This window comes from Sturnira hondurensis, unplaced genomic scaffold (genome assembly GCF_014824575.4).
Source record: "Sturnira hondurensis isolate 20B ecotype Veracruz unplaced genomic scaffold, ASM1482457v3 Scaffold0013931, whole genome shotgun sequence".
NCBI lineage: Eukaryota > Metazoa > Chordata > Mammalia > Chiroptera > Phyllostomidae > Sturnira > Sturnira hondurensis.
The window spans coordinates 4,679,920-4,813,016 of NW_028086562.1; the positions used below are offsets into that span (position 1 = coordinate 4,679,920).

General features: G+C 63.3%; 8 protein-coding genes across 23 annotated transcripts; 3 read left to right on the forward strand and 5 right to left on the reverse strand.

Annotated features, from left to right (window-relative positions):
• Window positions 1-5,101: 5,101 nt before the first annotated feature.
• Window positions 5,102-36,624, reverse strand: AGRN (agrin). Of its 10 annotated transcripts, none has more exons than XM_037062265.1 (38): window positions 36,227-36,624; window positions 33,744-34,005; window positions 22,184-22,231; window positions 18,655-18,870; window positions 18,351-18,575; window positions 18,048-18,272; window positions 17,701-17,907; window positions 16,553-16,771; window positions 16,282-16,476; window positions 15,999-16,199; window positions 15,772-15,920; window positions 15,599-15,704; window positions 14,772-14,888; window positions 14,526-14,690; window positions 14,200-14,343; window positions 13,995-14,119; window positions 13,814-13,919; window positions 13,398-13,742; window positions 13,181-13,318; window positions 12,609-12,736; window positions 12,360-12,474; window positions 12,161-12,280; window positions 11,763-12,071; window positions 11,364-11,556; window positions 11,042-11,257; window positions 10,444-10,673; window positions 10,214-10,348; window positions 9,950-10,046; window positions 9,697-9,861; window positions 9,483-9,594; window positions 9,279-9,290; window positions 8,946-9,062; window positions 8,660-8,852; window positions 8,500-8,587; window positions 7,708-7,740; window positions 7,279-7,503; window positions 6,781-6,884; window positions 5,102-6,429 (listed from the first exon to the last, which is right to left on the reverse strand). In XM_037062265.1, the coding sequence occupies exons 1-38, from the start codon at window positions 36,431-36,433 to the stop codon at window positions 6,272-6,274; spliced, it is 6,150 nt and encodes a 2,049-aa protein (XP_036918160.1). In that variant the 5' UTR covers window positions 36,434-36,624; the 3' UTR covers window positions 5,102-6,271. The 10 variants fall into 10 exon arrangements, with proteins under 10 accessions (XP_036918160.1, XP_036918163.1, XP_036918162.1 ...); XM_037062268.1 differs by having other exon boundaries at window positions 13,398-13,724; window positions 36,227-36,623; XM_037062267.1 differs by lacking the exon at window positions 9,279-9,290.
• A 2,061-nt stretch (window positions 36,625-38,685) lies between these two features.
• On the reverse strand, window positions 38,686-39,968 carry ISG15 (ISG15 ubiquitin like modifier). Its single transcript, XM_037062275.1, has 2 exons — window positions 39,871-39,968; window positions 38,686-39,235 (listed from the first exon to the last, which is right to left on the reverse strand). Exons 1-2 carry the CDS (start codon window positions 39,871-39,873, stop codon window positions 38,741-38,743), a joined length of 498 nt encoding a protein of 165 aa, XP_036918170.1. The 5' UTR covers window positions 39,874-39,968; the 3' UTR covers window positions 38,686-38,740.
• A 6,895-nt stretch (window positions 39,969-46,863) lies between these two features.
• HES4 (hes family bHLH transcription factor 4) lies at window positions 46,864-48,049 on the forward strand. Its single transcript, XM_037062281.1, has 4 exons — window positions 46,864-47,147; window positions 47,231-47,326; window positions 47,440-47,527; window positions 47,613-48,049. The coding sequence occupies exons 1-4, from the start codon at window positions 46,866-46,868 to the stop codon at window positions 47,972-47,974; spliced, it is 828 nt and encodes a 275-aa protein (XP_036918176.1). The 5' UTR covers window positions 46,864-46,865; the 3' UTR covers window positions 47,975-48,049.
• An 11,906-nt stretch (window positions 48,050-59,955) lies between these two features.
• Window positions 59,956-63,719, forward strand: PERM1 (PPARGC1 and ESRR induced regulator, muscle 1). Its single transcript, XM_037062277.1, has 3 exons — window positions 59,956-62,486; window positions 63,078-63,203; window positions 63,404-63,719. Exons 1-3 carry the CDS (start codon window positions 60,527-60,529, stop codon window positions 63,511-63,513), a joined length of 2,196 nt encoding a protein of 731 aa, XP_036918172.1. The 5' UTR covers window positions 59,956-60,526; the 3' UTR covers window positions 63,514-63,719.
• A 1,229-nt stretch (window positions 63,720-64,948) lies between these two features.
• Window positions 64,949-71,486, reverse strand: PLEKHN1 (pleckstrin homology domain containing N1). Its single transcript, XM_037062280.1, has 16 exons — window positions 71,207-71,486; window positions 71,016-71,112; window positions 68,740-68,886; window positions 68,577-68,657; window positions 68,390-68,462; window positions 67,986-68,113; window positions 67,785-67,916; window positions 67,593-67,673; window positions 67,008-67,083; window positions 66,761-66,909; window positions 66,495-66,644; window positions 66,189-66,329; window positions 65,869-66,009; window positions 65,472-65,684; window positions 65,303-65,351; window positions 64,949-65,218 (listed from the first exon to the last, which is right to left on the reverse strand). The coding sequence occupies exons 1-16, from the start codon at window positions 71,287-71,289 to the stop codon at window positions 65,103-65,105; spliced, it is 1,857 nt and encodes a 618-aa protein (XP_036918175.1). The 5' UTR covers window positions 71,290-71,486; the 3' UTR covers window positions 64,949-65,102.
• A 592-nt stretch (window positions 71,487-72,078) lies between these two features.
• Window positions 72,079-77,701, reverse strand: KLHL17 (kelch like family member 17). 2 transcript variants are annotated; one of them, XM_037062279.1, is made up of 12 exons: window positions 77,484-77,701; window positions 76,414-76,673; window positions 76,209-76,330; window positions 75,876-76,097; window positions 75,346-75,462; window positions 74,927-75,140; window positions 74,475-74,619; window positions 74,224-74,391; window positions 73,796-73,884; window positions 73,622-73,695; window positions 73,227-73,408; window positions 72,079-72,952 (listed from the first exon to the last, which is right to left on the reverse strand). In XM_037062279.1, the coding sequence occupies exons 1-12, from the start codon at window positions 77,588-77,590 to the stop codon at window positions 72,724-72,726; spliced, it is 1,929 nt and encodes a 642-aa protein (XP_036918174.1). In that variant the 5' UTR covers window positions 77,591-77,701; the 3' UTR covers window positions 72,079-72,723. The 2 variants fall into 2 exon arrangements, with proteins under 2 accessions (XP_036918174.1, XP_036918173.1); XM_037062278.1 differs by having other exon boundaries at window positions 73,199-73,408.
• Window positions 77,702-79,000: 1,299 nt separating this feature from the next.
• Window positions 79,001-90,612, forward strand: NOC2L (NOC2 like nucleolar associated transcriptional repressor). Of its 2 annotated transcripts, none has more exons than XM_037062288.1 (19): window positions 79,001-79,103; window positions 79,231-79,383; window positions 80,662-80,836; window positions 80,934-81,056; window positions 81,840-81,960; window positions 82,046-82,136; window positions 83,422-83,500; window positions 83,607-83,717; window positions 83,923-84,036; window positions 84,679-84,867; window positions 85,072-85,211; window positions 85,956-86,067; window positions 87,725-87,838; window positions 88,171-88,272; window positions 89,057-89,200; window positions 89,285-89,398; window positions 89,744-89,876; window positions 90,175-90,258; window positions 90,473-90,612. In XM_037062288.1, exons 1-19 carry the CDS (start codon window positions 79,078-79,080, stop codon window positions 90,580-90,582), a joined length of 2,235 nt encoding a protein of 744 aa, XP_036918183.1. In that variant the 5' UTR covers window positions 79,001-79,077; the 3' UTR covers window positions 90,583-90,612. The 2 variants fall into 2 exon arrangements, with proteins under 2 accessions (XP_036918183.1, XP_036918184.1); XM_037062289.1 differs by having other exon boundaries at window positions 81,843-81,960.
• A 73-nt stretch (window positions 90,613-90,685) lies between these two features.
• On the reverse strand, window positions 90,686-108,780 carry SAMD11 (sterile alpha motif domain containing 11). Of its 5 annotated transcripts, none has more exons than XM_037062286.1 (14): window positions 107,920-108,780; window positions 106,708-106,799; window positions 103,351-103,532; window positions 101,995-102,045; window positions 98,636-98,760; window positions 96,416-96,505; window positions 96,119-96,256; window positions 94,243-94,384; window positions 93,070-93,185; window positions 92,787-92,865; window positions 92,433-92,704; window positions 91,875-91,999; window positions 91,475-91,585; window positions 90,686-91,383 (listed from the first exon to the last, which is right to left on the reverse strand). In XM_037062286.1, the coding sequence occupies exons 1-14, from the start codon at window positions 108,434-108,436 to the stop codon at window positions 91,138-91,140; spliced, it is 2,286 nt and encodes a 761-aa protein (XP_036918181.1). In that variant the 5' UTR covers window positions 108,437-108,780; the 3' UTR covers window positions 90,686-91,137. The 5 variants fall into 5 exon arrangements, with proteins under 5 accessions (XP_036918181.1, XP_036918180.1, XP_036918182.1 ...); XM_037062285.1 differs by having other exon boundaries at window positions 92,193-92,704; window positions 98,636-98,727; window positions 107,920-108,778; XM_037062287.1 differs by having other exon boundaries at window positions 92,193-92,704; window positions 96,086-96,253; window positions 107,920-108,778.
• Between the last annotated feature and the right edge of the window lie 24,317 nt (window positions 108,781-133,097).

Here is a 133,097-nt window from a genome sequence, read left to right on the forward strand (position 1 = left end):
CTGACGTGGTCACATGAGCACCTCAAACATTCCCTCATTCAACAAGCATTTACACACCATCTAGACCATGGCCTGGACCTGACAGGGACTGAGCCTTCACAGACCACAGCACTGTGGACAGGGCTGAGAGGCAGCTCTGGGGGTGGGAGTGACAAGCATGGACTAGCCCCCAGCTCAGTGGGTACTTACGTCACACGTACAGGCCAACACTCAAACGTGGCACACAGGGTCACACGTGGTCACTGTGTTGTGCGGGTGGTCACGGGTAGTCACTGGTGGCCTCCCACACTGAGAGACACACCACAGCCCTGAAGCCCTACCCCCCTCCACCCTTACTTGGGAGCCCTAGAAGGGACTGGGACACCAAGGTCCCCCAACTGCCTCTCCGCGTGTCCAGGCGTCCAGGTCGCGTAGGGAGTCAGGCGGGCAGGCTTCCCGATAAGCTCCAAGTTACTGTTCTAAACACAGCGCTTTTCAAGAATGCGGAGGCCGGCCTTCCTGGGCTCTGGGCCTCCTCGCGCGGCTCCAGCTGCTCCTGGAGCGGGCACGCGGGCCTCGCACGTCCTGAGACTCCGCAGGTTCTCGCCCCCGCCGCCGCCGGAGGTCTCCGGCGTCCTACAGGTGGAGACCCGGTTCCGTTGGTCTGCGCACACACACACACCGCGGCCACGCCCCCGCGGCCTCCTGGCCCGGGCAGGGACATCGCCCGGCCCCCACGAGGGACCCCGGCCTGGTCCTGCTCCCTGACGCCCCCACTCAGGCCGCGGGGGCTCACGCGGCGCGGGCCCAGTTATCTCGGTCTTCCCGGTGCTCAGACTGGGAGGTGGGTGGGCTCTCTGGTCCCTCGGCGACGCCCCGCGGGCCTAGCCCCGCCCCCGCCCCTCGCGCAGGCGCAGCTGCTGGTCCCGGAAGTACCGCGGCAACGCCGCACCCGCTGGGCAGTCTTGGGGACGTCGATGTCACCGTCCAGCCCTGGGAACCAGAGTGCTCAAGGTGGGGCGCGGTTAGGCAGGAGAGGCGGAGCCACTGGGGAGGAGGGGCGGGGCGGCGGGGCGGAGCTTTGTCGGAGGGGCGGCTCACCTTGCCTTCGGATGACGCCCACCAGGATGACAGTCACTACCGTGGTGCCTGCGCGTCCTGTGCGGATGCTCTGCAGACCGATCGGAATGCCTGTGGCGATTCGCAGGACGAAGCCGTGGCCCTGTACCGGGTTGCACCTCCCAAGCCCCCGGGGCCCTGCCTCGCCTTGGGTCTCACCTGCGCCGCGTGACCCCGCCCTGCCTGCACCTGCAGTGACTACCGTGAGCCTGCTGGCCCCTGGCGCGCTTCTCTGGGCTCGGTTCACCTCTTACAGGACGCCGAGGACGCCAGCGGGCCCCGGGGGCACCCCGTGGTCGGGCCAGCTGAAGTGCTGGTAATCCTTGCTTCCGTGTGCGTGGCGGGGCTCCTGGGCAGGGCCGGGCTGCTGAGCGCCCATCCAGGCCTTTGTGGGCAGTTCCCAGGTGGGGCCGAGTCAGAGCGGGTGCTGCAGTGACCCCGAGGTGGGAGGGGTACAGGGGCTAAATTGGAAGGAGGCAAACTGAGGCCAGGAGTGATCAGGAGGGCCAAGGCTGAGCTGGAGGGGTTGGAAGGAAAAGATGGGGTTCAGGCTTGGGGGGTGAGGGGGCACAGATGGCTCCCGGTGGCTCAGCTGCCTGAGGAAAGGAAGAGGGAGCAGGTTTTGGGGACAGTGAGTTCTATTTGGGAAGGGCCAAAGGTGAGGGGTCTGCAGGACCTCCACTCCTACAGAGGAGGGGTCCCGTGCTAGGGACAGACAGGACAGACAGGGGCACCACTGGTAAACCAAGGAGACCGAAGCTGCCGAGATGGCCCAAGAAGAGACTGTGGAGACCATGTGTGTGTGAGGCCACCCTGGAGTCAGGGGACTGTCTGGGGCTGAGAATGGTCCACCTGTGAACACTGCCCACAGCAGAGCCCAGGCCAGGATTGTGCCCACTGAGCTGAGGGACAGGGAAGCCAGCAAGGCCAGTGGGGTTGGTGGAGCCAGGTAGGACCCTCCTCACCCCAGGGCAGCCCTAGGGCTACTGACCACTCTGACTCCGAATGTCCTGCTGCCCTCAAGGCGCACCTGGTCTGGCCACCGCACCCGATACTCCCGCAGCCTGAGGCCTGGCAGTCAGCTGTGCCAGTCAGCTGGCCACACTCTGGGCTGCCCTCAGCCCTGGCCAGTGTTGGAAAACACTTGTTCTGGGGGCGGGGAGTGCATCGCATCAACGGTGCTAGAAGACCACCAGCACCCTGTCCCTTTACCCTGCAGGGACACACACTTGTGAATACATGGGGGCTCTCCAGGACGCTCCCCACTCCCCAGAGCTTCTTGAGGGGGAGGACCAAGTCCAGATAAGCACGTAGGACAAGCCTGCCTTCCCACCTGGCCTCGCTCCACTCCCTGGTGGCCATGACGAGGACACGTGTGTTCTTGGTGCACCATGGTCCAGATGGCAGACACTGATCTGCAGACAGCCCTGGGTGGCAATGTCCACCTTGCCTAGTCCTTGGCCTGGCTTCTCCTCTGGGTCACTGTGGAAGGGAGGGGGGTCAGCTGCCTGCTGTATCCAAGAAGAGAGATCAATGCAAATCAGTGCAAATGACATGCAAAGGAGCCCCAGGTGGCTCACACACAGTCCCTTCTACTGTAGGCTAGGGAGGTGCTTAGAACCAATGTCCATGTAGTCCCATCCTCTCTGAGGATACCTGCCTTGGGGACTGCCATACCCCTTCCCCCCAAATACCTGCTGTCCTGCCAAGGTCCACAGCCTGGGGCACTGGCCCTCCTAGTGGGGCCAGGCCCAGCTGCCTCATGCACACCCACGCCTAGGTAGCTGGCACTCACGTGGTTGGCTCCAGGCATGCTGCTGTCCACACCATGCAGGACAGCACAGGTGGTGTCAGCTGGGAGGGTTAGGTGCCACTTAGGTCCCCAGGTGAGCAAGGGGCCCCTAGTGTGCAAGAGGGAGCCTCACACTTGTGGTGGGAAACGGCCACTGCCCCCACCCCGAGGCCCTGCCAGGGAGGGGTGCCCTAAGGGTGTCGTATGGACTCTCCGGCTTGTTCTCTGGCCACTGCCCCTCCCTTGGACACAGAAGCTGGTATCCCTGTGGCTGCAGCACCTGGCAGGGTGACGAGACTTCAACCACAGCTGATGCTTCCCCAGAGGCCACAACACCCTGCCACGGTCCCGCCCCTCCAACTCCTCCCAGAAGCCCTGCTTGGCCTTCTCTTGACGTCCGTGGCCTGGCTGAGCTCTCCCACGCCGTTGTGGATGTTGATCTTTTCGGCCTTGAGGGGCTAGCAGGGAGAGGCCCATGTCCAAGCTCAGGAGGGTCCCACAGGGTCCTCTGGGGGCAGCTGCCCAGGCCCACCTCCTGGCCCTTGGCTACCCTGCCCTCAGCCGTCCTGCCCCCTTTTCCCTGGGTGGGGCGGGGCTGGTGTCCCTTGAGCCCCCAGGGGAGCAGCCCACTCTGGATCTCCAGGTTCACATTGGGGGTGGGGGTGCACTTGTTTCAGGGGCATTGCAGGCCCTGACTTCCCCACCATGGGGTTCTCTTCATAGAGCTTGACCAGTTCACTGAGGGAGTGGAAACTCTCCCCGCCTCTGACATCGTACTTCCTGTCCAGTTGGGGCAGTGTGAGGGGCCTGGCCACCACTGCCTCCCGGACTCACACCCACACCCTGGCTGCTGCCTCCTATCTGGGAGCAGATCACCAAGTGGGTGACGGGCGACCAGTGGTCTGCTTGGTCCGGCTGCCGCGTGAGCACACAGTATGAAGTCCCCGGCTTGTTCTGACTCCTGCACCAGGAAGCTGCCCCTGAAACACCCTGACCTGGTGACAGGTGGGTGCACAGGTGAGATGGGAGGGTCGAAGCCTGGCCAGCTGAGGGGCATAGACCCACCTCACCTGGCCCGAAAGTTCCCAGACAGACCCACACAGACCTCAGGGCCCAGGCAGCAGCCCACCCAGGCCAGCCATCATCTGCCCCACCCACCTCTCGGACCCTCCCCTATTCCAGAGCTGTAAGAGCAAGAAGGCTTTGTAGGGCCTGGGGCAGCTACCAGGTGGCAGCCTGGTCCACAGCAAAAAGGGGAATAAGCGTCCCCCAGACCAGCCCACCCCCATTCCCCTGCAGCCGCACCCTCAGGCCTTAGCAGGGACACCCAGGCTGAATGTATGGAGTCACCCCACACTAGCAGCCAGGAGGCTGGGGTGAGGTTGGTGGCAGGCTCCCCATGCTCGACCCTCCTGCCCACCCCCTCTCCGGCCAGTTCTGGCCCATGTAGAGCTGCACCAGCTTGGCCACTGTCCACACAGGTCACAATAGTTGCCTGTGCTCTGGCTCTTGCTGTGGGTCAACTCTTTGTGGCACTTGGTAAGTGTGGGGGGGCCACTCCCATGGTCACCACCCTCAGCTTCCAAAGCCGTCCCTGGGCTTCTCCCACCTGAGGTCTTGTTCTGCCAGGAATGGCCAAGTCCAAGCCCAGGCCCCCATCTAGCCGGTGTGCACACTGGGTGGTGGGCACCCCCTGATGTGCCCTCAACCCTCCACGACAAGCTCAGCCTCGCCTCTAGCACCTGCCTGGGGCTGCAGGTGACCAGGGACAGGGCCCCGGACAGCTCCCCCTGGGATCCACAGGGTGGCCTGGGGAGCCCATGGAGAAACACATCTCTTAGAGGGGTCAGGGTTCCAGGGGGGAGGTCACACAGGTCTCCTCTCCTGCTCTGGTTTGAGGCTCACAGCTGTGCTTCCTAGGCCGCCGCTCTGGCCTTCTGCTGAGGGTCTCTCAAACAGGACGGAAGGTGGACCAGCCTGAGCCAGTGGGAAGGGACCCCTGCCACCGCAGGCAGCGCAGAGTGGGTGCAATGCTGCAAGGCTACCCCAAGTAAGTTCCTAGGGGTAGGAACCTCCGCAGGCCCTGCCCTACCAACGGGTCAGTTTGCCGCGGGGGTCTGCTCCTCAGAAGCAGCCTCCACCCAGAGCCACATAAGGGAGTGTGAGGCCTGCGCCCCATCGGGACACTGAAAAGCCACCAGCGGAGCAGACGCAAGCACCTCGTGACGTGTTCGGACTTTATTTCAGGGTGATTGACACAGACTGGAGTTAGTAATGGGATGTTTGGGCCCCTTCAGCCCTTGGGCCAAACAGCCCAGGCCCAGGTGTGGGAGCAGGGACCAGCACCCCACCAGTGGGCGGGTGTGGGCCATCCTCAGAGGGGGTAGGGTGGGGCGGGACGCAGTGTTGCCGTTTAAGGCATTTACGGCCTCACTGCCATCCCTGCACCTGCCTCTTGGCCTCGGTCAGACACCCACCGACTTCCGGTCATCCTCGAATGAGGACAGCTGCCCCTCACCCCAGAGCCAGAGGGGGGGGTTTGCCACGCAGTGTCCTCAGCTCCTCTCGGGCCCAGGTGACAGCCCGTCACCCCAGATGCCAACCAACAGCAACAGCATTAGGAACTCTGTGGCTGGTGTCGCCTGGACATGTGCCCTGTAGAGGGGGACACTGGCTGCCCAGGCAAACAGGTGACGGGCATCATCCACACCACAGTGGCCACCGCCTCTCAGGGTTCCTTCTGAAGCCTGAGGTGTCAGGGAGGGGACACAGCCAGGTCCAAGTTGGCTGGGTGGGTGGGCAGGGCCAGCTGAGGGTTAAGGCCCGGGAACAGGCCTGGGCCTGGCCTCTGCTCTTCAGCACCCTGGGACTGGTAGACACTGTGTGTGTGTGGGGGGATGTGGCGCTATGTGGCCCCACTGGTAACGTCATTTCTAAGTCACAGTATTGGCACAGGAGGCCCAGGACAGGCTGGCCAGGTGGGAGGCTAGTCCTGGGGAGCCTGGCCCACTCACAGCGGGACAAGGACCAACTCAGTGTAGGCCTGGGAGGGTCCTCTCCAACCCGGGCAGCAGCTTCCCCCTCTGGTGCCTTGCCAGGTGGAGCCTCGCCAGCAGAGTGCGGTGTGTCGGTCTGCCCACAGGCAGGAGCACAGCAGGCCGGGCTGTGTGGAGGTGTCGGGGTGCATCCTGAGGCGGAGCCACGCACTCCGTGCTGCCCCGTCGGCCCCGAGTGTGTGTCTCTGCAGCTTGCCTGCCTGGACGGGAGGGATGCCAGGCCCGGAGTCCTTCCAGCCAAACGTAGGCAAGAAAATCATATCAAAAAGCAACAAGTGTACAAAAATATAAAAGGACTGCAGCAGGTGGTGGAGGCTGTGGTGGCTCACGCGGCGGGACAGGGCCGCAGCTCCGGCCTGGAGACGGCGTCCTCCAGCAGGTGCAGGGCTCGCCGCCCCACCACCACGTCTCGCAGGCAGCCCACGAAGCCCGTGCTGTAGGCCTTGGGCAGGGCGGGGCCCACAGGCAGTTTCGCCAAGCCCCCTGCAGGACAAACATGGGAAGGACACCCTGTGACTCCAATGGGCAGGCCAGACCTGGTGGGTGGAAGGACCCACCAGCACTCGAATGACAGACAAGGTGAGTGACCTGGGGCCCGTCAGCACCCAGGGTGAACAAGGTGATTAGCAGGTGAGCTTTCGCCTCCTGCACCCACCCCGCCCTGGCAGCTAACTGCAGGGGCTAGGAGAGCAGGGGACAGGGCCCCAACACTGGCTGGCCCATCTGCAGCTGAGTGGGGTTGACTCAGGGGCCACTCTCAGTGCTGGCCCCAGCGGATGGGGTCTGTCCCCCAGAGCTTCTGAGACCCTCCCCTGTCCCTCTCCCCTCACTCACCCAGCCACAGGGCTCCATCTGTGTCCAGCTGCGTGGAGCCCAGAGGGGAGGAGCCGGTCACAGGGGCCTCATTGCCCACCTGAAGGGAGCCTTCCCTTTGTTCCCTGGAGGGGCAGACAGGTGAGGCCCCCAAGTGACTCCAGAGAGCCCACCCTGCTGCCTCCAGGCCCTGAGCCCCATCCAGTGTCACCCAGGGCCGGGACAAGGTGGCACTGATCCTTAGGAGAGAGGGTGCTTGGTGGCCAGGGCAGGAGGCTGTCGCATGGGTTCAATTTTGCTGGAAGGGATGGTAGGCTCCGAGCAGAGCAACACATCCCCAAACAGCAAGGGCCCCCTTTTCAGATCAGAGGTTCCCTGACCGTAACCTGTGTCCTCTTGTCCCTCCCCATCTCTAGCTATGACCTTGGGTCAGACCGCAGGCCCTGCCTCCCACCAGCTACCAGTGACCCAGCACACCCTGGCAGGGCAGGTCCAGTGTGCCCTGGGCTCCTGGCTGACCTGTGCGCTCGGACCCGCAGCCAGCGGTTGGTGTTGACCGGCACGGTGGAGCGTAGCACAACCGGCTGGGAGCCCAGGTCATAGGCCAGCTGCAGGCGCCCACCCACGATGGCCAGGGCGATGTAGTCGGCCCGCTCCGTGGCCTTGCCACTCCACAGCACCAGCCCCTGCGTGGCCTCGGTGCGCAGGCTCAGCTCAAAGTGGTCGCTCTGCAGTGTCTTCTCACTGTAGGGAAGAGGGCCGGTCAGGGCCTTCCTGAAGTGCAGCGGAGAACGGGCAGACACCAACATGGGGCAGATGGGCAGTGGGAGTTAGGACCAGACCGGCAGACATGAGAGGTGCACGGACGGAAGGACAGCTCAGCAGAGGCGGGGGGTGGGGGGTGACGACGGGCAGGCAGACAGCAAGGCCAGGGCAGCACGTGCTTACCTATGAGGGGCCCCGGAACCCGGCGCTTCGGGGCTTAGAAGCAGGAAGAGAGGGATGCAGGTGAGCCGGGGACAGACAGGCGGCAGTGCAGGGCGGGGCCCTGCAGCAGCCCTCCCCACGTCCCCTTCCCACACATGGGAGGCAGGAGCAGCAAGCGTCCTCGGAAGACATGGAGGACCCGGGGCCATCTGCTCCACCCCCCAGAGCCCCGGCAGTGACACACATGCAACACACATGTGCAGACACGAGCTGGTGGGCATGGCCTAGGCCCAGCTTTCAAGAGGTGAGAAAGGTGGTAAGAATGGAGACTGTGGGCTCCTTGCTTCGAGAGGCCTGGATGTCCCAGTACACATGTGCAACCAAACACACGTGCACATGGGCACAGATGTCCACACGCAGTGAGGGCAGTGCCTGAGGGGGTGGATGGGGGACCACCCTCAGCACACACCCGGGGCCTCATGCAGCCCAAACAGCCCCAGCCCCGTCCTGCATCTGGGAGGGAAGTTCCGCTGCTGCCCAGCCAGCGAGGAGCAGAGAATGGGGGAACGAGTGAGAGGGAAGGTGGAACGGGGCCCAGGCTACTTACGCTGGGATCTCATTGGTCAGTTCGCTTGGAAACAAAGAGACAGAGATGGTGAGAGGAAGGAGGGTGCAGGAGGGTGGTGGGCAGGTACTGTGGGGCCTGCCTTTCCTGGCCACGGAGCGGAGGGCGGATGTGGCTCAGCCAGGCTCTCGCCCGCATGCGTGTGGACAGGACCAGACGGACAGCTGAAGGCAGGGGGGGCACATTACCTCTCTGTCACGGCATTGAGGTACTCAATGTAGGTCTGTCCGTCAAAGGCCAGTGCGTCGAGGTCCCCCGCTGACTTCTCCATCAGCCCTGAGAGAGGGTCAGGGTGAGGGAGGGCCTCGAGGGCCCCCGTGCAGCCTAGGCCTGGCGGGCAGTGCTCACCCATCTCGCAATGAGGCCCTGAGAAGCCCCCAGGGCAGAGGCACTCGTAGGAGGCCTCCCGGGGCAGACAGGAGGCCCCATTGAGGCAGGGATGTCCCGAGGCCTGGGTACATGGGTGGTCCACAAAGGAGGAGACGTCCACTGCCCGTACCACATGCTCCTGGGTCAGCAGCTGGTGGCCCTTCAGAGAGACCTGGGGGGACGGAGGAATGAGAGTCACAGCCCTGCCTTCCATCCTCTCTGCCATGGGAGCCCCCCCAGAATGCCCCCTCCACCACGTACATACCAGCTGGATGACGCCATCGAAGCCAGAGGACACTGCGGCAGCCCGGGCCAGCTTGCTGAAGTCGGGAGCCCCACCCAGGTAGAGAGGCTCCTTCAGGTTGAGGACAGTGTGCGATGCCTGGGGGGAGGCGCTGGGTGAGCCACTGGGGAGCTGCCCACCGGGCAGGCATAGGACACTGCGCCTGCCAGGGCCCCCCTCGCCCTCGGGCCCATCCACAAGGCAGAGTTAATCACACAGACGTGGCCGATGTGGGGCTTAGTGGCCAGGATGGGGGCTACTCTAGGGATGGGGGCGGCAGAAGATGACAGGCAGGAGGAGCAGGGAGACTGGTACCTTTTGGGATTTCTGACATCCGAGGAGCGGGGTGGGGGTTGCAGAGCGAGGCCAGAGAGCAGAGAGCAGAGGGAGGCACAGGACAGACGGGGGAGAAAACAGTTCAGTGAGAGCCACGTGGTGGGGCCACCACGCCGTCCAGGACTAGGAGCAGGAAGAGGAGGAGGAGGAAGAGGGGGAGGCCCATGGCCAGGAGACACTCACTGGGGACTCGCCCTGTACACGGGGTCTGTCGTTCACGCGCATGGCGCCCTTGCGGCCGTTTCGCTCCAGGGAGACCCTGGTCCAGGTGCCCAGGGCCACCAGCTCCTTGCTCCTGGTGAGAAGGGGGCACCATGAGCCCTACCACCTGCCCTGCCAGGTGCCCCAGTGACCCTGCCATGGGTCCCCAGCCTAGTCCCCACCCACACCTGCACACCTGATGACTGCCGCCCCCTTGCCCAGGTCGTAACGGAACTCCAGGTGGCCATCTTGCAGTGCCAGTGACACAAAGTCCCCCGTGCCATCCGTCTTCTGCCCGTTGTACAGGAGCAGGCCGTTGGCACCCCGGGCCAGGAACACCACCTCCAACGCCATCTTCTCCCTGGGGTCACGTGGAGTCAGGTGGTGGGGGGGTCAGTGTGATGCCCGGGGGGCTGCCTCCTCTCCTGTACCCCTTCCACCCCACTCACCCCAGGTCCCGGTCAAAAGCGTGCAGGCCTTTCAGCTCCAGGTAGGAGAAGCCACTGAAGTCAGCCAGGAAGGGCCGGGGATCGTTCTGTGCTAAGACTGTGGGAGACAGGACAGGGGTCACATGGGGTGTTGGGCCCTGACGTGGGGTCCCCTGTATACCCACCATGCTGTGATCCCCTGGCCTGAAGCCCAACCCTAACCCCTAGCAGAACCCAAACGCTTGACCCAGCCCCCCTCCCTGCCCTGAGGCCCCGCACCCCCACCTGTTTGGCAGAGAGGGCCCCCCCAGCCCAGGGGGCACTGGCACTCGGCCCCACCCGCCGGCAGCACACGGCAGGGGGCTGCCCCCTGGCAGGGGTTCGGCTCACAGGGGTTCTTCTCCTCTGCGCAGGTCGGGCCTGGAGAGAGACGGGGTGGAGTCCCAGGAAGCTGGAGCCCCTGCCCCCAGTAACACAGGTGCCCCTCCCGCACCCAGCCCAGGACCTGCCCTCACCGAAGCGGCCCGGAGGGCACTGACAGTGGAACATGCCAGCCTCCAGGGCCTGGCACGGGGCACCCCCGAGGCAGGGGCTGGGCAGGCAGGGGTGGGCCCCACACTCGCCCACATGGGAGCTTCTGGTAGCAGCCCTTGGCCAGTTGCTGAGCTCCAAGCGCTGGTTGTTGACGTCCAGCAGGCGGATGCAGCCCCTGAGGCCGACGCTGACAGAGGTCCGCTCCAGCACCCTGCGCCAGGACGAGGGTCAGGGGTCAGGGCTGCTCCCCATCCCCCCCTTGGGGTGCCCACAGACAGCCAGTCCCCAGGACAGGCATGGGCTGAGGATCACAGGTCAGGGCTGAACATCAGCCCAGTCCCTCCTTGGTGGTCACACTTGTCCTCAGGAATGCCACCCACAGATGGGGCAGAATCAGGACCTGGATCAAGAGCTAGGGTTGAGGTCGGGGTCACAGCCATGGTTCACACATGTCTCTCCACCCCCTTTGCTACTCAGATAGCGTGGGCTTCCTGGATGTAGCCAACAAGTCAGAGATCAGGGTGAAAGTCAGACACTGGGAATGGGGCCAAGGCCACCGCAACCCTCCCTAATGCTCACACGGAAGCCTGGTCCTCTGGGACACCACCCACAAAGAGCTCTGTGTCCAGGTTGAGGCCATCAGTGCCACTGGGGCTCTGGCCCAGGACAGGGGGCTCGCCGTCCACTGAGAGATTCCCCTGGCGCCAGTGCCGGGACAGCTCCAGGCGGTGCCACCGGCCGGGCTTCACGGGCACTGTGCTGGTCAGCACCAAGGGTCCTGAACCTGTGTCGAATCTGGGGGGGAGGAAGGGGGCCCTCAAATCAGCCACAAGGAACCAGGTCCACGGCCCCACCCCCCAGCTGCTCCAGCCCCACCCACCCCGGCCCTGGCACCACCCACCTGAGCTGCACGCGGCCCCCCACCAGGGCCAGTGCCAGGAAGTCCTTGCCCCGGGCCCCGCCGTTGTACAGCAGCAGCCCCTGCGGCTCCAGCGCGCGGAACTCCAACTCCAGGCGCAGTGTGTGGTAGGCTCGGAGGGTCGGGAAGGCCAGGAAGGAGTGGCCCCCAAAGGACGGCACCGAGGGGCGCAGTGCTGTGAGACAGGCACCAGCTGGAGGGGACAGAGGACCAGGGCCCCAGTGGCCCTGTCCTCTAGCCCGAACCCCCCAGGCCCTGGCTCCCTGCCCGCGACCCCAACCTGGCGCCCCTAGGCCTACTTCCCACACTCTGTTGCCAATGGTGGCTCAAACCTGCCCCCTGCTTGTCTCCCTGCCCCTCTCCAGCAAGGATGACCCTTACCCTCCTCACAGATGGTGCCCCCCCTGCCGGCTGGGCAGCTGCAGGTGAAGGTTCCACCCAAATCCCGGTCCTGGCAGGTGCCCCCATGGAGGCAGGGCAGGGAGTCGCAGGGCCTTGGGGGCTGCTGCGTGCGATGGGGGGCCGTGGTGGGGGGCCGTCGTGTGGTGGGGGACGCTGTGGTCCTGCTGATGGGCCGGCTCGTGTGACTGGGGTAGAGCGCCCGGGGGGTCACCATGGGAAAAGCGGAGGTGGTGGCCCTGGCCGTGGCTGCAGCAGGGGTGGCCCCAGTGAAGAGTGCAGGAAACCAGTCTGAGGGCGGGGAGAACTGTCAGGGGGCCCAGGGAGGGCCAGTGAGCAGGTGCCGGTGGCAGCAGGGGAGGGGCCAGGCAGGCACTCACCAAAGTCCATGAAGCGTGCGTGCTCCTGCAGTGGCCGGCGCACCCCAAGGGACCGGCGCCTCGATGCCTGGATCTGCCGGAGCAGGGCCCGGGCCACATCAGGTGGCCTGAAGCTCGTGGCTGGGGAGAGGGCACAGTGAGCACGGCAGAGCCCCGTGCAGCCACCCCACCTCCTGGGGGGAGCAGGATGGAGGCTCACTGGGGTCAAAGTGCACGTCCACAATGGCTCGGACAGTGTTGCCGGGCCCCAAGTCCCTCAGGTGGACGCTCCAGAAGTCCTTCTTAACGTCCGAGTTCCGGAAAAGGTCATCCAGCTGCGGGTGAGGGGTGGGTGAGGGCTCTGGGGGCTGCCCCGACTGGGCAGTCGGGCACGCCCACCCAGTGCTGTTCTGGGTCGGCCCTGGGAGGAAGGCAGGGCTGCGACTCAGCCCCGAGGGCCCCGACTCACTGCACTCTCGATGCTCCTGGCTGTCTCCCCAAACAGCTCCGACTTGGGGTCGGCCATCTCTGGGGTGTAGAATAGCTCCTGCCCGTCGACCCCCTCAAGCTCCAGCACACCCTGGAAGGCCTTGGTGGCTGTGGGGGAGGGGGCAGTGAGGTCCTGCCTGGCCCCGGCCAGGCCTCTGGGCCGGCCATGGACGCAGGCCCTGGCAGCAAGCCCCACGAGTGCAGGGCAGATGGCAGTTAGTCAGATGGTCATGAGGTTAGTGGGAAACCAGGGGCAGGGCTGGCATCGGTTACCAGGCGGACTCCATGGGGCAGTGCCCGGGCCAGCTTGCGACAGGAAAAACAGGTTAGCTGCAGGGGCCGCAGCGCCCACGTGTGTTTGGGGGCCAGACCTCGTGTGTGCGTGTGCGTGTGCTGAATCCCAAGGCCACGCACGCACGTCTGAGATCAGAACACCGTACACCCTGCGTGCCCACCTACGGAGCAGGCCTGCTTCCTGGGAGGAGAGACGGTGTCCCCGGCAGGATCCAGGCCACTCCTCACGCTGCAGCCCAGCCCTGGCCACCCACTCACCGGGACAGTTGGAGCCCTCTGCGTCCTGCGAGGGCGTCTTGCCATCTGAGCAGCAGCCCAAAGGTGAGTTATAGCACGAAGCCTTCTCGATGGGTGGCCCCGGGGTCACAGCGCTGCCGCCCCCAGGGGGCTCAAGTCCTGGGGAGGCGCAGTCTGAGCCCAGCAGCAGGCCCAGCCATCCTGGGCCCCGCTCCCCGCGTCCTGAGCCCATGCTCACCCCCTGAGCCGGCCCCACTGGCCTCCAGGTCCCCACTCAGCTCCTCGTCGCCACTCCCATCAGCACTGCCAGATTCACTGAAGGCAGACGTGGCAAGCCCTGCTGCCACGGGGGGTTCCGTGGGGGGCACGGTCAGTGTAGGCCTCCAGGTGGTCCGAGGGATGCTGGCGGTGGTCTGAGGTTGTGGCGAGGGTCGAAGGGTGGGCCGGCTGTGCGGGGTGCTGCTGGGAGCCAGAGCATGGGCACTGGGCGGCAGAGCCTCACTCAGGTGGTGCCCTGAGGTGGCCGCAGATGTGGGTGTTGGGTGGGCACCAGGAGCAACAGCCTCTGCGAGGAGAGGAGAGTCTGGTGGACGACCGAGTCAGGGCAAGGCCAGGCCTTCCTGGTCATGTCTGGGGCAGTGGGTTGGGCCTCACCCTGGCAGGGGCCGCGGCTCTGAATGGAGATGTCCAGGCCCTGGCGGCAGGCGATGGTCCTCAGCTGACACTCATTGCCATAGGTGACTCCATCCGACCCACAGACCTGGGGCACAAGGGCAAGGATGCTGTGGGGGAGCCCCTCCCTACCCCCACCCCCCACACACGCCCCACCCCTCACCTTGGTAGCATTCACCCCCATACAGGTGAGTGTTGGGCACACGCAGTGGGCGGAGCCAGCCTCCTCCACGCAGGACGCCCCGAACTCACAGTGCATCTCAGCACAGGTCTGGGGTACCGAGGAGCCTGGGGCAGAGAAGAGGCCCTGCTGGTTCAGGAGGCCAGCTGCCAGGACAGCCACTCCCCAGCACAGGCCAGGCCCTCACCTGTCTCACAGCCAGAGGGGCCCAGGGCGCGGCCACCTGGACACTGCCCGCACTTGGGCCCAGCCACCCCTGGCTTACAGGAGCACAGCCCGGTCATCTGCTCACAGTCATCCCGCACAGCACCCTGGGGGTCACAGCTGCAAGCTGAGGGGACACGGACAGGAGGGGGCACCTGAGGCCTGTGCCTGGTTTCCCCACTGGCCCCAGAGCCCTGCCTCCGCCCGATGTGGGCCAGGCCAGAGCCAGAGTAGGGGACACAGGGCCCAGCATGAGCACGGGCAGGCGGGAGAGTTCGGTGGAGCGCCAGCTGCGGTCCTGTCACTCACGGGTGCAGCCACTCCGGCCATCAGTGACGATGCCACGGAAGTTCCAGTAGCCAGGCTCACAGCGGTCGCACTTGAGGCCCCCCACACCCGGGCGGCAGGAGCACTGGCCGGTACCTGGGTCGCAGGTGCCACCATAGGAGCCATGCGGGTTGCACTGGCACATGCCTGCAAGGCCAGGGCAGGACGGGGTCACCACAGCAGCAAGGCTCAGCCTGGCTGTGGTTGGGGCCGGGCTCAGGCACTCACCGGGGCAGCCGGCCAGGCCCACACCCCGGGCAGCAGTGACGTTATCCTGGCAGCAGCCGAAGGGGGTCTGGGTGCAGTGCAGGGGGACTGCCGGTGGCCTTGGGGCCACAGTGGGGCCTGCAGAAAGACACCAGACAGTGCCCAACACCCTCCTGGGCCTGGCCACTCCCCCTCAGCCTCCCTGGGTCCTCGCCATCCCCTCCTAAGGCCAATCTCCATCAGGGCTGGAGGCTGGATCAGGCCACAGGGAAGGATCCCACCCCACACACGAGAGAATGTCCGTCCACAGAGGACCAGGACACACGGACAACTGTAGGTCAAGCACATGCAGCCCTGGGCGCACTGTACGACCAGAGCCACACGGGCTTGGGTCAGTGTGTCCTAGCAACGGGGCACATGTGTGCGCACATGCACACACACACACAAAGACATGGGTACACACGTTCATCCATATGCCTCCAACCACCCACGCTCACACCCTTGTGCAGAAATGTAACTCGTGCACCTGTAACTGCCCATAGGGGAGAAACTGCCCAGAGGGGCCCTGCTGACTCCTGTTGCCTCTCTGCACTGAAGCCCAGCCTGGCACACAGTAGGTGCTCAGTGCACACTTGTTGGCTCCCAGTGACACGCCACTCCACACATGCAGCTGCATGGGTATAAGTATGCACCAACGTGACACACTTATGTGTGCTCAAACATCTCTGCCAGACACAACACCTGTGAACAGGCACACTCCCACCTGCCTCACACCTGTGTACACAGCTCTGAATGCGCACACACAGAGAACACAGCGGACACGCACAAGAACACGCGTGCCCACCCACCTCGGCAGGCTCCTGGAGCCACCACATGTAGCTCTCGCTGGGACTCGCACCGGGCCTTCTTCAGCTCGCACTCCGTGCCATAGGTGGCACCGTCGGAGCCACAGACCTGGAGGAACGGTGTCAGTGGAGTGGCCGAGGCCCTGCCTCACCCCTGCCCAGAGACGGAGCCTCACCGGGCTCCTGGGGATGCCCTGGCAGCGGAAGCCGCAGACGCACGGCCCATCCTCTGAGTCCTCGTCCCAGACACCGCCACGCTGCCGGCACAGCTCCTGCTCGCACTCGCCGTCCTCCCCGGAGCCGGAGCCTCCGGAGCCACACTCGGCTGTGGAAAGGGGACGGTCACCCGAGGGCTGCTGGTCAGAGTTGGCACCCCACACCTCACGCCAGTCTCCAAGCCTACCCTGCTCACAGGGCCCCACCCGGGCCTCCTCGATCTGGGTCTGCTGCTGGCAGGCAGCCTCACGGAGTTCACAGCTGCTGCTGTAGGTGACGCCGTCGCTGCCGCACACGGGGCCAGGTGGGGGGCGCTCACACCGGGGACACACACACTGCCCCGCCAAGCACACTGCCCCGAAGGCACACACCGTGTCTCCACAGGTCTCTGCGGAGGCGGAGCCGGGCCCAGTCAGCAGGCCCCAGCTGGGAAGCGCAGGGACCACAGCCTCCCAGCCCACCCCACTCACGGCAGGGTCCAGGCGAGGCCACGTGCAGGCTAATCTGGTGTGTGCAGGCATGGACATGCAGCTCGCACTCGCTGGCGTACGTGTGCCCATCTGAGCCACACACAGGCTCGGCCAGGGCCACGCACCCGGAGGGGCACACGCAGCGCCCGGTCTCGGCCTCGCACAAGGCTCCAAAGCGGCACTGCCCACAGCGGTCTGGGAAGGAGGCGCCATCACCTCGGTGCCCAGGACGCCCTCCCCCCCCCGCAGGACCCACTAGCCCACCACTGACCACAGGGTCCTCTGCGAGCCACCCGGATCTCCCGCCCGAGGGTGCAGGCCGTGGCCTCCAGCTCGCAGGTGCTGCCGTACGTGACGCCGTCAGTGCCGCACACGGGGTCGTAGACGCCTGGACACGCCTGCTGGCACACGCACTCGGCTCCCCCGTTCTTCACGACACACACCGCCCCAAACAGGCACTGCACCCCGAGGCACGGGGACCGGGGCTGGTCTGCGGATGACAGGGCTCTCAGCAGGCCGCCTCCCCCAGGCTCAGGCAGAAGCCCCCAGCTCCACGCAGCAGACCCTCTCCCGGGGTGGGGATGGCGCAGGAGGAGTGGACCGGGAGAAGGGTCGGAGGCACAGGACACAGCAGAGAAAGGGACAGACACATGACAGACACAGACAGGGACACGGAACCAACAGCCCCAGCCCCCGCATGACGGCGGTATGGGCTGTCCTCAGGAGCATCCCGAAGACCCACGGTGGGCTGTGTGAGGGCCAGGCCTGCCCAGGCTACTGACTGGACCCCCAGCCACCCTGGGACATGTGTGCACGTGGGGGGGCTCTCTCCGTGGGCAAGAAGAGTCTGCAATCTAGAGTCGGACCCAGGGCCACACAGGGGGAGGAGGTGTCTGTCCACTTGCTCTGAGGACCACAAGGCCAGGCAGCAGCGAGCCACCCCCCCGCCGCACTGGGGGCAGACCTCAGGCTGCGGGCTCCGGGCAGCAGGTGCGGCGCCTCATCCTGCCCGTAGGTCAGGCTGGAAGACACAAGAGGCGCAGCCGAGAGGGAAGGAAGGACGGGGAGGAGACAGGCGCGGAGAGACCGCAGAGACACCCGGGGACACAGCTGGGGGTGGGCAGGGCACAGCAGTCCCCACCTCTGTCGCCCCCAGAGCCCTGAGGGACCCAGGAGGCTGCAGGTGCCACACAGGCCCCACCACTGCCTCCCTGACCCCAGGTACTCCAGGCGCCCTGATCATGGAGCCCTCCACCCCAGAGACCGTTAGGCAAGAGCCCTGCCAGGCCCCCCAGGGACCCGCTGGCACCCAAGACCCCAGGGGGATGTGACTCAGGATGGAGATGGTGTGTGATGGTGGCAGCAGGGACCCACGCAGGACCGGCCTGCTCCAGGCACGGGCCCCCCCACAGTGCTCACCACAGGGGCCCTGGTGCTTGGGGGGGACGTTGCGCTGCTGCCGGCACTCGGCCTGCTGGCGCCGGCAGTCATTGTCATAGGTGTGCCCGTCGTGGGCGCACACGGGTCTGTAGGCCCCATCGCAGATGATGCGGTCACAGGAGCAGCGTGGCCGGCCTCGGCGGACCAGACACATGGCATTGAACCTGCAGGTGTCTGGACACTGGTCTGGGGATGGGAGGAGAAGGCCTGGAGATCAGAGGCCAGAGGGCCACACCAGCCTCCACTGTGGGACATGCAGGGCATCCGAGGACCCACGGGGGACAGTGAGCACAGGCAGCGCAGCGCCCCCCCAGGGAGGCGCTCACCTCGAGGCTGGCACTGCCCGGAGCGCACTTTCTGGAGGAGGACGCCGCGCATGGCCCCTGTGCGGCCCATCACGCACTCGCTGTCATAGGTGACTCCGTCATCCCCACACACAGGCGCCCGCCGGGGTGGGCAGCTCTCTGGCCGGAGTAGCATCTCGCGACGCCGGGTTTGAGGGTTCACGCGGCAGATGCGGCTCGAGTCGCTGAGGACACCCTGGCAGGGGTCTGGGGCGGGAGGGCGGAGGTCAGGGCGTGCGCGCAGGCGCACGCACAGAGGTCATGCGAGGTGCTGGCGTAGCTCACCGCAAGGGCCGTCGAACTTCTTAAAGATGTTCTCCTGGCGGGCGCAGGCCTGGCGCAGGAGCTGGCACTCGCTGGGATAGTCGGCACCGTCACTGCCGCACACGGGGCCCCCAGGTGTCCCCCGACAGGAGGCAGGGCACAGGCACGAGGCTGTCTGTCCATCGGCAGAGCGCGTGCAGGTGCTGCCGAAGCTGCAGGTCACGTTGGAGCAGGGGTCGCGGGGCCCTGTGGGCGGGGCGGGGTAGGGTCACGCTGGCCGTCCCCCCACACACTGGTGCCCCTCCGCTGCGCCGGGCGCACTCACCGCAGGGCCCGTGGGATAGCAGGCGGATGCGCCGCTGCTGGCTGCACTGCGCTCGCTGCAGCTCGCACTCGTTGCTATAGGTGGAGGCGTCAGAGCCGCACACCGGCGCCACCACGCGGGGACAGGGCCGCTTCTTGCACACGCAGGAGGCTCGGCCGGGATCCTCCACACTGGGCTCACACACGGCGCCAAAGCCACACAGCATCCCCCGGCAGGCTGGCATGGGGAGGGGGAGGGTCAGAGCCCGCCCCTGCCAGCCCCTCACCCCGGGGCCATCTGCACACACGGGCCACACCATCTACTCATTAAACCCCACAGATACATCCACACATGTACGTGTGCCCACACATGCTCACACAGGCACATGTGTGTGCCCATCATGCCCACATACACATGCTTGTGGGCACTGTCACAGGGCCAGGCCCTCCCCTATCAAGCCCTGCCCAATGCAGGCCTCCCACCCGTCCTGGCCTTTTCTGGGGCTTCCCTCCTGGGGAACCCCCTCCGTCTGCACCTCCGTGCCTGCTGCGGAGGGGACACCTGCCGCCTGCCTCGGTGGACAGCCAGCCCTCGGCCAGCTCGGCTGCGGGTATTGGCCCCCTCACACTGCTTGGGGGGTCTCCCCATCTCCTGATGGGTGACCAGGCAACTGACCACTCACAGCCCCGACCCTGCAGTGCCCACCTGCATACCTGACCCATCTACCTCCCCAGGGACCAGCTCCCCCCGCCCTTCTGGGACACCTGAGGTCACACAGCTAGGGGGAAGGTGTGGGAGGTCAGGTCACATGGTCCACCCTCTGCCTCAGGCCAGGAACCCTGCTGCCCTGGCCCCCATCTTCCCACGTTTTATTCTCCTGCCCCTCAAGACCTGTCCGCACACGGGCCCTGCCCAGGCCCCCGCTCTGTGTGGCTCGCCCTCTCCGTCTCCTGCTCCCCAGCCTTGGGAGCTTCTCTCCCCGGGCACCCTCGTGCCTGTCCTCCCCACCTGTCCTCTCCAGCCGGCCCCCTCAGCCCCATCCTGCCTCCTCACACTCAGAGAGGCCAGCATGGGGGTGCTGTTGGCTTCGCAGCTGGAGCTGCGTGTGCCCAGTGTGCAGGGGGCAGGCAGGCTGGCTCCTCAGGACCCTGGCAGAGGACTGCACACCCACAGGCGGGGGTGGGGGTGGGCATTACAGGCCACAGCTGTCAGGAACTAATGCATGTGCAACTGGGTCCGATTAGCATTAATAAGTTATGGGGACTGGGGAGGCGCCCCCATCACCTCCCACCAGACTCGGGAAGTTGGGTGGGAGGAAGCACCCTCCATTCTACCCAGCTCTGGAGCTGGAGCTCACTGTTGCCATGGCAACAGGCCACCCCAGGCTCCTGCTATCTGCTTGGGCGTCCCCACCCCCATCCCGCACAGGCTGCCTGAGCCAGAGCCAGGGGCCTGCATGGACACCAGCCAGAAGTCCCTACGATGCGCCCCCCCCACCCCGACCCCGTCCACCTATGCTTCCTCCCTGCCACCTCGCCCTTGTCTGCCCCACCCCCTCAAGTCCCTCATCAGACCCTGGAGCCCGGCTCTCCCCAGCTCTGCATGCCCCTGCCACGCCTCAGTATCTCCTCCAGGGAAAGGGGCACCCGAGGACACCTGGGCCGTGGGAACTGCCTCTGGGCAGCAAAGTTTTGCAGGGCACCTGGGGCACTGCGCTGTGGGGACGGCCAGCGGCCGGGACGACTATGGTCAATAATGGGGCCTTCCTGCTCCAACAGGGCCCACCCCTAGCCCCTCTGCACACTTTCTGGCCTCCTTGGTGCCCCCAGCCCCTGTCTCTCACCCAAGGCCCCTCACCGCCCCAAGCCACAAGCCCTGGCATTTGCTGATGTCCAGCCGGCTCTCCTCTTTGGTCTCAACTGGACCTGCAGACCAGGGTCCCTCCCAGGGTCCAGACTCCATGGCCAAGGACCTGGTCACCTCACTGTACCTGAGGCTCCCAGCCGGTTGCTGTGTCTGTGCCCTTGGGGTCAGGCCTCTGTCTCCCTCTGACCACCTGGGTGCAACCAGACCCCTGCCAAGGACACCTACTTCTGAGTGACCAGCAGGCTCCTCACCTGCCAAGATCCGCACCTTCCTCCGTAGCCCAGGGGTCTGCTTTGCCCCACAGACACTGGGGAGGAAGCAGATGTGCACAGCTGGGGCCTGGGGTGGGTGCAGAGGACGGATGGAAGGGCCGGAGACCAGAGGCCACCCATAGGTGCCTTGGGCCTAGCTGAGGGCAGAGGGGCCAGGGTGCCATGAAGCTGAGGCCCCAGCACTGACACCAGGTCCTGGTCTCTCCACCTACCCCCCAAGAACGACAGTTCCTGAGGGGCAGTCTCCTCTCCCGGCTCCCGGGGCAGCCGCGTGGCATTTGGTGATTCAGTGTGGGCAAGGCTGAGGTTTGGGGCATAATGGACTCGTCCCCTGTCCAGGATGAAATAGCTCCCCCCTCCCCCAGCCACGCTCAGCCAGGCCAGAGCTGCTCCCGTGCACCCCCACGGTGCCTAGGGGGTCTCAGAGTCTCAGGGCTGGTTTCCCCATTGGACGTAAAAATCACACGAGCACAGAGGACGCAGGTGTGACGTCACAGGCGCGTTCCTGCCTTCCGGCGCAGCCCGGGTGGTTCCAGCAGCAACCACACACCCGGGTCTGTGCTGGGCGGTCCCCCCTAGGCCCTGTGAGCCCACCCCACCCCGCCTGCTGCAGGAGCCTCTTTGCCGGCTCCCGCTCCTCGCTGTGCAACGCTGGAGGCACCAGTGGCCTTCTAGCAGCACTTGCTGCAGCCGGGGGGGTGTGGCTGTCCCCAACTGTCCCCAAGTGCGCAATGGGATCGCAGTGCAGGTGTGGGGCCAGGAGACCCTCCAGCCCTTCCAGCTTCAGGAGAGGAATTAAAGATGCAAGGAGAGGGGAGGGTGTCCACTCATCCAGCCCCGTCTCTGAACCCTGGTGGCCCCCAGCCTCTGGCCCAGCCTCTGGGGCACAGTCCTGGGCCCTTGCCCCAGCCCAGCCCAGCGCAGCCCTGCCTCCTCCCATGTACAGATGACTGGTCCCTGTATGTGACTTCCGTGAACCTGGGCAACCTGGGAGCCCCCTTTCCTGCAAATGGACCCCATGTGCCCCCTGCCCACTAACAGCTTTCTCCCCCCCACATCACACCTGCAAGGTCCCAGCCTGCTCAGTCCTGGGGACAGGCCCTCCGACGCCTCCTCAGATAGCTGGCTTGGTCCTGCTGCAGCCCTGGCCCAGCCCAGCCCCCCACCCTCTGCATTTGTCCACCTGTCTCACAAGCTGCAGGCTCGGGACTCACTGCTCAGGCATCAGAGCCGCACTGTGTGTAATGGCCGGCACTGAGACACCGCTGGGCCCAGGAACTTCAGACCCCCGACCCAGCCGCGGTCCTGCTCCAGACACACCCCAAGAATAGCCTCTGACCCCCAAAGTGCCACGGCCCCTCCAGAAACAGATCCCCAAGCTCAAGCTGTCACCAACCCATGTGTTTACTCACCGTCCGGAGGTGTTGGGGGCACTGGCGTGAAGTGGGTCCCGGGTTTGTCTGCGAAGAAACAGATCTCCAAGTTAGGTCCTTCCACAGCTGTCCCTTCACCCAGACCGAAGGGGTCACACCTGCCTGCCCACATCCCTTCCCTGGCCCCACCCTGAGCCCTGAAGCCTGGGGGTGGACAAAGGCAGAAGCCCTTGCTTGTGTCTGGCCCTCCCGCTGTAGGGTCAGCCTGACTGGGCACACGGGCGGGGCCTGGCTGCAGGCCTATGGGCAGCCAGCCAGCTGCTCCCTAGGTGAGCCCAGCCCAGGTCTGGCCAAAGCTGCCCCTTCCTCCTTAGCTCCCAAGGAAGGCTGTTTCTGCAGCTCAGGGTGACGGCCAGCCCCGAGAGCCCAGGCACCCAAAGAAAGGCACGTCCTGTCCTCAGGAAGTGCAGGTAGCCCATCTGAGCTGCACCCCAGGCAGTGGCCTCTCTGTGACCCGGCCTGTCCCCCAGTCATGGGCAGCTGAGGCTGGGGAGCTCAGAGGCAGATGCGGGGTCACTGGGGCCAGGCCCAGGGTGGCCACGCCCGCCGCCACGTACAGTTGTTGAGGAAGAGCAGCACTGCGAAGCCGAGCGTGGCGGTGGCCAGCAGGAGCAGGCACACGTTGCAGGGGACCATGACGCAGCGCACCAGCAGGGAGACCCCGCGCTGCTGCCGGGGGTCCCGCTCCAGCGGCAGTGGGGGCATGGCCTCCACTCTTGGGGCGTGGAGGTCCTCACGGGGTGCCCTCGGGCCGTCTCGAGGCTACTTCCCCCATTCTGGAAACCCTGTGACAGCTGGCAGCAGCTGTATCCTCAAAGTTCAGCTCCAGTCACAGTCGGGGGTGCCAGGCCCCCTCCACACCCTCCAGGCTCATGATGGGAGGTGTGCAGAATTCTCCGGGAGTAGAAATCCTAAATCTGGGCTCAGAGCAAGGCACAGGAGGAACGGGGAGCCAGCGGCCACCCCTGCTGTCCACAAGCTGTCCAGGCAGGCTGAAGTCACCAGCAGCTAGACAGCTGTCTTCCTGGAGTCCTTGGAGCCCCCAAAGGCCCCCGAAGCCCCAGTCCTAGGCTGGCTGGCCACCCTGGAGAGGCTGGTCCGGTCGGAGGGGGCTGACAGCGGGTGGCCCTTCTGTAGCCAGGCGCCCCTGGTGGGGAGGTGTGCGAGGGCAGGACGCAGGACGTAGAAGGGACCCTTGACAGCTCCAGGCCCGGCAGAGGCGGGGCGGCGATGGCAGCGAGCGGGAGGAGCCCGCGCGTCAGCAAGGCCGAGAATAAAGAGCCGCTGCTCAGGGTCGAGCCGGGCTCCCACCTCCGGACGCCAGGCTCCCCGCGCCCATGTTGCCGGTGAAGCGGTAAGTGAGGGGCCAAGATCGTGGCTGAGGGAGGGCGGAGAGTTGAGACAAAGGAAGCCGCCTCCAGGGACCCCAGTGCCGGCGGGGAGTCGCGGTTTGCAGTGCAGAGATCGGGAGGATGAGGGTGGGACCAGGGAAGGCGGCAGCACTAAGGGGACTGCGGGGGCAGGCGGGGCAGCAGCGGGGCTGGGGAACAGGGGCTGGGGCGCGGGCAGGAGGCAGAGGAGATGGCGGGGTGCTGGGGCTGAAAAGGGGGCCGGGGCCAGGGCAGAGGTGGGAGCAGGGGCGGCTGAGTGGAAAGGAGGAGGCAGGTGCTGGGGCGCGGGGTGGGCGAGGGGGCGACAGTGGGGCGGGTCAGGAGCGGGTCCCCTCCAACTCCCACCCGGCTGGGCTGGGCGCAAGGTCTGGGGTCTGCGTCCCCACCTCCGAGGGGGACCCGGTTCCAGGCTGCTGTCTGCGCGTCACTGTGTGCGGCCCGCCCTGTAGCGCGGTGGGGGAGGGGGAGGCCCGCAGGTACAGACATGGAGTAAAGCGCGCGCGCGGAGTCCAACCCGGAGGGCGAAAGTGGCTCGGTGCGCCCACCTCTCCCGAGGAAGGGACAGCAACCCTTCAAACCACCCGCGCCCCCCCTTCCCCGGGCAGAAGAAACATGCAAATGAGTGTCTGTCCGTAGTGTCCCCGCGAGTTTGGGGCGCCCCTCAGAGGCGGCTCGGGGAACTTCGGGGCCATGACGTCACGGCGGGGCTGGAGTCGGGGCTCCGCATCCGCCCCCTGAGGATGGCCTTTCCCAGCCCCTGCCCGGATGTCAGGTCTTCAGCTCCCTCCTTGCTTGAGAGGCGGGACTTCCACACCAATTCCAGCTCGCCCACCGCGGCCAGGACTCCAAAGGCGACCCTTTCCACGGCCAAGTTTACTCGCTCGCACACCCATCCCTCCACTTCGGGCAGTTTCAGGTCGGCCCCTAATCACCAGCGGTCACCCCCACCGAGACTGGCCCCTTGCATCCTGGACCTGGTCACGGCCCCGTGCCCCCGAAGACCACCACCTTCCCCTCCTAGAGTCCGCCGGCCCTTTCTGGGGACGAAGAGGAAGCTTTGGGCAGAAGAAAAATGGGGCCACATACTAAACCCCTAAACCCGCCAAGCTCGCGGGAAGACCCGCAGCTTCCTTGACAAAGGTCGAAGTTTACTTGACAAAGGGCAGCGCTGAACCGGAAGGGAGTCTGTCCGTGGCCTCTTTGCATCTAAGGTGACAACAGACCTTTGAAATGTCAGAGTGATGTCCTTTCCAGACCCCAGAGGACACACACGGTGCGAGGCCACAGAGGCCAGCGGCTCTCCCTCCACTTCATCCAATCGCAGAGGTTTCCCGCTCTGCTTTCTCCCAGCCCCTTAACCTGCTGCCCTGCGTCTCCTCCTCCGATTCGATTCGGATGCGCAGCACGAGCCGCAAAGATGCCTTTCTCGGCAGCGTGTCCTCAAGCCTGAGGTTTTGCCTCCCAGCAATTGTCAGTTTGGCTCAAATAAACTCATAAAATTTCCCTACAGGTCTGGAAGTTTCTTACACCAACCAAGTAGAAGGACCCTCTTGCTCTTGGGGTTAGGCCACACCCCTCCCCACCCCAGGAACCCTCTGGGTGGGTTCTCTGCAGTGGCTACTGACCACCCCAGTCGAAGACTTAACTGCATCCCGGCTGCCCCCCGCCCCCCCCCGCCCCCCCGCACACACTCAGCCACAGACACACGTTCACAGACACTGGACATAGGCCTTGGGCGGGGCATCTGCATGTTGTCTGCAGGTCTCCCAGCCACACTGTTGTTGCCATGGCCACCAGTGCCACCTAGGTCATTCTCCAACCCCATCTCAGTCCATCTTGGGAGGGAGCACTGACCACACCCATCTCCCTGGAGTGCCCTCTGCCCTGCCCCAGGAACAGACCCTTCCTGGCATCGTCCCGACTGCCCTTTGCGACCACTGCACCCCAGGGCGCCAACGGCCACTTCTGCACTTCTGGCTGGACCCCCCGCCAGCTGTTTCACCCTCCCAGGTGTCCAGCTGCTTCATGAACGGGCCCTGGAGTCCTGCCCTGGTCACTCCCTCCGGGTCAGGCGGGCTCCTCCGCACACATCCCCGGCCTCCTGGGCCGGGCAGCCCCCGGCGAGCCAGCACCCAGCCTGCCAGGCCCCTCTCTCTCGACTGCTTCCCGTTCCTTGGCACGCACACTGGCACCACACCCCACCCGGGGGCCAGCCCTCTGTGGGGCCCCCGTCACACAGCAGGGGGCCTCAGATCTCTCAGAGCCCTGGCACCTTTGGTTCTCATACAGCCTTGGAGGAAAAGCCAGTAAACAAAGTGGTTCCCACACCCCACGCTGAGAGGGGCCCAGAGCTGCAATCCATCACGCCTCCTGGAGGCCGGACCCTTGGCCACCTCACTCTCCTAGGGACCTCCCAGCCCCACTCACAGCCTGGGACCTGGGCACGGCCCTGGACTGGGAGCACCCAGGGCAGGGTCTGACCCTCAGACAGTACCAAGGTCAAACCGCAGGTGGTGTCCAGAGCCAGGTGCACACACGCACAGGAACCCTGTCTGCGGCCGCCATGGGGCTCTGTGGAGAGGGAGGGGGAGGGGCCAGGGTGTGGGAGGGGTAAACCTGGGGATCAGTGCCAGCCTAGGATGGGGCTAGCAGGGGAGCCCCCCTCCCAGCAGAGCCCCTGGGACCTGCCCCCCACGGACTGGCCAGGCGGCCAACCCAAGGGTGGAGCTCAGGCCCTACAGGGCTGGCCTGAGGGAAAGGGAACCGGCAGGCAGACTGGTCCCTCCCAGCCCCAGTCAGAGCCCCCCACAGGGGCTGGCAGCCTTCAAAGACAAAGGGCCATTGAGGCCCCAGACCCAGCTGGGGGAGGGGAACACAGGCTACCAGAGCTATTTTGGGATCTTTCAGACTAGAAATCGTTCAGCCCTGAGCAGCCCATGCCCCAGGAAGGAACGGAGGGCCCCTGAGCTGGGAGTCGGTGCCCCCGCTCTCTGGGTTCACACACAGCAACTCAAGGCTCCACACGGGAACGCTCTCGGGGTTCAAGGTGTCGCCCGGGCACTGGTGTCACCCGCACGCGTGCACAGCGGCGTCACTGACACAAACATTCGCCTTCATGCGTCACAGCTCACTCCTCCTCCGCACAACTTGTGTACCCTGTGCTCACGCAGGCTCTGTTCGGGCACCTCCAGGTCTCCAGGCACGGGAAGGAATGCGGGGGTAGGGGCCAGCCCCCAGGCCACCTGCTGGCTCCTTTCTCATGCAGATAGCCCCTGGCTCCCTCCAGAGGGGCTGGGGCCCAGCCCCTTCCTAAAGGACTGGGTGGGGGCGGGGCAGAGCGGTCCTACGGACAGCCTGCAGGCACACCGCTTCAGCGCAGGCACCTCTAAGAGAGCGAGCACCTGTCACAGGTGAGGGAGGGGAACAGGACAAGCAGGGCAGCCCCCACCCCCTCCTGGAGTCTGGTCTCAGGCACGGCAGTCCCCTCCCCCAGCCTCAGCAGACAATTGGTGTCTCACAGCAGGACGTCGCTGCTGGACCCAGGCCAGCCTCTGGGAAGGAGATGGCGTCCGGCCCAGGCCCCAGATCGCAGCCTCAGGTGAGGCCAGGAGATGCCCCCACCCTTGACTGCACGCTCCTGCCGTAGTAAGCGCGCACGGTAGGGCGGCGGGATGAGCTTCAGGAAGGTTACTCGTAGCTCGTAGCTCCTAAGGCTGAGGGCTCCAAAAGCAGCTGCTGAACCAGTGGCCTGAGCACCCCTCCCTCACCACAGTCCTTCCTCACTGGGGCTCCTGCCTGTCTTTGCCCAAGGCCCCTCCCTCCCTCCCTCCCCACCCAGCCCTGAGCCCCGCCCCTGAAGGGCTAAGTGCGGGAGGTGTGTCCGGGGTCAGATAAGCTTTCTGCACAGGGGAGGTTGCCTGTGGCAGGGGGCGTGCTAGATGGGAGGGTCTGCGGGATGCTGTCTGCCGAGACCTGAATGCTGGGACGGGGGCTGGCACAGTTCTGGAGGAAGGGCCCTCAGACAGGCAATCACAGGGGCCCAGATGACAGCAGGAGGCTGCAGGAGGCCAGGCAGAGCCAGTGTGGCGAGGACCCTGGGTGAAAGTGAGGAGCTTGTGGGCAAGTCCTTCGGGGGGCCTGGGGGGAGGGAGCCTGGACCCAGCCAGGACCTGGGTCACAGCCACCAGGGGGCGCCTGTGGAACAGAGGAGGGGGGAGTGGGCGCCTGGAGCAAAGGAAGGCTTGAGGTGGGTCTGATCCCTGCCTCTGCGCCCCTCGTCTGTAGGACAGCCCGAGCCCGCCGGATCCTGCATGTCTCCAGGAGGAAAGAGAAAGCCAGGGCAGCCTGGGAGGTGCCCAGGTGTGGTCAGTGAGTCAGTGGTGAGTCGGAAGGCCCTGTGTTCCCGAGGACCCAGCGGGGCTGAGCTGGGCACCACTTCCTGGAGGCAGCAGCCGGCTGGGTGTTAGGGTGAAGAGATGTGGCAGATGGACACAGGGAATAAGGAGGCAGAAAGACAGACCCAGCGAGGAGGGAGCTGGAGAGATAAAAAGACAGACGGAGGCAGGACAGGGAGATTCTGGTGGCCGCCGGGGTGCAGATGGGAGAGTTCTAGTGGGACCAGGTGCCACCTGTCAGGCAGAGGGAGAGCCGGCTGCACTCCCACCCAGGGGGGACGGCGGCGGCGGCCTTGGGTCCCCAGCCTCGCCCCTTCGCCGTGCGCACAGCAGCTCTCTCCCCCCCTTCACCTGTCGTTCAAGCTACAGGACCACCTGCCACTCACGGCATCCCCACTTTCTGCCCAGAAGGCCCTGCCCCTGTCTGCGCCTTCACCCCTGCAGGCACAACACACACCTGGCCACCTTGGGTGGCACACCCAGAAGGCAGCAGGGGCCCGTGCAGCTGGCAGGTGGCGGTGGCGGCCCCTCCCAGTGGCCTTTGGAGGATCTGCTGAGGGTGGGGGGTGGGGGTGTGGACCAGGAAGGCGTCGATAAGTGAATTAACGAGCAGCATCTGAGCCTCACCCCTGCCCCTCCAGGAAGAGGAGTGGGCCCACTTCCCCACTCCGTGAGGGGCAGGGGAGGCCCCATTCGGACCCAGGTGTGCACTGGGGCCTCCCACCTGTGGGCAAAGTGATGGGTGCTAGCACAGCTGCACCAGGGCCCAGCGTGGGGCGACAAAGGGGGCTGCTGGGGGAGCAGCTGGACCGGCTGGTGCCCGCTCAGTCCAGTGACAGACTCCCCCAGAGCCTTGGGCCAGACTCGGTCCAGCAGGCACACAGGGGACTGCGAACCCAAGTGGCCCCCCAGGGCTCTCTCAGGTCCTCACCACAGCCCCCGGTCTCCAGCCCTCTGCCAGGTCCCGGGCACTACCAGACACGGGGGGCAGCAGGCAGGAGACGGGGGGGACAGCAGGCAGGAGACGGGACCACCTGCAGAGGCTGGGTTGGGACCCAGAGGACAGAGGCTGGAGGCCTGTCCCCAAGGCCCTGGTGCACACGCACAGGCCACCCCTTACCAGCCTGCTGTCAGGCACGGGCAGGGCCCTGGCCCTCAATGGAGCCTGGGGTGACAGTGTGGCAGAGCCACAGGCCACCTGTCGGGGCTCCAACCAGAACTATCCTGTGCACAGATGGCAGCATCGGAGGCTGAGGGGTGTGTGTGCACACATAGACATGCAAGCGGGGGCCACACAGCTGGACCGGACAGAGCTCCCTCTCCCAGCCTCTCTCCATGGGGGGCGGCAGGGGCCTGGCTAGGAGGGGCCTCTTCCCTTTCCCAGGTCCAGCTGTCAGCAGCCCCTGGCAGGGGGCCTTCCTCAGAGGAAGTTCTCAGGATCTGCTGGAGGGGGGAGAGGCCCCGGGAGGGGGGCTCACTTCCCCACCCCCACCACAAGCCAAGATCCCAGCCACAGCCTGGGCTCCAGCATGGCCCCTTTTGGGTCCCAGGGAGGACCCGAAGGGGGGCACAGCCCCCTTCCCAGCTGAGCTGTATCACCGTCACCGGGGTGCCGTGTCCTGTCTCTGTGTGAGAGGCAGGCACCTCCTGGGACTCTGGGGGACGGGGCGCCACTGCACCTGCAGCCCTGGCTCCAGTGGCCTGTGTGGCTGTGGGGAGCCAGGGCCAGTAGGCCTGGGTGGCAAGGGCTGAACTTGGCAGGAGGCGGGGGTGGCCGCTGGCCTGGGCCCCACAGGTGGAGGCAAAGGCTGGGCAGCATAGAGATTGTTTCTGCGGCTGTTTGCCTCCCCCTGCAGGGACAGGGGGCCGACCCTGCGGGAAGGAAACCAAGCAGACACCGGGGAGGACCGGCAGGGGCGGGGCCTGTAGGCCCAGACCTAGGACAGCTGGCCTTGCCAGGTGACCTGCAGCTTCGTCACCTGTGCAATGTGGTCCCGGCATCCACAGAGGCCGAGAGGGCACAGGGAGGCCCCACCTGAATGTTCTGTCCGGCACCTGGAGCTACAGATGGAGGGGAAGGAACAGGCGGTTTCAAAACCAATGTTTTTCCCGTTTCCAGTCTGGAGAGAATGGAGGCCGGGCTCCCTTCTGGGTGGAGAGCGAGGGGTGGGGTATGGAAAAGGCCCAGCGCTGTTTCCACCAGCTGAGCCCGAAGGGAAGCCAGGGGATCGCAACCCCTCCTGCCCCGTGAACACACGCAGAGGCCGGTCACGAACGCAGGTAGAGTCCAAACCCACACAAGCCGAGTCCTGCGCACTGACTTCCCACCAGGCACCTCAGGTGGGAAAGCACGCCCCACCTGGGCAGACACCGCCCCCAGTGGCCCTAGGGCCTGAGCAAGGTGCGCGGGGCGGGCAGCCGCCAGCCCGGACCTGCCTCTTCTAGGCCCGGCCTGGGGGAGGGGCCAGGCAGGGGGCTGGGGGGGGCGGGGTGAGAACCTGCAGTACAGACTGGGCAGGAGAGGGAACCGTGTACAGGAAGAAGCCACTTCCCACGTCAGCGGGGAGGAATGTGGAGGGGGTGGGACAGGCCAGGGAATGGTGAGGGTACAGAGGCTAAATGCCCAGCCCCGAGGGAGGCAGCCCAGAAAACTCCCCTGGGCATCTCCCCGCCTCCGCAGGGTGGAGAGCCGGCTCAACCCCCCGCAGGGCCCACATCCCTGCAGCCTGAGCCCTAACAAGGCCTCCTTGGAGGCCCTGGACCGCAGGCCTGGCCAGGGGAGCCAACATCGCCTAGCCAGACGGGACCCGGGCTTCAGGGTTGGGCAGGGCCGGCCTGGGCCAGCGCCAGACTCACTCTGACCCTGTCCCCGTGCCAGGACCCTGTCCCTGTGCCAGGCCTGGCGGGGGCAAACAACACTTCCTTTCTCTGCTCCTGCTCCTACTGGGAGGGGAGGGCCCCAGGCTGGCTGGCCCACCTAGGCCTATGTCCTCCTGGGTGATGCAGGGGAGGCCCAGGACTCACCTCCATCCGGTGGAGCAGGGAGTGTGGGGGCAGTGAGGGGCTGTGTCCAGACGACCAGGACAAGGTAGGTGGCTGAGGGCTGGACGAGATGCCTGCTGGCCGGCAGCCTGGGCAGGCTCAGAGAGTGTGGGCGGCCAGACCACATCCCTGACAAGGGGGGGATGTCTCCTTCCAGAAGGGCAGCAGGCCTCCCTGACACAAAGGTGGCACAGAGGGAGGGAGGGACACATACCTGTCTTCAGCTATGCCAGGAATGTGGCTCCCCAGGTCAGGGATAGGGGAGGGGTGTGTCTGGGTGCTGGAGGCTGGGGAAGGGGCCTAGCCAGCAGAGCCAGGAAGACCCTGCAGGTCCTGGAGAGAAACTGAGGGAGGCAGGTCCCAGCAGGGCTGGGACCAGGGGTGCCGACAGCAGCAGCCGCCCCTTCAGACCCCAGCCGGGATGAGGAGAGGGTGCACACCAGGAGGTGGGCCTCAGAAGACAGGGTCCCCCCTTGGCTGCTCTGGGCCTTGTAGGGGGTGAGGCGTGCCAGGGACAAGGTGAGACCTGGTATCAGGTCTTGGGGTGACTGCCACAGATTAGTGGCTGCCAGACTTCACAATGGGGCCTGTGGGGCCCCTGGGAGCAAAGTAGGGTAAGAGTCAGATGGGGAAGAAGGGTCAGCTGATCTCAGGCCCCGTCCTCACCACGGTGAGGTCGGGGTCCTGGCGAGCCCGGGCTGGGGTCCGAGGCCCTCACCTCCTCGGAACCAGAGGCGGCCCGACCTCCCGCCCTGCCAGCCTGAGGGACGTGGGCCCACGGCTGTTCCTCCAGGAGCCTGGGCCTGGCTGCCAGGGACCTTGTCTCTCAGGCTTCAGAGCACCCACTCTCACCCCAGGCCCCGGTGATGCATCTCCACCCTGTCTGAGCACCCAGCCCACCCCTCAGTGCCCCGACCTGCTTCCAGAGCAGAGAGCCATGCAGCCCAGCTCAAAGCCTTCCAGTGGGGCCCAAGCTCCTCATTCTGGGCCCCTCCACCCACAAGGCTCCGGGCAATGTCCTTTCCCTTCCTCTCCATGAACTTCTTTCCCCGAGGCCCTCCTCCCTGGTGGGCTGACCTCAGGAGAGTTCGGCGGCCTCCGCCCCTGCGGGGCACTCACTCCATTGCGGCACATGGGCCTATGGGTCCCGGCACCCACCCGCAGCTGGAGCTTGAGTCCTAGACTGGCCCCTGAGGGTTGGCTGCCAAGGCAGGCAGCACACACACAGTAGGTCAAGTCTGCCTCAGTCCCGGCAGGGGGCCCCTCCCTGTGGACCCTCCTGTCTGGCTGTCCCTTCTCCTAGCCTGGCGTGGCCAGAGCCGGACTTGTTCTGCGGGAGGTGGGCCTGGTGCCACATGAGCTCTGACCCGACGGAACCTCAGTTCTGAACTGCAGTTACTGAGTCATGGACCCTCAGGGAGGCCCACCCGGCTGTGCACTCAGTGCTGTGCCCTCGCCATCCTCCATCACAAACGGGACTGTCTATCCTGACCCCTCGGCTCCAGCCTCTCCTTAGCCCCCACACACCCCCAAACTGGGTGTCACACCCCACCTGAAGGTCTCCCTCCTCTCTCCTCTCTAGACCAGAAGCTTCCAGAGTGGAGCCAGGGCCTCATATTCTGGCCTGGTGGGACGGCCAGGCTGAGATCCCTCCGCCAAGCCAATGTTGGCAAGGGACCAGGGACACACAGCCCTGCTGGCTGGCTTCTCTGTGACACTGCAGCCGGGGACCCTGAGGCAGCCCCAGAGGCAGCTGACCATAGGCTGGGCAAGACACTTGGGCCTGCCCCCACCCCCTACAGTCCCCCTCCCAAAGCCAGACAAGTCCACCATCCAGGACCCCACAAAAGTCAGGCCAGCACCACAGCACCAAGTTAGACGGAAGGAGGGACTTCCCTACTGTCCGGGAGAGCAAACCTGAGGGACACAGTCACCTTCCTAAGACAGGAAGCCAGAGACCCCCTCCAGCTCCCCTGGGGAGGAAGCATTCTCCCACGCCACCCCCCCCCCCATACATCCCTTCCCAGGCAGCCCTGAGGAGACAGACAGGATGTGGGGACAACCAGCAGTTCCTACACTGTCCCTGACATGTTTGCCAGCCAAGGATCTCAACTCTTAACCAGGACTGTCCCCGGGTGATGGGGAGGGTGGCGGTGGGGACCCCTGGTCCTGTTGATTCCTGCTCACCTCCCAAAGGCGGTGGGGAGGGAAGGCACTCTCTGGCCATTCGGATGGGCACGCAGAGACATCAGACGAAAAGTCCTTCACCTCTTTCAAGCCCCCCACCCCGCAGAACTGCCCCTTCTCAGAAGTGACAGGCCTCGATTGCACAAATCCATACACCTCACCCTCGGGAGGCTGCTCCAACATCTGGGCCTTGTCTAGACAGATGTTTGGGCCTCTGCAGAAACTTGAACAGCTGGTGTTCATTCACCTGGTCCCAGCCTCGCCCCTAGAAATGGGCCCTCCAGGAGGAGCAGAGCTGGGGAGGGGGAGAAGACCTGCCCCTGTGCAGGGCTAGGGACTTGCTCAGCTCTAGGACAAAAGATGGCAGCGTCCTGGGGGGTTGGGGGGCACTGATGACGTCAGAGACTGGAGCTGACCTTGACACGGCAGAGACAGATGGGGAGCCAGGACACTGAGGAAGTCAGCCCCCTGCCTGTGAGGGACAGTGCGCTCCGCCCGCACCCTGGTCTCTCCGGCCCCACGCACCTTCCACACAGTGCTCCACCTCCTCCAGGTTCCGCAGGGTGATGCGCATGAGGCTGGAGTTGAGCATCAGCTCATTCTTGTGGGCTGGCCACAGGTACGGGGGTGCAGGGTTCACAAAGAAGATCCTTGTGTCCCCAGTAGACACCTGGTTGTCACAGATGAGGGGGTCTCCGAAGCCACCGATCACCACCTTGTTGCCACCGTCCAGTAGGCTCTCCTGAGTCACCACATCTTTGCCCTTCAAATACCGCCAGACCCGAACCTGGGGTAGATCGGGGAGGGGGTTGGTATCAGCGGTCCTCTTCCCACTGGGGAGAGGGGCCACAGAGGCCAGAGGCAAACGCCAGACTGGGCGCTGGGGCCTTTGGCTTCCTTCCCACCTCTGTTGCTCAGGCCAGATATCCAGAGCAGACTGGGCAGAGGGTAAGGGGACCTCGTCGGCCCCCAGGAGGAGGATGCAGGGAAGCACACACAGGACGGCACGGCTAACCAGGAGTGTCCACACACGAGGACGCAGGCACGAGGTCTGTGAACACACCCCTCCCCAGGAAGCAGCTCCCCACCCTCAGGCCTAACACCAGCCTCCAGATCCCAATACTGGCCAAGTCAGCACAGGCTGGATGTGGGAGGGGGACCCGCCTGGCCTGGCTTGCCTGGCTCACCCCACTCTTCCCACCTGCCCCCCCTGGGTACAGACAGGAGTGGCTGATGTGGATGGTACCATTTCGGGGTGACAGGCTCTGAGCTCAGGGCTCCCTCCCAGCAGGGTTTCCTTGCAGCCCTGTGGGTAGGCGAAGGCCCTCCCCACCCCCGGAGGTGAAAGCCCCCTCCTCCCGTCGGGCTCCGAAAGCCAGCAGCCCAGGCTGCCTGGGAACCACAAAATCAAGTTTGGGCAGCACCAGCAGCCGCGCCCTCCGCTCCTGCTCCTGGGGCCCTGAGGGCGCCTGCTCTGACACACTGGGCCCTGGGATGCCTGTAGCCTGTGGGGGGGGGGGGCGGGGGGGGGCTTGGAGGGTCTCAGGAACTGCTGGCTGAACAGCAGGCTNTTGGGGGGGGGGGGGGGGGGGGGGCTTGGAGGGTCTCAGGAACTGCTGGCTGAACAGCAGGCTGCCCTCAAGGAAACAGGTCCCTTCCACAGGACATGTGGCTAGGGGAGCCTAGCACCCTATCTGCAGGAGCTCTGGGGAGTTGGGGCCTCCAAAGTAGGGGATGAAAGACAATGGTGGCCAGTCCACCTGCCTCCCTCCCGCTGCTGGGAACCTGGGGACTGAAGCATCTGCAGAGACCCCTCCACCCTCCAGTGGCCTGGGTGGAGCCGTGTCCAGCCCTCTCCCTCCAACCTCCAGACACTGGGCTCAGGAGGGTAACCAGCGGCGGGGAGGGCTGGGCAGCTTTCATCGCCTCCCCCCACCCCAGCCACACCCAGGAGCAGCAGGGAGGAAGTCGGGAAAATCCTGCAGGGACTTGGCAAAGTGCCCCGAGGTGGAGGGGAGGGGGCCCAGCGGGGGATCCCAGCTGTAGCCCTCACAGGCCCATCTGAAAGAAGCTGCCACTCTCGCCATCTTCAAGGGAGAGCAGTGATCCCCTTTCCGGTCGCGAAGGTAGTTTTAGGGGATAGAAGCTGGGACAGGGAACGGGCCTGGGTGCCCTGAACCCATCCCAGGACTGCATTGTGGTTTAAAACCCATCATACCTATCCCAGGAGGCTGCCCAGTCGCCCTTTAGAGGACACCCAGCAACCCCGACACCCCCGCCCTGAGGGAGGGCAAATGCAGGTCTCCCAGGAGCAGATGGGGCACCTGCCCCTGCCTCCCACCCCCACCGGGAGCACTTGAGGCTCAGCAACGCCCCGCCCACTTTTCTGCTCTAGCCCCCACTCCCAGGCACTGCAGTACACCCGACCAGGATCCCCGAGGTCGGGAGATTAACTGTGAACCTCTTTCTTCTGACCACCCCCTCTCACCCAGATAAAGCCCTCTGGGGAGGGACGAGAGCACTGACCACAGGCGTCACCCCCACCTCCCACCCAGACAGAGAACGTCACCTCCCTCCTTCCCTTACTCCTTTTCTTTGGCTGCTGGGGAACCGCAGTACACACTCTCCCTGGGGGGCGACTAGTTGTTTCCAACAGGGAGTGGGTTGGAGATGGAGAGGCCGACGGGACTCGGTCCCTTGGGCCTGGACACCTCCAGGTGGAACTGCAACGGTACCGCAGGAACTTTCCCTCCAGCGCTCGCGAGTTTTCCGGGACCGGGCGCCCCACCCGGGGGCTCGGCGGTCGCCAAGGGAGCGGGAGCAGGAGCTGCGGAGCATCTGGGGCTCAGTCCCACGGCCTGGGACGAGGGTCCCTGCGGGGCCGCCTGCACTATGAGGGGCGGGCCTCGGGACTGGGGGCCGTGATCGCGGGGAAAGAGGCCCCCCGCAGGGTTCCAGAAGGGTTCGAAGGAGGTCTCAGGGCCCTGGGGGTCCCGGCGGGGTCCCACCTTGCACGAGTACGTGTGCTGCACAGGGTCCACGTTGAGGATCTCCTCCACGGTGCCAGTGAGCACCACGTTCGCCTCCTCCTCCCGCCGCTCCAGCGCGCGCTCCGGGCACGTCCCGTCGGCGCCGTGCAGGGCGCGCGCGGTCACCACCAGGAGCAGCAGCAGCGGCCGCAGCGGGACCGGGCGCGACAGCCACAGGCTGGCCATGGCGGGGGGCGGACGGCGGAAGGCGGCTGGAGCAAGCGCACGGGCCGGGCCGCACCGCGCCGGGGATCGGACTGGACAGGACGGGACGCAGCTCCCAGGCGGAGGGTGGGAGCGCGGGCGGCACGGAGGCGGGGCGAGGGCGGCACCCCGGCAGCACCGCCCCCCCAACCGCCTGCACCGCCTCCGGCCCGCCCGGCGCCCGACGCCCAGCGCCTGCCCCGCGAACAAAGCGCTGGGACTGCGGCGCCCGGCGGATGCCGGGTTGGGGGAGGGAGGGGACTGGGTTGGGCCGGGCGGAGGTGGGTAGTGGGACTAGCTTGGGCGGAGGGCGGCCCGGGGTGTTCTTTGCTGCTGCGGCCCCCCACAGACGCCCCTCCCCCGCCGGCACGGCCGTCTCCCGCCCCCAGGAAATGCGGCTGAAATCGGGTTAATGCATAATCTGGAGGCGACGTGACGGGACTTCCAAGGGGCTCCAGGCTGCGCCCGGCCGCGGGAACGGCCTGCCAGACCCCGAGACCCCGCTGTCCCTCGAGCGCTGCAGAATAGCGCCCCTCCCCCTACGGGAGGAACCTGATCCAGGACCCCAGCCCCCAGCTACAACGGGGGACGGAAGCTCAGTGGGCCGGGACCCCCAGCGGGTCAGGGAGTGGAGGCCGCTCCAGCGGGCCGCGCCCCCCGCTGGCACGGGCCAATGCGGGACCGGCGCTGCGGCCATTGGTCAGAACAGTGCAGACCCGCCCACCTCCTTTCTGGATCGGCTGGGGCCTCATAGCAGGGCCCAGGGCTCCCCCTGCAGGCCAGCGACCGTGATCTTGGGTCAGAGGTGGGGCGACTGGGCACGCCCCCTCTCGGCTCCGGCCTAAGTACTGGGGGAAACTGCGATCCAGAGCGTCCAAATTAGAGCTTGACCTAGCTGTAGATGGCGGTGTGGGCGGGCGGTGCGGGACCGGGAGACCCCTCCAGTTGCTCCAGGGCTGGGTCTGAGGTTCACCCCTCACCCCAAGCCAGCCGCAGAGCTTGGAGCCAGAAGCGATGAATGGGCAGCTCTGCAAAGACCCCTCTGGAGCACCCTACTTCTCCAGACCCTGGTGGGAGGTTCAGGAAAGGAGGCGGCCTCCAGGGCGTGTGTTTACACTTGTTGAGTTGCAATAGGACCAAGGGGTGAGAGTGGGGCCCAGGAAATGGGCGGGACTTTCTACCCACCGGGCCAGGACGGGGACCAGGCCAGCCTCCTAGAGGCACTTCTGTAGGTCTGCGCATGTCCACATATCCATCATGGGCAAGGCAGGCCTGGAACCCCCAGCCCAAATACAGACTCCAACAGACCAGAAAGGGGGCTTCTGGGTCTCCAGAAAAATAAATCTCCCTGAAGAGTCTGAAAGCTGAGGTCTGAGTGTCCCCAGCATCTTGGACTGTCACCCAGGGAGGTGTCTGTTCTGTCATTCCTATCTTGTCTGCATCCAAGGCTGATCAGCCTGCTCCCTTGGGCTCGTTTGGGAAACTGGCCCAGGAGGAAGCACCTGCCATGGAAGCACGTGCAGTTTGTGCCCAACAGTGCTCTCCACAAACTCCCACAAGCTGGAGGAACCCCCATCCAGGTGCCCCGCCCCTGCTGGCCATAGCCTCTCCATTCAGTGAAACTCTGAAGGCAGGTGTATTTGTTATGAACAGTTTCCACTCAGCAGCTCACTGGGTGGTGACACATGTCCAGGCCCTGCCCCCAAACCTCCCCAGATCAATGCAGGCTGGGCAAGGCAGCTGGTGGGTCCTGGGGGACAGAGAGGCCCCCACCTCCCAACCCACCCAGACAGGCCCTAGGACTCATTCCTTTACATCTTCCAGGGGTGCTGGCCCAGCCAGACCTCCCCAGTGGACTTTGAGACCTGCCCCCCGCCCCCCCCCCCAGCTGTTCTATCTGCTGACCAAGATGTCAGGTGTGCCCTGGGTGCTCGGAGGCTGCCTGGAGGCAGAGATGGGCTCCAGGGAGTTTTTGTTTTTCTTTCTCCAGAAGTTCATTTCCCAAAGATATGGGAACATCTCAATTTCTTGGTGGCCGGTGGGGGTGTTACTATTTTGATCCCACTAGGCTGTCCCTTAACTTGGCAACACCAGCCTTGTGACCACCTCTGGGTCCCCTTGCCCTATTCCCTTTTCCACCCCTCCCACAAGTTCATTGCCAGGGGTCAGGAATGAAGGGCTGACAGAGGCGAGGGTGCGGAGGGAGGGGTGAGGGCAGACACAAAGGCAGCCAGTTAGCTTTGCATCAACTTTTATATGCACCCTTGGTCAGGGACTCACGAGTGACCCTCACTGCTGCTCTCCTGGCTCCACCCGGCCACCCCGAAGGTACAGATTCATCTGCACAGTGCACTCGGGTGTGAGCTCGTATTCCTTCAGCTGCACGTTGTCCTCCATAGGCCTCCCCTGGAAACTCAGCCAGAACTGGTTGGCCCGCACGCCCTCCTTCGAGCACACCTGCTGCTTGAGATCAGCCACCTTCTGTGTCAGCTGGACTTCATAGCTGCTGGAGCAACCTTTTTCATTCCTCACCAGGATGCTCAGGGGGGTGCTGAAGCTCTCTACCACCAGCAGCACCGTGCTGCCGGGGCCCAGGCCCTGCCTGACCAGGGGCACGCCGTCCTGTAGCACTGCGCCGCTCTGCTCGATGAACAGGCGCTGCAGGAAGCCAGGCACACGGATCTTCTGGGAAATGAACCGCTTCAGGTCTGCAGGCAGCATGGACTTGCTCATGGGCACCTGGAACTCCTCGCCCGACAGCATCTTCACCCTCAGGTTCCCGTTCTGTGGGCATCACACGGAGCTCAGAGACCTGGGCACCACTCCTGGGCCCGCCACACACACAGCATTGGCACAGGGCAGGCGCCTAGTGTCAGGGGGCACAGTGCTCTCCTCTGAGTTCTCTCCATCACCAGGACAGGGACCCCAAGTCCGGGAGATGCACAAGGGGGCATTTCTCAAGGAACAGCCAGCTGCCCATCATCACCACTTGACTCCTTTTCACCAGCTAAAACGTCCCCCCCCCCCCTCCAGTACTCTGGCTGGTGTAGCTCAGTGGACTGAGCACTAGCCTGTGAACCAAAGGGTCACTGGTTTGATTCCCAGTCAGGGCACATGCCTGGGTTGTGGGCAAGGTCCCCAGTTAGAGGCACATGAGAGGCCACCGATCCACGTTTCTCTCCCTCTCTTTCTCCTCTCTCTAGAAGTATATAAATATGTTTTTTTTTTAAATGTCCCCTCAAGGGATCTCAGAATCACCTTTCAAGACTCACACCCTGACCTCGGAAGGAGTCCTGTCCCTCCATTCGCACTTCATAAGCTGAGCATTCTGAGCAGCTCTGCTTGCCTGACCCACAAGGGGAGGGGTAGGAAAATGGACTGGTGCTGCCCCACCCGCCCCACCTGTCAACCCACCTCACCATGTCTGTGGGCTCTGCAGCCAGGTCCTCCGAGGCAGCGACCAGCTCGCTAAGTTCCCGCTCCGGCAGCAGCCGCAGCGGATGCCCTGCGCTCAGCCCTTTTCAAAGCCTGTGCCTTGCACGTCAGGGGGCGTGTCTGGGGCCAGCCCCGCCCCAGCCGTGTATGCAGCCCCGGTTTCAGTTTCCGTTTCCCAAAGGGTGGTGTCGGAGCCAGCAGGAGAAACAAAACAATGAGGAACATTAGAGGGACTTTCTACCCACCCGGCCATGGCGGGAAATGGTCCGGGTTCGCACCCACTCCGGGGAGCGTGTATTTGGGTCCGTACACGGTGCCCTGACATAACAACGGAAAAGTTTCACTTTCCGTTTACCAACTTACAAAGTCAGGGAACTTCGAAACGGTTAATTCAGATATAACATAAACTAGTGACAGTCCAAACTACCCAGACATGATCACCATTGGTCTAGGGCAATATTTATTCAAGTTGTCTTTTCTTTATGAAAGAGGTGTATCTTTTATTTCCCACAGCAAGGAACTCACAGACATTATCAAGAACATGAAATGACTACCCACAAAAATGGGAGAAGATATTTGCAAATCATATGTCAGCTAGGGGTCTGGTGTCCATAATACATAAGGAAGTCTTACAAACCAACAACAAAAATGTACCTCAATCACACACTGGTCCAAGGGCTTGGACGGGCGTTTCTCCATAGAACATAGGCAAGTGGGCAGCAAGCTCACGAGAAGATGCTCAGCATCATTCGGGGATGCAGACGAAAACCACAGTGAGAGGTCAGGCCAACTAGCTGTGAGACCACAGCGATGAACACAGTAACAGAGCAGGCGCCGATGAGGATGCAGAGACTGGAGCTTCACGTGTCGCTGACGGGGACGTGAGACGGGGCAGCCCCTGTGGGAAACAGTCTGGGCATTCCTCTGAAGGGCAAACAGAATTTCCCATGAGCCAGCGATCCCACTCCTAGGTATATGCCCAGAAGAATGGAAAACAGTGTTCGAACAAACACTTGTACACAAATATGCATAGCAGCACTGTTTACAACAGGAAAACGGTGGAAACAGGAAACCCTGGGAACAGCCAAACCCGTCAGCAGCGGGTGTGTAAACACAATGTGGTCCACTGTCACGGGGGACTGTCACTCAGCCACAGACAGGAACGAAGCACTGACACGCACTACAGTCTGAGGGAGCCGGGAGAGGGCTGTGCCACGTGACAGAAGCCAGACGTGAAAGGCACTGCACAGCAGTGATTCTGTCTATCGGAAATACCTGTCAGGTGTGGGACAGGTAAGGCAGGGAGGAGGAGGGGGACGCGTCTCTTGGGCTGAGTCAGCAGTCCTGAGCCCAGTTGGATAAGATGGCCGGGTGTCCAAACATCACAGCAGGGACAGAGCAGGAGAAGGGGCGTCCTTCGGACTCTGCACTGGGAATGGGAGCCTTTTTCACCAAGACAAAGAGCCTTTACTAGCTGAGAGGGAAGCCTTTGTAGCTGTACATTATTCCCCAGGTTTAGAAGAGGAGAAAGAGGGAGCCTAGAAACTGGCGGAAATGCACAGCCCTGAATCCCTATAGTCGGCGCTCGGATTAAGCAGAGGGCCCACGTGTAGCCTCCGCTCAAGTGGGTAAAGGAAACTTACGGACAACTTGATGTCCTCCCTACGTGGGGCCTTCAGACAAGCCGGGGGCCTGCCTGTGGTTTCGTGCCCATGTGTTTCATAAGTAAGCTTGCTATCTCATTTCCACCTCTCGGGTGTGTTGTTTTCCAATCAAATTACTCTCTTGAGAGCAAGACAAGAACCCAGGAGAGGTGGGGAGTGCCCTGGGGCTCGTCGGTAACACATCTGCACCGGGCAGATCCCCCGACATCTGAAGATAGATCAGAGGTTGCCAGGGGTTGGTGTTGGGGGCCTGGGGGTGGCTGGGGAGCGACTACCTTAGATCATAAGGCCTCCTTCAGGGGGATGACATGTTCGGAACTAGATGGGGGTGATGGTTGCACAGCCTTGTAAATATACAAAGTGCCACTGAGTTATGTGCTTAAACTGTGCTTAAGTTTACATTCTGTGAATTTTGTAAGAGCTGCCAGACTGCCCTAATAACCTAAGGCGCCAAGGAAGGTTAAAGGAACTNAAGTGCCACTGAGTTATGTGCTTAAACTGTGCTTAAGTTTACATTCTGTGAATTTCACTGCAATAAAAAACATACCCACCACACAAAACCTGCTTCACGTGTGACAGTGCCCCATGACTGCCCCCCATCTGAATGGATCCTTCACGATCATCTGAAATACGAGGGTGTGGCTGTGTGAATGGCTGACTGCGTTCCTCCTGTAACAGGTATGGCATGCTGTATGGGACCTGATTGAGTTAACCAGCCCCATACTGTTGGATATTTATGCCCCAAATTCTTACTATTATATTACAAACAGCATGTAACAGGCATAAGTTAGCTAAAAATTAAAGTGGCAAAACCAAAATGTTTTGACGATAGCTCTTGACCATTCTGCCTCCCGACCCCCAAACCTCTCCCACCTCAGCAAGATGTGGCGCCTCCCTGCTCCCATTCAATCTGAATCCGTCGCCTGCCTTTCCACCTGGCTGTTGGGACTCCCAAGCCCATCTCCCTGGACCGCATCCTGCTGGCCGAAGGCCTTTGGTCACCCTGGACTGTCACCCTGATGACAGGGCTGGGGCTGCCCTATGGGGGCTCCAGCTGCTTTGTGGCTGGCTGAGAAAGTAGCCTGTGGCCCACGAGGACAGGTGTCCTCAGAGACCTGGGCGGCTCACATTTCTTAGGAAAGGGCAATTTCGAGCGGCACTAGTTGCGTAGCAGGACCCTCCTCTCCCTCCACCTGGAACCAGGAAGGCCCAGCAGCTGCCACCTCCTGATGGCCCAGCCTGAGAAGCCACATCTCACTACCCCTGTCCTTCCCAGTCCAGGTCATTACAGTCTACTCAGGACACCCCACGGAGCCCACGGGATGGGAGGTATTGCTGTGTTTATCTTTGGAAAACGCCGGCTGCCAGACCAGGGTCTCAGAACCATTTCTCCACTGCAGCCCGGACCCTCCTGCTCCCCAGCCACAGCCTTCCCATCCTGGACCCCTCCCTTCCTTTGCCAGAGCCTTGCCCTGCACTTGGCAGGCATGTCCCCCTCCTGGCCACAGCACCCTGGAACCCCTGTCTGTGGGGAGCAGGACCCTGTGCAGGGCAGGGGGTACGGAGGAGACTGCTGGTTTCACACTGTCAGCAGGACCAGCGGGCCCCTCCAACAGCATGGTGCCTGGATCCCACCAAAGCAGACCCTGGGTGGGGGCTTGGCCCTCAGGGAGGGTGGGGGATGAGGTCTAGAGATGAGCAGTATCCCCTTTAGCTGCATCAGGATTGCGTGGTAGGGAGGGAGGAAGGTGGAAGGAAGACCTGAGACACTCGGGGGCAGGGCAGTGAACTGGAGTGGGGTGTGGCGGAAGCAGAGTGTGGGGGCACTGGATTAGTTCAACCCCACAGAACCTGGTGAAGGTGATGGAGGGAGGCACAGGGAGGGAACCCAGCAGGGCCCACAGCGAGGTGGACACAGCTGGACACTGACCCCTGTGGCCCCTGTGCTAGAGCTGCCGGTGGGATGAGGGCCGGGCACCCCCCACAGTCCTGTGCGGTCATCCACGCAGATGTCAGGACCAGGGCGCCTTCAAGCCCATCTTCTCTGAGTTCAGACCCACATGAGCCTGGGGCCTTGGGTCTGCAGTGAGGACACCCAGGGCCGTCTGCACTGGTGCCTCCAGGGTCCTGATACCCCTTGCCACTAAATGACTTCCCTGACCCCACCCCAGACCCAGCACAGGTGCCTGACAGACTCAAGGGAGGACCCTAAATAGAGCAAGCCAGTGGGGAGCATGGGCAGGTCCCGCCCCCTTTCCAGGGGAGAAGAGGTGAGGGGGTTCAGCTCCTCAGCCCCCAGGGACACCTGGTTTTGATTGCTCCCCCAAAGCACCTCGTCCGACAGAAAGGCAGGTCTCAAAGCCACGAAGCCTCTGTAGATGCTGGAGGAAGAAGGGAGTAAAGGCAGGGTGGGGCCATGAGAAGGCAAGGCTACTCTCTCAGGGTCCAGAGCCTGGCCCGTCCCGGCTGCCCAGTTACTGCTGTGACCAACAGACAGACCCGAATGCCCCAGTGAGGTCGGTCCTGTTCCATGACCTGAGAGTTGGAACCGAGTGCACAGGGGCAGTGGGGGTGGTGTGAAGTGAGCAGCTTGTTGGGGGCGTTTGGGGGTGTCTCACAGCTGAGACCTCCACTGGGGCCCAGCTTCGACACAGGCCTCTGCTGGGGCCTCTCCTTGGGGCCACTTTGGGCTTCTGTGCAGCGTCTGGGTTCTGAGAGGGCCAGAGGGGCATGCGTAGCATTTTCAGTGTCCAGCCTAAGAAGCCACATCTCACTACCCCTGTCCTTCCCAGTCCAGGTCATCACAATCTACCCAGGACACCCCACAGAGCACGCAGGATGGGTGGTATTGCCGTGTTTATCTTTGGAAAACGCCGGCTGCCAGACCAGGGTCTCAGAACCATTTCTCCACTGCAGCCCGGACCCTCCTGCTCTGAGCAAGGGAGCTCTGAGGGCCACACCAGAGACCAAGCCCATGTGTGAAAGGCAGGGAGGGGACAGTCGGAGGGATGGGGCCCAGGCAGACACAACCATACCGGTGGCTGAGGTACAGCCCTGTGGGAAGACACTGGAGAAGCTGAGCTGCTCTGGGCTCCTGGCTTCAGGGGAGGGCCAGCCTGGCCAGGGCCCCCTGCTGGCCCCTCTGCTCAGTCCTCTCCTGCCTGCTTCTGGGGGCGGTAACAACTGTAGCAGACATGTACCTAGTTCTACCTGCCCGGTGCTTCCAACGTAGGATTCCATTCACCTTCCCAGTAACGCTGAGCTAAGTGAAGTACAGGTGAGGAGGCAGGGATGGGGTGGGGCGGGGCGGTTAATTGACCCATCTGACAACTACTAGGGAAAGAATGGTCAGGAGCGTGGCTCCCTGGGCCTGTCCTTCCCATCTGAACACCCTGCTTATCTAGTCCTCGAGGCTGCAGGTGGCCCAGCGCCTGCGCGCCGGCCAGGAAGCTCTCTGGTCAAGCCTCCAGCCAGAATGTCTACCAGGAGGAGAAGGCCGGGTAACCACTGGGGCACGGAGTGGAGGCTCCGGACCCTGGGGACCTCCCGGACAGCAGGGCTGGTCTCAGCAGGCCCCAGGCCAATCAGCGGTCCCAGGACTTTCTGCAGCAGGGCCCCTGGAGGGGATCGGTCAGCCCCCTGCAGTGTGCCAGGGCTCTGCCTAACTACGCTTGTTGCTCCAGGGACAGAGAGGAAGGGCGAGGCAGGGCAGGGGCTTCCCCTCAGTGAGTGGCAGCTGGCCTTGAGGTCTGGAGGGCACATCCCAGGTAGACGCGTGTGCTGCTGGGGAGGGTCTGAGCCTCCTTACACCCGACCCAACGCCCCAGGGGGACCTCAGCGCCCCAAAGGGACCTCGGCATGGCCGGTTTAGCCCTGGGATATGAGACAGGAACCCCAGGAAATGGGTGTTGGGGCAGGCCCAGCTGTGGACGCTGCCACTAGGCAGACTCCCAGCAGCTGAGGCGACCCTTCAGAGCTGCCAGGCAACTCTGTCCCTTGGTCACAAAGGCCCCCCAAGGCTCTACTGAACCCTTCAAAGGGGACCAGGAGCCCCTCAGTCCCTGGGCCCCTGCGGCCCCTTTGATCCCAGTGACCCTGCCCCACCTTCTTCCCTGAGGATCCCAAACAGTCCCGGACCACCCAGTGAAAAGAAGGGTTTCTGCTTCCCCAGCAACCCACTCATTTCTGTCCATCTCAGACCCAGAGCAATTATTTTGTGTCAGAGGTGCCTCAGGCTGGATTAGAAGCCCCAGGAGAGGCTTCCCCGGCCCCAAGGGTCCGTGGCCTCCAAAATGGCAGTGGTGGGAAAAACGGCGGTGGTGGGCTGGGGACCCCGATGGCTCAACAGAATTCAACAGGAAGACCACGTCAGACACGAAAATAAGCGCAACCCTGTGTTCCCCACTGTGCCACTTTGAAATAAAGTTTTAACAGCTGTCCTCCGGTTGTTTTAAGCCCTACTTTGCTGGCACTGACCCTGATGTCAGGTCATCTAGAGGAGTGTGACATCACCCGCCCCATGATGTCACCCTATCTGGCTGTGTCATCACCTACCTTCACCCTGAGACTTGGCCTCTAATTATCTGGTGACATGGTCTGCCTAACCAGTGACATGTTTACATTCCGTCCCATGGTGTCATCCTGCTTCATTGGTGACATCCCTCTACCTGCCCCGTGGTGTCACCCTCTTTGGGCCTTTGCCATCATTTAAATGTGCTGTGAGGCCATCCCTCCTGCTTCGTGACCTTGGCCGGCCGAACTCTCTCCTGCCCAGCGGCTAGCGCCGCGTCCACGGTGTCGCAGACCTTTGGTAGGTGCTGCTGGACGAGGCGGGACCCGGAGCACGCGGCAGGTCAGCTTTGGTGGCTGTGCAGAGGTCCCAAGCCCTGGCGGGGACAGGGAACCGCGAGGGAGGAAGGAGGCCTGTTGGCCCAGGCTCGCCCACGCTGGGGGGTGTGGGAGGCGGGACTCGGTTCCCCTCCAGAATTTTCCTTTCAGATTTCCCGCTCCGGTGGAGGTGAGCCGTGCGACTCCGCCCAGCCCCCGGGCCCGCGGCTAAGCGAGAGGCCTCCCAGGGGCGCGCCGCTGGGCGGCGGAGGCGGTGTTGCGATTTTCCCGCCCGGCCCCAGCGGCGCCAGAGGCGGGCGCGGGCGGGGGGCGCGGGCCCCCTCCGCAGCCCGCGGCGTTGGCGGGCCGGGCGCCGCCGCGTGACTGGCAGCTGCCAGGGGCCGCGGCCGGGGGCGGGCGGCGCTGCGCGGGGGCCGGGAGGGAGGGAGGGCGCAGCCGCTGATTGGCTGGCGCGAGTGTGGGAAAGAATGCGGAGCCGCGTTCACACAGCCGGCGGGGCTCTTCCTGAAAGAGCGGGGAGGCGGGCTGCGCGCGCGCCGACCTGGAGCGGGACTCGGGGCGCCGCGCGCCGGCCCGCCCGCCCTCCGCTCTCGGCCCTCGGCGCACGCTCCGCCGGGCGCCGGGAGGCGCAGGGGCGCACCATGCCTGCAGACACCCCAGGGAAGCCGAGAGGCTCGCCGCTGGCAGGAGCGCCAGCCAGCGCCAGCCGAACCCCAAACAAGCCCCGGAGCGCGGCCGAGCACCGCAAGGTGGGACTTGGTCGGGTCCGGGTCGAGGGGTGTGGGCTGGGGATGGAAGGACGCGGGACTCAGCTGCTGCCCGACCCGCGCAGTCTTCCAAGCCCGTCATGGAGAAGCGGCGCCGAGCGCGCATCAACGAAAGCCTCGCTCAGCTCAAGACCCTCATCCTGGACGCCCTGAGGAAAGATGTAAGTCGGGGCCCCGGGCGGGGGCAGGTGAGATCGAGGGGCCGAGGCGCGGAGTCCCGAGTCGGGGACTCGGCTTGCTGGCCTGCAAGCCTCCCACACCCGCCCGCCCGCAGAGCTCCCGCCACTCGAAGCTGGAGAAGGCGGACATCCTGGAGATGACCGTGAGGCACCTACAGAGCTTGCGGCGCGTGCAAGTGACAGGTGAGACCCGACGGAGGGGCGGGGAGAGGCGCGCGGACCAGCGCCGCGGGCGCCGACCACCTGCTCCCTCCTGCCGCCTCCGCAGCCGCGCTCAGCGCCGACCCCGCCGTCCTGGGCAAGTATCGCGCCGGCTTCAACGAGTGTCTGGCCGAGGTGAATCGCTTCTTGGCCGGCTGCGAGGACGTCCCGGCTGACGTGCGGTCTCGCCTGCTCGGCCACCTGGCGGCCTGCCTGGGCCGGCTGGGGCCCCCCGCCGTGGAGCCGCCCACGCCTGGGGTCTACCCGGGCAGGCAGCCTCGGCTGGCGTCTGAAGGCCCCTTCCCGCTGCTTCGGCCCTGGGCAGCCTTCGAGCTGCCGCTGCTGCCGGGGTTGGCCGGGGCCTCCCCCGCCACCCCCTTGGCGGGACTGCGTGGCCCCGGAGAGCCCTGGAGGCCGTGGCTGCGGTGAAGCTTCCCGTCCTAGGGCGACGGCCGTCGCTGGGACTGTACCAGGGAATATTTATTTCCAGAGACCTCGACGAGAGTTTTGCGTTTGTTTTTGTCTTTTCTGTGAAAGGTCTAGTCTGGTAGCGCCAGAGGCTGCGGTCCTGGTTGGTGCGGGCTCCGTGGGGCTCCGCCCCCTTCCCCTGGCCCACCCCTTCCCGGGCTTGGTCCTGCGCTCGGCCCCCACCTCCTGGCAGGTGGCCCTCTCGTGGGTCCGCCCAGATGTTGCATTTGCCCGCACCTGCACCGGAGCCAGAGACCTGCCTCGAAGTAGGGGTGTGAGGTTCCTCGGGAGGCCCAAGTAGGAGGCGACAATAACCACGTTTTCCGGACGCACCCCCGTGTTGGGGGCACTGGGCCAGCAGCACCTTTCCTGCTCCCGTTCCCCGGACCCTGGATGGGTCCCCAGCTGCTGAGTTGTGCAGGACACGATCCTGTCCTGAAGCTTCAGTTCTGGCCTGGTCCACATCCTGCTTTGTTCTCAGGGTTCTGCCCCAAACTGGCTGTCCTGCTCTCCATGGACAGGCCTGCCCCAGGCCAGTGTCTCCCCAGGAGAAGAGTGCCAGCAGGAAAGGAGAAAGTACCCAGGGAGGCAGGGGACTGGGGTGTGGCTGCACAGGGCTCTCCGTGCTGGGAGGCAGGGAGTGCTCTCCCACCTGAGTCCAGTCCTGCGATGTGCCTGGGAGGGGAGGGACCTTACACATACCCCCAACTGTGGGCAGGGACTGGGGTTTCATCATGTCGTGCTTCTGTCCCGAGCACCTGCTGTGTAGCAGCCCCGCACTACCAGTTGCGACGGTAGCTCAACAGTGTTGGACATCGGCCCTGGAGTTGCCGTCCTGCCCTCCCAGGTCAGGGCCCACACCGGAGTGTATCATTTTGAGCCTGCCGGAGGCCAAGCAGAGACTCATTTCCCCAAGCACCGTTCAGACAGGTCGCCTGCTGTCCTGCCGTCCATCTGGCCAGGGCCTGTTGTGGCATTGAAGGGCGAGTCACTGCCTGAGACTGGTCTGTCCCTCTGTCAAGGTCCCAGGTCTATATCATGGGCAGGGATCACCTGGGCCCTCCTCGACAGAGACATACTCACCTGGCAGGGACCTCCAAGTCCCCCCAAGCCCGTGCTTCTCTGCCCTCCGGCTGCCCTGAGTGTCCAGAGCCTGGATCAGGGGCTCCCTGCGTGTCCGGGGCCTGGGTCAGGGACTGCACTATTGAACACACACAGGCTCGGGGGCCCTGGCTCTGGAAGGGAGGAGCTGTTGGTTAGGCAGGGGAGGCCCTGCTGAGCAGGAGGGTTGCAGATGGTCTGTGCTGGGGGAGCTAAAAACTTGGCTGGGGGAGGGAAGCCAGGGGCCCTCAGTGTGGAAGAGAGGGGAGGCCTGGGGCTTGGGGACTGGAGCCTTGGGTGGGTCGGGGTAGTCTGGAACTGCTCAGCGCTGGGCCCGGCCCTTGGTACTCCTGCTACACTGACCTAGTCAATTCATTTTCAGGAAGGCCAGAGCCAGGAGGTTTGGGGAGGGCACCACCCTTGGTTAGGTTAGAGGGTCTAAGGAAGCATGGGTGCTGAGGCTGGGTGCCACAGTGAGGGCCCTGGGCACAGGGGAGCACAAGAGGGGCTGTCTTATTGCCCCCCACCCCACGCTAGGCTGCCCCTTCTCAGCAGCTGAGGGCAGCTGGGTCTCGGAAACGGCACGCTAGCCCCCGGCTGTGGAAGGAAGCACACCCCTCCCCAGGCCAGCCAGTGGAGAGCGAGGGCCGAAACCGTGGAGTGCTCTCCCATGGGGGCACTCTTTGTCCTCCCCCACTTCCTGCCCCCCTTCTCTGTCTCCCGTGGGCTCTCGGTGGGTCATTCCCACCCCAGCTATTTTTATTTTGGCTTTTGTCTCTCAGACACTTCCTGCTAAGTAATGATGAAACTCCTTCTCCAGGCCAGGCACGTGGAGGGGGTGGGGAGGGACCAGGACTTGGGTGGGGCTCTTGGTCACTTCCGCTCCATGACACAGGGGCTTGCTCATCTCTGGCCCCTTTCCCAGCACAGTTCTTTCGAGGACCAAAGGTCAATAAAAGTTTGCTGAGCTCATGTGTACCATCAGCTGGTCTGCCTGCCTCTGGGTGTCGGAGCCCTGTCCATCTGGGTCAGTCTGTCTGCCTGTGGGGCCAGGACGATGACAGGAGATCATAGGTTCGAAGTCTGGAGAAAGAGCCCAGGAAATTTGCGGTGGGGCGAGGCTGAGTCCGCTCCTCACCAAGGCTCCTGCATCAGCCTGATTCTCGTCAGGGGCCACAGCCCCCTTCCTCTCTGCTGGCACATCCTGACCCCCCAAGCTGTGCCAAGCCACTCCATCTCTGGGGCTACACCCCTTCCGGCATGCACCCTGGGACGAGGAAGCAGGGCCTGGCTTGACAGCCTCCCAGAAGGCCCCACCTACCGTCCTCCTCTTATTCAGCCGGTGAAGGTAGGGACCTAGTGGCTCCTGTCTCTTCGGGATGAAGTTTCAGGTGTTGCCTGCTCTCTGTCTGTCTGTCTGTCTAACATTGTTCACTCAGGGGAGACCAGCTGTGCTTGGCTGTGGAGAAGCCAGCAGCGTGGCCTTGAGAACCGCTGTCACAGCCACAACAGCGTGCTTGGCCACAGGTCCCAGCCCCATCCAGCCTTCAGGCGAACCTCCACTGTGACCTGATGTGGGGGCCCTGAGCCAGAACCCCAGGGAGCGGTTCCCAATTCCCATCCCCCAGGCACTGCGAGGAACAACGTATGCCGGTGGTTGTAAGCTGCTAAAATGTGGGTTAATTTGTTACACAAAACGACAATGAAGTTTGTGTAAAATTTAAGATGAGTATAAATAATAGTAAACAAACACGTCCACAGCCACCCAGGGGTCACCACTGCCTGCCCCAGAAACAGGCTTTGAAGGCCGTTGGATAGTGGGAGTAAACTCTGAAGCAGCCCTGCAGCCAGGGGGCAAGCCCAGAGGCTTGGCCTGACTTTGACCTGGAAGCAGTTCTCGAGCCCTGAGGGTGGGTGCTGACTGGGCATAGCCCGTGCCTGCCCCTGTGGCCCCTGGGCAGCGCTGGGTTGCTTCTGGTGGTAACTGATGGGGCAGCCTGGATCTGAGCATAGGCCCCGGGCCTCACAAGAGGACGGGTGAGGGAGTGCTCACGCTGGGGTACCCAGTGTCCGTGGCCTCAGTGGGCCCTGCTGCCCACAGCGCAGGCACTGACACTCCCAGGCCACAGCGACCCCTTCTGCAGCCTGGTCTCCAGGGTTGGCAAAAAGCACCTGGATGCTGCTACCTCAAAGCTGTCACCTACTGGGTCTCCCCTGACCCCAACACCAACCTGTCTCCTATCAGCTTTGGGTCTACCTCCAGGACCCCCACTGTGGGTGAGGGGCCTGATATCCATGTGGGGGTGCTGGCTCTGCAGAGCAGAGGTCAGTGTTGGAAGCCTGAAGCCCTGTGCATGGCCCCCTTCACCGGAGGGGCCCACACCCGAGCCAGCAGGAGCCTCCCATCCTCACCCTGGCGCAGGGGACAGGCTTCCCCAACTCTGTACCGCCTTCCCCATGGCTCTCCCCAGCACCCCTTGCCCTGTTCCAGCACCCTGAGGAGATGGGCCCAGCAGCCCTTGCTGTGGGGAGGTGCCATTGTCCTCTCCTGGTCCCCACCCCCACCCCCAACTTCTACACTAACCACAGTCTGGGCCACACACCCCCACCCAGAGGGCCAGGGGCTGGCTGGCCTGAGCACCCGCAATTCTGGACCCTTTCATTGTCCAGGGCTCTGAACTCGGGCTCTGCCTGCCAAATCAGATCTGGAAACTGTCAGTCTGGCCTTGGCCCCATCATTCCCTCACCTGGTCCAGGCCAAGATGGGCCCCGAGGGACATGCCGAGTGGGACGGAGGGTCGCAGGGCTGTGTGTGTGCGCGCGGGTCCTTCTGTTAGCTGTGGGGAAGGAGAAAGCTCCACTCCGTGGATGCCAGGGAATTGGTTTGGTGGACTCAGAGGTGAGGGTAACATCCCAGGAGCTGAGTGCCCTGATCTGCTGCTCGGAGTGGGCAAGCTTTGGCCAGACTTCTCCTGAGCCAGGACCGGGTACCACAGACCCATGGAATGATGGCCTAAGGAGGTGGGCCTTTGGCCTGCGATCAGGTCCCAGGGTGGAGCCTGAAGGAAGTGCCCTGTGGAAGGGAGAGAGCTCCCTGGGGAGGCGGGGTGGGGACCAGAAAAAACCAGACCTGCTGGCACCATGACCTCTGGTTGTCCAGGTGTTAATCTGAGGCCCGGGGCTTAATGACACCAGCAGACTGGGGGCAGGGGTCTGCTGCAGACCCTTTGAGAAGCTGTAGGGAAGAAGGCCTGCCTCCCTTTGGTGGTGGTGTGGGCTGATGCTCCTTTGCATATGTGGTCCCTCCCAGGCACTAGGCCACACATGGGGGACCCTCCCAGCCCACAGGCACACCTGGCTGGGGGCCCTAGGCTTGAAGGTCTGCAGGTTCCCTCAGATGACCCCCCCAGCGAGCTTTCTCCTCAGTGTCAAATTGGACCTCCTTCCCAAATTCAGCAGGCAGCTTCCTCCTGGCTAGGGAGACCTACTGCCCCCAGCACGGGCTGGGAGAGTCAGGCCACCTGGCCCGGAGTTTGGGCGCCCATGTGGAGTGAATGGAGCAATGCCTCCGACGTCCAGTCCCTGAGAAGTGCTCAGAGCATGGCAGCTGTGGTCACAGGCCATGGCCCTGACTGTGTGACCGGGCTGTAGATATCCTGGCTGCTGTCCTCATGAGTCCCAGGTGCACAGTCCTCTTAGGTCTGTGACATGGTCTTGGGGAAAGTGTGGGCTCCCAGGAACCGTCCTGCCTGATGCTAGGCTCACCTGGGCAGGTAAGTGAGAGGGACACACGCAGAGCCAGGTACGCACAATTGGTGTTGCAGACACACGGAGCTGGACAGAGAGAGGCCCCACTGAGACCCTCAGACTTGGTGTGCTTGCCCACCGGCCCTGGTCTCCCTCAGTCTGCTCTGTCTGGGAAGCCTGCAGACCTGCCTCCTGTGCCCCCACCACGCAGCCTCCCCGAGGTGTGGAGCAGTCAGGAAGGCTCCCTGTGCCGCCTGCAGGTGTGTGCTCTCGCCCAGCTGTGTGCCCCTGGGCGAGTCTCGCGTCTCTAGTGCGGAGCACCTGCCTCGGCACCGCCGCGTGGTGGGGAGCATCAGATAGATGTGTGATCTGCATTGTGAGCACCCCTTCTGGCCAAGATGAAGTAGCTGGGGCCGGATTTTCTTTCCTGCCTTCATCAGCTGAAACACCGGACAAAACTGTCAGAAACAGCACATGTGAAAGACAGTTGTCCCTGAGAAGGGACCAGCGGGTGAGCCTCATTGCCCCAAATGACTACCGGAAGAACGTTTCCAGGTCAGGTGCCAGGTGGAGCCCGACTTGAGGGGAGGGAGGTGTCAGGGGGACCCGGACCCATGCGACCTTGCAGGGTGACCCAATCATAAATCGCTGACTGGGAAGGTCCTGGTGGGGAGTCACACCCCAGGCTCACAACTCTCAGTGAAAAGTTTCTCTTTGCCTAACAAGTTTATAAACAAGGCCTAAAAGCATCGAAGGGCTTCCAAGTAATTCAGCTGCACCCAGGGCAAAGCTCGAGAGTGTTCATAAGAGCAAAAAATACCCAGCCCCCAACACGTTGAATTCACAATGTCTGGCACCCGTAAAAGTGACAGGCTCACAAAGGGACAGAGAGATGTGACTCGTGAGGAGGGAAACGTCACAGGAGAGAACTAGTGTGCTAGGGCACTGCGGGTTCCCGCGGTGGCACCGACTGCGGCCACGGAGGAGAGTGCGAATCTTGCCAGGGACGTGGAAGGCGGAGAGACCCGCTGAGGCGCGTGGCACAGTGTCTGAGGGGAGGACTGCACTGGAGGGGACGGACGGCAGACGACGTTGCCGAGGGAGGGACCAGGGGACTGCAGACATAAAAGCTATTCATAATAAAACAGATTAAAAGGCAAACAAACAAAAAGACAGGGAGAGCACCAGTGAGCTGCGGGACAGCGTCGAGGGGCCTGATTTACATGGAATCAGGTCCCAGAAGGAGGGGAGAAATAACAACATTTGAAGAAGTAACGGTTGGAATTTTTCCAATTTTTGGTAGATTTTATTTGTTTACTTTTATTTTTTGTTTTTCATTTCATTTTTGATGTTTTGTTATTTGTGCTATCACAGATGTCTCATTCCCACCCTCTACCCCTCCCCACCCAGAGCACCCCCCACTTCCATAGTCAATCCACACACCATTGTCCATGTCCTTGGGCCTCAGGTATGCTCTTTGGCTGATCCCTTCACCTTCTTTCAACCAGTCCCCAGCCCGCCCTCCCCTCTTACAGCTGTCAGTCTGTTCCATGATTTTACGCCTCTGGTTCTATTTTGCTCATTAGTTTACTTTGTTCATTGGAGTCCTCATATAAGTCAGATAATATAATATTTGTCTTTCACCAACTGGCCTCTTTCACTTAGCATAATAGTCTCCAGTTCCATCCGTGCTACTGCAAAAGGTAGGAGCTCCTTCTTTCTCTCTGCTGCGTAGTACTCCAAAGTGTAAACGTACCAGTTTTTTGATCCACTCATTTACTGATGGGCACCTAGGTTGCTTCCAGCACTTGCCTATTGTGAATTGTGCTGCTAGGAACATTGGGGTGCATAGGTTCTTTTGGATTGATGTTGCAAGGTTCTTAGGATATAATCCTAGCAGTGGAATTGCTGGGTCAAAAGGCAGGTCCATTTTTTGTTTTCTGAAAAAATTCCATGTTGTTTCCCATAGTGGTTGTCCCAGTCTGCAATCTCGCCAACAGTGCACTTGATCGTGATGGTTTTAATCTGCATCTCTGATGGCTAATGGTGCTGAGCATCCTTTCGCGTGTCTCTGGACCATCAGTATGTCCTCTTTGGAGAGGTGTCTATTTAGGTCCTTTGCCCATTTTAAATTGGATTGTTTGTATTCCTGGTGTTGAGTTGTATGAATTTTTTATTTTTTTAAGTTTTATTTATTTATTTATTTTTAGAGAGAAGGGGAGGGAGGGAGAGGGAGAGAAACACCAATGTGTGGTTGCCTCTCACACGCCCCCTACTGGGGACCCAGCGCACAACCCAGGCCTGTGCCCTGACTGGGAATCGAACCGGAAACCCCTTGCTTCACAGGCCCATGCTCAATCCACTGAGCCACACCAGCCAGGGCAAGTTTTTTATTTTTAAGGTTTTATTTATTTATTTTTAGAGAGGGGGAGAGAGGGAGAAAGAGAGGGAGGGCAACTTCGGTGTGTGGTTGCCTCCCATGTCCCCCCTGCCACCTGCTACACTAAGGATCTGGCCCAGGCCTGTGCCCTGACTGGGAATTGAACCGGCGACCCTTTGAGGTCGGTGAGGTCGATGGAGCAGGTTGGTGCTCAATCCACTGAGCCACACCGGCCATGGCGAGTTGTATGAGTTCTTTATGTTCTTTATGTATTTTGGAGATTAAACCCTTGTCCCATGTATCTTATTTAGTTATTTAAACTAAAGGCCCCATGTTGTGTGAACCCATTTACCTGGAATGTTCAGAACATGCCAATTGATAGAGGGTGGGTTGGTGGTTTCCTGGCGCGGGGGGAGGTTGAGGGGAATGGGCATGGGGTCCCTCGTAGGGTCATGCTCCAAACTCGATTGTGACACTGGTTGTACAACTCTGTGGTTACACTAAAACCCACTTAATTGAAATGGATGGGTTTTATAAATAAAGCTGATATCCCTCTCCCTGCAAAAAAAAAAAAGCAATAAAGAAGAAATTAACTTCTGCTCCTCAAGAGACACTGTTAAGAAAATGAAAAGATGAGCCATAAACTAGCAGAAAATGTTTGCAGATCACATGTCTGATGAAGGAGCTGTATACAAAACATACAAAGATCTCTCAAGACCCAACAATAAGAAACAAACTAACCCGATTAAGAAGATGAGCCAAAAAATGGGTCATTTCATAGAAGGTTATGGATGACAGAAAACACATGAAAAGGTGCTCAGCATCACTAGTCCTTAAGGAAGGTTGGGTGGAAGCCACAACGAGGCACCACTGCTCACAGGTAGAAAGGTAAAAGCGCCGGTCACACCTGGTGTGGACCAGGTGTGCCTCATACACCGCTGGTGGGAGGGAAAACTAGACATATTGGAAAAACAGTCTGGCAGTTTCTTTATTTTTTAAAAGAGGCTATTTATTCACTTTTAGAGAGAAGGGAAGGGAGGGAGAGATGGAGAGAAACATCACCGTGTGAGGTACATCAATCGTTTGCCTCTCACAGGACCCCAACCCCCCAACTTGGGACCTGGCCCACAACCCAGGCATGTGCCCTGACTGGGAATTGAACCAGCGACCTTTGCAGGGCAGCACTTAATCCACTGAATCACGTCAGCCAGGGGGACAGTCTGGCAGTTTCTTAGAAAGTTAAACGTATTGCTGCCCGGTGGCCCGGCCATCCCGCCCCAAGAGAAATGAAAACACGTCCACACTGAGACCAGAACACAAACGCTCACAGTGGCTTTGTACAGAGTGGATAAACCAACTGTGCCTCCAACAACAGAACACTCCACACCTAAAAGAAAAGAAAGGAACTAGTGATACGCACCGTGGTGTGGATGCTGAGTGGTAGACACCAGGCACACCGTCCTATTGTCCATGCCCGTTTGTATGAAATTCCAAGCAACGCCACCTAACTGCCCGCCCAGCGACGAAGCCGGTTATGGTCCGAGGGGAGCAGGGAGGGGGCATTTCCCCAGGGCGGGGGAACCTTCAGGGGTGACGGGCATGTTCACTCTCTGGGCCTGTCGAGACTTAGCGAATTTTACACTTTAAGTGCGTGCAGTTTGTTGAGTGTACGTCATCCCTCATTAGAACGATTTTTAAAAAGTAAAGAGCCCGTAATCTGGGGAAAACGTTTAAGACTGCCTGGCGTGCAACAGCTGGTTGGTGAACGCTGGTTCACTGTGTTTCTGAGAGCTTGCTGTCTCAAGGCCCAGGGTTCAAGGAGACGCAAGGCTTCGGGAAAGGGGTCCTGGCAGCCCAAGAAGTGTCCAGAGGGAGCCGGCCATCGGCTTCCAGTGGGGTCCTGGTGCTCTCTGGTGGCCATGAGGGGTACAGCAGGCCGTGCGGCTGTCCACCCTGTCTTTGCACGATTGCCTGTGTGCCCCCTGCGTGGGGAGTGCGCCCTCCTGCCCGAGCCGACGCACTCCCCTATTCGCACCCTGGCCCAGGCGCTGGTCTCCTAGCAGACTCAGCGCCTCCACCCACCGAGGGGCTGGGCTAGGGTCCCGTGGGCCTGTGGTGGAGCCCTGCCTGGTTTCCTTGTCAGGCCCCAGGTATCCCTGGCTGCCCTAACAGTCGTGATTGGGGTGGAAATTAACTCCTGTGACATCTGGTCTTCCAAAGGCCGTCAGGGTCTTTGCAGGTCTTTTCAGGTCTTTGCAGGTCCCCCGCCATTGGCCGCCTCACGCCCGCAGCCTCGGAGCCAGCTTCTCCCCCACCCTTCCTGTGTGCATTGAGAAAGGCCGACCTGGGGCTGACCTGTGGGACCCCTGGGTCGGTGCGGGGTGCCAGGGGAGGGCACTCGTGATAACCCCAAAGGAAACTGTTGACAACTTGAACTACGATGCGATTTAAATTTTACCGATTCAAACTTCTGTTCATTCAAAGTCACGGCGCAGAGAGTGAAAGAGCTTCCGGGAGAGTGGACAGGGCAGCAGGGGCCGGGCCCAGAGGACGCGGATGCTCGGCCATGTCTGTCTGCCTCCCTGATCACATCTCCCCTATACGGGGGCTCCTCTGTGTCCTTTGTCACATCCATTTGCCACCAACTGGTAAAAGCAAAGTGTTTCCCTCAGTTCTGCGAGCTGCTCCGGCAAATGAATCCGAGGGGCAGCCACCAGGGAACCAACGATGTGTGCCAAGTTGGACAGATGTCCTGGGACCTGGCATCCAAGGGGCGGCAGTCTCGTGGGTCTGAGCCCTCGTCCTGGGAGCTGACGCTCCATCCGGGTGGACAACCTGAGCCTCAGCTGAAGCGGCTGTCGCAGGGCCCCCACTTCTGGACCAGAGAGGCACGCGTGGTGTGGCAAGGAGGGGAGCCCTCGTAGGAGCACAGGAGTGAGGACAGAGAAAGGCGCCCGGGGTGCACGTCGCCCCAGGCCAGGCCCGCTCCCACCCTCCTGTGTGGTGTCCGGTGGGAGCCACATGGCCGCTCACCTGCTCTTTGTCTCCTTGGGTGCTTCCTGCACGCCTGTCACACAGAGTGGCCCGCCGAGGCCCAGCCGCCCGTGCCGGGCCCTTCTTTAGGATTCCTCGTCTCCCTCGCAGCCGGGGCCCTGCCGTCCTTGCCCCTGAGGCTTGTCCCTCAGACTCTCGTGACTTTCGTCCCGGGTTCCTGCCTCCTCCTTAGGACGTGGAGCTGTCGGGAGCCTCTCTACCTCCCTGTGCGTCTAGCCCACTGCTCCTCCCTCGTGTCCCCCACCAGGAGGCCGGAGGAGTGTGTGTCACAGTGACCTGCCCAGGGAAAGGCAGTGTAGCCCCCGGGTCAGGTCAGGATGGCCTGGGGCAGCACCAAGAGCAGAGGCTTTGGGACCCGACTCTGCGTCTCGCTGGCTGCGGGGCTGGCACAGGTCACTCACACTCTGTGCGTCACACAGCTCACCTGGAACTGAGGGTCCTTCTGGCAGCCCCCCAGGAAAAATGGTTTTGGGAAAGGGCCCAGGGGGTCCTGGAGGGGCTGCCACCCTCCAGCCCCTGTTGGAAGCACGTCACCCCTGCCTTCTCTCTGGTGACTGGCACACCTGGGAGTTGGCAGCCCCCTCGGGTCCCATCCCCAGGAGCCAGGTGGGGAGATGCCAGAGGGGAGCAGCTCCCAACCCTCTCAAGCCTCCCAGAGGCCCAGGGGCCCATGTGGGGGCCCCTGACAGAGAGCCTTTAATGCCCCACAGGCCCTGCAAGCCCTAGCAGGGTGGACAGTGCCACCGGGGAAGGGCTGGTGTTCCCCTTGGGCCCAGACAGGGGAGGTGCAAGCCCTGCCCTCAGGTCCACAGCAGCCCACCTGCAAAGGACCTCGAGGAACATTCTGGAATCCATCAGTCCTAGCTTGTCATTCTAACTCCCTCCATTCCCCGCAGGCGTCGGGGTCAAGCCCCGAGACCCAGAGGGCCTGAGCTAGTCTTGGGGGGCTACTGGTGATGAGGCAACAGAGAGGGTTCTGAGACCTCACAGCCATGGGGCCCCTTTAAGAGGAAGCAGTGGACTTCAGCCAGGCAGAGGGAGGCGGCAGGTGCTGAGTGCTGGTCAGCATTCTCTGGCTGGCGTCCCACCTGACCAGGAAGGTGTCCCTCACGTAGCTGGAGGCCCCTCAAATGCCATCTATTTGTGGCCTGGACCCTGAGAGCTGGCAGGAGACATGTGACCCCTGGACGGTATTTTTGGCTGTGGGGGTGGGGCCTACGTGGCAAGCCTAGCACCAAGCCGCTCTGGGAAAGGCAGCTTGGACGCCCCGCTCTGCTGCCCGGCTGGCCACAGGGTCCCAGGTACGACGCCAGCAGCTTCTCATTCCAGTCCTGAGGGGTCCCAAAGGCGGACAGACCCCACAGGGACCTTCCCTAGACCTAGAGAGGAGGGTGAAGTTCAGTGGTCAGGAAGCCACGGCGCCCCGGTGCCCAGGCATCTACAACCCAGGACTGGGCTGACAAAGGCCAGGGCAGCCCCCACGGGGGCCTGAGAGTTAGAGGCTCTCCAGCTAGGGTCACCAAGATGGGGCAGACAGAGGGGCCTCTGCTGGCTGGTCATGTCTGGGTCAGGGCCCCGCCTGACCCTTGGGGGGCCTCACTGAGTGAGCCGCTGGGAGTCAGGAGCCCCCTTCTGGTCTGTGGTCTCTTGCCTGGGTCTTCCTGATGACCGAGTGCACCCTGACCTTGGGGAGCTGGAGGGAGCCCAGCAGCCAGTCCCAGCCAAGGCTCCTGGAAGGTCATCGCCAAAGGCTGGTCACCTGCTGGCCACTGTGGCCCCTCCCCCATGGCCAGCTGCCACCTGGAGCATGCTGGGATAGGCCAGGGCTGACCCTTGTGAGGTGGGCTTTGCTGTGTGAAGTCAGCTTGTTTGAGGGCAGGTTGCAGGGGAAGGCTGACCCAGCTGAACAAAAAATGCTCGAAGATGTGAAGGAACGCCACTTCTCCGGCCAAAAATCCGAACACAAGGGTCCTATTGCTCAACGCATCTCACCGATCTAGAGCTGTGTTTGGTGGAAGGAGGGTGACAACGTGCCCTGAAACTGCCACTCGGGGTCAGTTTGGAAACGGACCGTGGGGCTGCGGATGGTCGGACCCGGAGGCAGCAGCCAGCTTGCCCCTGCTGGGCTTCTGTACAGGACGGAGATGCTGGCCTAGCGCCGAGCCAGGGCGGGGCGTGGCAGTGCGTGAAGCCCCCGAGCTCAGCCTCGCATGTGCCCCTACTGACCCAAGATGGAGAACTTCCAGTACAGCGTCCAGCTGAGCGACCAGGACTGGGCTGAGTTCTCGGCCGCTGCTGAGGAGTGCGGCCTGCTGCAGGCCAGCCTGGCCTCCGGGGATGAGCTTCTGTCCAGTGACATTGACCAAGGGGACAGCAGTGGCAGCAGTCCCCCTGAGCCCCATCCCCTCCTTGGGGGCAGTGGCTGGCGTGGCTTCAAGGAGGAGGACCAGGCAGCCCCACAGCAGCTGGTCAGCAGGTCTTGGCAAGAGCCCGTCCTGGCCCTGGAGGCCGGTCAGCAGATGCCCGGCACGTCAGCACGGTCAGAAGCCCAGCCGTCCCTCAGCTCCGGTGCTGCCCCTCCTGGCCAGAGCACATCCCTCCAAGGTCCAGTATCTTCCGGAGACGAGATGCAGAGGCTTCTGCAGGGGCCGGCCCCCCGGGACTCTCCCCCTAAGCCCCCTGGGGAGCCTCCTCCGAGCCCTGAGCCGCCAGGCCACAGCACTGCATCCCAGAGGCCTCCTGGCAGCCCTGGAGCTCCGCCCCGAAGCCCCAGCCGAAAGAAGAGGCGTGCTGCGGGTGCCAAGGGGGGTGGGCGCTCGGGGGCCGCAGGCCCTGCATCCACCGGGCCGGGCTCCCCGCTGCCCACTCAGGCCAGGCCCAAGGAGGACCTTGCCCCAGCTGGGACCATGGGGAAGGGACCCTCGGCTGGGACGGCAGAGCAGACGACAGGAGCCCAGCAGGACAAGCTGGAGCCAGAGTCTACGGCAGCCCCTGAGCTGGTGGCCAGGCCCGGGCTGGATCCGTGTGCACCCCTCCTCACTACTGAGCAAGGTACAGACCTGCTCAGGACGACCCCCAGAGCTGACCCACACCCTGTGTCCACACCTGCCCAGGGGCCTTGCCCGGATTTCTCGACCGTGGAGTCCGACACGGCTCTGTCTGAAACTGCCTCCAAGCTTCTTCCTGACACGACTGTGTCTGTACCCGCCTGCAAGCCTCGACTGGACGTGCAGCGGCCCACGCTGAGCCCAGAGGTCACACTGGAGGTGGACGCATCTACACCCGTCCAAAAGGTGCAGCCTGACGTGTCTGGACCTGCACCTGCCTCTGTCCCCCAGACCCCGCCTGACCTGAAGGAGGCAGAGGCTGCCCCACCGGCCAAGCTATATTCGAGCCCTGTTGTGTCTTCAGGGGGGCACCAAGAGAAGCCCACAGGGGAGCCCTCAGCAGATGACCCTAGACACACCTCGGAGGAGCCCTCCCCAGGGCCCATCCAAGCCGCCAAGAAGAAGAAAGTGCGGTTCTCAGTGGCTGTGCCCAGCCCCGAGGAGCCGGGGTCAGGAGAGGCCTCGAGACCTCTCTCACCAGCGCCAGCCTGGTCCTCAGCCCCCAGGACGGCTGCGGGGGGCCGTGGGGGGCCTGGAGCTTGGGACGCAGTGGCAGTGGGGCCCCGGCCTCCCCAGTCTCGGATCCTGAAGCACCTGCCCCCCCCTGCCCCCTCTGCCTCCGAGGGCCTTGGGTACAGAAGCTGCTTTGCGGTGACTGTCCCAGAAGCCTACGAGTTCTTCTTTTGTGACACTATCGAGGAGGAGGACGAAGATGCTGAGGAGGCAGCAGAGGCGGGCAAGGCCCCAGCCCAAGCCCAGTGGCCGGAAGTGTGTGAGTTCTTCTTCCGAGACAGCCACGCCCGGAGATCTAGGCACCGGCGGCACCAGTCCCTGTCCCCGGCTCTGCAAGCCAAGCCTGGGCCAGCCCCTCTGCCTGGAGACCCCATGCCCATCTCCATCCCTGAGGTCTATGAACACTTCCTTGGGGAGGACAGGTTAGGGGGTGTGCTGGGGCCGGCTGCCCCTCTCCAACTGCAAGCCGCGGAGGCCCCCACATCGACTCCCCAGGGAGCAGAGCCTGGCACCCCGCTGGAGCCCGGCCTGGCCATAGCAGAGCAGCTCGACGTGGTGCTCAGGCCAGCAGGTGCGTGTCATGGGGGCCCCATGGCCTGTCCACATCCTGGGAACACACTGTCCAGGGATGTCAGCCAGGATGGCCACTGGGGGAGGGGCAGGCCAGGACCCCGGTTGGGAGCTGGGGGCAGGCCCCGAGGATGAACTGGGAAGGAGGAACCAGTTCCTGGCCACCCCAGGGCACAGTCCAGGTGGGGCAGCCCAGGCCGGGTCATTCAGGGGCTTGGCTGTGCACTGACTGTCACCCTGAGTGCAGGCCCAGATGATACTCGAGCTCTGCCCTCAGCTGCTGGCAGGGCGGGTACTGGGGCAGCGGACGCTCGATGGGTTTCATCCCACATTCCTTCTGGAGGCTCCTGTAGAAGCCAGGAAATGGTGCCCCAGAGGCTGCTTGCCCACATCGACCTGACTCAACTGCACCACACGCTGCCCTGTGTCTTGGGACAGAGGTATCACGGGGAAGATGTGATTCAGAAAGTGCGTCCCAAGGCAGACGTGTCCCCAGACATGTGCAGGGAAGGTGTGTCCCCAGACAGATGTGTGCAGGGCAGACGTGTCTCAGTGGAGTGGCTGGAGCTCAGAGCAGGCTTTTCTTTCCTAGAAAAGCCCTGGGGACCGCTCACTTCACTGACTTTCAGCCAGAATGACATGTGCCTGGTGTTTGTGGCCTTTGCCACCTGGGCTGTGAGGACATCAGACCTGCACACCCCGGACGCCTGGAAAACAGGTTTGGGGGCCCTGGGGGCCGGAGGGGCTGGTGCTGAGAAGTCAGCCGGGGTGCCATTTCCCCGATGGGCCTGCAGGGATGAGGGGAGGCACAGGTTTCTTCTCTGACCCACTGCTCGCCCCCACCCCCCACCCTTGGAGGGCCAGGCCCTGCAGGTGCAAGGCGGTGGTGACTCAGGTGGCCTCCTGCTTCCCTTGCAGTCTTGCTGGCCAACATTGGCACCATCTCCGCCATCCGCTACTTCCGCCGGCAGGTGGGGCGTGGCCGCCACAGCCCGAGCCCGAGCCCGAGCCCCAGCCCCAGCTCCTAGGACCCACGCTTGGCCCAGGGAGATGCAGGACAAGGAAGTGGCCACAGGCGCCAGGATGAGGCACTGCCCTCTGGCCTTACCCTTTGAGTTCTGCGGCAGTATCTAGGAAGGAGCCAGTGTCCTCAGTCCTGGCTTCCTTGGACTCCACCGAAGGCTGAGGCCAGTGGCCAAAGCCCAGGCTGTGCTCCATACCTCGGCGGGGGGGGGGGGGGGCGGGNCTGCCCCTCCAAGGGTGGGGGGGGGGGGGGGGGGGGAAGGTTTGGCAGGTTGGGTGGCTGGGGCTGAGCAGGGAGCTGGTTAGGAAGGTGGACAGATTTGCAAATAAAAACGGGGTGTCCAGCAAAAGCGGAATTTTGGACAGTGTCAGAGACGTGCAGTGATACCTCGGCACACGGCGGACCCTGCACGCATTGCATTTTGGTGAGAAAAGCATGCCTGTTCGAGACTCGTCGCATTGCTAGAACTTGTGGGGGTCGAGACGCTGTCGCCCCCCAAGGGGAGATGCTTCATCTCGGCCTTTGCTGGCTCCGGCGCTCGTCCGAGCCCCGCCTGGAGCAAACTGACGACGAGGTACCACTGTACTCATCCCAGGAAACGACGTGGTTTGTCTGAAATCAAATGTGACTGGGGGTCTGTTTTGTCTGGTGTCTGTTAGAGGGTGAGCGGCAGGAAGAGTGTTGGGATGGGAGGGTGCCAGAGGGCTGGCAGCAGCAGGCCCTACCTGGACATCTGGGCAGGGGGCAGGGTGGTCTGGGGACGCTGGGGCGGGGGGCATCCCAGGGACTCTCTGCCCTGTTCTCAAGAGCACTGGGCTGCAGGGTGGGGGTCTGCAGGGCAAAGCCTGGGGCCCCTGCTCAGGGGAGCCCTGGACAAGGTGCACAGCAGAGTTCGGTGGTATCGGGTGGAGGGACGGGCCACCTGGGATTGGGCCAGGGCTGAGAGGAGCCAGAGGAGGGGCAGGAAGGTGGGCAGGGGGCTGGCGAGAAGGGCATTTGGCGAGGGGCAGCGGGCACAGGTTCCCACGCAGCAGGGCCCTGGCTGCTGAGGGAAGAACGTGTGGACACAGACAAATAAAGTTTCCTTCTCTTCTTTCTTGTTTAGCCTCTTGTCCCTTTCTCCTGCGCATCACTGCCCCACCCTCACGTGCCCAGGCAACCCTCCTACCTCGGACCTTGCCACCTCTGACCTCGTGACCTCACGTACTCCCACCCTCACTAACCCAACTTTCTTAGCCCTCTGACCTTCACCCCTGCTCCGTTCTTCCATGCCCCGGTGAAGCCCCCATCAAGTCCCTCCCTCACTCTCTCCCTGGGCCAAGGCCGGGGTTTGGCCCCTCCGGGTGCCCTGCTCTGGTCTGTGGTCCAGCTGCACCGGTTTTGAGCACCCTCAGAGTGAGGTCATCCTCTTGGCCCCTCGAGAGCCTAGAAAACTCAGGGATCTGACACCCTCTCCACACCCCTGGGGTTAGACCCTGCCCAGTGTTGGGTGGGGGGTGGTCGGCCAGTGGCCCCACAGCAACCAGGCCTTGCTGGAGATCCCCCAGGGCTGGCACTGGCAGGTAGTCCTGAGAAACAGCTGCCCAGGGCCCATCAGATCCACTGGGGGAGCCCCCCCTCAGCCTCGGTGGCTCCATGGGGCCGTTGCTGGTGGTGGGGGGACAGAGCCTTGTCCCAGATGTTGTCATAGCTCCTGGGGGGTTCGCCATCTGGGGGGAGAGGCAGAGGAGCATGTTCCTTCAGGAAGTGATACCGAGCCCCCCCCCCAGACAGAGGCAGGGTCTCTCACTCACCTGGGGGGCGCAGCAGGGGCTTGGGTGAAACTTCCTTGGGAGGGGCGACCTGGAGGCCCCAAACACAAGCATGAGAGCCCAGCCCTGGGGAGGGGCTCAGAGAACAGCCCACAAACTGCCACACTCCCTGTCCTTGGTCTCGCTGCCCAGGGTGGGGGCTGCTACTCACGAGCTGCTGCGGGGAGTCAGGGGGCCGGGGCTCGCGGCCCTTGGCGGAGCCCCGGTGCCGCTGAGAGGCTCGGCCCTGCAGGGCTCCCTTCCTGGAGAGCAAGTGGGGGCCGGAGGCTGCAGAGCTGGTGTCGGAGACGGGCACGGACACAGGGACGGAAGGGAACAGACTGGAGGGCTCGGGTCCACGGGAGCTCTTCATCGCGGTGAGGAACTGCCGGTGCAGCGTTGGTGACTTGAGACCCTTGCCCACAAGCCCCTGTACCTCTCCTGGAGGAACTTGCCCCAGCAGACCTCAGGCTTCCTCTGACCCTTAGGTGGTGGCAACCCTAGGCCCCAGGGGAGCAGGACCTGACCCCAAACAGTACAGCCCGTTCCATCACCGGCAGAGAACTGACCTCATCCAGGCCCCGGACGTCTCTGATTTTGTGGTGGGAGGTGGCAGGCGGTGTGTAGGGGTCGGCGTACAGGGGGGAGTGTGGCGTCTCCAGTGAGTGGTCTGGGCCCTCTGGGTCGTCCTCTAGGCTCAGCCTGGTCACCTGCATGCGAGAGGCGGCAGAGATGGGTCTCCTGGAGCTGGACACGCCCAGGTCCTTCCTCCTCCTCCTCAAGAGGTTTTTGGGAGGCTCCAGGACCTCCTGGGCCAGAGAGACAGGACGGGGTGGTGGAAAGCAGAGGGAGAGCCTGATCTGGAGCTGGGGCTGACGGCTGGACCCACCTTGGTCAGGTCCAGGTGTAGCGGGGAGGCTGAGCCGGGCCCCTCGCCCCTGGCCTTGCTTCTGGGTAACCGACTGCTGCTAGCCCGTCTCAGCTCTGCCTTCTGCACACTGACGCTGGTACAGCCAGGGCTGGCCTGGTCCTGTGGGAACAGAATCTTCCAGAAGAGTCTCCGGGCCCTCTCCCACACAACCCCTGAGGAGCTAGCATCCCGTGAGGAATGAGGTACCTCGGGACCCAGACTCCCCAACACAAACTCACCTCGTCCCCCTCCCGCGCCTCCCCCCTCCCTGCCTCCTGTACTCACAGGTGCAGGCTGGGTGGGGCAGCCAGTCGTGGATGGTGCTGAGCACTCGGGGAGGGAATGGCTGGTTCGGGTGGAGGGGGGTGCTGGGCACCCTGAGTCCCAGCTGGTCTGTCCATCTGAAGAGAGTGAGCCTCGGCCACTGCCCAGAACCTGGTGTTGGGGGGGCGGGTGGTGAGCCGCAGGGCAGGCCCTGTCCTCAATGACCCATGCCCAGCCCCACCCTCTGCCCCCACTTCCATCATGTCCAGGGCCTGCTGACCCCTCACCTGGCTGGGCACCCGCAGCCCTGGGAGGCTCTCAGGGCCAGGCAGGAGGGGCGCCCCCTCCCTGTGGGAGACGGTCTGCAGGCAGAGCAGCCAGTGGCTGTAGTCCTCGTAGCTGGCGCACAGCACGCGGATGGTGTTGATGAGGCGGCCTGGCACACAGCACACAGACACCGTGAGGTGCCCCCAGGCCCCATTTAAGAGCTGGCACCCACTGGGCTCACGCCCGCCCCCCCAGGCCACAGCGCACCTTCGATCAGGAAGGAGCGGATCTGCTTCCCCTTCTCCTCCAGGTTGATGCGGATGGCGCTGAGTGGCAGCTCCCCCTGCAGGGACAGCAGGGGGGGCGGGGCCTCTGTCTGGGCCCATGACTGCGATGGCCCTTCAGAGCTGGGGACATCAGGCAGGGTGCAGCAGGGACCAGCCTTGAGGGAGCCAGGTGCTCCCCATCTGCCCTGGGGGCATCTTTACGTCCCTCCCCCTGCCTCTGGGTGGGGCCTTCATCAACCAATGGCAGACAGACACACAGCCGATGCTCATGGGGACAGGTCTTCTTCCTCACTGCTAAGACTGGGAGGAGACACTAGGGGGACTGCAGCCACATGTGTCCCCCGGAAGCCACCAGCTCCTCTGGGCAACTTGGGTGCCCAGTGGGGCCCCTCTTGCCCACATCAGAGCTGAGACCAGACTGACCAGGGCAGCCAGCTGGGTGGGTGGGGCCAGGATGCTCTGTCCCAACTGGCCCCGAAATACAGGTTTCTCCTGAGCCACTGCCCCCTCCCACCCCCACACACAGGGCACCACCCTGGGGTGGGTCGCCGTGGGGAGGACCCACCTTGAAGCCGAGCCCGTCAGCCTCCTCAGAGAAAATGGCCAGGGACGTGGGGTACAGGACCAGGAGGCGGTCCCATTGCTCCTGTCAGAGGTCAAAGGGCAGCGTGGGGTCTCGCAGACACACAGCACGAGCCTGGTCCCCACCGGCCGCCTCCACTCCCCCACCCCCTCTCACCCCATGTCCCCCACGCACCTGTGATGGCAGGTGCTGCAGCTTGACCCTCGAGGCGCAGATGGCACTGCCCACTGCTGGGCGCCCCCACGCCGTCCGCAGCTGGGTCAGCCTGTGCTGCAGACTCCACGGGAGCTCGTCTTCAGGAACGCCCTGGGAAAGTGGGGTCAGGGCAGGCAGGCAGTGGGGCTTGGAGAGGGGTGCGGGGTTCCCGGCACTCACCTGTGGGGGTGCTGAGTGGCAGCGCTGTGGCCCTCCCAGAAGAGCCATCTGCTTTTCCAGGTGGTAGAGCCAGAGACCCAGCTCGGCTGGGCTGGGGCAGACCACCAGAAGGGGGGCGGGCAGCGGGCCTGTGGGAGGAGCAGTGGGGAAGGCCAGGCTAGCAGCCCACAGGAGAGGGCCCTCCTCAGGACCCCCACAGACCCCAGGGCTGCAGCTGGGAGGAGCCTAGGGTGCTGTCCAAGACCTGCTGCCTCCCGCCCCAGTGCAGCACATGGCTGTGTGTCCACTGGAGGAAATGTCAGGAACCTGAATATGGTCAAGGCACCTGGCCACAGGCCAAGGTCACTGAGCAGCCCTAGCCCTCTGGGCCTCCTGGGGCTGGGACTGACCATGTCCCCTCAAACCTGTGATCTGGAAGGCATGCTCTCTGGACCCCTCCAGCGGGGAGATGCTCAGCTCCACCAGCGGTAACAGCCCCTGCCAGAGCATAGTGGGAGGGGGGAGCTGGGGGACACCCTGGGGGTAGCCACTGCCTCCCAAGGGGCTTTCTCCCCACCCCGCTAGCCTCCTCCATCTGCCCACTTCCCTCACCTGGAAAGTGAGTCCCTCAGAACCGTGGGCCTGGAAGTAGAGGTGGGAAGGAAAGAGCTCCAGGTAGCAGTCGCTGATGTCCTGGGGGAGCAGGGCCACGGTCTGAGTGCCCAGAGGCAGGCTGCAGGCTGGGCCCCGAGTGCCCACCTGGCCCGGCCCCCACCTGGCTGTGCTGGAACCTCAGCTGGACCTTGGCGTAGTGCACAACCTTGCCCAGGTTCCTCACGGGCACCTTGCGTCGCCCCTTCTTGAAAACACTCAGCAGTGGCTGGTCCAGGTGTTCTCGCTGGCTCTCCAGGCCCGGGAGGTCCTGTGGGGAGCCGCGCTCAAGGGAGGGGCCTGAGCTCCAGCACGTGCACGAGCACGCATGCGCGCGCGCGGCCTCACTGCCAGCTGTGGAGCTCGTGTGTGGTCTCGTGATGCAGACAGTGATGGCTGGACTCAGACTGTGTCCTTACTTTGGGTACTCAGCCCCCCAAGACACGCTTACTTTTGGTGTCTGAAGGAGACGATGCTCAAAACCCTCCTGAGTCTCCGGTATTGGCTGGGAGATGTTTGATACCTGGTTCTAAAAAGGATCTGAAATGATCTGTAGCCTTTGCCAGCCCCTCCATGGTCCATTTTGACTTGCCAATGTGACATCTGTGAGTGTGAGCAGGGCTGGGGAGAGAGTGAGCACCCCTGACCCCTGATGTCACTTAGCGGAGGCCAGGCCACGGCCTAGGGGTCCTCTGAGACCTGCTCCCTGCCCCCGGCCCTCCTGCTCTTCCCACACACCAGGTGCACGCCTGGCTCAGGGCCTTGGGGTTGGCTGCTCCCTCTGCCTGGGCCGTCTTCTCCCCTCCTTCAGGGCGGGCTCACGCACCCCCACCCCAGGCAAGACCGGCTGGTGCCCACTAAGCCCTCCTCTCCGGGCCCCTGTGCCAATCACTGATCCTGCCTTTGGCTGGTTGGTCAGGTCAGGGCTCTGTCACAGGGATAGAGACACCCCGAGAACAGGGCTTCTGTCTGTTTTGCCCACCGCTGTATCAGGGCCTCCTGGGATGTGCTGGGGACTCAGGGCCTGTCCACTGGTACCCACAAACACACAGCCAATTCTGGGGCACAGAGAGGCCTCCGCAAATGGGGTGGATCGCCAAACTGGGGTCAGACAGGGCTGAGTGCTGACCTGGGACAGGGAGCTGCACTGAGGAGGGGCCATGCCCCCTCTAGGACTTTCAGGGGCTGCCCCACTGGTGGCTGTGCCCATGGACAAGCCCAGGAATGTGCACCGACAGACTCACAGTTCCCGGTCTCCCTGCCTCTGGGTGGGGCCTCCTGCACCCACACCCAGTTTGGGGAACGACACTGGGATGGGACCGTGAAAAATAGGCCAAGGAGCAGGAAGGGCTGTGAAGATGGCCCTGTGGCCAGGGGAGGAGTCAGCTCAGAGCCACCCAGGCAGGACCCGGGGGAGCTGGCTTCTCCCCAGCCCCGTCTCCAGAGGTGCAACACGCCCCGTCCCCTTTCTAGCCACCAGTCCTGGCAAAAGAGGATGGCCACACCTCCACGGACCCCACCAGGGTCCTGGGATGGGTCCTGGGCCCAGACGGCAGGCGCGGAGATCTGAGATTTGGCCACAGGGAAGGACCTGGAAGGACCCTGTGCCTCCAAGGGACCTGGCCTCTAAAGCCCATACTTGCCCTCAGGGAGCCCCGGAAGCCCAGGCCAACAGGACCAGGAGTGCGGGGCGGAGCCCTGGCCCAACCCCCCTCAGCGACCTCTCAGTCCTAGCGGAGCTGGGTAGAGGAGGGGTGGTTTTCAGAGCAGCAGGGCTTGGTGGCTAGTCCTTGCCGTGTGGCCCTGGGGTGGGGGACACAGGGCGTTGCTCTGGGAGGAGGCGGTGGTGGATGCTGGGAGACTCCTTGGAAGAAACTGAGGCCCAGACTGGGCGAGAGGCCCACCCACTGATCGCCCAAGCCCCTCCCCCGAGTAAATGGGATTCACATCCACATTAGGAACACGACATCCAAGCCCACACAACAACAGCTCAGAGATACGTGGGTCTGCTCCAACCCAAACGTGGCTGGACACGCTCACTCTCCAGTCCTGGGCCAGGCGGGCGGACAGCGGGCCTCCCCGGGCCGGCGGCAGCGCCCCCTCCGAGGCGGCTCCGAGGCCCCGCCCACAGCGCCACGGCTGCTAGCTCACCCACTGACTCAGAGCTTGTCCGGGTTTCGCTCTCCGCTCAGACTTTCGGCTGGAGGAGCTCCTGGGGCGGGGCTGTTCCCACTTCCTCACCTGGTTCTGGGTTTGACACCCCCTGCCCTCCCTTCCCCGGCTGAGCCCGAGACCCCGAGCTGAGCAGACGAGGGGCACGCACCGCACCGCAGCCCAACACGGGCGCACCACTGCACCCCTGGGAGGCCGCCCCGGGGCTGGGCCACACCCGCCGCTCACCGTCCCAGGGATGTAGTAGAACTTGTCGGCGGTGGTGTCCCCCTCAGCACGGGCCTCGGTGCCAAACAGGCCAGCCAGCTTCCTCGTGCCATCCTCTCTGGGGACAGGGGGAGAGGGGCTCAGAGCCTGCTCCTCCAGGCAGGTTGAGGGTGACCCTGTGACCCAGTGCCGAGGCCACGCCCGCCTCTCACCTACTACCCTTCAGCGAGGGCTTTCTGGAGAAGGAGGCCCGGAGCCTTCTAGGAGCCTGAGGGACGCAGTGGCTGTTCCCCATGGGCTGCGGTGGCGGCTGGGTGGCTGGCCCCAGCAAGCTGGTCGACGGGTCTGGGTCCCGAGTCCTGAGCCTCCTGCCCCCACCCCCTGGGGGCGGGCCGGGGCGTCCAGCCTGGTTCCTAAGGGCTGGGCGAGGGCGGAGCCTCTCCGGGAGGGACCGGCCCTACCTGTGCAGAGACTTTCAGTCCTCTGAGCTGGGTCTTCCCTACCAGGGTCAACCTGGGGGGTGTGGGGTGAGGCCCCGTCTCAGCCTCTAGTGCGAACGGGATGGGCCTCTCATGCCTGGCCCCTGAGCACGCAGCCTGCCAGAACTTAGGCTGTGGTGTCTGGGCTGGAGCTTAGAAGGCCTGGGGACCCCTCTGAAGGCACCCCACGTGAGCACACATCCTCTTTCCACCAACACGCCAACTTGAGTCACCGGTGACGGTGAGGGGGTGTGCAGTCCCTCCTGAAGCAGGAGCTTGCAACACGGGGGAAGTGGGCAAGGGGGAGCCTGGACCCTCCCCCACCTTTTCTCCTTCCCTCGCCCATCCCTCACTCCCTGGCAAGGGGCCAAGGTCAGGGCCCCACTGGCTCAAGCAGAGTCCAGAGAGGAGACCATCATGGTGACCCTGGGACGAGACGGGCCACAGGGCCCTCTACACACAGGACTGACAGGGGCCCCACCCAGGCCCTTGCAGTCCTGCCACAGCTGGACGTGGTGGTGGCACCTCCAAGGCCCAAGATGCCAGCACAGCACCTCCACCTAGCTGTGTCCTCACCCCCAGACAGGACCCTAAAAGGCAGAGACGCACAGACTCAGGCCTGGAGCCCGAGAAACGAGTTTAATGTACGAGTTTATTGCTCTTATTGCTGGGAGCGACCTGTGTGTGCCAGGAAAGACCCCCGCCCACAGGCAGGAAGCCCCTTGTGCCCACCCTGGGAGGTACCTTGCCAGGCGAGGCAAAGGTGGTGTGCAAAGCAAAGGCTGGGAGGTACCTTGCCCTGCCCGGAAGGCCGCCCCCTCTCCCCTCTGCCAGCTGCTCTGCATCTACCATCTACCTCTCGGCCTCTCCAGGTCTGCAGAGTCTGGGTTGGCTTCGACCCAGGGCAACGAATGTCCACCCCCATACTCCCTGGTGCCCCCAGCCGGGTGGGAGGGCACCCCGGTCGGCAGCTTGGTCCCAGGACACAGGACACCTTCCAGAGTAAACGTAGGAACTGGCCGCTGTGGCACTGCTCGCCGATCAATAAATACTGAATAAATAAACAGACGAGTAAAGAGACCGCACACACATAAACGAACACTGAGGACCGGACACAGAAACGCGGACAGACGGTGCAGGTTGTCCCTGGTGCAGGTGAAGGATCCCAGCCCCAACACGCGGTTGGGAGGAGGGAGGCGCTGGGGCCCCCTGTGGGGCTTAAGGCATGTGGGAGGCCACAGCCCCCCGGGTCAGAGGCTGGTGGACGACACAGACAGCGTGGGTGACGACGGCGGCGGGAAGTTGAGCAGCTCTAGTACCGCCACGCCCACGCTGCTGCGCCGAGTGAACATGCAGGACGCAGCCACCCACTTGTTGGTCCTTGGGTTGTACTTCTCGATGGAGTTGAGGCTGGAGCTGCCGTCGTTGCCCCCCACGGCATACAGCCATCCATCCATGGCCACTAGGTCGTGGGTGCTCCTGGGGGTAGGGCAGGTGGGTGAGAAGGCAGGGTGGAGCCACGGGGCCACGCCCCACCCCCGGGGGTGGAGCCAAGGGCCCTGGGAGGAGCTCCTGGGGGTGGAGCCACGGGGCCTGGGAGGAGCTCCAGGGGGTGGAGCCACGGGTCCCGGGAGGGAGGGTGGATATACTAATCCAGTGATACACGTTGCTCAGGCTCAGCCTCCAAGGGGGCCAACCAGCTGTGATGGTGACAGGGTGACACACCCTGCCTGCGGGCTGTGGCACAGCGCACCTTCGGATGTTCATGGGTGCCACACTCTCCCAGGCCCCGGCCTTGGGGCTGTATCTCTCCACGGAGTTGAGGCAGCTGGTGCCATCGTTGCCACCGGCGACGTAGAGAGCCCCCTCCAGCACTGCTACGCCAGCTGAGCTGCGCCGGCTCAACATGGAGGCCACTGGCGTCCACGTGTTCACCTGTGGTGGAGGGGACCCACTGGGGCAGACCCACCACCAGCCTCCCTCCACCTACCCAGCGCAAACCCCCACTCCAGGGCAGTGTCTGTGGGACGCTGCAGGGCGGGGGAGACGGATCTAAAGGGCTGATGCCCTGCAGGACGTGGGGAGCCAAAGAGGTGACCTCAGGCAGCCCTTGGGGAGGGGAACACCTGGGACAGGGGCATTTCGAACCTGGGGCTCGTACTTCTCCACAGTGGCCAGGTGGGACGAGCTGTCGTAACCGCCCACTGCGTACAGGTTACCGTCTGCGGGGAGTCAACATGCCCATGGTGTGCCTGCTGGGCGGGTCCTTAGGGTGGGGGCAGGCAGAGGTGGGCACCACAGCCAGCCAGCCCTGACACCCACCAAGCACGGCCACACGGACATAGCGCCTGCGGGTGCTCATGGCAGCAACAGACGTCCACGTTCCGGTCAGAGGGTCGTAGCGCTCAGCACTGTGGACAACAGGGTCACCACTGACCCAGAGCAATGGCAGACCAGGACCTGCCCTCCCCCAGCGAGGATGAAAATTCCGTGTGGGGGAGTCATAAGGACAGACATGTGTCCCCCTGGAGCAGGACGCTGGCCTGGTGTGTGTGCCCGGGGCCCTGGGCCAGGGGCAAGGAGCCCAAGAGGAACAGGGCAGGTGGGCTGGCACAGGTAACGAGGCTTAGGGGACTGGCGTCAGGCAGGGTCCCCCTTTGCTCTCCTCAAAGTGACCTCTGCAGTCCTGATGCCACCTTCCTGCTGTGGAGCCACCCTAAAAGGCTGCCCGACCTGACCTGCGCCATTACCTGTTGAGGCAGGAGGCCCCGTCGTAGCCGCCAGCTGCGTACAGGAGCCCGTGCAGCACTGCCACACCCAGGCAGCTGCGTCTTGTGCCCATGGACACCTCAGCCTGCCAGGTGTTGGTCACAGGGTCATAGGACTCCACGGTGGCCAGGTCTGAAGTTCCATCGTAACTAGAAGAGGGGCCCACTGCCGTTGGGGCTGGCCCAGTGGGTTCACACTCAGCCCCTGACCCGAGAGGAGCCACCACGCTTACCCGCCCACTGCGTACAGTCGGTTCCCAACTGCTGCCACACCCACTCGGGCTCGGCGCGTGGACATGGAGGCCACCACGTGCCAGCGGTCAGTGCGCGTGTCATAAGCTTCACAGTCCCCATGGATGGCGAACAGGCTCCCGCCACCTAGGGAGGCGGAGGTGCTGGGGCAGCACGAGGGGCCCAGGGAGGCAGTGGGCTGTGGGCTCGGGCACAGCTCATGGTGGAGCGTCTGTGGGCTCCAAGGGGGGCAATTTTTGAGTTGGTCACACCACACAGGTTCCTCCACAGGTGGAGAGAGAGGTGGGTGTAGGGTGGGTGCAGGATGTGACCAACACAGGGTGGGGGTGGCTGGTGCTAAGCTCAGGAACCGAAGACCCAGAACAGAGATGTGAAGGCAGAGGGAGGGGCCCTGGGGGGAGTGGACATGAGGGGACAGGACAGGTGGGCATACCCACAGCGAAGAGCACAGGGCCGGCTCCTTCACAGCGTCGGGGCCGAGTGCGGCTGGTGCCTAGGACACCTCTCTGCTCTGGCAGCAGGTGGAACTTGAGGGCCTCGATGAGCAGGTCCTTACAGTCCGGGTGATGTCTCACCAGGCTCTCTGCGTCCACGTGGCCCAGCAGGAAGTCCCGGCTCAGCAGCGGCAGGCGCACGCACTTCATCAGCTGGGGTGCAGGGGCACCATGGTCAGGAAGCAGGTAGAACCCGTGAGCACACTTCGTCCCCGCAGCGAGAGCCCCCTCAGACACCTGTCCACCTGTACGTTGGGCACTTCTCGAGACACGTGACTGCGTTGCCCCTGGGGTGTCCCTGGACATGGAGGCACCGTAGGCCCCTCACAGACACTGGGCCCCGAGGGGCTGGCCTCACCCGTGGAACGTGCTGCCTCCGAGCATCCACATCATGCTTGACCCAGCTCAGGACGGCGCGGTAGACATCCTCCTCTGAAGGCACGTTCAGGCTGTCGCTGGAGACCAGTTCCAGCACCTGGGGGTGGGGACCCTCAGACCTGAGACCTGGGGAGGGTCTTGGGGGCCCACAGAGCCCTGATGGTGCCTGGGAAGGTGCCAACACTGGGGGGCCCAGTGTTCCTATGAGGAGGGGCCAAGCAGGGTCAGGAGCCACAGATCTGGTTCCTGGGGGCCCTGGCATTCCTGGGGACATGGACCAGGGACTGGGGTTGCAGGCAGGGATGTGGTCAGAAACCAAAGGAGAAGACTTGGATGGGGTCAGAAGGTGGGGACAAAGAAGTGGCAAGGTGTGGGTGGTGGGGCTGGAACTAGACCAGAGACCGGGAATAGGGTTAGGGAGCAGGTGCCCAGGTCTTAAGGGCCCAAGTGATGGGGCCAGGGGTCCAGGGACTGGGTCACGGCCTGGCTGCGCCCCAGCTGGCACGTTACCTGCTTCAGCGGCAACAGCATGAACTCTTCGGTCTTGGCCACGTCCACGAAGTGCTGCAGCACGTACCTGTGCGCCGCCTTGAGCAGGTCACTGCACGAGTGCGTGTCGGCGAAGCCTCGGATGCCCAGACAGTTGGAGGGGTCGAGCTGACTCAGCAGGAACTTGCAGCAGGCGTCACGGACGCCGTTCAGCTGCAGAAGGCTGGCGGCTGGAAGCAGCGTCTGTGGGTGAGGGGGCCGGGAGAGCAGACAGAGAGAAATAGGTGAGAGGAGAGCTGGGGCTGGAGAACAGGTGGAGGATGGGATGCGATGGAAGAGGTGAGGCAGCCTCACCTGCACGTTGCCTTCTCCTACCACGATCTCGGCCGTGTAGGCAAACTGCACCAGCTGGTCCAAGGCCTGAGGGTCAATGTCATGCAACGTCACATGGGTCTGGCGGCTCTCGCTCATCTCATCTGTGGAGACAGTGGGTCAGGCCAGCCCTGCCTGCAGAGCCCCGCAGAGCCCCCAGGTGCCCACTGGGTAGGATGGTACTTGCTTGTGAACATGGCATGGAAGTAGGGGCTGCAGGAGGCCAGCACCACCTTGTGTGCCCGTATCTCCTTGGCGGCCACGTGCAGGACGATGTCACACAGGAGGCCTCTCTGCCGCATGCGGCTCATGGCCACGAAGGCATCATGGTAGTGCCGCTTGGAATTGTGGGACACAGTGTGGCCCTCTCGGCTCAGCAGCTGCATGGCACCCTCCATGGGGGCCGTGGGCCTAGCCGGCCGGGTCCTTGCACGCTCGGCCTCAGGGCTGCGATAGGCAGTGCCAGGTCAGGGTGCCAGATCAGGGCCAGGGCACCCAGGTGGCCACTTGTCCCCTCAGGGCCCATACCAGGTGTCCATGGGGGACCCCACCTGCGGCCTCGGCTCACCCCACTCTGCTCCCTCACTTCCAAAGAGCCTCCCCTGCGCTTCTTCCACAAGGCTGGAGTGTCGAAACTGCACAGTTTCTTCGCGCCCCCCCCCGCCCCCCCCCGCCCCGGCAAGCACCGTACTTCTTGCTGCCCAGGTGCCTTGGTCAGAACCCGTCTTTCTCTGCCCATTGCTGGCCACCTTTCCCGGGCTCCCCTCGGAGTCCGGTGACCACAGACCTGGCTGGCACACAGGATGTGCACGAAGTGAAACTGGTCAGTGGAAGCAGGCGGCTCTGGAGCGGACCCTGCGCCCCCCAACCCCAGCAGGCGTGACCTCTTTTGACCCTCCGGAGCAACTCTGCCGGTCCCTCCTGCGCCCCCGCTCCCCGACCACCCCCCACCCTCGCCATTCTGCAGACAAGCCGCCTGAATCTATGAGCAGCGCAACCAGGCAGGATTAAACGGCTGCGGGAGGGGACAGAGCTTCCGGGGGGCAGCTGCCTCTGGACGCATTGCCCCGCGTCCGGAGCGTGTGCGGATAAACCGAGGGAGCAGGTTGGACCCATCCCAGGCAACCCAAGCCTGCGGGCGCCAAGGCCTCCCCATCCCGGCAGCCTGCCAGGGTCGGCGTGCGCCCCTCCCTCCCTCCTTCCCGGACCCGCTTAGTCCCTGGCCCGGCCCCGGTCCCAGCCCCCCGGCCTACTCACGCCGGCGGCTGCGGCGGAGGCGGTGGAGGCGCCTCCGGCCCGGGCCCCGGGCTGCCGTGCTCAGGGCTTTGCGTCCTGCCGGCCGGGCGCTCGCTGCGGGGCTGCATGGGCTCGGCCACCGCGCCCGCCGCCGATCCTCGGAGGACGCCCAGACTCACAGGTGCACGGACAGCTGGAGGGCTGCTCGGCGGCGGCGGCGGCCGGTTCAGCGTCTCTGGCTCCCACCGCTTGCCCGCAGCCGCTGTTTCTCGGCGCCGCCCGCCCCGCCTCCCGCGCGCCCCCTACCGGTTTCGGGCACGGAAAGTAAGACGCGAATCCTCTCAACTTCCCGGCGCCACGCCTGCCTCCTCCTCCAGGAAGCCCCCCCCCCCCGGGCTCCACCTGCCGCTCCTGTCCAAGAAGCTTCGAGGGCCTACCGCCCCGTGTAACTCATTCAAGAAGCCCCCCTCCCCACCCCCTGTTACGAATACCAGGCCTTGAGCTGGGCGCTGGTTGTGGGGGGCGAGGGTAGGTGGAGCAGGGCGAACGGCCTCAGGGGCCTGATCAGAGCCTCGATCTCGCCCGGGAGGCTGTAGGATCCACTGTAGTGTTGTCAAGCCAACCGCATCCGCCCCACTTACCCTCACCCTTAGGCAGGTGTGGGCGGGAAGGAGGGTACAGGCTGGCTTCTGCTCCTTGCTCCCTAAGACAACCTTCTAGCCTCTGGGCCTTTGTACCTGAGGGTTCTTCCCACAGACAGCACAGGAACAGAGGCCATCCGTGCACGCATGGACTTGGGCAAAGGCGCTCATGGGCGAATTCTCACAGGACGGAGAGTAGCTGGAATGAAGTATTGGGCATAGTACTTTCAGGTGAATCCGGCCAAGCGGCTTCAATAACAGCGCCTCCCCCTACCCGCTTCCTCGCCACAGAGACCGTGGGACCATCGGGTGAAATGGAAATGCTCTCAAGGCTCGGATCCTCCTTTGATCCGGTGGGGCCGGCTTGGCCAGCAGGGTGTCACTATCTTTTGACGAACCTGCCCATCTATAGCATCACCATTTCTGTTTGGCTCGTTTTTTCCTACCAGAGTGTTGGCTTTTTGTCGTTTATTTGTAAGAGCCGTCCGTATAGGAGTGCACTGTTGATGCATTTTGTCCGTTGTCTACGCATGGACACTCTCACGGGCACGCGTTTACGGATCCCTAGGGAGGCTGTGGCAAGGCTGGGGGAGGGCGCTCCGGCCCCCAGTGGGCCCCAGGCCCCATCTTCCCCCAAGGCCGGTAGTGTTACCACTGCCTCTAATGGAGGACACAGACTGTGAACAGCACGTCCAGCCGGCGCTCGAGCAAATGCATGCGGGAGCGGTAACCGAAGCAGGCCTGCGCCAGGCGACCGCATCACGCCCACCAACCAAGAGCCCGGGCGCGTCCGCGGTTCATTAGTTGTGAACACGCCCTCCCGAGCGCAGGCCGCGGGACCAAGGCTGGAAAACCAGAGAGCCAGCGCGGCAGGGCGGGGCCGGGGGCTGGGCCGACCGCAGGCGGAGCGCCGGGCGCAGGGCATCGTGGGACCGGAAGTGGGGCTCACGCGGCGGCGCGGCGGCCTGGCGGTCATGGCAGCAGGGAGGGGCCGCAAGCGGTGCGTTGAGGGGCTGGGGGCCGGTTCGGCCTCCCCGCGTGGGAGGGGGTCTCTCGTGCGCCCGGGCAGTGGGGCCGGGGCACCCCGGGTAGTTGGGGAGTCGTGACTCCCGTGTCGTGACCCGCAGGCGCCTGGCGGAGCTGACGGTGGATGAGTTTCTGGCCTCGGGCTTTGATTCGGAGTCTGAGTCGGAGCCCGAAGGAGCCGCAGAAGCTGAGGTGCGGGTGGCGCGCGGAGCCTCCCGGATCCCGGGTGGGCCGGGCGGAAGCCCCTCGGCCAGGTGAGAGGCGCGTGTCGCATGGGGCGTAGGGAAGCAAAACCCCCTCGGTCGCCCGGGCCCGGGGCCTCGTGCTGATGCGTCCTTTCATCGGATGCTTCCTGAGCGGCTGCTGTGGGCCGAGCCTGGTTTGGGGAGGGGAGCGTGCGCGGGGATGGTACAGGTTCCGCTGTGGTCTGGGGAGCGCGCGGAGCCTCGGGTGAGTCAAGAGGGGCAGGTGCACAGGAGGGAAAGCAGCGTAGCCGGGGTATCGGTTGCTGTGTTAGGTGAAGTGGAGAAGGAAGGTCCTTTAAGGAGGTGAACGTGGGGCAAAGGCCAGAGGCAGTAAGCCGCGCAGACAACAGGGAAGTGTTCTGGCGGTTGAGGGAGCGGGAACAGCCACGGCCCTGAGGGGGGACCAGGCCTGACGCAGAGGGGAGTGTGGCTCTGGCGGGAGGGGTGGTAGCAGCCAGGGCCGGGGACCCGGAGAGGTGGTGGTTCATAATGTGTCCAGGAAGGCCCTGGCCCGTGCCGCTCGGTTGGTTGTGGTTAGGTAGCTCACTGAAAGGCCGCAGGTTTGAATCCCGGTCAGGGCACGTGTCCAGGTTGTGGGGTCAGTCCCCCTGCGGGTGTGTGCGGGAGATAGCCGGTCCACCTGTCTCTCTAGCACTGATGGCTCTTCCCTGCCTTCTCTCTCTAAGGAACAACAAAAAGTGCTTCTGGGGAGGATTTAGAGGAAAGGATGTCCTAGTAAAATGGGAAGCCGCTGAAAGGTTTTGAACAGCGAAGCGAGAGCAGGCAACGGAGTAACGTGAGGGTTGCTTGGGTAGCTGTGTTAGGAGTGGGCTACGGGCAACAACCATGGGGGTAGGAAGGGACCGACAACCGAGAGATGGTGCTGGTTTGAGAGGAGGTGGGAGGCGTTTCCAGGACACTGCCCGTGAGAGCTCACAGCATCTCAGGCTAGGAGGTGAGAGGCTGACGCGCGCTGACCTCCCACCTGAGGTCTGGGGAGGCGGCGTTCCCCACCACTGAGGTGGAGAGGGTTTGTGGACCCAGGTCAGTGTTGCCCTGCTGGGCTCAGGATGCACGTGGTGGGGCATGTAGGGAGACTGGCAGAGAGCGGGGGTTGGTGGGGAGAGGGATCTGCCGAAAGCCTGTCCCGAGCTTGCTGGCTGTAGCAGCTGTGGAGGGCACAGGCGAAGCCCTGGTCTCCCCAGAGGAGGCCAGCAAGCCCTGCCCCTACCCTCCGCGTGGCCCTGCCTGTCTGTCTGGCCTGATGGCTGCCCCCCACCTTCCCAGCCGGCGCAAAGGCCAAGCGTCTGAGCACAAGGACCAGCTCTCTCGGCTGAAGGACAAAGACCCCGAGTTCTACAGGTTCCTGCAGGAGAATGACCGGAGCCTGCTGGACTTCAGCGACTCGGACAGCTCTGTGGGCGGGGAGCAGCAGCTCCACTCCCTGCCTGACACGCTGGAGGTGCTGGCCTGGGCAGGGCTGAGCCGGGGGTGGGGGTTTGGGGCACGCTTGTGGCCTCTCCCTCCTGCTCAGGCCTGGCCTTCTGTGTCTGGTGCAGGAAGCGAGTGAGGAGGAAGGTGAGGAGGACGAAGATGGGGTTTCCAGAGGACCGAAGGGGAAGAAGAGGGACTCTCTCCCTGTGAGCCTTGCCATGGTTGAGAGATGGAAGCAGGCTGCAAAAGTGAGGAGCGGCCCAGGATGAGCAGCAGAGCACGCTTCCCCTTCACCCCTTTCACTGGCCTGGGGCCACGCTGATGGGAGGACCCTCTGTGCAGCGGCACTGGAGTCTTGTTGGGCACTAAGAGTCTCGCTTGGCTCTCCCTTGTGCCAGGAGGTCCCGGGGCTTCTGCGTTCGCTCCTTCACTCGGAGCCGTCAGGGTTCTCTTGCTCCTTTGCTCTCAGCCGCCCTCTCTGGCGTTTTGCTCTTCAAAGTCTGTTGTGGGCAGGGCATGCCCTCTGTGCCTTTGCTAGGTGGTCAAGCCAGGTGCCTTCTCCGGGGAGTCTCCCCATGGTTTCTGTGTGGGTGGGAAGGGCGGGGCAGGGAGCACCCTGGACCCTCAGCTCCTCCCCCGTGGCCCCTGAGCGGGTCTCCATGCCCATCCAGGAGGACTCGACTCTCTTTTTAAATTTACTTTTTAATTTTATTTACTTTTAGAGGGGAAGGGAAGGCGAGGGGGAGAGAAATATCAATGTGTGGTTGCCTTTTGTGCATCCCCTGGTGGGAACTAGCCTGCAAACCAGGCATGTGCCCTGACTGGGAATCGAACCACGGTTGTTTGGTTCGCAGGCTGGCACTCAGTCCAGTGAGCTACACCAGCCAGGGCAGTACTCAACTCTTTCTATTCCCGGCCCCTGGTGAGGGTGCCCTCCTCTCCTAGGGCGGGCTCTGGGGGCCCTGGCTGCCTCCCCTCCTGTCTAGCACAGTTGGCGGCGCCCACAGTGCTCTGGGTTGTCGCCCCTGCAGCAGCGCCTCACTCCAAAGCTGTTCCATGAGGTCGTGCAGGCATTCCGGGCAGCTGTGGCCACCACCCAGGGCGACCAGGACGGAGCTGAGGCCAGCAAATTCCAGGTCACAGACAGTGCTGGTGAGCTGGGGCCAGGGGACCTGGGGCACAGCCTCCTGGTCCAGTCTCCTGTCCTGAGAGCGGCACCTGTGGCCCCTTGTTGCAGTGTTCAACGCACTGGTCACCTTCTGTGTCAGAGATCTCTTTGGCTGTCTCCAGAAGCTTCTCTTTGGAAAAGCTCCCAAGGACGGCAGCAGGTGAGGGGGTGGGGCTGGGGGGTGTTTGGCGACTGGTGGCACTGCAGTGGGGAAGGCAGAGGCCCTGTCACCTGGCACTGCCCTCCAGACCCCGCTGGCTCAGAGGTGCGTTGGGGACAAGCCAGGCTCTCTTTGGGCTCTTGGGAGAGGCTGGGCTCTCAGAGCCAGTCGGAGCGACCCCATTCTTTTTAGTTCATCTCTCTGGGGAGGGGCGGTCTCTGCCCAGAGTTTCTCAGGGACTGCAGACTGTGCACTTGGCTTTGGCCCCCCATCTTCCCACGTCAGGGTTCTGCCTGTCTCTCTTTCTCTTTGGGTGGATGTGTCTCATTTATTCTTGAGCTTTTCTTTGTGGCCGCTAGGTGTGTCTCTGGGCGGGGCCCTAGTTGGTGCTGGGTTTGAGAACCTTCCCTTCCACAGAAGAGGTGAAGGGGTGGATCATTGAGTGGGTCCTCGTCGGAGGGAGGAGAATGGGGGCTGCACTGGGGCTGGGAGGGCCATACAGCTGTGTGGCCTGGAGGCAGCAAGGGCCTTGGAGGGTCACACTCACCCTAGGTGCCTTTCAAAGGAAAAAAGTGTGCAGGCAAGGGCCCCACTGTCCTCACCTAGAGGGGAGGTGGGGCTGCCCAGGCCTGGTGGTACCTGTCAGGCTAGATTGATGGGGGGTGCTGTTGGCTGTGTGCAGGCAGCTGGGGGCAGGGTTGGGGGCAGGCAGGCAGTGCATGGGCGATGCTATCTGGGAAGGGGCTGCTGTGCTGCCTTCAGCATGAGGGGGAGAGTGCATCCTCCTGGGTTGGGGGAGCTGCCCGAGGTGCCCCTGTCCTTTGTCCTCCTGGGCTCTTCAGCAGGTTTTACATGAGCACCCACTGTGTGCCGAGAGCTGTGTGGTTGCTGAGGGGTAACACCTGTGCGAAACTTCCGGAAGTGGTAGTCCCTGTCGAGTACTAGGTCTCTCCATTTTCCAAAAGACGTCAGGGTCTGAGTTTTTTCATAAAACTGTGCTGTGTGTGTGGAGGCTTTTTTTTTTTTTTAAGGCTCGTGGGCCACGGGAAACCTGGCTGCAGGGGCAGTTAGTGATGTCGGGGGAGACATGGGGATCCAGGGCTGCCACAGCTGTGCATGCTCTCTGGCCTGCTGGGCGCCTGCTCCGCCTTGGGTGTCAGTCTAGGCCACTCCTGAGAGGGTCTCCTCACAGGGCCATGTGCCCTGGGTGCGTGGACAGAGCATGGCTCCGAGCACATGCGTGCGTAAGCTGAGGGTGTCTGAACTTCCGGTGTGGTCCCTGTAGGTTGCTGCAGCCATCCAGTAGCCCGCTGTGGGGGAAGCTCCGGCTGGATGTCAAGGCTTACCTGAGCTCAGTCATACAGGTGCGATTCTGGTGGGAGAGGGCCTGCTGGGTCACCAGGGCCTGGCCTTGGGGAAGGTTCTGGATGTGAGGGGGTTTGGCCGTGCTGACCTCTCTGGCTTCCCCAGCTGGTGGCCTGCGTGGCAGAGGCGACGGTGGCGGCAGCCCTTCTGCAGCACGTTGGCAGCTCTGTGCCCTACTTCCTGACCTTCCCCAAGCAGTGCCGCATGCTGCTCAAGGTGGGCAGGGCACCCTGAGGGGTGGCTGGGTCCACGGGCTCACTCTCGGGTGCCCCACCCTGCTGGGGTCTTTCTCGGGCAGCGTGGCCCAGTCAGTCCCATGAGAATAGGCTCCAAGCTGGGGCCGCTTCCCAGCAGTGCCCACAGGAGCCTCTGGCTGGACCTGGGGAGGCCACGGCCGGCCTTGAGCTCTCCCTCTCTGCAGCGGATGGTGGTTCTGTGGAGCACAGGTGAGGAGACCCTTCGAGTGCTGGCCTTCCTGGTCCTCGTCAGAGTCTGCCGGCACAAGAAAGACACCTTCCTGAGCCCTGTTCTGAAGGTAGTGTGGGCTGGTGGCTGCCACTTGTGCTGTCCCAGTACACATCCACCAGGGGCGGGGTGGACGTCTCAGCCTGAGGGCTGGCAGGCTGCCTTTGTGGCCAGCATGTACCCCGAGCCCCTGCCAGGACCGTGACTGCAGGCAGACCCAGGCCCTTATCATGGGTCCCTCCCTGAGAAGGGCACAGTGACAGTGACGGGAGCCCTTGGGCTCAGTGGGCTCCACGTGGACTGCAACACATAGCTGTCCCCACAGTGGATAAGGACATCGACTGTAGAAAGGGGCAGGGAGCCTGGTGCCTGGCTCCAAGCTGTGGGTGGCCTCACCTGGGTGTGACCTTCTGGGCCCCCTGGGCCTGCAGCAGGGTGTCCACCTTTCCAGTCCCTGTGTGGTCCCGCCCGGTTCCCAAAGGTGTTTGTCCTGGAGCTCACCCTCCCTCTGACCGTGGGCTCTGCCTGAGAGGTTGGTGGGTGTACCACGTGGAGGCCGAGCCACAGCAGGGGCCCGGGGTCAGGGCATGCAGCGGATGTGGCCAGGCTGTGGTTCTGAGAGGCCTCAGGGGCTCCCAGGGACAGGCCTGGTGTCTGGCAGTGGGGCCTCGGGGCTCTAGGGGCTTACATGGCTGTGACTGTCTCCCCGCAGCAAATGTACATCACCTACGTGAGGAACTGCAAGTTCACCTCACCCAGCACCCTGCCCCTCGTCAGCTTCATGCAGCGGACGCTGACCGAGTTGCTGGCCCTGGACCCCAGCATTGCCTACCAGCATGCCTTCCTCTACATCCGTCAGCTCGCCATCCACTTGCGCAACGCCATGACCACACGCAAGAAGGTGTGTGGCAGGGTGGGGCACTGAGCAGCCTGGGAGCCTGACCCAAGGGCCTGGGGCCTCCTGGAAGAGACAGCCCAGCATCTTGGTGGGGTCAGAGTCCTTGCTGGGGGACTTGGAGGGGCCTGGTGCTGCTGCCCGCCAGGACCTGTGCTTTTGGGGAGGAGCCCTCGGGGAGCTGGGGCTGATCCGGGCCACTCTGTGCAGGAGACGTACCAGTCCGTGTACAACTGGCAATTCGTGCACTGCCTGCAGCTGTGGTGTCGCGTCCTCAGCACCATCTGCCCCAGCGATGCTCTCCAGCCCCTGGTCTACCCCCTCGCCCAGGTCGTCCTCGGCTGCATCAAGTGAGTCAGAGCAGGCAGGTGGCCCTGAGAGCTGGCAGGGCCAGGGTGACACGGGTTGTCCAGGGACAAGGTTGTAGCAGGCTGTGTTGGAGGACCAGGCGGGGCTCCTTTTCTGGGTGGCAGAGCCTCCAGGGGGAGTCTGGGGTTGGGCCCTGGTGACATGGTGATGTCTGAGGAAGGGCTTCGATGGTCTTGTGCCCACGTGGGAGGACACTCCGGCTGGGGCAACTGGGCTTCTGGTTGCTGATGTGGGCCACTGTGCACCTTTGTTCCAGGTGTGACCCCTGGGGTGGTGGATGGAGGGGCGAGTGTGTTGTGAAGGGCATTTGATCCAGGACGGAGTAGGTCTGGTCCGGTCTGGTGTTGATCCTGGCTGTGGTTGTCTCAGCAGGGAGTGGAGGAGCCGCACACAGCCTGGTGGCTGTTGGCCAGGAGGGGGCAGCCCTGTCCCCTAGCGGGGGAGCCCTGAGAGCAGGGACCCCCACACATAGACAACGAAAATGAACCCAGGTTAAAGCTGCTGGGTGTCCCCTAAGCCCCGCAGCTGGGCAAGGAGGCGGGTCCTAAAGGCCTTGTGTCTTGCCCCATTCTCAGGAGCCTAGGGGGATAGGTGTGGCCTCTGGCCCCAGGAGAGGAGACAGGGAGGGCCCCTGCTGAGGCCGGGACTCCATGGAGAGGGGAGGGCAACAGTGGGAGTGTGAGGTGGGTGTGCGGGACCCTCTCACTCCGTCCTCCTGCTCCCAGGCTGGTCCCCACCGCACGCTTCTACCCGCTTCGCATGCACTGCGTGCGCGCCCTGACGCTGCTCTCCGAGGGCACTGGCACCTTCATCCCCGTGCTGCCCTTCATTCTCGAGGTGAGTGGTGGGTGTGGTGGGGAGCCTCGCCTGCACGACGTGGGGGTGCAGGGCCTTGCTGGGTCCTCCCAGGCTGCCCAGGCTGGTGGCTTGCGTTGGTTGGTGGGAGCAGCGCGGTGAGGACCAGGAAGCCGCCCTGTGAGGTGGGCCTGAGGGCGCTGGTTTGGGGCGTCTGCCCAGGGTGAGGGTGGGCCGGACATCCAGGCCGGACATCCAGGCCGGAGTTCCAGGCCTGAGTCCAAGGCTGCATGTGCCCTCGGCATGTCCCTGTATGCACACTCGTGTGTGTCTGTGTGTTCTCATGTTCAGGTAGCTCGGGTGCGGGGAGAAAGGCTGTGGTCCAAAGGTCAGAAACCCACTGACAGGCCCAACCCAGGAGACTCTGGGGACTCACCCCCCAGCAGAGGTGCCTTTGTGCCCCCCACCAGGCAGCTCAGAGCTGTGCCGTAGGATGGGGGGCCTCGTGGTGGCCCCAGAGCACAAGGGGCAGGGAGGGGGCCCCAGGGGCCTTCTTGCTCAGCGCCCTGAGACAGGGCAGCACAGGTTTATACTTGCAGAGTGACCCCCACCAATCTCTGCTAAAGTCCCCCGTGGCCGGCTCAGTACCTCTGTCTGCTGCTCCCTCTGCCCACGCTCCCCCTCGGCCTCTTCTCTCTCCTCCATCTCGTTTGCACTGAGCCCAGCCTCAGCCTGCTGCAGCTGCCCAACCCCCCCCCCACACACACACACACACACACATCCCTCTCACCCAGGGGTGCAGAGTTGAGCTCTCTGCCCCCAGGGAGCTTCGGCCCTTCCTTCCCTGGGTGGTGGGAAAGAGGGTTGAGAGCAGCTCTGTGTGGAAGGTGAGCAGCTCTGTCCCTCAGGCTGAGCCCTCCCAGGGACCCTGTCTGTTGACATCACTGTCATGGCTGCTTTTTGCTTGGCGCTGACCTGACCTCAGCTCTGAGTCTCCCATCAGGGGCACCTTCTCCAGTTGGGCTTTCCCGGCCTCAGCCTCCCATCACCCTGGGCCTCCTATCCCCCTTGGGGATTCACCGTGAATCTCTCCCTTTGAGGGTCATGGGGAGAAATGTGTGGCTGAGAGGCCAGGCACCCACTCTGTCTCATGGCTGCCTATCGCCTCCAGACCAGGAGGAGGCCTCTTCCCAGAGGCCGTGGCCAATACCGACAGCACCGCCTGCGGTCTCTGTAGCAGGTGTGGGAGGCAGAGCCACTGCTGAGACCTGTGCCTCTCACAGTGTTGCTCCAGGGGGTGCAGCCCTGGGCTGGCAGCCCCAGGCCTTGGGGCTATGAGTGTAGGTGAGGGTGGTGCGTGACAGTGGTCCTCCACAGGAGGGACTCTTCTTTGTGTCCAGGCACGTCCTGCTGTCTCTGTGGCCCAGTGTTCAGGAGGGTCGGCGGTAGTGTGGGTGCCGGTGCTCCTGGTCCTGCCCGTTGGCCAGGGCCCCACTCAGGGAAGAAGGGGCTCCCTCGGGGCACAAGAGCTCTGGACAAGCAGACTCTTAGGGCAGGCTGTCTGTGAGGCTAGAGGTCTGGCACGGCATTGCCCCATCCCTGCTCTCATGCTGGAGCTTCAAAGACTGTGGCAGGAGGGGGGCAGTGCAGGGGGGTGGGCAGCTGCTGCCTGGACTGACGCAGCCACTGGCGGGGGCAGGTTTTCCAGCAGGTTGACTTCAACAAGAAGCCGGGGCGCATGAGCTCCAAGCCCATCAACTTTGCTGTGATCCTGAAGCTGTCCAAGGTCAACCTGCAGGAGAAGGCTTACCGGGTGAGGCTGGCCTCCTGGCCTCCAGGCAGGGATCTAGGGAATGCCCTGGGTGGGCAGGATGTCAGAGGGCACTGAGGTTGGCATTCAGGGTGACTGTGGAGGCAAGACGCTTGTGAACCCGAGGAGCTCACCGCCCTGTGGAATTTCAGCACGCATCCTTGTGGGCTCCCAGGGTTGGGGAGCTGACACTCATGGGCCCCAGCCCCAGTGATCCGAGTACAGCTTCCAGGGAGGCAGTGGGGTCCTGCCCTGGGAGGGAGCTAACCTGTCGCCCTGTGATGGAAGTGGTCTGAGCGCCTGTCCTCGCTGCCTTGCCCTCTGCCCGCGCGCAGGACGGCCTGGTGGAGCAGCTCTACGACCTCACCCTCGAGCACCTGCACAGCCAGGCCCACAGCATCGCCTTCCCTGAGCTGGCCCTGCCCGCTGTCCTGCAGGTGTGTGCCCCTGCCCACTCCCTGCCCACTCCCTGCCCACTCCCTGCCCCTGCCCACAGCCCTCCATGGCCGGCAGTGCGGCAGACTGGGCTGTCCTGATGGCCTCAGCTCAGCCCCCACTCACACGGGGGCCATGGGAAGGCAGCCTGTCTCAGCCCAAGAGCCGGTGGTGGTGCCTGGCCTTGCGCTGTCCTCCCCCAGGGCTGTGCTAGGGGGACCCACATGTGAGGCCTCCTGGAAGACCCTGGCCCTGGGTCAGCTGGTGTCCTGACTGAGTGCCCCCCAGGTGGTCCTGGGGGTCATGCACAGGTCAGGCCACCTCAGCCGCTTCAGCTTTCCTTCAGGTGACTCTGGGGGGCATCCGTCCCCCTCGGAAGCCCCAGTGGGTTCCCAAAGATGGGATCCATTGGCTTTCACCTTGGTGATCCCCATCTCAGGGAGGCCTGTTTCCACGAGGCCCTGTGCAGGGAGGGCTGCTCACACCCAGCTGCCCGTGGCTTGGGCCCATCCAGACGCAGGTGCGTGTGCGCAGACCTGTTGCTGGGCTGGAAGTCCCAGGGATCAGCGGATTATTTCAGTGAAGAGCCAGGTGGTATTTTAGGCTTTACAGTCCTGTGGTTTCCACAGCTGCTCAATTCTTCTGAGTCAAAAACCCACAGGCACATGCCCTGAGGCTCCGTGGGTCCCCCCTCCCCTGCCCCAGTCAGCACATTTGGGGTGTGGGCTGATGCTTCATGCAGAGTGACCCTGTGTGGGGCTGGCTGAGCCCCTCTTCCTCCTGCAGCTGAAGTCCTTCCTCCGAGAGTGCAAGGTGGCCAACTACTGCCGGCAGGTGCGCCAGCTGCTAGAGAAGGTGCAGGAGAACTCTGAGTACATCTGCAGCCTCCGCCAGAGAGCCTCCTTCAGTGTGGCCAACCGGCAGGCGGTGGTCAGTGGAGAGGGCACTGGTCAGTGTGCGGCTGGGGTCCAGGGTTCGCCTGGGTGGGTCGTGACCCCGACCCTCTCCCCACAGGATGCCTGGGAGAAGCAGACCCGAGAGGAGGGGACTCCGCTCACTAAGTACTATAGCCAGTGGCGGAAGCTGAGGGACCGAGAGATCCAGCTGGAGATCAGTGGCAAAGAGCGGGTACGGGGCGGGGGGCGGCGGGGGTACCCAGTGCATTGACCTGAAAGGAGGACCCAGCCCCTTGGCTGCAGCTTCAAGATGGGCTGGGGAGGGAATATGTGGAAGGGTGGTTGGGGCTGCGGCTGCTCTGAAGGATGTGGCTGTGACTCTGATGGCACTTGAAGGCCAGCCTATGGCTGGGGTGTTGTGTGGGGGAAGGGGAGGGACCAGAACACTGAGTTTGGGTGGAGCCTGTCTGTGGGACTGAGGGTGCCTCCCGGTGGCGGTCCTGTGGCCATGGCCTCAGCCTCGAGCTTGGGCTCCCTGCACAACCTCACCTGCCACTCCTGTTCTGCGGCCTTCCAGCTGGAAGACTTGAACTTTCCTGAGATAAAGCGGCGGAAGCTGGGGGACAAGAAGGATGAGGACAGGGTTGAATTCAAGGACCTCTTTGACTTGGACAGTGATGAGGACGAAGCTGCAGACTTCTCAGAGAGAGGTGGGCCTCGGCTCCAGCTCCCAGCGGATGTGTGGGTTGGCCTGGAAGGTGTCTGCTGCACCTCCAGGAGCCAAAGGAGCAGTGCCCACTCCCACCTCAGCTCCTGTTTGCCACTTTGCTTGCTTTGGTGTTGGACCCCTGGAATTGGAAGTGTGTCCTCAGGCCTCCCCCCTCCCCAGCCCCAAGGCAGATCTGAGTCCTTGCTACTCCAGGGTGGGGGCAGGGCCATGAGCCCAGCTGTTCTCCCCACACGTGTGTTGGTGGCCCACTCCCACAGGCTCTTCCCCTTGGTCCCCAGGTGCATCTGGGTCCCCTGGAACTCAGCAGGAGGTCGAGGACAAAGAGGACAGCAGCAGCCGAGAAGAGGACAGCAGCTCGGAGGGTGAGGGGTCCTGGGGTGAGGGTGCTGTGTCTCTGGGGCCCAAGGCTCCTCCTCCCCGGGTAATGCCAGGCCAGCTGCTTCATCCTGCTGGCTCTGGAAGCCAGCAGCAGCACTGATAAATTAATTAGTGTTGATTAATTAGTGATGAGCAACCCCCAAAGCCAGCTTCCTCCTGATGAAGCAGAATTTATGTAGCCTGTGTGTCTCCCTGCAGATGGAAGCCCAGAGAAAGAGGGGGGGCTGGCCCCCCAGGAGCTATGGCAGCTGCTGGCCCAGGGGCCGGAGGACGAGCTGCAGGACCTACAGCTCTCGGAGGAGGACTGAGGGCCACTGCCCAGGGCTGCAGGGGCTGCCTACCCCCATCCCTGCCACAGGCCTGCAGCTGCCCAGAGGCTTTGGGTCAGTGCCTGTACAGGGGGAAGAACAGTAGATTTTGGATGGAGCTTTATTTTTACAACATAAAAGACCAGAAAGATAGTAAGTGCTGTGCTGATCCCTGGAGTGGCATCCTTGGGGACTGACACCTGCACTGTGGAGCCTGCCCACTGTGGCCCCAGGGTGGCGGGTCCCTCTTGCCTAAGGTCAAGGTACTGGCAACCCTCCCAGCAGTCCCAGGTCCAGAGGGAGCCAGGCCAGGGCCAGCGCAGCCACGCGTCTTTGGTTTCTTTGCGGCGCCTAGACTTGGATTCTGCACTGGGCTCCACCATCACCCCCCAGAGTCTCTTTGGAAACATTCCTTTCCTCTTAAGTCACATACTTTCCTTTAAAAAATTTGTGGTTTTGCTTCCAAAACCAAAGGGAGATAAGTTGTGGGGGAGGAGCCTTTGCTTGGCAGCAGCTGGCACTGGTGGGCAGGGGCCTGAGCAGCCCACCCTCAACTCAGCACAGAGGCTGGGAGGGATCCCCAGGCCCGGGGAGCAGAGCCATTACCCCATTCTCTGGCTCGGGTGAGGCTTGGCTGGCAGCAGGATGCCCCGCCCCATAGGGTGAGGGGGCCACTGCTGGAGACGGGGGCTGCTCCCCTGAGGTGGGCTCCCGCTCCGGGGCCCGAAGGGTTGGTGGCTGCAGCGGCAGAGCCACTGGGAAGCTGGCCATGTAGAAGACTCTGCCCAGGCGCTTGGCCACCTGTGGAGAGAGGGGCCTGGGTGGGCGTCTGCTGCCTGGAAGCCTGTCCCTCGTGGAGACACGCCCCCTTCCCTGTGGGGAGGGCACTCACCTGTGCCCTGATTTTGAGAGCGGGCCCCAGCTTCAGCCCCATGGTGGTGAGGAGGTGCTCCTCAGTCAGCAGGGGCAGGGTCTCCCCATCGATGCCCTGCTCTCGGAAGACCTGGTGTGGGGTGGGCAGCTCTCAGGGCCGAGTGCCGAGCTGCACCACCCAGGACCCTGTGGGGTTGGTCCCCTGGCCCAGCCATGCTGGTGTGGGCTGGCTGCCCAGAGGCAAGAGGGGCTGCCCTTGCAGTTTTGGGGGACACGGGCTCTGTGGGAGGCCTCGCACTGGTGTGGGGGTGGGGCCATACAGCAGTACCCCCCACCCGCAGGAGGGGGCGCAGTGAGGAGCCCTGGGGGGTGGGGTGGGGATGGTAGCTGGGTGCCTTGCTGAGCAGGTGTCCCCTCACCGGTGCATACTCCCCACAGCCGGACAGGCCCCCCACGAAGCTGCAGACGTCGTCCACGGTCCACTTGCTGACGTCCTCGGGGGCTACGGCTTCCTCCCCGTCCGTGAAGAGTCCCCCCGTGGTGCCTGGTTGGGAGCAGGTGTTACCGCCCCTGGGCCTTGGGGGCCGGTTCCCAGGCTCCCGCCCGTCTGCTGACCTTTGCCCTTCAGAGCTGTTGACTCATGACTAACGGGGATTCCTTCCCGTGGAGAGCCTAAGGGGGAGTCAGGCCTGGGTCTCCTACCCCACGGAGGGATCTGAAGCCTGGAGGGTGCCCACCTGTGTGGAAGTAGGGGCTGACGTAGGGCAGGCCCAGGGGCAGCGGAGGGGGCAGCATGGACCCTGAGAGAAGCCCCTTCTCATCTGAGCTGGCCCCTCCAGTCAGGGCCGGACCAGGGGCAGGGCCCTGGCCCCCAACAGCCACCGTCTCAGGATCCTCTCCGTCTGAGTCCTTGGGAGGCTCATCTTCAGAGCCATCTTGTACCCAGAGCCCAGTCCCAGCAGTCTCTTTGGGCTCACTGGGCGGGGCTGAGGCAGGGCTGCAGCCCCCCTTTCGAGAGACTCGGCGGGCGGGCTCCCGGGGCGGGGTGGGAGGGCCCGGGCCCGGGGGTCCCTGCGGCGGCAGACCCGGTGCCGGCACAGAGCTGTGTCTCAGCACCAGCATGGCCCCGCGCCGCTGCGGCTCCTCGGCGCCATTGGGCGGGCGCAGCGTGGCCTCCGGCGCCAACAGCTGTGGCCGCGGTGCGCTCTCCAGTTCCTTGTGACGCAGCAGCTCCGCCGACAGCTCCAATCTGGACCCGGCATTCAGGGGACAGAGGGTCAGCCAGCTCGGTGGTGCTGCCACCTCCCCCTCCCCGTTACCGTGTCACCTACCGGGCCAGGTTCTGCTTCCGTAAGAGCTCCTGCTGCCGGGCGAGCATCTCTGCCTGGGCAGAAGGCAGGAAGCCAAAACCTGGTGGGGTGGGGACAGACCACGAAGCCAAGTGGCCCAACGGTTCAACACCACCCAAGCGCCCCCTCCCCGGGCCGTCTCCTTAGCAGAGGCGGGTCCTACAGGAACACTCGTGGGCACCAGCCAGACAGGCAAACCCGGGTGGCCCCCGCACGCATGAGTTTCCCAAGGACACAAAGGGCTTGATCACCGCCCACTCCTCACCTGGGGTCTGGCATAGAGCCGAGGGCACCCCCAAAAAGGGAGGCCTGAGGTGGGGGCCCAGGGCGATGTGCGGGGCATTCTGGGGCGACAGCAAGGGGGCCGGCTGTGACAGTTCCCTGTGGACAGCAGGGTGGTGAGTGCCGCCCGCCCCAACCCGCGGCCCCCACTCGGGCCGCCACGGCTAATTGCCGGCCCCGCGGGCGGTCGAAGCGCCGCTCGTTCAGCTTCGGGTCGAGCACCGCCCCCGCCCGCCTCTCCCCACCCCCGGTCCCCGCTGGCGGCGCCAATTAATCTCAGCGGCGGCGCGGAGGCGCTGACCCGGCGGGCGGCGGCGACTGCAGCGGTAATTACTGCGGGGCGCGCCGGGACCCCCGCCTCCCCGTCTACCCCGGACGCTGCGCGGCCGGGGGCGGGGCGCAATTAGCTGCGATCCGGGAAGCGGCTGCAGACAGCGCTCTGGGGCGGGGGTCGCGGCATTGTTGGGGGACGGGGGACGGGGGAGGGGGGCGCTGGGGCGTGCTGTGGCGGCCGGCAGCAGAGGCGGAGAGCCGTTACAGCTTTCCCCGCCCCTAACTCGCTCACTCCTCGGCCTGGGCCAGTCTACCAGCCCCGCCCCTTCCTGGGGTCTCCCGGCCGCCACAGACCGGTGTCTGCCGCCAGAAGTTCTCTCGAGTCTGAATCGGAGTTGCTGGGGGCAGGGCCTCTGACTCCCGGGCTCCAGACCTCCGGCCGCTCCCCTCCTCTGCCTTCTGCGCCCTCTACACCACCCTCTCCATGGGCTCCCCTACTCTGCACCAACCACCCTCCCCTACCTGTTGGGGAAGCAAAGCCCTCAGCTGTCTCGGGGCACCTGAACTCAGCGGGCCCCACAGCTGCCAGTGAAAAGGGAGTCACCTCCAGGCATTCTACCCCAGGATTATTTTCCGGGGCCTCTCCCCAGTTCAGGGGGAGAATCGGGTCTCTTCTGCACTGCAGGCCATGACCCAGGGCCAGCCCAGGCCCCAGCACAGTTGGTACCCACAGGGTTGCGGCTGGGGTGGGAGTCGGGAGTGTGAGATCAGAGTGGCTGACAAGTGTGGGCCTGACCCGCAGAAACCAGGCAGTGAGTCTCCACACCCCAGAAGCAAGCACGGTGCACATGGGCGCCTCTCTGAGAGGCAGGCACCCCAATACCTCTCTGAGAAAGACGGGGCACCAGCTGGAGCAGGGCCCTGCTTCCGACGTTGACCTGGTGTGGATGAGGGCAGGTGGGCTTCCAGGCCACTGGGGCTCCTCGCAGCTGCTGCAGCCACCTCCTGCCGGACCCGCAGGACATCTGGAGTCGGGGGGGAAAGACAACAGCAGTGACCCAAGGCCAGACCCCGCCCTGGGCTCCGACTCTCCCCACCCTGGAAAGCATAGGGCACCGGCCAAGGGCACCAAGAAGTCCAGGACCAGCAAGAGGCCGCCCTCACACTGACGCTGCTGGTTGTTTGCTGGGACAGAGACACACAAGGCCACAGGGCAGAGGACACATCACTGGAGGGCAACGAGCTAGAGGATGCTGGGGTGGGGGCGGGAGGCACCCATCTGTCTTGGGGGGGCCAGGGGAGCATTTGAAAGGGATATCCCGATGTGAGAGCGCGAAATGCAGTGGGAAGGAGGGGAAACCCAGCAGACAGGGGAAGCTGGGGGTGCATGAAGGTGGATGTCGAGAGCTCCGAAGGCGTGGAGACGAAGGCTACGGGAGCCCCGAGGGGAGGGGGCTGGGCAGAGAGACCAGAGTCCAGGTTGGAGGCAGCCCAGGCGACTGGCTCCGGGGTGGCAGGAGGTGCGCACTCCATCCGTGATCTGATGCGCTCTGCTACCCATCCGACTCCCTCCAGCCTGCTTAGGGCCGGGCCTCAGAGTCCCCCCGCGGTCCCCCATTTGTGCAGGCCCCCGCCGCCGCCTGTTTATAAATTAATTACCCGAAAAGCGGAGGTGGGTCCTGCCCGGGCCGGGTGCCAGCCCGCAGAGCCCAGCCGGCGCGGCCGCCTGCATCGATCCCAGCGGGGCCCCCGCGCCCCCGCGCGCGCCGGCGGCCTAGGTTATTTACAGTCGGCTCCGCAGCGGGGGTGGCGGCGCGGGGTCGTGATTGACAGCCCAGCTCCCGGCGCTGCTCCCCGGCGGCCGGCGCCCCCTCCCCCGCGCAGGCCGGCAGAGCCGGCCCCAGGCAGGGCAAGGAAAGCAATTAAAAAGGAAGATTTTTAAATTATTAACATTTGGTGAATAATTCAGGCTCTCGGTGCCTGACTGCCCTGGGGGACGGTGCCTTGTGTGAGGAGGGGAGGAAATCCTGCCCCCTTTCCCAGCACCCCCCACCTCTAACCAGAAAAGCCAAGCTCCCTCAGACTGGGGGCTGGGGCCTGCAAGGTCGAGGTGCAGCTGGGCAGGGCGCCAAAGTGCGGCCCTGCGATGGTGAGAGGGACTTCCAAGCCTCCCAGACAGGTGGGATGGGCAGATGCCTGGAGCAGTACACTCGTGGGGAGCAGGGAGGAGCAGGGAGGGGCAGGGACTGAGCCTCCGGCCACACTTCTCACCACCAGGGGGGTCCTGGTGGCCAAATCCCAATCGCTGCTCACCTTGCCTTCTGGATGCTCTAGGGCTGACTGTCCCCACCCCCTGGGGCCTCCCTCAGGCTCCCTGGAGGTGCTTGACCCTGTCACACCCTGGAGCTGGCTCGGGAGGGGCTGCAGGGCCCAGTCCCAGGTGCAGGGCATCAGCCCCACTCCGCTCCTGCTCACCGAGACTGTGTCCTCACCTGTGAAGTGACAGTACCTGCACCTGGCGACAGGGGGTGGCCCTGCTGTGTGGGAGAAGTGGAGGTGGAGCCTGTTGGGGGGGGCTGCTTAGGGCAGGAGGAAGATCTGAGTCCCAGCCCACCCACAGGGAGCTGGCCTGTGGGGACTGAGGGGCCGATGGAGCTGTACCCAAGCCCGGCCTTGCTGTTGGCAGCCGCAGGCCCCAGGGTTTCTTTTCAGGGGGAGCCCAGCACACGCAAGTGGGCCCTTGGTCGGGGGGCACGTACCATGGCTGGGGAGGCCCAGGTGGTAGAGACGCTGCGGGTCCTCGAAGGTGCCGGCCTCACTCAGCGCAGACACCAGCCTGCGGTAGTGATCCTCCGGGGCCATGCTGGGCCCCAGCTCCGGCAGTAACAGAGTCTCTGCTTTGGGGGGGCACATGGGGAGGGGTCTTCCTCAGATGCCTTCCTCAGGCCCTGCCTCTGCACTCAGAACTGGCTGATGGGCTGACCCTACCTTGCAGAGGGTTTGAGTCATACCCTCCCCCTCCCCTGGCCTAGTCCCCCCTTCCCGTAGGCTCCCACCTTGGGGGGACTTGCTTCGAGCCTTCTTCTCCAAGGGGCAGTCGGTGCTGATATGGGGGGAGCGGCCCAGCCTCTTGCCCAGCAGGTCACCTGGGGGACAACAGAGTCACCTCAAAGGCCACCTCAAGGCCCCTGAGGTCTGGTGCACCTGCTGTATGCCCACCCAGGCCGCACCTCTCACTGCCCCCAGGGAGGTCGAAGCCAGCACCCTGGCTTTGCCTGTCACACACCCGCCCACCTGCCCAGTGGGCTCTGAGCTGCTGAGGATGCCCTGGGCAGCCTTACCCACTGTGCTTGGCACCCCTGCCCCCCCACACATGAGCCCAGCCCCACCCCACTATTCCTTGAAGTTCTGTCTCGGGTCCCACACCCCAACCACACTCATCCACATCCCTGAGCCAGTCTGCTCCATCCCAGGCCCTGGCCCCCGATGACAGGCCAGTGCCAAGGTCTGGGGTCTCTGCTGAACAGCTTGGCAGTGGCCCTGCTCTCCTGGGCCCACCAGTGTTGGGGTGCAGGAGCTGCCCCCTCTGTGACCCAGGGCCACCGTGACACCTCAGTGAGGGGGCACTGCCATTAGCTCTGGAGCCTAATTCCTTTTCCTTGTTCCCTTAATCTGTCATTTTCATCAGCCCGGGAAGTGCAGCGCGATCAATCTCCACTTTACAGCTGACAGAATGGTGCTAATAACTTATTGATCTTGGCCACCTTGCTGCCACTGGCCTGAGGCTCGGCCCAGGCCTGCCCCACCCCTACCTCAGGGGCTGGCAGGATGGGGGCACAACCATCGAGGAGGTCCAAGTGGACACTGACAGCCTGGTGGCCTCAGGGCCCTGTGCAGGAGGGCCCGAGGACCCGCTGGGCCAGGCCTGCGTAGGTCTGGGCAGGTCCACACCCACTCTGCATATGCCCGTGAGGGTTAGCAAATAACCCACGGCTCCCTGGTGACCCGCATCCCATTTTCCACCCTGGGAAGCCCCTTCCCCTTTCTGTTGGGGGTGGGAGGGGCTGGCCCCTAGGGAAACCCAGAGCAGTGGCTGCAGCCAGGCCCTGACAGGGGCCCTGTGGAGACTCGTCCTAGATGAGGGTCACCCCACACAGGGATGTGCCAGGCAGCCAGGAACAGACACAGTCACGAGGTGCCGCCTGGACCCACCTGGGTCCTCAGTCCTCCTCACCTTCCTGCTCCTGCTCAGGGGCCAGGGCTGTGGGGCCCGGACTAGCACGTGGCCCCTGGGGAGGCCCAGGTGAGCACAGGCCAATGGCCCCACACCAGGGCCACGGGAGCAACGGGGAGGCCAAGAGGGACTACAACCCTGAGGAGAGGTTGCGACCCTGATGAGACTGGACCCAAGGTGTAGGTGCCACTTCAAGTGTGACCTCAGCACGAAGTGAGCACGAGGACATCCTGACAAGGCCACCGTTCGTGCAGAGGGCCAGGCACAGCCTGTGGCTGGGGGCAGGGTGCAGGCAGCACGGGGAGGGCCTGCTGGCTCCGAATATCTCAATCATTGCGGGGCTCCCGGGGCTGCACCGGATCGATGGGACAATTAGATTTTATCAGCTGCCTGCTCAGCTGCCTCCAACTGGGTTTCAGGAGCAGCCCCCACGCCCACCCCCACCCACAGGGCTTTCCTAGGTGCAGGCAGGCTGGGGGCGGGCACAGGGTGCCGCCCATCCCCTGCCCAGCCTTCCTGCCCAGGATTCCTGGGACAGCAAGGCCTCCGCTGAAGCTGGACTGTCCCCACTCCCTGCCGCCACGTCCTCTGAAGAGGGCCCAGGTCCTCAGGCTGCCCCTCGGAGGGGCCCCCTGTGCTCTGCCAGGTGGGTGGGTGCTCTGTGTTGAACTCGGGCGTTTCTGGGAGTCTGCAAGGCCTGTGAACCCGTGACTGTCCTGCGGCTGCCCCTGTGAGCAGGGGTGACAGCAGCCTGGGCCACTGAAAGCCCACCCCAGCAGCAGCCACTGTGGAGCCACCGCCTCCGCCCCCTGTCTGCCCGGCTGGCCGGGATTAACACAATTACCATCACTTGGAGCCCCGGGGGACAGCCGGCCTCGCCACCTCCCGCCTCCTCTGCTGGCCTCCCTGGCTGCCTGCCAAGGATGCTGGGGGCGGTGTCCAGAGTCGCTGAGCAGACACTGGGAGGGGGAGATGGAGCTGTGCTCCCGCCCAGCTGCAGCGGCCCTGGCCCCCACCCTGTCCTGGCCCCCGGGCTCCTCACCTGTGCTGCCCAGGCCTATCTCCACGCCGCCTCCCTGGAATTCACAGCGGCTCTGGTGCTCGGGCATCACGAGGTGGCTGCTGCGGTGCAGGCTGGATATGAGAGTGGGGAGGTCGCTGTCTTGGCTGCGGCGACCAAGAGAGGGAAGGCAAGAGCCCGTGAGGCCAGGTGCCCAACTTTGGGCCGAGGAGTGCCTGGCAGAGCCTAAGTGTGGGCAAGTGTGGCACCAGGGCACAGCACCTGAATGAGGCCTGGGACACCACCTGGGGATGTCCCCGGGGCGGTTCCCACCCAGGGCATCGGGCACCTGCAGAGTGTCTGCCAGGCAGGGGACTTGCTCTTGGACCCCAGGGCTGCTCCTGGAGGGTCTGCACGGAGGAGGGTCCGTGCTGCCTCGCCATGCCCTCTCGGGGGCATCCGGGCACCCACCAGGGGGTGCGCCAGCCCCAGGGAGCCCAGAGCGGACACACTGCCATGCGTGGGCAGCGCTCACAGCTACACCGGCCAGCTGCTGCGGTGAGAACGTTGCCCGTGCTGTTCCACCTGAAACTTCCCACCAGACACGGACCCCACTGTCTTCAAATGAGGAAACCAAGGGTCAGAGCCAAGTCCAGGAGCCAAGGAGACGCACGCTCACCACACACGGGGGCACACGCACATTCCCGGGGGCCGCAGCCCTGTGGACTCGCAGACACACCATGGGCCGGACTGGGCGGGAAGCAGAGGAGTTGGAGTAGAAGTGTAGTTAACTCTTTCGTCCCCTCATTTCTGTTCCTACTGTATCAGCTCCACCCTGCGTCACAAAACCCCCGAGAGAAGAGGAAGTGAGGGTCCCCAGGATGCACCCCACTCGTTCATCGGCAGAGAAGGGCCCTGGCCCCCTGGCAGAGGATGCCTGAAGCAGCAGGAATTTAGGGCAGGGCAGAGGAGACACAGCAGGGGACCAGCCCCCCCCAGCTCCCTCACTCCCTGGCCCACCTGTGACAGCATTCTCGAGGCTGGGCCACTGCAGCGGGACTTCCATGGAGTGACCTGGGAACCAACCCTAAACCCCATTAAATAGCCCCCCCACCCCCGGGCCTGGGCGGCTGGAGCAGGCTAATCCAGGGCTGGCCCCTAAGCAGATCAGTCTCAGCAACAAAGACACCAGGGCTGGGTCAGCGCCCCCTCCCCCGGGAGAGCGGGTGCCCCTGTGCAGCCAGGGGGTAGGTGGAGTGGGTCTTCAAGGGACTACTCTGCAGCCAATCCACCTGGTCTCCCACCTGCATCAACTCCGAGGGGGGAGTCAGAGGGCAAGCTGCTGTCCCAGAACCAAGGCGGGGGGCTGGGGCCTAGAGGCAGGGCCAGGAGTGTCTAGAGTGTGCCCTTGAAGGGACCCCTTTCTGGGTCCCCAGGGCTCCTGCAGGTGACTGAGCAGGTGAGGCCAGGGCCCTGGTTGATCCTGCCCCCACTGCAGCCACCGGCTCTCCCACGCACTGGTGGGGGTGCTGCAGCCCCTTGGAGGAGATGCCTAGTGGGAACCAGGATGCCTGGCTCTCTGCCTTGGGATTTGTCCCGCAGGCCCCAAGACAGCCTGTCCCTGTCCTGGAAGACCTGCCGTGGTCACTCAGTGAACAAAGGATGCCACGTAAAAACCACAAAGAAACCACACACACGCTTGGCTGGTAACTCGTGAACCCTGTGCCTAGAGCCTGGGCCTGAGGTCCTGTCTCAAAGCTGTGAAAACACTCGAGAGAGGATGGCTGTGGGGGAGGGTGTGCTGGGGGCTGAAGGAAGAAGGACTCCTCGGACCCCAACCCTTCTGGAGGGGCCCTGGGCTCTGACCGTTCCCCCAGCGACCATCACACTTTCAGCCCTCTCCCATCTCCTGGCCAGCTCAGGGTCTCCCACAGGACAGGGGCCACGTCTACCTACTGCCCCGTGCATAGACTGGTCCACTGTGGAGTCAGTTGGACAGAGGGACAGGGGTGAACAAACGAACAAAGACAGATGACAGAGTCAGATGAACAGACAGATGGGGAATGACAAAGGGATTGTGATGTGATCAGACAGACGGACAGAGCCTGAGGGCAGACAGGACCCTGGAGACAGAAGGACAGAGGGACAGGGACAAAGCAGGGTGGACAGTGTGAGGCAGCCCGGGCTGCAGGGGGGCGGGGCGTGGGGCAGAGGGGAAGGTCATCTTCGCCACACACCCCCTGCCCCTGTTAACCCTCTGCTCAGATCCAGGAAATCACCCCAGCGGCTTCTAGGGCCTGTGCCCCGACACCCCCAACCCTCTCCTGAGGGGCTGCAGGTACAGTCCGACCTGGAAGGGAGAGCCCCTGGGTTCCCTACAGGCTTCACAGACAAAGCTGTCCCAGAGCTTCCCAAGAAAAAGCCTCACAAAGCGACACCAATGTCCACGGAGCTTCATGACTGGGATCAGCCGAGCGGACGACTTCGACACGAGGTACAAGTGAGTTTGAAGACGTTTCCGCTGTAGCCCAGCTCCAGGACCAGACCATCTCGGAGAGAGAAGCACTAACACGCCTAGCAGAGGGCTGGGCTGGGAGTGGGGGCAGCTGCCACCTGGGCTCGGCCTAAGGACCAGCTGCCTGCTCACTGCCTGCTGGCCCTTCCTGCCGCCTCCCCAGAAGCCTGGGGTGAGACTTGACCCCACTGGCCAGAAGCCGCAGCCTGGGCTCTGCCCACAGACTGACCACTCCTTGCCCCTCTGGAACCAGAAACCTGGGTCACCCCAGTGTCCCTAACCTCCCTGGTCCCTCCCACCACCCTGCTTCCACAGTCTTAAATCACCGTGGGCTCAGCAAACCCCCACCTGCTGGGTGGGGCTTCCAGAGGACCTTCTTAAAACATGCACTTAGTCACTCTACTGCTCAAGAGCTTTGGGTGGCTCCCCACTGCCCGGAGTACCAGGCCCAAGAGCCCCTGCATCCAAAGCTTTTCAGCATCCACTCACGCCAGATTTGGGGGCCTCCCCTCGCACCTGTCCTGCCCCCATTTCTCAATGTCTTTACAGATACCCATCCCCGACAAACTCCTACGCATCCTTCAAGACCCCACTCGCACATCACCACTGCCTCAGGGAGGCCTCTGGGAGGGAGGGGAGGCCGTGGCCTCTTCTTTGTGCAGATGGGCCCACACGGCCAGTGCCACGTGGGAGGGGAGCACACCCGGGCTCCAGGGTTGGTCTGCCCAGCATCCCCCCTCCCGCGCTGATGCCAAGGCCCAGGCTGTGTCAACAGACTGACAGACAGACGAACTATAGACAAAGGAGGGGAGGAAGGGTAGGAGGCCAGGGGACTTAGAGGCAGACACATACATGTGGGGGAAGCCCGGTCTAAGCGCTGACCCACCTGCAGGACGTCTCTCGGAAGGAGATGTTCACGTCCCAGTGGGTGTGGACTCTGTGAGGGGAGAGGCAGAGAGTCAGCTTGGCCTTGGCACGGGGCACCTGGACAGTGGGACCGGGGTGTCTGTGCAGCGTGCCCCACCTCTGCCCTGGAGCACCAGCCCCAGAGGAACAGGGCTGGCTCAGACCTGCCTCCAGCGGCCACCAGGACAGGCCCTCGGGGTGGCAGCCAGCTCCTGACCTCACCACACAAAGGCAGCGGAAGCACAGAGCTGAGGCCACCATGTCTCCAACGGGAGCCCAGAGGGGCCCTCATGTTGTGCAGTGGGGGGGGGGGGGGCTGCTGCTTCCTCTGCAGGCCACTCAGGTGACCAAACCCGAATTCCTGGTGGTTAGAGCTGCCCCAGCTGGGCTGGGACCAGGCTAAGACATGAGGCCGGTGACCAGGACCCATGGCTGGGGTGTCAGCCCAGGCACGGGGGCCCCGGGGGCCCAGCTGTTGCCAACTGGAGTTCCAAGAGTGACCACTGCACAGCCGAGGCAGGCGAGGTGGCAGGACAAGAGGTCAGGTGAGGAAAGAGCTCTGTCTGGTGCCCTCAGGCCTGCCGTGGTAGGGTCCCTGCCAAGACCCGAGGGTCTTGGGCTGCTTCTTCTCAGCAGGAGTGGCTCTGGGCCAGGCGGTGGGAGCCGGGGGCTATCGGGGTAGGGGAGCCTGGAAAATGGTAAAGGCCTAGAAGTTCTGGGAGTGTGTCACATGTGCTGGATGGACAGACAGATGGACGCAGACACCAAGATGAGTGGCCAGAGGAAGTTCTCTGACACGGGGGTGGAGCGGGGAGGTGGGAGGTCAGGAAGGATGGCCCCAGCCTGCGATGCAACAGGGAGCCCCCAGCAGAGCTGCCACCTAACAAGTCACGAGTGTCTGGGGGCTGCTGCTGGGCACCCACCCAGCTCCCTGGGCCTCGCCTTCACCCCCACTGGCTCCTGAGTCTCCCTGGCGGCTGTCCTCCCAGCCATGGGCCCAGCCCCCTTGCTTCCTCCCTCACACCCAGCAGCTCTCTCCCTCCCCAGGAGGGTCACGGCAGGAACCACCATGGGGGTCCCTGCTGCTCGGTCATGCTCATCCAGTCCTGACTCTCCATCCCCAAGTGGGGGGAAGGGGGCTCTCACTGTGCGTGGAGGGGCTGGTGTGTGTCCCCGGGGCTCCAGGCTGTTTCAGAGGAGGCACAACAAGCCAAACTTGGGCGAAGGATTCCCCTCCAGGCCTGCACTGGCCTTCCACGGCCTGGTGACCCGCCCTGAAGTCCCACCCGCACCTGTGCCCGTGCGCCCACCACGCCCATGAACGCAGCAGAAGCACCTTCTCTTCATGATACGGACGTGTGGGTCATCCTCCTGCTTCAAGCCTGGCCGCTGCCCACAGGCTGATCCACTCCCGTCGCTGTCGCCATCACTGGCTGAGAAGCTAGGGGTCAGTTCTTTCTTCAGGACCCGAGCAGGGGGCAGGGCAACTGTCCTCTTGTCTGCCAGCCGTCCCCGGTTCTGGGCAAAGTGGGAAGAGAGGAAGTTAGGGCCTCAGCCCCCGTGTGGCTTGCACCCCAGCCGGACCTGATGACAGCAGCCTCGCTGAGACCAAGGAGACAGTCACCAGCCCATGCCCCCCACCACCCTTGCCAGGCGTGGAGGGGCCTCCTGCCTCTGGGGTTGGCAGAAGCCACAACTGCCCAGAGGCCAAGGGCAGGGAGACAGGGCCTTGTCCAGGCTCCACACTCCAGCCCAGTCATCCAGGGCCATCAGCCTGAGTGTGGGGTCGCCACCTGGAGACAGATCCTGCTTCCCCAGCTCCTCCAAGCCCAGAGGGCTCACCTGTCCACCTGGCAGCCCGACTCAGACTCTGTGAACCCCGAGCTGAGACCCAGGTCCCAGGGGGTCTGCAGCCTGGGGCCTGGGGCTCACCGATCACCTGGCCAGGAACCCTGAGCAGCCCAGAGCCTGGATCCTGGGAGCCCTGAGAGACCCCCCTCCCCATCCCTGCACTCGTGGTTCGGAGGCCAGACTCACAAGTGCCGAGCGGTGGGCACCGAAGCCCGGAGAGCAGGCACACACGGCACTCCACACCGCCCTGTGCCTGCTCAGAGCTTGCCACACTCGCAGGCCCGTTCCCTACATGACATGGCACTGCCCTGGAGTTCAGGTTCCGCACCCCGGGGGAAGGAGAGAAGCCAGTGACCGCTCCCTGGTGGGTAGGGAGCTTTCCTCACTTAACAGTAGGTTCCCGGCTCAGGGAGGTGGCAGAGGCCTTGGATGGTCTGATTTTCATCTTTTCACTCCCGAGGCCTCCGCTGACCCTCTATTCTGTCGCCAGGATGACAAGTCCCCAGCACACCCTGGAGCTTGTGGAGCACAGTGTCAAGGAGGGGCCTTGCCCCATGCTGGACCTAAAGGCCGGCTCTGTAGCTCCCAGAGTCCTGCCCTACAGTGTGAGGGTTCTTGTTAGACCCAAGCCACCGTCACCTCCAGACACCAAGCCACCCCAGCCTCCTCCATTCCTGCCCTTGGGAGTCTCCCCAGGACACTCTCCAGGCTCCTCCCTGCTGCAGTCAGCGGGACCACAGCTGGGCCTGCGGGGGTGCAACCTGCAAGACCAAGGCTTGCTGGCCTCGGCCCAGGGCTGTACCCCCACAGCAGAGCCTGGACAAGGGCGCCGGGGGTGACCTCATTTGGAACAGCCCCCACCTGTCTGGAGTGTGCTCTGCTGGGAAGTCCCACTCAGCTCTGCCCTTCTCTAGCCTGCTGTAGGCCAAACACCAGAACAGCCTCTCCGGGCTGTTCTGCTCAAATTAAACCCACTTTAGAAAAGGGACACATGGCCCTCTGTGTCTCATCTGTGGGACAGGACGGAGAGGGAAGTGGCAGCGGCTAAGACGGCTGCTTGGGATGAGGCCAGGCCAGTGATGCTGGCCTGAGTTGCTCCAGTGGGGGGCGCTCAGAAGGGAAACCAGGGGGGGCAGCCATGACCTGGGCCAAGGACAGGGGACATCCATGCCTCCCATGCACACTGGACACCTCAGCCCTGCTCAGCAGCATAGGTTTGAAAACTGGGGGCTGAGCATCCACCCGCAGACCAGCTCCTCAGGCAGTGAGTGTAGCCGCTGTGGCTGCGTGACCCACCCTCTGCGCCTGGACAGCCTGTGTCTGTGCAGCGTACCCATACCTGAGGGCCTGGCCTTGGGGGTGAGGGAAGGCAGGCTCTGTGTGGAAAAAGGGGGGCTGGAAAGACAAGAGGTTCCATGGAGCTCCTTCCTAAGGACAGGGTACAGGGCCAGGCCTGGGAAGGAACAGGCTCAGGGGAGGCAGGCCCAGGTATGGGCCATCACTCATGTAAGTCAGGGAGCGGGGAGCCCTGGGCAGGCAGGCAGCCCTGGACTGTGACCCCATCCTTGATCCCAAAAGCAAACTCCAGGCCGGCCTGGAGGGCACGAGGAGGACTTGTCCTCGGCACCGGCTGCTTGAGAGGGTGCAGAGCTTGTGCTGCAGGCAGGCCCAGTGGCTGCAGGCAGGGGAGGCTGCCTGTGCACTCACTCGGTCGAGAGCTTCCGGGTATGGGCAGGCCCGTGGTGAGGTGTTCACGTCAGACACTGCGCGCGGTGGGCACACAGCTGAGTCCCCCTCCCCTGCCCAACAGCTGCATCTGACCTCACATCTACCTTCACAGGTGTGTCTGTGGCTCCTCAGCTTGCCTAGGTTACCTGCTGCCAGGGCCCAAGAGGAACCCAAGACATCCCCTCCCCTGCCCCACCCCTGCTCCAAAGAAAACAAGCCAAAGGTGAGGACCAGGGGCCCCGGGTCCTCCCAGGCAGCCCTGAGGCCCACCCCTTCCTATGAGAGGGGGCTGCCAGTGGAGCCCTCAGAGCAGCACCGCCCCCCAGCTCACAGCCTGGCTCCAAGTGGCTCCCCCAGGGGTTCAAAACTGGTTCCTCTCCAGATGCGATTTCCCGTTCAGATCGATGGTGCACCACTGCCAGAAGGCAGAGCGCTGTGGCGGGCACAATGCTGTTGCTCCTGCTCTCCTGGGCCATGGGGGGCCCGGGGGGGCGCTCCGTGGGTGTCCTCATAAGGCTCCGGCCACAGCAGCCTCCGACCAACCTGTCTTCAGAATACCAAGGACCCGCCCAGCACAGAAGCTGCCCCAGATGGTCCTGGTCCTGATTATCCAGGGTCTTGCCCAGCAGGGCACAGCCATGCGGACCCCAAAGAGGTACATCACTCACGTCCAAGCTTATAAGCACCCAGAACACGCATGGGGCCAACCACCACTGCCGCACCCAGAACGACCACTGCCCCAGGACTGGCCCCTTTCTTCCAAGCTGGGCCAAAGGACATAGTGCCCCCCCAAACTGGTGATGGGCAGAGTCCCCAGGCCAGTGCCAAACACCCTCCAGGGAGGAACCTTCACACCCTGGGTTGTTCCAGGACCTCGGGAGAAGCAGCTCTGAGGCTCCCAAGGAAAAGCTTCAGGACAGGCCGCATCCGAAGGGGCGGGGGCTCCAGCTGCCCCAGGACTCCCACCCACTGCAAAATCGCCCCTATTTGCCCCTGGGGCTCCCTCGTGCACCCTGGCAGAGTTGACGTTCGGGTTCTGGGCCCTACAAAATACGCACACGCTCCACAGGGGAGAGAAAAGACCCGGAAGCCCCAACTTTCTCCCACATCTCACCACCGGGGAGGATATTCGACAGCCCGGACAGTCGCAGATCGGAGGGTGCACCTGCAGAATTCCCTTGGACATAAGCGTCTTCAGACTTTTCCCTGCGAGAAGAGCCGAGGCAGGACCCGTGAGGGGACGGGCGGCACTGGAGCACACTTCCGGGCCGCAGTAGGCAGCGGGGCCGGACCCCTCCGCTCACGAGCATGAATGCCCACCTCAGTCCAACTTGCGAACCCGCCGCCCAGCCCACCATCGCGGATCCCGTAAAGATTTGCTCAGCTCAGAAACTGAGGACCCGGGCGAGCGCCCTCCCCAGACCAAGGGCGGCCTCCTCCACCCCTTCCCCCCGCCCCCATTTTCTCGGGCTCCACCCTCTCCAAACCCGTTCTCGAGAACCCCCAAACTAAGGGCTGAAGCAGATCGAGCCCCCGGGCAAATGAGCGGCGCAACCAGGGCCTGGGGCTGCGCCTGACCCCGGAGTGGGAAGAGGGCAGCCACTAAAAAGTCGCGAACCCCAAAGCCTATCGCTACCGGGTCCCTAACTTTCTAACGTCTCCCACCCCCTCTCACCGCGTTTCTCTGTTTGCCAGCGCAGGCGCCCGCCCGTCGCGCCCTTGGAGTCAGACTCCTGCGGGAGCCCAACAGGCTGCTCCCAGCTCCACCGCCTCTGCTGCTCTGCGCGCGTCCCCGCCCCGACGCGCGTTCCCGTGGCCCCCACCTGCCTGCGCCACCCCTACGCCTCGCCCTGCTCTCCGGCAGCGCGCACCCCTGTCCTGGGCGCACGTGTGCCGCTCCCCTCCCTCCAGAGCCCTGGGCTCCGCGTCCGGGTGTTGGAGTGAGGGGAATGTCCTGCCCAGCCCGCCTCCCCCCTCCTCTCCCGAGTTCCCGTAAACTTCCCCTGCGCCGCGAGGCCCAGGAATCCCGCAAAGACCTTCGGAGCAGAAGGGGCGGTTAGCTAGTGCGCCGCAGGCAGCCCAGGGGACCGCGGCGGGGGCTGAGCGAATCGTCGAGGCTGAGGGCACTCTGCCGGGGTCCACCTAGGAGACCGTACTGCGGTGGGGGGCGGGGGGAGTGTTTCTGCTGCAGCCCCGGAGTCACAGCGCCCTCTCTGGGCGGTGATGGAGTTTCCCAGATGGCGGAAGGAGTGGGGTCCGGACCCACGGGTCCTCGGGGAGCGGAGGGGAGGGACCGAAGCAGCCCGCGCCCCCACCGCGGGCGCACCTTTGTGGCGAATGCTGCGCTTCCAGTCCTTGGCCGTTTCGCGGCCGCTGACAAACTGGAACTCGTTGGGTGTAAGCCACTCGCCGCGGTGGCGGATGGACGGACCCTTGCTGCCCTGGCAGAGTTTGCGCACGTACAGCAGCGCGCGATTGGCGCCGCACTCCACCTCGATGCATGGCTCGCCGTTGTCCAGCAGCGGCTGGAAATCCGGTGCCGCGGCCGCCGTGGCCGAGAAGCGCTCGAGGGCCAGAGGGTCCCGGGGCAGGTGGAGGTGTGGGGAGGCATCATGCAGGCTCAGGTAGGCGCGCGAGGCGCGGAGCGGCGGAGCCAAGAGAGCCTCGTAGCCAGCGGTCGCGGCCGGTAGCGAGGCTGCCGGAGGCAGCGCGGCCACGGCAGGCAGTGGCGCCAGGTAGCCGGGCAGCGGCGGCAGTGGCAGCGCCGCCAGGGTCGGATGGAAAGTGGCCAGAGCCAGGGCCAGGTCTTCGCGGCCCGGGAGCTCCTTCTTGACCGCCGGCATGGCGGGCCAGTGGTCCTGCAACCCGGTTTCCCGTCGCCAGCTCAACTTGTTCCCGGGCTGGAGTTGGGTCTCGAGGGCGGGGGACCCAGGAGGCGCCTGGCGGCCAGCCCGCCCTAGCTGCTACTGCGCCTTGACGCTGCGCCTCCCGCCGGACCCCCTCGAACCGCTACCCGGCCGGCTAGCAGGGCCTCAGCTGCCCGAGACATGGTGCTACCAGAGCTGCTACGGATCCCCGATCGACTTGCCGAGCGCCGCAGCTCCAGGGCCCTTGGGCTCCTCGGGGCGCCCGGCCACCTGCGCCCGCGCCCCCTGGGGCGACCCCGCCCCCGCTCCCTGGTCCGCCTGCCCGGTGGAGCGGGGCAATAAGTCTTGCTGTCTGCGGACCCGCGCCCCGCCCAGCCCGGGGGTCCCAGGCCCCCGCCCCGCCCCGCCCCGCCTCGCCGCTCTTGCCGCGCACCCGCGTACTGTGGCGCGCGCCCGCCGGGCGAGGACTTGGGAGACCCGCCGCCGCCGCCGCCGCCGCCGCCACCACAACTTGGCCCATTTAAAAGGCCCCGGCGCCGCGGGCGGGCGGGCGCGGGCTCCAACAGGGGGTGCGTGACGGCCGACCAGGCTCACACAGGCGGCAGGGCTGCGGGGACAGGGCTGCACCCCCTGCCCTATTCCTCCGTGGTCGGGGATCGGGAGGAAGGGTAACCGAGGGTGGGGTCAGGGTGGGGGTGGGAGGGCTAGCGAGACACTGCGGGCACGCAAGCGCCACCGTTGAGGTAGTTACTGTTGGGGCACGGCTGTCCGGAGTCTGGGACTCCACGTGGGGCAGTGGTGTCCGGTCCCGAGGGGGTCCTGGCAGAGGAGGGGATCTGGGATTGAGCTCATCTGCTTCCCTGACAGATGTGTAGGTGTGAGCCTGCAGCTCTGGGTGGGAGTGTTTTCTCAGCGTCCATGGGTGGTGGGCATCTGTGTTGGGGAGGGCCTGGGTGGGCTTCTCTGCCCCTGCGAGGTGTGAGGCCCTGGCTTTGTGGTGTGTGGAGTTGGCAGATGTGCCCAGGAGGGTTTGTGTTCTGTGAATAACAGTAACAATTCTGTTGGTTAATGCTGCCTTACTATGAACTTGACATGCCTCGATTCACCTGGCCATCTTAAAGTCATTTCCTTATTGTCCTCTTTTTATGGACGAGGAAGGTGAAACCCTGGAGAAGTCCAGTTGAGCTCCTGCTGGCACACCAAGGCTGGTCTGACTTCAGGGCAGAAGCACCTGAGCCCAGGTGCAGGCCAGAGAGTGAGAGGGGCCCAGTATGGGTGAGGACTTGGGGTGTGGGGACAGGAAGGGGTGGTGGGTGTGGGACTGTGCGTGGTGCACGTCTCTGTTCCCTACAAAGAGCCCATCTGGGGAGGAAGGGCCTGCTGCACCCACGTCCACCCCAGTGCCTTGGGAGGGCAGGGATGAGGTCCCCCCCAGCCATCCAGCCACACATCTGTGTGCATCTGTAGGCCGGCCTTGGTCGGGAGAAGCAGAAAGAGACATTGAGAAACCTGCCAGTAGCTGGTCTTTGTTAGGCTTGTCTTCCTCTGGTGTGTCATTTGGACAAACTAGAAAGTAACCTCAGATCCCAGCCCAGCAGCCAGGCCCCAACCCCTGCCTCTCTGGGCTGTGTCTGCGTGGGCCTCTCCCTGACCACACGCTGCAGGGCCAGCTGGTCACGCTGGGAGTGAGGGGACACACCACCACCATCCATCTCCTACCAGGTACCAGCCCCAGCTGGGCAGGTAGCTGACTCTTGGCGGCCATTCTTCTCCCTCGCGGACACGCCTGGCCCCCAACCCTCAGCGGAGGCACCAGGACCAGCCTGCGGATCCAGATCTGGGGCTGACCAGGAACTAACCTGTCCATGTGCCCCAACCTCTGCCACTGCTGCTGCTTCCTCACGTTCCCATCTGTCTGCTGATGGGAATTTGGGGACACTTGTGAGCGGCCCCTCTACCCCACCGGCAGCCCAAACCCTTCTGTGAGCCTCACCCAAGGTGTGATAATGGGGGTCTCCCCACAGCCACCTTTGTGGCTTGAGTCTTGCTCTCAAGTGTGAGGCCTCTGTGTCTAATGGATGCAGGAGGCTGTCCCTGCCCAACAGCCAGGGCCCCAGAGGAGCCACCCTGTTAATGTGGGGGCTGTTGGGGTTGGCTGGGGGCCCAGTGGGAGGTCAAAGCTCTGGCTGTCTGACTGCAGAGACACAGCCCCCTCCGCCCAGTTCTTCACTGTGCAGCTGCACCTGTCCTGAGCCTGCAACCGTGCTTTGAGGAGGGAGGGCTGGTGAGGCACCTCCGGACCTGAGCAGGTACCACGTCACAGACAGGCCAGGTCTCTCCTCTCACCTGCGCCTTCGGAGGGGCTTCCCTTCCCTGACTCCCGGGAGACCCCTTTCCAGGGCCTCAGCTGATCAGGGCAGTTCTCCCCCACATGTTTCCTCCTCTTCTTGGGAAACAGACCCCTCAGCTTCCAGGGCTGAGCCACTTTCCCCCCGGGACCCGGCATTCCCACTCAGCCCTGGGCGTCATGCCCTCCCTCCAGGACCTGCTCACTTCCTCCCGCCAGTCCGCCTGTGTCCTGGCCCGGCGCCTGGGCCCCGCAGGTAGCTCTGCACTTCTCGCGCTGGAGCTGTAAGCTCGAGAGACAGTTTTGGCGCTGGAATCACGCCCTGCGGGGCAGCCCGGAAGCAGGGAAGGGGGGGAGCAGGTGGGGTGCGCAGCCACAGTTCCACCCCCAGCCGGCGGAGGCTCCGCCCCGGCCTGGCAGCGCCGTCGCTGCTCGAGGTCCCCCGCATGGGGCCCCGCCGCCGCTGGGCTGAGGCCGGAGCGCCCCCGCCGCCAGGAGGGGGAGGGCGTCATAAATAACCCGGGGGCGGCGCGGCCGCGGCGCAGACAACGGTGACCCGAGACGTCCCTGGGGAGCGCGGGGGCGGCCTGCCGACCCTGCTGCCCCCAACCCAGGCTCAGCCAGGCTTGACCGCCTGCTCTGGCGCTGCTGACCCATCCCCTGTCCGTAGTTGGTGCTTCTGCCAGCACCCTGTCCCTACGCTAGAGTTCCTGCCAGCGCCCCTCTCCAGCCTGCACCCCTAGAGTCCGCTTTCCATCTATTTCCTGACCAATCAATCGTTGCTTGAGCGCCAGATGCAGGGTGACCCTAGCAAGAGAAGCCCAGAGGGGAAGTGGAAGAAAGCAGGGTATCCCTGAGACCCCAGGGCAGTGGGGCCTGTCCCCCGCCTATGCTCATCCAGGGGGCCCCAAGGGGTGGGCTGCAGGCCTAGACTGCCCCGACTCGGAAAGGCCTGCAGACACAGGTCACGCCACACAGGTGTGGGGGAAGCTGACTCGGAGCTGTGAGGAAGCACACTCATTGCACACAGGCTTATTCCCACACAGCATCCCATTCGCCAACAGACCCGTGGCTTCTGGAAGCACACACAGCAGCGGGCTCACGCCCAGACTCGAGCACAGGTGTGCACAGCACCGGCCAGGTGTGAGCAGACACTGGTATCTCCCCCGTGCAGTGTGTGCCCCAACTCACTGGACACCCTACCTGCTTCTCTGTGAATAGGCTCCAGTGCAGAAGCCAGGAACCTCCCGTGGGGCAGGGGTGTCAGGCTCCGGGGAACAGCCAAAGGAAGGAGTAGAGTCCTCCAGGAGCCTGGGAGCAGGAGATGCTCCCTGGGATGGTTTTGAAGCTGGCTCCACTGCCCCCCTCCCTGCAGACAGTGCCCACCTGCAGCCTGGGTCTGGCCTGGGCTGTGGAGCCAGAAGGGAGGGCCCCTGAACGCGGTTGCAGGCCTGTTGGGCAGATGTGGGCACTGAGGCCCATGCTGTCCTCATCCCTTGTGGCACAAGCCATCACAGTGCCAGGGCCACCCCTCTCAGATGCCAAGCCAGGGAGACGTGAGCAGAGCGGCAGAGCTAGGGCCGAGCACACCCCGGGCCCCAGGAGTGTGCTGCAGGGCCGAGGGTGAAGAAAGAGCAGACCCGGACCGGAGGGTGGAGGTGAGTGACCTGGTGGGCGCTCACGTGCGTTCAGGCCAAGCCCAGCAGAGACCAATGCCCGTGAGCGTCTGAGCTTTCCTCCTCCTGCACCCACAGGCCTGGCGTGCCCACCAGCCCACAGGAGACCCGGACCCCATGGGAGGCCTCGGGCACCGTGCTCCTCATTGCGGGGTCTGTGCCCTGGAGCGTCGGCCTGGACTGTGCTGGCCACACTCTTCGAGTGTTTGCCTGTCACAGCCGTTCTGACTGTGAGGCTGGGAGCCACCCCACACTGGTCCTACCGTCCTCCCATGAAGGGCCTCCTGTGTTCCAAGGACAGGTCAGGGGCATTTTGTTCTCCGGATCCGGACATGGTCAAACCCAGGCATAGGGGACGCACATGCAGTGCCTCAAAATAAAGAAAAACAGCCAGCGTTCCCCAGACACGACTTCCTGGGTGGCAAGCATCAGCCCAGGCCCCACCCCAGCCCCCACCTGCAGCCTGCCCCGTTTGCTTGGGCCTTTGCCCCAGGGTGTCCGGGGCGCATATTGCATGAGACACAGAGCGGTGATGTCCACAGGGCACACGGCACAGTTGGAACACGCACCTCTCACACATGCCGCCGGCCGCCGCCGGCTGCTCCCAGGCCACCTCCTGGTCCTGGAGCAGGGCCAGGGGTGTGTGCAGGAGCCCCCCAGAGCCTGGCTGCCCTGGACCCCTTTTGGCTTTCCTTTACTGAATGAGGTTTTCAGTCTCATGGGACTCGCAGGTTCTGCCGCGCAGATGCCTTCTGTTGCAGGGTCTCACTTGCCTGCACCCGGAGGAGAGGTGGGGGCTCTGCGTCTGTCTTGCATGCCGTCCCACCATCAGGGTCACCCAGAGGGCCAACAGTCTCATTGTCACCACCTACTTGTCGTGTCACCGGTTTTCAGGACTTACAAGCTGGGGTGGACATGAGTATTCCCCGGGTTCCCACCACAGCCCTGGCCCAGGGCGGCTTTGTGAGGTCAAGGACCTGGTCTGACCTCACTGGAGGCCGAGTCCTGGACTCCCCGTGCTAATGGACTTCCTTCTGAGGACCAGTTGAGTCGGCAACTTCCTTGTGGGCCATGCTGGAGTCGTTGCGGGTGCTGTGTCTGTGCGGGCGCCCTTATGACTGGCCAGTGAGCCACCGACAGGCCGTGTTCTCTTCTGCACTGCTTTGCCATATCACCACGATGGCCTTGCACATTGCGCTAGGACAGCAGGAAGCCTGGGGCATGGCCCTCTAGAGTTTTCGAGGTGCGGCGGGTGTGGCCCTGGAAGCGGCTGTGGCCAGGTGTTGGCTGAGACCCTGAGGGGGGCCCACGTGCCCAGGCCAGACCTGGACCTGCCGTGGGTGGAGAGAGGGCAGCAGCTTCAGGGCTACAACCAAGGCCACTGCCCGGCACTTTCTCCAGGGCATTTGACACAGTCCTGCCTGCAGACCTGGGAACTGGGCAGGCTGCATGGAGCCCCTGAGAAGTGGGGGGAGGGGCAGCTGGCAAGCTGGGGCTGGTCTGGCAATGTATTTACTCTGTAAAGAGGGGCATGGGATCCCCAAATGTGGGGTCCTCATGCTCTGCCCACAGAGGATTTTCACACTCATGTGCGAGCAGATGTCAGGACTGCAGACTCCCGGGAGAACAGGCCAACCATCCTTCCGGAGTTTGCCCCAAGTCGGCGGTTCAGTAACTGCGTGCGAGGCCCCTCGGGTAGGTGTGAGCTCCTGAGCTCAGGGGTCTCCATGACGGGACGAGCAAAGCCATGCTTGGGTGGGTCATGCCATCCTCCAGCCGGGAGCATGGCCCTCAGCGAACCTGTGAGTTTCTGCTTGACACTGATGGTCTGTTTCCTTTTCTGGCCTCAACACAGTGGGGTTTTCCTCGGTTTTCCTCCCAGTTGGTGCCGCGGTGTGTGTGAGGTGAGCTTCGTGGGTCCTGAGACCCTGCCCCCATCAGCCTCCCGTTCCTGCTCTTTTCACTCCCTCTTTCAGGGTGCTCCTCTGCCTCCCTGACCCGTCACACCTCGGGTGGGTGGATAAGTGAGGGGATGGGTGCGTTCCACCCTAGGCTCCACCCTTCTCTGTCGTGGGTACTTCTGTGGGTTTCTTCACAGATTATGGCTCTGCATCTCCAGCCCCAGCCGACGCTCTGGTGTCCACAGCCCGCCCTGTGCATCTGCCTCACAGTCCCCAGAGCCCCTTTCCCACCACCAGTTCTCATCACCCCCTCACGCTCCATCACCCAGAGAACCGACACCCCTGCACTGCTGCCCACAAGCCAGGGAGCAGCCTCCTCTGTGCCCCCTCTGTGCCCTCTCACCCTGGACCTCCATGATGCCCCCGGACTCTGCCCGAGTCTCCCAGCACCACTGGCCACCCTGCTTTCCAGGGCCTCCTCCAGGAACAGGCCAGCTCCACCTTCCAGGCCTCGCCTTTGCCCAGAGCACCCTCACCCCCGGCATCATTATTCTGTACCCTCCCTGGGCCCCATTACAATTAGTGTAGCACCTTCTGCCTTGTGGGCCTCTCCTCCGTTAAAAATTTTTTAAACTGTATACAGTGGCATTGCCTCCTCCTGGAAGCCTCCCAGGATTGCCCTCCTCTCCTGTTAGGGCACATACCCTGGTCCCACAGGTTTCTTGAGGTGCTGCCAAGGCCCTGGAGGCCAGGCTGCTCAGAGATGCTCAGGGTGCTGATTTGAGGGGGGACCTCCCTGAAAGAGGCTGGGCCACAGTGTCAGCAGTTGGACGGTGGTGTTGACAGAGATGGAGCTTCTGAAGGGAAAGCATGACCTCGAGGGAGAGGCGCGCAAGGCTGGCAGACATCACCCCTTTCTGGGTGGGCAGCAGGAGCCCAGGCTCTGGGCAGCTCAGGCTGCCAAGATCTGCCCTTTTCTGCCTCGTGGAACTCTGGTGACAGTGTGTCCAAACTGTAAGCAGAGCTGGACCAGGCTCCTCATCTCAGAAGCGTCCCCTCTCCCAGCCCTTTGGCCCCCTGAGGTCCCAGGCAGGTCCAGCTGCTCCCCAACCCCATAACTCCACAGTCCACTCCAGCCATGGTCCAGATCCCACAGGTCCACCACGGAGGGAGGGGCAAGCGTGCACACACACCTGGGCACTCATGGGCCTCTGTCTTGGCCCTCGAGGGCTTAGCCCGGGGCCCTGGCAGCTGCTTCCTCCAGCACTGGCCTGCCTGTGAGAGCAGGGGGGGCCCAGACCGGCCCCTTGGGCCCCTCTGGGCAGCCTGCAAGCAGAGGCCTGGGCCCCCGCCCCCATGCTGCCTGCAGCACTGAGGCCAAGACCGATAAAACACCCGCCTCACAGGAGACAGCTTTATCTTGTTGATCGGAAGTCTGCCAGCCCAATTTATGATGGAACATAAGCTCTCCAAATCTGAATTTATGCGCTGTAGTATAACGAGAGGTCAATGAGATTAAAAGTGGACTCAGGAGGACCACAGGCAACTCGTTCCTCCCTGCTGCCACCGAGAACGGCCCAGCCTGAGTCCCTGGACCCAAGGAGACAGTGGGGAGACCACCAGCAGGTCAGGGAAAGGGCAAACACAGGAGGGGAGGTCGGCAGGACAGGACGGGCACGGGTGGGGCCCAGGCCCAGGCCCAGGCCCAGGCCCAGGCCCAGGCCAGACACTGCCCTGGACAGGCCTCCCTCAGCTCACTGGGCAGTTTCCTCCACCCCTGAGCCTTAGCCCAGCCCCTGGCTCCAGGAACTGGGAGGAGGTGACCCCGGGCAGGTGGAAGGACAGACTCCCGACGCTGGCCCAGGGACCCCTGCTGTAGCTGCACATGACCTCAAGGCTCAGTGCCGCCTCCCTCACCCAGTCCTGGCCGACCCCGCTGCCTCCATCGCCCCGGGGTCCTGGCCAAGGTGAACCGGGCGGGCTCTGTGGGTGGGGGTTCCTGGGCACCCAGTCAGCGCAACGCTGGCTTTCCGAACTCAGGCAAGACCCCGACTTCAGAATTTATACAAATAAGTCAAATGAAAAGTGCTGGCAGCCCTGATCTGATTACTGAGTCGTTCATTCTCTGGTCGTTAATAATTTGTGCAATAAAGGATTGCGGCTGCCGGAGTGAGGAGGCGGCTATGGCCCAGCCTCCCCTCGGCGCCAAGCTGAGGAGCTGGGAACATAAATTATTAGTTTCTTATCGCTCAGCCCGCCATCGCTCACGCAGTCGGGGCCTCCTGCCTCAGCTGCTGTCAGCCGCAGCGTGCGGCAGGGACTCCACTCTGGTGCAGCCCTGTGTCCCTCCTGTGTCCCTGTCCCAGCCCTGGGCCCCGGGCCTGGGGGAGAGGCTGCAGCAGGGCCTGGGGGTGGGGGGGGCTTTGTGGCTTTAGCTCTTGTGCCCTCAGACCTCCCTCCCTCTGCCAGTGAAGCTGAACCAGGGAGGCTGGCCAACCTCCCAGGCCTGATCAGGGGCCCTTGGTCAGCAAGGGCAGCCATCATTGTCACCGGACCGCCTGGTCCCAGCCCCTGACCAGGGGAAGGACCCATCCCTGGCTGGGATGCTGAGGGAGCACCTGCAGCTGAGCGCACCTGCCCACTGACCAGCACTCACGCTCAGCGCACCCGGACTTCCTGTGCCTGGCACGGGGCTCCTGGTCTGGCAGGCAGGCCCCCCGTGTGGTGCTGACAAGGCACCCTCTGTGGGTGCGCCAGTCGGAGTGGTGGCACTGGGGTGTGCGTCTGCCCCCCGGGGGGCCGAGGTTTGCAGAGGTGGGGGCTGGACGCAGGCCGCAGGCCCTGGAGTGCCGCCCAAGCAAGGACTGAGGCCACACAGCAGGAGGGAGCACCCTCAGGTCGGCCCTGCCCACTGCCCTGCCCTCTCAGGTCCTCCCCGAAGCCGGAGGCCGAGGCGAGGTTGGGAAGGTGGGGAGGGGGCTTCAGGCTGCTGCTGTTCTGTCCAGACCGGAGGTGTGGGTCCTGCCGGCCACTGTTGCTGGACCTGAGCCCCATGGAGTCTGCCAGGCAGCGCCCCCAGGGGCAGTCTGCAGCCAGACCCTCTCTCTCAGGGAGCTCTCCACACCCAGTTCCTCGCCCTCTCCCCGGGACTAATGCCGTCACAGCAGCTTCCGTGCGGCTCCAGGATGCCCCCACTTTGCACCTTCACTCTGCACACCGGGGTGCAGTTGCAACGAACAGTTTCGTGCCAAGTCCCGTCTGAGTCGGCACTGATTGACTGAGTGATCAATCGATTGATCGACTTTCCTTTGCATCACAGGTTGAGTTTTCCTGCTCCCTGGCGAGCCGGCTGATTTCTGGCTGGGTGACTGACAGGGATGGTGAGTTTGGTCGGGTGGTGTATCTGTACATAAATGTCCTTGCACTTCGCTCTGGACACCAGGAAGTTTCTTGGAAGCAGCCTGGCCCCTTCAGGGCTGGCTTTTTACGCTTTGGTGGGAGGACCAGAGCAGTGCAGGCCGACTTTGTCCCGGTTGACCATGGCAGGAGGGCTGGGACCCCAGCCCCAGCGAGGCGAGGCCTTCCCAGCCGGCTGGGGAAGGGGCACTTCTGCAGCCCCGTGTGAGCCCTGGACACGGCTCCTTTCGGAGTGCCTGGCGGTTCTTTCCTCACGTGTGTGCACGCATGCACACACACATACAGGCACACCTCCCGACACTGAACCTCCCTCTGCAGACGCCGGGGCTCTCTCCCCTCCAGCCCCATCCTGAGACCTTGAGCCACCTTGGCTTCTGGGACTCCCAGCTCCATTTCTCCCGTAGGTGTCTCTGAACTGGCTGGGTCCTCTCCCTGCCACAGCCCTGACGCTGGAGGGAAAGTCTGGCTGCTCTGCCTTCTCCCAGCATCTGTCCCATGAGTGTGCTCACAGTGTCCCCCCGCCCAGAGCCTCTCCGTGAGTGTTTTCTGAGCCATGTTGGGCTGCTCATGCGTCCGGACCTGAAGTCTGTGCAGCCTGCCGCACAGTGGATGCCTCGGTCCACCCCTGGCTCGTCCCCTGCAGCCTGGTCAAGGCCGGGACATCCCGAACTGTAGCCCAGGGATGGGACACCAGAGGGGCTCCATGGTCAGGGGCCAGGGTGCCAAGCTCCCTGCAGCACCCCCAGCCTGGCCTCCACGGGCCACTGCCACTTCCGGGGCCTCAGGTCAAGCCCTGCTGCTGGGGGCATGTGGTGGACTTACCGTGGGGACCAGGAGGACAGGGAAGGATACCGGGAGGGGAGGCTGAGCCCAGCCTGGGGAGGGGCCAGTGGGCCTGGACCAGGGCTCTGTCCTCAGTGGGCAGCCCAACTGCCTGGTGCCCATGACGGGACACCGCCTCTGCAGAGGAACAAAGCCTTAAGGAGACACCTAGAAGTGCCCTCTGTTGACTGTAGGAGCCGCTTCATGGTGCACACATGTGTCACACAGGACACACATGTGCTGACACTCTTGCACATAGGAAACAGGGCAGGGCTGGCAGTGCCAGGCTTTGGCTTGGAGTGGACATTGTCCAAAGCAGGTGGGTTCAGATCTTGGCCGGTCACTGCCCAGGAGCTGTCAGGACAGGCTATAGCTGGCAGGGAGAGCTTGTGGGGGACTCCCCAGGGCTGGCCCTCTGGCTGAGGGAGTTGTCCCGGGAACAGCACCTGCTGTGGACAGGCCTTGCTCTCAGCTCCGCAGATGTGGCAGGCGTGGGGCGTCCGGAGCAGGGTGGAGGGGAAGCGAGGGTGTCGACCCTGTGTCTTGGCCTGGGCTGGGCTCCCTTGGGCCAGGAATCCTTTGAGTGGCAGGTGAAACTCCTCCCTGGAGAGAAGCTGTGGACAGGGCACAGCCAGCAGCAAGCGCTGGAGGCCCACGCCGGGGAGGACGCTGCCCCCAGCTGCCCTCAGAGGAACGTGGAGGCCAGTGCACCTCCTGGGACGTGGCTTCCACCCCACTAGGCACTGACCTCAATGCCGTGATTCTGGGAAGCCCAAACAGGGCAGACCCCGTGATCCTCCGCCCAGGAAGGACCCCACCCCCTCCGAGTCCCACTCTTGCTCCCCGTTAGAGTCACAGAGGGCGCTGAGCCTGGTGAGGTGGCCCTCCCAGGCTCCCACCACCTCTACTGTCCCCCGGCTCATGACTCCTCCACTGCCAGCAGGGTGAGCACACGTGTGTTATTTCTCCCTGATCTGTTCAGCCAGCACTGAGTCTGCCGCTGTGCCCGGCACGGTGCTGCAGGACGAGGGGCAGGTCGCACAGCCCGTCCCCCGGGGCTGGGGCAGGCAGCGCTCCTCCGTCCCAGCCTCCTCGGCGCCCGGCAAGCCCCAGAGAGACTCTGGTGTCAGCCGCAGTCCAATCCAACGCCGCTTCCTCCGTGAAGCTTGCTGGGCCTCTCCAGTCTGAACAGGCCATTGCCCCTTGAGCACGGTACAACCTCTGCCCAACCCTGCATTTCCAGAACTAGGGGTCACACAGGCGTCCAGTAATGCCCCCTGAACAGAGACTCCGAGGGTCTCCTCTGCTCCAGCAGCCTGCCCTCCGGAGGCCTTGGAAATAGTATCCCAGTGACTCAGCATTTCACCAGCACAGCCTTCTAGCGACCTGGGAGGCAGGTGCTCTCTCGGCTTCCTTTTACAGGTGACCACTGGCAGGTGGCCTAGTGGGCCTGAGGCCCCCAGGCCCTGTCTGCCTTAGTCGGAGGAGCTCCCAGCTTCCTCCTTAGCTCACCACTTTGATGACTCACTCACCCTTGTGTCCAGCCAAGGACGTCTCAGGGGTGGCGGGGCTGACCGCAGAGGAGCCGAGGGTCCAGGAGGGTCCGGAGGAGCAGAGAGGGGCCTGACCTCCCAACCCTCTGGGGTCTGCAGGCCAGCGGGGCAGGGCCTCTGCTGTGGTTGTCAGCCCTCCTGCCTGCACACCTCCCTCCTGGGCGCCCAGACACCCAACCCCTCCTTCTGTCGACCCCAGCACCCCACTCTGTGGCTCACCCCTTTTCTGACTCCTCTCATGGGGCTGCCAGGCCCAAACTCCCAGTCCCAGCTGCTCCCACCCCACACTCACAGGCAGACCCCATACACATGTCTGTTGGCCCTAGCCGGGCTGGGCATTACCATAGACACACAGCTCACCTTGCTTCTGCACCCTGGTCCAGAAATGCTGAATGGGCCGTCCCCACCCCCACCCCGTGTGGCCCACTCCAGGCGGATCTCATTTATCACTGGCCAAGGATGAGTAATTTTATCGTGAAACACAGTTCAGGGTGATAGATGAGGGAGCAGGCAGGAGACAGGCTCACGCTTCCCTCCCCTGGAGAGGAAGGCTGGAAGGAGGGTCCCTCCTCTTTATAAAGGGCCAGGGGCTCCAGGGGCTGTGCGGGGCAGGGGGAGCCACAGGTAGGCGGGGGGCATGGCCAGGGACGGTGAGGGGTGGGGGAGGCAGAGGACACAGACCAAACCCCCTGAGGGACAGGAGGCAGGGCCCAATCCGGGAAAGGGACATGCCCTCCCCAACCCCCCTCTGGGCTTAAGTCTGGGGGGGTCCTGCATGGGGACGATGTGGGGGGGGAGGCAGGTGTCCAAAACAGCCATAGTCTATTTTTTCCCAGGAGTCTTAGCCCCTTCATTTGCCTTGGATTTCTCTGTGAATTGAGGGTTTTTTCCAACAGTTCCCACCTCACCTAGACTTTTCAAAATCCCAAGAGAGACTCCGCCGCCTCCTGCCGTGGACTCGAGCCCACACTCTGGGAATTTCTGGAGCCTCTTCCAGGTGCCCCGGGGAGGGTCTAGTCTGCACAGCCGTCAGTGGCTGTGGAGGGGGGCTCTGGCCCGCCCACTCCCCACCAGGGCCCCTGGCTGCAGTGGGGTAGTCGAGGGCCCTGAGACCCCAGGGGGCAGGTCCACCCCAGTGTTGAGGTGCCCGGGGTCTGGGCGCGGTACCCAGCGCACCCAGGACCAGCGCTCCCCCAGCAAACCACAGTGATCGGCAGGAAAGGGTCACTCCCCCAGTCCCAGGGGTGGCAGGACGTCAGGACAGACAGAGTCATCCCTGCAGGAGCCCCAGACCCTGCCGCCTTCTCTCGGGCAAGGTAGAGGGGAATGGCAGGCTGGTGGTGCCGCCGCCCGCGCGCGCGTCCGAGGCGCTGACAGCGGCGCTGTCACCGCGGTTGACAAGCACCGAGAGAGACAGTCCTCGCCGCCCACAGCCGGGGGCGGGAGCCTGGGTGGGGGCGGGGGGCTGGCGCAGGAGCGGCGTTGTCCCCAGGCAGCCGGGCGGCGCGTCCCCGGAGGCCGCCGGCGGCACAGCCCAGGCGCCAGGCGCGTCCGGGAAGTCTAGGCTGCCGCCCGCCCGCAGCTGCCCCGGGGTCCTGCGCGCCGGCCAATCGCCGCGACTCGCCGGCGGCGGCAGCTCCCTGCCCAGCCCCCACGGGGCCGCGGCGGCCGCTTAACTCTTCCCTCCCCGTCCCTCTTCCACGTGCGTCACCCGCGGTCGCCTGGGACGCGCAGGTCCTTGGGGAACAGCCTGCAGCAGGAGCCGGGCGCGGCGGAACCAGACCCGGGTCTGCCGCAGAGCTCGGGGCGTCCCCGGGCCCGACAGAGATCCCGTGTACGGGGGGGAACCTTCGCGAGCTGCGGCTGCAGGACCTGCGGCCGGGTCCCCTGGGCTGACTCGCGGTCCGTGCCTTGTCCGGGCTACGGGGGAAACCGCGCCTCCCTTCCTTGGCCGCGCTCCCTCCAGCCTTGCTGCCCACACCCACCGGCCTCGCGGCCGGCCGCGGATCTGCCCTCCTGGCCTTCCTCCTAACGGCACAACGAAAACCGTAACGACACACCAGCAACAATTACTACTTTGACGAGCAGTAGCAGCTTGCGAGGCCCGGTGCTGCTGGTGCAGTTCCTGACGCTGCGCTCCTGGCACTGCCCCAGGTTACAGAAGAGGAAACTGAGGCCGGGAGCCAAGGACCCGGGCTGCAGTCATGGGGTGGAAACAGAGCAGGGCCCTCCCCCTCTTCTGCACGTCTCCCTCCCCTTTTCTCCCCCTCCCAGCTCTCTCTTCAGACTGTTTCTTTCTTTTTTAAGGCTGTATTTATTTCTGGAGAGGGGAAGGGAGGGAGAAAGAGAGAAACATCAGTGGTGCCCCGTCCAACATTCAGTCCAGGACGGAGCTCGAAACCCAGGCTTGTGCCAGGACCCACCGGAATCTGTCCCTCAACCTGTGCCCTGCTGGGCCACACCCCACCCACTGAGTCACACTGCGCGGTTTTCCACTCCACTTCCTTCCTAGCTGCGCCTCCCCAGCCCCGGATCCTCGAGACCACACCACTACACCCGAACTTGTCCCAAGCCCCCTATACCCCCTCAGCCACCCCACTGTGTCTGTGGGGAACGTGCTGTCCCCTGGGATCTGCACCCTGATTCCAGCTTCTGCGCTCGCGGCCAGGAGACTGCCAGGACCCCTCCGTGGCCCTCAGCGTGGCCGCCCCCACCCTTCTCTCTCCCAGCCCCTCACCCCCACCCCCAACCCCGTTTCTCGATTCTGCTCTGTGCCCACAGCCGGCAGCTCTGGCAGCCCCTGTGCCCGGCTGGGTTTGACTGAGCTCTTGCGCTGTGCGGCCCTGCCCGGGGCCGAAAGGTGCCTGCTGCCTGGAGCCTGTGCTGTGTCTGGGCACAGGGCAGACAACAAAAACGAAAAGACTACTCAGTGAATGAGAAAAATACTCATCAGTCGTGCGTGGAGGATTAAGATGGGGGCATTGTAGCAGGGGAAGGGTTTCTGTGGCTGGTTTTGTCTGGGTGCCCATCTTGAATGTTGACAGTGAGCTAAAACTTGGCCAGAGGCAGGGCTCTTCGGGTAGAAGGAGGGGCCCTGGGAAGCCCTAAGGCAGGCCAAGCTGGGCGGGGGGGTAGGGGCCTGGAGGGTCTGCCACTCCAGTGCTGGTCAGGACAGACGGGGGTACCCGCAGCTCGAGGGCTCCCCCCCTGGGGAAGAGAGTGGGCCTGGCTCAGTGCCCAGAGGTTCTGGGGGCAGCGCATCCCTGGTGCTGGGGGTGGGGGGTCATGAGAGGAAGGACCACCCCCAGACACTGGCTCCGCCTAGAGAATGTGGGTTCCAGCAGCTGTTATCAGGTGGAGCCCCAGCCCCAGCCTCTCCTCCTGGACCCAGGAGATGGCAGTGGACCCCATGCTTCTTTCCACTGCAAGGGGCCAGCTAGACACTCACATAAGATGAAAGGAGGCTTCACAAAATGATCAAGGAACAGAAGACTTCAGTGACTGGAGAATGACAGGAACGTCTAGGGACTTGCCTTCGATGTCACGTGGGACAGGGAAAGTGAGGTGCCACAAAGTGGGGCTCCCTGGGGCTGCTTCATGGGCCTGGCTTCCTCACATGGAGGGACATAGAACCACGCTCCCCAGGATTTGGGCTGGGTGGTCGGGCCACAGCAACCTTCAAATGAGGGTATTTGATGGGGAGTGGAGCTGTGGGTTCTGAGAACGCCACCCTGGAGCCCGGTCCTTGGGGTCCCTGCTGAGAAGACATGGGGGGCGGTCGTGAAGTCTGGGGTGTGGTAGGAGGCACAGAGCGAGTTGAGATATACCGGGACACTATGCCTCCCAGAGGTGTGACCGGCAGGACCGAAGTGGAGAGGAGAGTCTGAGGCCCGGGAAGCCGATGCCTCCTCCCACAGCCGTGAGAGACCTAGCGAGGTGAGGCGCCAAGGGCCTGCTTTGCAGTCAGAAGATGAAGATCCAAGAGGAGCTTCCCAGGGGGGCAAGGCCAGCCTTTGGTGGGACCTTCAGCATCAGGCCGAGGGCAGGGGGTCCTGATGGAGTGGGGGGCCAAGGCCAGTGGAGGAGGAGGAGGACAGGCCCAGATGTTGCTCCTCAGTAAGTGGAACTGGGGTATGGATCTTGGCAGTGGGGTAGTCACGGGGCTTTTAAGAAGGTGGGGGAAGCACAGAAAGCAGGAGACGTGAGGCTGGTGCAGGGTTCAGGGCCCGGGCGAAGGCCAGGGAGGCGCACAGGGGGGTGCCTGAGGGACATGGAGGGGACCTGCAGCAGGGGATGGGAAGACCACACGCCAGACCCCAGGGCAGCAGACTGTGGGCCTGGTGTGTGTGTGTGTGGGGGGGCTGGGCTCCCATTGCTCTAGGCACACCAGGCCAACGTCCTTTGTTTGTGTTGTGTGGAGAAGAAGCAACTGGGTAGCCACGGGGCTGTGCAAACAACCCTGTCTTTTGGCTCCAAAGCATCTTCATCGCCCAAAGGAAATCCGGCACCCACGAAGCCGTCATTCCCTGCCCCCGCCACCCCGCCACCGCTTGTCTACTTTCTGTCTGTGGGTTTGCTTTTCTGGACCATTCACAAATGGGCTCAGACTACATGTGACTTTCTGTGTGTGGCTGTTTTCCCTTAGCATAAGGTTGCTGGTGTTTTAGTCCTCACAGGAGGATATGTTTGTTGACTTCAGAGAGAGAGAGACCGAGACAGAGAGAGGAAGAGGCAGAGCAACACCAGTGTGAGAGAGAAACAGGGACCGGTTGCCCTGACCCGGGGTCGAACCCTCGACCTTTTGGCATGCCGACGATGCTCCAAGCACTGGAGCCTGGCAGTCAGGGCTCTCTTAGCGAAACGCTTTTGAGAGCCTCCCCTGCTGCGGTGTGTGGGGTTGCGTTACTCCTCTCGTGGCCGACTGCTGTTCCATCGTGTGATACGCCACGTTTTGGTCCTCCCTCCACCAGAGGAGGGATATGTGGGTCGCTTCCACTTTCCGTGATTGGGACCAGTGCCTGGATGAGCATGTCCCTGTCCCTGAGCACCTGCCGTCCATTCTGTGGGGCGCATGCCCGGGCCCAGCACCGCTGGCCCACCTGTCGAACTGTGAGGGCCGCCTGGGCTGTTTTCCTGGGCGGCTGCCCCACTCCACAGTCCCACTGGCAGTGCGCAGGTGTTCCAGCTTCCGCACACGCACACCGATGCCCGTCACTTCTTTCCTTTGTGGATAGCCATTCTGGTTGGCGCGAAGTGGTGCGGGCTCGTTCATTTTGTGTGCTTGTTCTCTCAGGAGTTGAACTGTGGGTTCGGAAGGCAGCCACCTACTACGGGTGCTGAGTGAGGGGCCTCGGAGCCGGGACTAGGAATTTTGCCTCCCCAGTTCCAGCAACCCCTCTTCGAGGCTCTGTGATCTCCATGACAAAATGACCTCGGAGAGCCCGCGCCACTCGCTCAGGCACATGCAGCTTCTCACTGGGGCAAGAATTCACTGACTCAAAGCCCCCTTGTCCCCTACTTATTCCATGGTGTCCTTGCAGGCTGCGTCTTAGGAACCAGGAGAGTCCCCAGAGGCGCTCCAATGGCCAAACCTGTTGGAACCAAATTTCTGCATGTAGAGACTTCTTGGAATATGAGCCTCTCGAAGGGGATTTGGGAACCTGGCCACGGCTGTGTCTTTTCTGTAACAGTTTCCTGTTTGCTCCCCAGTATTTTGTATTTTGGAAAGGGTCCGCGGGGTGGCAGTTCGCCGGGGAGCAGCGCCACCTGGTGTCGGCTCTGCGCACCTGCGCGGAGGCTCAGCCACTGCTCCCGCAGGAGGACTCCGAGCCGTCTTGGCGGGAAAGCTCACCTGCTGTTCGCTGTGGGCCACAGACCGACCCGTGCGCCCTCTGTGACGGTGTTGAGGGTCCACAACCTCTAGGGACAGGACGGGGGTGCGAGGAGGGTGGGAGGGGCCGTTGCTCAGTAATCCAGGTGCTGGATGAAGCAAGACCCAGGTGCAAGCAGACAGGATCCCAAGCCCCAAAGGCTCTGGTTTTTTGTTGTTGTTGTTTAAAAATATATTTTATTGATTGTGCTATTACAGTTGTCCCATTTTCCCCCTTCACTCCCCTCCACCCGCACATCCTCTCCCACCCACATTCACCCCTTTAGTTCATGTTCATGGCTCATACTTCTAAGTTCTTGGCTTGTACACTTCCCAGACTATTCTTACCCTCCCCCTGTCTCTTTTCTCCCCACCGTCTATGCCACTTATTCTCTGTACCTTCTCCCCCCTTCTCCCCCTCCCACTCCCCTGTTGCTAACCCTCCATGTGCTCTCCACTACTGTGGTTCTGTTCCTGTTCTAGTTGTTTGCTTAGTTTGTTTTTGTTTTTGTTTTAGGTGTGGTTGTTAATGATTGTAAGTTTGCTGTCATTTTACTGAATATGTTTTTTATCTTCTTTTTCCTAGATAAGTCCCTTTAGCATTTCATATAATAAGGGCTTGGTAATGATGAACTCCTTTAGCTTGACCTTATCTGAGAAGCACTTTATCTGCCCTTCCATTCTAAATGAAAGTTTTGCTGGATAGAGCAGTCTTGGGTATAGGTCTTTGGATTTCATGAGTTGGAATACTTCTGTCCAGCCCCTTCTTGCCTGTAAGGTCTCCTTTGAGAAACTGGCTGACAGTCTGATGGGTACTCCTTTGTAGGTGACTGTCCCCTTATCTCTCACTGCTTCTTGGATTCTCTCCTTCATTTTAGTCTTGGCTAATGTAATTATGATGTGTGTTTTTCCCTGGGTCCAACTTCTTTGGGACTCTCTGAACTTCCTGGATTTCCTGGAAGTCTATTTCCTTTGCCAGACTGGGGAAGTTCTCCTTTATTATTTGTTCAAACAACTTTTCCACTTGTTGTTCTTCCTCTTCCCCTTCTGGTACCCCTATAATTCAGATGTTGGATCATTTAAAGATGTCCTGGAGGTTCCTAAGCCTCTCTTTATTTTTCTGAATTCTTGTTTATTCATTTCTTTCTTTTTGGTTGTTTCTTTCTTTCTCCTGGTCCACTCCATGGATTTGAGTCCCAGTTTCCTTCCCATCACTATTGGTTCCCTGTGCATTTTCCTTCATTTCACTTAGCGTAGCCTTCATTTTTTCATTTAATTTGTGATCAAATTCAACCAATTCTGTGAGCATCCCGATCACTAGTACTTTGAACTGTGCACCTGATAGGTTGGCTCTCTCTTCATTGCTTAATCGTATTTTTTTTCTGGGCCACAGATATATTTGGGGCACATATATATTTTTTGTTTTGATGTGCCTCTTACATATGAGGGGTGGAGCCTTAGGTGTTCACGAGGGCGGGGCAACCCAGTCACTGGGTTGGGACACTGTACGTGGGGGCGGGGTCAGAGAGGGAGCAATGGCACTTGCTCCGCTCTCTGCCGGATTTCAGTCACTTCTCCCGCTTCCCACAAGCAAGTTGGGTCCTTCTGGTGCTGATTCCTGTGTGGGTGGGTTTGTGTATGTTCTAGGACCCTGTGGGTCTCTCCAATGAACACTCTTGTGAGGCTGGGAGTTTTCCTGGAACCTCACCCCCCACAGGCGTTTTCAACTGGTGTTTTGAGGCTTTATCTCCTTGCGCTGGAACCCTGGGTTGCATGGTCTGTCTCACTCCCCAGTTTCGCCTGGTTTATCTGCGTGCAAACGTGGGACTGGACGTGCTGCACCCCTCTACAGTCTGCCGCCTCGCTGGGTCTGCCAGCCGCTCTGCCCTGAGTCCTCTCTGTCCCGGCTCCCTGACTCCGCCCCTCCTACTGGTCTGGATGAATATTTCTTCCTCAACTCCTTGGTTATCAGACTTCCATACAGTTCAGTTTTCTGTCAGTACTGGTTGCCTTTTTGTTTTTAAGTCGTCGTTGTCCTTATTTTGGTTGGTTGAGGAGGCACAGTGTGTCTACCTATGCCTCCATCTTGGCCAGAAGGCTGCTGGTTTTGGTTTTGGGTTTGGTTCTCTTTAGGGCTGAACCGAAGGAAAGAGTTTGAGGTGGGGACGTTTCCTTGACACAGGAGGGTGAGGAGAGGGGTGACGAGTGGCCCTAGAGCCTCACCAAGCTCTTTAGAGCAGGGGCCTCTTTGGATGTCGCAGATTTGAGGGTGCAAGGGACCTCTCCCTCCTGTCCTTCTGGCTCCAGTGTAGAGACGTCTGGGTTCAGAGAGGCGGGGACCAGCCTCTGCTGCCCTTCCCCGGGCTCCTCCAGGGCTTGACCCACAGATGCCCATGAGAGCAGTCCAAGGCCTCACACCACAGAGATGCCAGACCAGGGTTCCTGGTCTGCACCCATCCACAGGCCGCCGGTGACACTGCTCGGGTGACATTGCCGTGACAGAGCTGTGCAGCTCGGGGCCACGTCTTCTCACTGAGAGCTTGGGCAAAACTCCAGGACCCCCAGCCCAGATCCAGGCTCTGCAGGGAGGGCTGCCGGGCACGCTGGTGGTTGGTCGTAGCCGTTTCTCTCTCCCCACGAGAAGTCGCCTGCTTGCCCGTCACTGGCTTGTGGCGTTTCTGAGTTTGGAAAAGCACATGGACACTGACCTGCCAAGGAGTCTGAGACTCCATCTAGTGGGCCTTAGCCTTGGCCTGGGTGTAGCCAGATTAGGGAACCCTGGGGATAGCAGGGGCCCCGGGCCAACTCAGACATCTGGGATGGTTCTGGATGAGCCCGTTTATCCAACAATGGTATTGAGCACCCACTGGAAGCAAAGACTTTGGGAGACACTTAGCACAGCTCAGTGAAGGAAGCAGACTCCGCCCCTGGGCCTGGGTTACAGCCAGGGACTCCGTGGCACTGCTGCCACTTGCAGGCCCTGCCCACCACACATCAGCACCGATGCCCTCGGCCCCCTCTGCACATGGGGGCTTCTTCCCAGATCCTGACAGGATGACGGGTCCCAGGAAATTTTGCAAAAGTGACTGGACTTTGGGTCCAGTGGGAGGGCTTCCATGTCTACAGAACAGGGCGGGGTAGAACCTGGGGTCTGTGGGTGTGGCTGGACCTGGCGCCCCTGCCAAGCCCTGAGGGAGGGCTGAGCCTGGCGCTTCCGCTGCAGGAGCTCAGGGGTCAAAGGGGACTTTGGGGGGGGCCCGGTTCCCTGGAACAAGAGGGGGGCTGAGCTAAGCTGGGTTGTCCTCTAGAGTCCTAGCCCCACCACAGTCCCATCCTGCCGCCTGCCCCTGTCCACACTCACCCCCGACCACCAGCACCAGGCCCAGAAGGGAAGGTGTGTGGGTGGCCCTCTCACACGTCTGTCTCAGGCCTCAGGCCAGGTGTCCAGGCCCTTTGGGAGAAGCGTCAGTGGCAGGGAGAAACTCACACAGACTCTGTGTTAAACCTGCCGGATCGCCAGGACCCCCTGGCATAGAGCCCAACAGGGGGCTACGGGAGGGCAGCGTGGAGTCCAGGGTCCAGGGCTTGGACTCTGCAGCCGACTTGCCTCCCTCGGGACCATTTCTCTGTGGTGGGAACCCGGCCGATCAGGTGTGAGATTTTGACCAACCCCTGCATTTTCAGGTTTCAGGCTGAAGTTTTGTCTACGGGCAGGTCCACTGGCCTGGCTCAGGCCTGGTAGGCTCTTCCCACCTTCTCCAGGCCCAGCTGCAGCACCTGGAGCTCCCGGGGGGGGGGAGCTGGAAAGTGAGGGTCCTGGGCTGGGCTTCCCCTAAAGGCAGCGGCCGGCGCCTCCCCGCCTTTGGAGAGGCACCATGAGCCTTTTCCTTATTCTGCTCCAGAACCAGGTCCCAAGCCCCAGCCAGCCCCAGGGCCTGGTCTGGCCCTGGCTCCAACCCAGTGCAGGAGCAGCGCCCCTCCATCTGCACCCCCGGCCTCCCCCACAGCTGGACCAGCTGGGCCACTGGCTCTGGTGTGACTCCCAACTCCAGCTCCAGAGTTTGACCCTTGGGCTGTGACACGGAGAACCTGCCAGGCGGGGAAAGGCCCAGCCTCCTGGGGTTCCCTCCAAGGTTGGGGGTAGAAGAGTTGACTCTAGAGGGTGAAGTGAGCCCTGGCTGGTGTAGCTCAGTGGCTTGAGCGCGGGCCTGCGAACCACACCATTGAGTTTCGATTCCCAGTCAGGGCACATGCCTGGGTTGCAGGCCAGTTCCCAGCAGGGGACCCATGAGAGGCAACCATACATTGATGTTTCTCTCCTTCTCTCCTTCCCTTCCTCTCTGAAGATAAATGAATAAAATCTTAAATAAAAAAAATAAAGGGTGAAGTGGACAGCAGGGCTCTTAGGGTAGGATGGGACAGGCTTCCCCTCCGCCACCAGCTGCCCTGGCCTGCCTTCACCGATCCAGACTCTTCTGGTCTGGGTTTCGATCCCACCACCAATGGTGTGACCCGGGCACTTTCCTCACCCTCGAGCCTTCGCTGTCCAGCCGTGCAGAGTGGAGGGAGACGTGAGCAGGACCCGCTGCACAGAGCAGCCGTGATGGTTCGATGGGGCAGAATGGACAGAAGGCTGCGCTGGCCCTGGCCCTCTTGGTGGGGGAAGGGACTCACTGCAGCCTGGTCAGTCACTAACCCATCTGCTCAGGAGGCTCAGCAGCAATGATTAGGCCCCCAGTGGGCACTTGACCATGAGAGAGACAGACAGACACATGTAGCCCATGGCTGAGGTTGCACCTGAATGGGCCCGGGGACCAGAGGGCTGATCAGGATGCCGGACAATGCGCTGCTGGGACGAGCAGGCTTGAGCTGTGTCCTGGATCTCGGAGGTGATGAGGATGGGTTGGGTGTAAATGCTCCTCTCCCTTCCTGGCCAGTGTCAGGCTCCGGGTGGTCTGGTGCTGGGCACCCTCGGTGGACAGAGAACTAAGCCCAGGGACTCCCACAAGGCTTGTGCCACATCCTCAACTTCCCGAGCTCCAGCTCTGACCAGTGGCCTGTGCCAGGGGCTTGGGGGCACTGTGGCCACTATGGCCACTGGGTTGAGGGGCGGCAGGTCTGGTGACACTCTCCCTTCTCCTGGGAGCTGGTCACACAGGTGGTGCTGCACCACTGGCCGGTCTCCACTGATCCCAAGGAAAAAGCCTGGAATGAGCTCTGTCCATGTGGGCATCACCCAATTGCACGTGGGGCCAACTGCATGGTTACCAGCTGCCTCAGAGCCCCGAGCGCTGTGGCCCAGGACAGGGCCAGGACAGTGGAGCACATCACTGAGGTGTCCGGGTGGGGGCAGCTAGGGGAGGCCCCTGCTGCTTTCTCTGCCATCAGGACTTGCTGCCTAAGCCCCTGTCTAGGCCCCCTGCCAGCAGCCCCTGACCTTGACCGTCACAGCAGTGGGAGGCTTGCTTGCTACCTGGCTCCTTCCTGGAGTCGAGCTGAAACCCTCCTCTGTGAGTGTTGCTCTTTGGATCCCAACTGTGGCCTCCCTCGGCTGCCTGAGTATCTGTCCCCCTCAGGAGGGGCTGAGGCCAGGGCCACCATGGCTCCTGCTCCCCAGTTCAGATCTTACCTCTTCCGTCCCCAACGCTGAACCCTCGGGGACTTCTCGCTGCTAGAGATATGGGGCAAAGTTTCCGGTGGGTAGGTCCCCCGCCATAGGAGGAGCAGGGTGCTGAGGGAACTCCATGTGTCCCCCAAAGTCCCCTCAGCAGCTAGGACCTCCTGGGAGGCAGCCAGCCCTGGGGACTGGGCTGGTGTGTGGGTCCTTGAAGCCTCCCTCAAACCTCTGGCCACCAGTTCTGCTTCGAGAATCAGTTTCCATAAATGTCAGATTCGGGGTTGAGCCAAATTGGAGATTTTCAAGTATTCATAGCAAGAGAATGCTATGAATGCTATGCTCCCCAAACTGGTCAAAACAAAGCTAATCACTGGAAACAGGCCGGAGGCCCCGGTGACCAACGCGAGAGCCCGCCCTGCCCCTCAGACACCTTCCTGCTCAGGGGAGCCCAGGCAGATGCCCATTCAGGCGTTTTGAAAGTTTCTGGTCCTCAACAGGAATTCCCACTCAGTCCCTCACACTAGTCCTCGTGTGTCCTTCCCTGTCCTCCTCCGCTTGGGGAAACTCTCCGAACCATTAAAAACTCGTTAGAATGGGCAGTGAGGGCGTGCCAGCCTGGAGGTGCTAGTGGCCCCGATTCGGGGAGGGGCCTGTGCCCCCGAGCAGGGCCTCCCAAAGGCACTGAGCCCGCGGAGGGCGGGTGAGAGACGGGGCCCACGGCACTCGTGAGAGCCTGCCCACACCAGGCCCAAGCCTGCTCTTAAACTTGCCTCTTGCAAGTATTAATTTTAACTTATTAAAATAATTAACTTATATTAACTTATTCTGCTTCAGTAAGTGTGTCCAGTCCCCTGCAGGGAAACGGCCTTGGCTGACACATCAGAACCAGCCATTGCCGAGACTCCGCCCACGCGGGGCCTCACGGGCAGAGGAGGCAAAGATGCCGGGCCCAGCTGGACCCAGGGGGCCTGCAGAGCAGCTCCATCCCTTTTCCTTCCCCGTTTAGGGAGCCAGAAACCCTGGAACCGTGAGAGGAGAACCAGCAGGAGAAGAGATGCCTGGTGGGACCATTTACTTGTGTATTTTCCCTATTTTAGGGTCCATGTTATTAATGTGCACTTTTACCAGGACATTCCCTCGGTTAAAGTTTGATGCAGTAGGTTTCTCTTATTTGACTCTTAATTCCCCTCTCCTTTTATTTTTTTACAGAATTGTTACAATTAATACACAAATACTGATACGTTATTATTAACTTGTGTCTATATTCAGTTTCCCACATCAGAGGCTCAGTCCCAGTGCGGGCGCCTCTGTGTGTCAGAGCCCTGACAGGTCTCTCAACCAGGGGGGCTGGTGCTAACCTCTGGGGTTCCTGGGGACGGAGTGGGGTGGGGGGGTCTGAAACAAAACCAGGGGAAGGAAGAGGGGCCTGAGAGAG

Bases quoted from the DNA above. Each gene is read 5' to 3' on its own strand.
- AGRN (XM_037062265.1), bottom strand. From the start codon at position 36,433: ATGGCCAGCCTGTGGCTGTCGCGCCCGGTCCCGCTGCGGCCGCTGCTG. The intron at 12,737-13,180 runs GTGAGTGGGTGG...CCTCCCCCACAG, and splicing joins AGAGGGCTCCAACTGTCCCG to CCACCAAGGCCTTCCAGGGT. The intron at 8,853-8,945 runs GTATGTACGTGG...CCGTCCCCCCAG, and splicing joins TCGATGGCGTCATCCAGCTG to GTCTCTCTGAAGGGCCACCA.
- HES4 (XM_037062281.1), top strand. From the start codon at position 46,866: ATGCGGAGCCGCGTTCACACAGCCGGCGGGGCTCTTCCTGAAAGAGCG. The intron at 47,148-47,230 runs GTGGGACTTGGT...CGACCCGCGCAG, and splicing joins GCGCGGCCGAGCACCGCAAG to TCTTCCAAGCCCGTCATGGA. The intron at 47,327-47,439 runs GTAAGTCGGGGC...GCCCGCCCGCAG, and splicing joins TGGACGCCCTGAGGAAAGAT to AGCTCCCGCCACTCGAAGCT.
- PERM1 (XM_037062277.1), top strand. From the start codon at position 60,527: ATGGAGAACTTCCAGTACAGCGTCCAGCTGAGCGACCAGGACTGGGCT. The intron at 62,487-63,077 runs GTGCGTGTCATG...TTTCTTTCCTAG, and splicing joins CGTGGTGCTCAGGCCAGCAG to AAAAGCCCTGGGGACCGCTC. The intron at 63,204-63,403 runs GTTTGGGGGCCC...CTTCCCTTGCAG, and splicing joins CCCGGACGCCTGGAAAACAG to TCTTGCTGGCCAACATTGGC.
- PLEKHN1 (XM_037062280.1), bottom strand. From the start codon at position 71,289: ATGGGGAACAGCCACTGCGTCCCTCAGGCTCCTAGAAGGCTCCGGGCC. The intron at 68,887-71,015 runs GTGAGCGGCGGG...GGCTCCCCACAG, and splicing joins TCTACTACATCCCTGGGACG to GACCTCCCGGGCCTGGAGAG. The intron at 67,674-67,784 runs GTGCGTGGGGGA...GACCTCTGACAG, and splicing joins TGCAGCACCTGCCATCACAG to GAGCAATGGGACCGCCTCCT.
- KLHL17 (XM_037062278.1), bottom strand. From the start codon at position 77,590: ATGCAGCCCCGCAGCGAGCGCCCGGCCGGCAGGACGCAAAGCCCTGAG. The intron at 76,331-76,413 runs GCAAGTACCATC...CTGTCTCCACAG, and splicing joins CTTCCATGCCATGTTCACAA to ATGAGATGAGCGAGAGCCGC. The intron at 73,696-73,795 runs GTGGGTGTCAGG...GACTCCCCGCAG, and splicing joins TGTCCGTGTGGCCGTGCTTG to ACGGTAACCTGTACGCAGTG.
- NOC2L (XM_037062288.1), top strand. From the start codon at position 79,078: ATGGCAGCAGGGAGGGGCCGCAAGCG. The intron at 79,384-80,661 runs GTGAGAGGCGCG...CCACCTTCCCAG, and splicing joins GGCGGAAGCCCCTCGGCCAG to CCGGCGCAAAGGCCAAGCGT. The intron at 81,961-82,045 runs GTGAGCTGGGGC...CCCTTGTTGCAG, and splicing joins CCAGGTCACAGACAGTGCTG to TGTTCAACGCACTGGTCACC.
- SAMD11 (XM_037062287.1), bottom strand. From the start codon at position 108,436: ATGCCGGCGGTCAAGAAGGAGCTCCCGGGCCGCGAAGACCTGGCCCTG. The intron at 93,186-94,242 runs GTATTGGGGTGC...TGCTGTCCACAG, and splicing joins GCCCCGTCTTTCTCAGAGAG to GGAACTGTCACAGCCGGCCC. The intron at 92,705-92,786 runs GTAGGTGACACG...TGCCGGGTCCAG, and splicing joins CGGAAGCAGAACCTGGCCCG to ATTGGAGCTGTCGGCGGAGC.